General features: G+C 45.8%; 1 protein-coding gene across 1 annotated transcript; it reads left to right on the forward strand.

Moving 5' to 3' along the window:
- Positions 1-14,822: 14,822 nt before the first annotated feature.
- Positions 14,823-76,314, forward strand: LOC131259498 (homeobox protein prospero). The gene is made up of 9 exons (XM_058261002.1): positions 14,823-19,289; positions 20,167-20,226; positions 58,615-60,291; positions 60,403-62,661; positions 62,968-63,485; positions 63,516-64,081; positions 64,770-64,949; positions 73,880-74,024; positions 74,230-76,314. Exons 3-9 carry the CDS (start codon positions 58,989-58,991, stop codon positions 74,407-74,409), a joined length of 5,151 nt encoding a protein of 1,716 aa, XP_058116985.1. The 5' UTR covers positions 14,823-19,289; positions 20,167-20,226; positions 58,615-58,988; the 3' UTR covers positions 74,410-76,314.
- The last annotated feature ends 37,573 nt before the right edge of the window (positions 76,315-113,887 follow it).

The following is a 113,887-nucleotide window of genomic DNA, read 5'->3' on the forward strand; positions in this document are numbered from 1 at the left end:
TTCCACGCACACACGTTCCGTGGCCTACGGAGGACAAAAGCCACAGAACCGGGAAAGCCAGGACGATGACCGCACTAATTCGAACGGTTTTCCGTGTCACGCAAATTCAGTGATTGCTGATCTTACGCGTAGAAAATGCTGGGACGAATGCCGATGGATGGACTTGCGGCTTCATTATTAGATTATCGAAGCGGAAAAATGCCATCAATTGTGAAAGGATGAATGAACAGAGGATAAAAGTCCTGGAGATTCTTTGAACAATGGAATTAAGCTAGTTATGATACGGAGAGAATTTTAGAGGTTAGGGTTTTAAAATGTGAGGCTTAAGAAATGTTGTTTGTAAAGAGAAAGCAATACTATATTTGACTTCTATACAGTTTTTGGTGACTTGTTGACGTATTTTGTAAATAAGTATTGGGTTTTAATATTCACATTCGTACATTGGATTCGATGTGAACTTACTGTTATGAGTTGACTAAATAAGTATAATTTTTCATTTTCCCATACTCTGCTTGGGTTGCCGATTTTCAAAAAACGTTAGAGAAGTGCTGATTCGTTATCAATAAACCTGTCCTTGGCAAGCAGGGCCTACTGGAATGCCGATGGAAATGACACCTTGCCCTTTATCGGAAAAGGTAAGAAAAGCTCCTAATGAACAACTTTTCTCGTTGAGTGCTTGTCTACCATCCGATACACCCGACAAGGGATTTTTCGCCCAGAATGGACGATTTTCTTTGCACACACTCAACCCGGCAGTAGTCATCCTCCCGAGGGCCTCGATCTATCGATTGGTGTGTCAAACACGCACCCAAAGACCCCCCTCCCCAGCCCCACCTTCTCGAAAAACGGGCCAAACACAATATCGCAGCAATAAAGATAAGAGTCCTTACGGTGGAAGTAAAGCGGCAAAAGTAGCCTTTTGGGCTCGCTTCTCGCCGGGCGGGGTCGGGTCGAAGTCCAGCGCGCCCTTTTCCGGGCAAAGGTGACTTGGAGGCCAAGATTCGGATGCTGCCACCGGCTTACCGGGAGGTGTGTGCCCGACATAAAGAAGGGTTGACGTACGTTGTCAGGGAAAAGGGTAATTAAAACGGATCAAATCAGCATTAAGATAGTGCCGTGAGCGTGCGAGCGCCATGTGAGAGGCTGCCGGGTGCGTGCGGTGCCGTTACGTAACTGTGACACTCCGCTCCGGGAAGGAATGACCGGAATGGTTGACAGACGGAGTGCTAAACATACTATTTGGCGCACACTGGGAGTCCTGGAAAATGGAAAACGACGGCCACCCCGGTAGCTCCCGGGGCCCGCCCGACAGGATAAGTCAATAAATTTCAAATAATTTCCGTCCGAGATAGCCTCTGGTCAAAACCCCCCGGCCAAAGAATAATGGCCACCCTCCCCGCGTCCGGGACGACTACGGGATGGGATGCGAAGAATAAGACAATTGTCAGCGAACGGAATGGCAGGACTTTCCCTCCTCTCCTTTTGGCTCCGTGGCAACAGTTTTCCGCCCCATTGGCAGCGTCCAGTGACGACTGTGCGTTTCTCTCCCGTAATCTCTTCATTTCTTTTTATTGCTTTATGGGACGAAAAGGGTCGCAGGGTAGAGCGGCGAACTGCTAATGAGTGATTTTCAAATCTTCCTTTGTATCAACCCGGTGGTATTCGATCGCAGGACTTTCCCGATGTGCCATTCCCGACCCGGGCTCGTAGGGCACATACGGTGGACACATACGGGGACTTATTAGCATATCTCTTCTAATTATCTCCCTCCCTTTCCACGCCATCCCACTGCAGGGATCGTCTTTTAGAAGTAAATTAAAAAGATTACGCAGCGTCTGTGTGTTTGTGTGTGTGCTCAGTGCCGCGCCTTAACCTCATTTGACCGAAGGGAAAAGGGTGCGATCGGTGAGATGTGTGAGCATCCCGTGGTTTTTCACCGATTTTCCCAACACGTTTGCCGGCATCCTGGGTTTTCTCCAATCTCGAGGTCGTTTTTGTTTTAACTTTTATTTTCCGTGCGCATCCTTTCGAGCGAAGTGTTCCCACCTTTTCGCCAGCACAACCATATGCTTGCGCCGCCGATTCCGATCTTAAGCTTCGTGTTACGACCGACGCGCGTCAATGATTAAATTATGTAAATTAAATTCCGACCAAGTTTGCTGTCCAGGTAAAAGATACGGGGATTATCTTGAGTGAAGTAACAGGATGATCACGCGTTTCTGTTTGTTGTTTGCTGTCTCGAATCTTTTGACTCGAAAATAAGCATCGTATTTTTAAATAAGTATATCATACGATGTTTTTAGCTCATCTCTCTAACTAAGAGTTTTAGATATTTTACTACATCACAATTAGAGTAGTGTATTTATTTTAAGGGTATGTCACACATATCAGTTCTTAAATGATTGATTGAAAAATAGGTTCGTTTTAAACATTTCTATCAAACTTAAAAAGCGAAACCTTCTATTTGCGAAACAGTTAATTACGACAAGCTTAGTGCGTTTCAAGCATTACAACCAGCAATTATGGCATCGGACCTGTTGATCCGTTTGCATTACTAGCAATAACCACTTGTAGCGATTTGCTTTTTAAACATTTGAAGCCATTTTTTTGTGTTTGTTTGGTTTTGATCTCATTTTTATCATTTTTTAAACCGCGCCCCGGTTTGTTTTTCCGGCTTCATTTGGCGCGGCTTTTCGAAGCGACTATGGAATCATCCACCGACCCCGGCCGTGAACTTTACCCGACCCTACCCTGGGAGTCCGCTTTTCCGGGTGTGGGTGAGGAGCTGCGGGGTTTTCATTAACGCAAAGTCAGACAGAGTGGCATCACGAAACCCGACCGGTGACGTAATACGATGGTTCACGTAACACAAGTGGAATGCAAGGAGAGGGACGTGCGGAAAATCCAAGTGCAATAGGCTCCCATATGTGTGTGTGTGTGTGTGTGTATGTGTGTTGTGACGCCCCTGTCGGCAGGCAGTAGTAAAACGTAAACTCATTCAACACATTATGTTGGATTGTCCCAATTATTTTTCCGCCGCGTTTTTTGTTTTTCCCCCGCGGTAAACAGCCAAAAACCAAAACCAAAACCCCCCAAAACAAAAGCAATAAAAAATGGGACAAAAACACAATCCCACTACTTCCGAGTGGGGATGGAAAAGGGACGACGAAGCATCAATGACCTTCCAACGGCATGACGGCTTGTGGCCGTGAAAATTAAAAGTTGCCAAAAATATGCACATGGCCCCGTTTTCCGATCTGATCTCTGGGCTCCCTCCACCCGGCGAGACCGCTTTTCCGGCGCTTTTCCTCGCCTCTCCCTCGCACCTTATCATCATGGGTGTGTGGTTGTGGGTGTGTTTGTTTGTACGAACGGGTATTGAAAGCGTGTGCCGGATTTTCCTGCAGTGAAAACAGATGTTTTTCACCAGCTTGAGAAGACGGAAAAGAGGCGGGCACGGTGGTGCCAATGTGCGAAATGAGTCGTAGTTAATAATTGAATCACTGCCCAATTTTCCCAGCGGGTTCCGTAATGGTAACCGCCGAAAAAAACCCCACCCTCCCAACCCCTGAGTTGTGTGAGTTTTCGGGTAGCAAACCGAATCATCCATATGCGGTTCCAGATAGGTTAAACCCCGTTGCCTTTACCGAGCGCCTACGGCCGATGGTAATGATGCCGCGCTCCAGGAAGAACGACACCGTGTGCGCCATCCCTCGTGTGTGTGTGGGGCGAACTAAAAAGCCAAAAAAATAAATCGAATCCACCCGAAAAGCGCTGTGCCAAAAAATAAAATTTGCCAAAGAAAAACAAACGAGAGTTGACGAAAAGGGAAAAAAATAACATTAACCACAGTTTTTCCGCGCCCGCCCGAATGATTATAGGTTAATGATAAGCTCCCGTTTACTAACATACCCCGGGGGCTGGCCCCGGATCCCTTCTTCCCCTCCCCGCCCGTCGTGGTGGCCAAAAATTAAATGAATGAATCAATGCATTGCCCACCGGAAGCGTGCCGCGGAATGGGGAATCAAAACAAAACCGACCAAAACCTCAACGAAAGCAACACAACGAGCGGACAAGGGCACGTGTACGTGGGAAAAACCCCCGAAAATTCGGCTACAGTACATGGGCCTCCTCTAAGGGAGAGATGTTTCGGAGGGAGATGAGTGGAATGGCATCGAGTGCATTGCATTTATGTACGGTTCACCGAAGAAGGCACCACGTGGAGTGGCGCACTTTCGGAGGCACCAAACTCACACATACACACACACACACACACGCGCGCATGGTTGGCCGAAAAATAAATCCCGAAAAAATTATAAACAGTTCCAAATTTATCGACGCTGTGGCACGTTGCCGAACGCGAAGGGCGGCCACCAGAGCTGCAGCTGCTGCAGGCATCGGAAATTAATCGTCCTTATATAATCACCGCTTTGCTGCAATCGATAACCGTCGCAGATGCATCCGCGGTACTTAAAGTGATCGAAACGACGGGACTTCTCCGTTGGTTCCGCTTTACCTTTTTTTTTTTTTGAATAGCGACGGTTTATTTCATTGCTATTTCGATAGTGTGTTTCCATTCGGCGCCGGTAAACCTCGAACGATTCCCGGCAACATTGCACGCGCTTCGGAAATATTATCCGATGCTTATCCGTAATGACGAACCGCATCGAAAAATTACTAAGCTAAGAGTGAATACCGCTGAAGTTCACTGATCCAAAAAAAAAAAAACATATAATATTCTCCAAAACCTAACAAGTTTAGTGATCCAGGCAGAAATGTTCCAGGGACAATGAGCGGGAGTCATATGTTGTTCAAAAAATCCCACACCACAAGTCTCTGAAGCGTCCACGGAACGACAAACGAGCGCGATGCACCGAACGAAATTCCTTGCAGAAGCACGGATCCTATTGCCTTGTGTCCTGGTTACCATAGACACACACACACACACACATACGCGCACAAATGCGCCCCCATACGAGGTTTTCGTTTTTGGGGAAAACCATCGTCCAGGGAATGGGTGAACGAAAATTGCATTCCCCCTTATCGCTGCTACTTCTCGTCCGCATGGGCATCCAAACCTACTGACCGGTTGCTAATGGGAATGCAACCGCCGAGGGTCGTCTGCTTCCGGCCGGTGCAACGACGAAAGACGGTTCCTTTGCTCGACGTGAAAGCGAACTTTGAAGAGGCGATGAATGCATTCCACCCGCGCACTCACCATTCACGCGCTCAAGTGCTGCATTGCTCTATGCGATTTATCCAAGCGCAAGCACAAAATCAAACGGAACCATCTGCGGAAACATTCAATATTATTTTCCCCCGACAGCAGTACTTCATTTGCTTCCTTTCGAGACGTCCCGAGCAAACACGGGAGCAGAGAACGGCGGGGGTGGGTGTGGAAAAGATTCTGTCCTGAGACAAAACCCTAGTCTCAGTGGTAGTAATTGGCTGGTTCCTCGGGATCAAATTGCGAACCAAACTTGTTCCTCCCCCGGCTGCACATCTATCTGTAAGCGCTGCATCTCCTCGACTTTCATCCTTCATTATCTTTGCCTTCTTCGAGGGCACTTCAACGCACAAGTGGTGAGGTAAATAAAAAATAACCCAACCACCCCCGCTCTTCAACTGTGGGTTTATTGCAGGATATGATAGGATAGTTTTGTTTGATTTGTTTTAATTTTATTTCGTCCTGTTTGTTTTTCGTGTGAATTTCATCGGAGAAAACCCATCGAGCGTCCCGGCCTCGGGTCCGGTCGAAAGCACTTCGTTACATTACTGCGCGCTGCATCCCGTACATTGTATTTCGCGTGTGCTTGTGTGTTTGTGTGTGTGTTTTTTTATTCAACTTCTCTCGAACGCCCAGGACTAGCGCACTCGATCTGAAACTTCCTAACCCACCTGCAACCCTCAACCGCGTCGCCCGTTGCATCGCACCGGGAAAGTTAAGCAGAATAGGCGAGCGAAGGCAAGAGTTGTATGCTGTACGGTAAAAATTGAAAAAAAAAATCGTAAAAAAATAAAAATCATTCGAGGAAAAAACCGGTACTAGAGCCGGGAAAATCCGGGACTACTACGGGAAACAACAAAGTCCTGTCGATCCTGCCGCGAGGCCTTTGGCACAGACCCATGCCCACTCGACAGCGGGGCACTAGATGCTGATGCACAAACATGTTCGGCTGTGCACCGGAGAGGAGAGGGCGGGATGGCGGGCAGAGGAAGTGTGCCTTGGAAGGCGTAAGCCAGCAGCAAAACGCAGACACTGACGCGCGCGATGCACATCAATCCTTCCCAGCCCATCCATCCATCGCATCGCATCGCGAGCGGGTTTTGGTGCTGCGGCTGCAATGGAAGAAGTTTTCCGCTTATACATTCGCGTCCCACCCACCCCCGCCTCTGCCCCATCACCGCTTGCGGCCACCCGCACAAGTGCATATCCTCCTCCTTGGTTTCGGGCTCGTAAGCTTCTCGCCGTCGTTTTGCCAAAATGCAGCCAGCGCAAAAGTTGACTGCGATTGATAGATATCGTCATTTCCTCCCCACCCTGGGGTGGTTGGTGGTGCAACCGGACGGGAATGCGAATGCACTTCGGGTGGTGTGGGACTAAAAAAGTAAACGGGAAAAAAATATGCAATTTTCCCAATTTTTTTTTTTTGCTTCTTTTGCCCCTTTGCACTCGTGCATTTTCTCGTTCCGTCTTGTTCCCCCTTTTCGTTGGGAAACCTTTTTTCTCTTTCCGTTTTGTGTTTTTTTGTGTTTTTTTTCTCTTCTTGTTGCGATTTTTGATCCTCAAACAAACGGATAGAAAAGTTTGGCCGACTAAGAGGAAAAACTGCATTCGAAAACCAACCCTCCTCCGAAACCTTTTCCCCTGTTACTCTCTCTCTCTCTCTTTCTCACTCAGATCTCTAAGCCACGTTGCATGCACCAATCGACCATTGCAACCCGTGCCACCTTCCGTCCCTCTACCCTCTTCCGCTACACCCTTTCGGTTGCATAGGCAGAAATGCAGTTCGCTGCTATTTTTTTGTTTGTGCTGTTGTGCGTAGCAGTACATAGAAAATCGAACTATAACTAACTGGGCTGCGACGACGGATGCACTCGACACGACGACCCGCTGCGCGGCTCAGAAATGCGTGCGTACGCTTTTCCGACTCTCCTCGAGAGGAAAGTTTGGTGTTTGCTAAAAGTTTGTAGCTCTACACTGCTTCGTTGATAAGGGGATCGGGATGAATTGGTGCACATTTAATTTATTTCCGGGTGAAAATGTTGTAAGTGCCATTGCAACCGACTGTTACTCCGATCTGTTGTTGATCTACCATGCTTATAATTCCCAAAGATCATCTGTAGCTTTCGTTCGCTCCTTTTTTGAACCGGCCTGAAATAGGGAATGGTGTTATTCTCGCTTAGCTTCCTTCACGTCCATGTGGGAGTGTGGACGCAGTGGAAATATGAAATGCATTCCATCCGATGCATCAACGTATGTATTTATTTCGGACGCGCATACCCCCCCCCCCCCCCCCCCCCACCCTCTTCTATTATGACATCGACCCGAAAGCACGGTCTCTCGCTGGCGAGAAAGTGAAAAACACCGAGCGAAACAGCGTGGCGAGCCTAATTCGGCCCCGATTCTGTTCACCTCCGAGGCCTTCGCCATTGTGACGGTTTTTTTTTGTTTCTTTTCTTTTTTTTTTGTGACGATCACGTCAATATTGGGAATCGGAAAATCGGAAAATGGTTTTTGTTATTTGTGGAAAATTTATATGTTTCACCCACACACAAACACACACACACATTCGGGCCATGTACATATACAGTGACGCGAACACACACAGCCGCATCCGTTCCATCCGGTGGTGGGTGTATGTGTCCTAGCACATGGCGTTGACCACCGGGCCGAGGGGGGGTGGTACCACCACATAGAAAAAAAGAACACCCAAACCGGGGAAAATAGAATTGGAAATAAACGAAGAAAAAAACCCTCCATCCATCGCGAACAGAACAACAACGAAAAAAAAAAACACTAAGTAAAGTAGGAGAAAGGCCGCCCCACCAAAGTGTGGAAAATCGGCCGTCCGGTTGGGGTGTTACTGCTTTTTTGGGTATGTTTTTCTTTTCCTTTTTCCATCTCCCACGGTCACCCTCCCTCGATTGGGGAGCGAAGGGTGCGCTTTTCGGGGTTTGAGTTTTCCAAGGCAAAAATCCCGCGCGCACATACAAATGTGCTGATTGTATCGCAATACAATCGCAGAGCGCGGATGAATGCTGCGAAGGTCCAGGACGGGCGATTGATCAGTGTGTCTGTGCGCACTAGGGCACACATACAACGGGGACAACGGATCCTGGGTTTTTTCCTTGTGTTGTTTTTTTTCGTAACCTTTTTTTCTCCCGCAGCCGCCTATCCGTCGGTCAACTTTTCCGTGCGATCGTCACACATATATTTTCCGGCTGTTTTCTTCATTGTGATGCCGTGTTGTGTGTTTTTTTTTTGTTCATGCGAACTTTCGCCGCGGTTCTCTTCCCCGTTAACATCGCAATGGATGACCGACCAGCTGCTGCTTCTACCTCTGACCGCCCATCCCACCCATCGGCGGACTACATATCCGTGCACACACCGGAAAAGGATGAACGGAAAAAATAACCTTTCGAGAAAAAAACGACGGGCTTTCTCCCTGCCGAGGGGTGGGTGGTGAAAAACACACGAAAAAAATGGCGAAATGCAACCAGCCCGGTGCGATGCGGGATTTTGGATCCTCGCTATCGGATCGTGCCTTTTCCGCGGAGAGTGTGCGTTGGCCGCGCTCGTATACATGCGTACGGCGGGCCTGTGTGTGTATGGGTGCCGCTGGTGAGCCGAGAGGTTTATTTCCAGTTCGATACTGGCGTGTCACTCGCCCTCCGTCTCCTCTCCCTCGATATGTGTGTCCTCGCGGGATGCAATTCTCGTTTTGTATGTGTGCTTTTTTTTCCTCCCTTTTCTATTATGCCAAACTGGCGGGGAATGATGGGTGCGCGCATTTTTTCCACTTTTCCCGATGGTTTTCCCTGCCGTTTTTTTCTGTTTCTGTTGTTTTCCCTTCGCCGACCGTGTTCGGCAAGGCTCCGGCTCGTGCTTTCTCGCTCGCCCCCGCCATACGGGGAACGACGACTGGGTCGGTATGGGGGAGGGGACGCGCGGTGTTCGGTTCGGTTCTCTATATCATCTCTCTACCCCTCTCCTCCTCCTCCCACCAAACGGGGATTTTTTATTTGCCCCTTTTTTTCTCGCTCTCTCACGCCCCGGCCCAGTGTTTGGACCAGTTTTTCCGATTCGATTTTCCGTTTGCTGTCCCCGCGAGGGTTTGCAGGGCACCTATGTGTGTGTCGCCGTTCGTGCCCGTACGTGTGGCACATGTACGTGTGTATGTAATTACCCCAGCGGTCAGTGTTTCTTTTTCCAGCTCATAATGACGCTCAGTCACGCTGTTCTAGCGTCGTTGTTAATACGCGTGTTATCGCCGTCCGTCGCGCGATGCCAAAACTACCGGCGTCAAATTTCTTATTTTTTCCATTATAAGTAAATCAAGTCTCGTAAACTTTTCTCACCCAAAAACCCATCACATCCGGACAAGACCGTTTAGCAAATGTAAATTAGTTCGGCCGTTCGCAAAATATTACCATCACTCTGGATAGAAGAAGGTTCTTGTGGAAAAACCAACAAAAGCAAACGTATCACCCCAAGACAGCAAAAGTGTGTGCGATCGAGTACAAAAGTTGGCTAAGTGAAAAAGCTCGTTTCGGTGCCCAATCTTGTTTCGAAAAAGAAATGCTGTTCGGAAAAGGATCCAAAATGTCACCTTGAGGCGACAGTTGCTGGATGGCGAAATTATAAACCACACTTTTCCTTCTGGCCTTTGTGTATACCCACATGTGTGTGTGTGTGTATGTGCGTGTGGGTTCAGTGTTTCGGCCTTACAGTGCAGAAAGCGTTGATGAAAAATTACACTTTCAAAATGCAAACGTTTCGTACGCCAAAAGTCATCTGCGACCTATGAACGTTGCCAGGGTTGCACGTTGATCAGCGGTGGTGTTAGTCGTTGGATTTTCGGAAAGGAAAACTGCACCGGACACCCACCCTCCCAAGATCGAGCTCTCGCCGACCATCTTGCTGGAAAGCTCGCGAGGCGAAGATCGATCACTTCGCGGTGCCGGTGCCTGGATGACGTTGCCATTTCCTTCCTTTGGGATTAGCCAGCCTTCGGTTTCTTAGCTCCTTTGTTGTGTGTTGGTGCAAGTGAGTGTGTGTGTGTGTGTAACACTGTGTATCCGATCTTGTTCGTGTCCTTAAGGCTTCTGAGCCGGGTGCGCACAAGACACCAAGCTCTCGCTGTGATCATTGTTGGTGCAAGTTGGTTTTCTTGTTGGAGGACGTCGCAGGTTTTGCAGGAGACGACATCCCATCCACGAACGTGTGTTTGCAGCCAGCGATCTGCTTCCGTGAACTTCGCCAAATTTTGCTGTGCGTTTTACACAAATTGCCTTTTTCATTCCGGCACTAAACGACCTTTGTGAATGTGTCCTTCGCAAAATTATGTCTGGCTCTAAATTCCAATTGTGATCCCTGGCACGACATTTTCGCGTGTGTTGAAAAACCAAAGCGCAAAAAACTACAGTCCAACCACTCTCCGGTCGAAACGTTAAAAATTTGCAACGTCTTCAAACGTCCAGCGACCTTTGCACCTATATCGTACCGCAACACGAACACGTGCACACGGCGGGCAGCTCTCACACGTGCGGGGCCTTTAGGCCGGGCTCTTGGGCGGCCAACGCACTGGACAAGAAGACGGCGATAGTGCAACCCCCAGTTGAGAGTACTAGAACAACCCTTTTTTCACGATGGCATCGGACGGCGATCATTCGATGCGCTAGATTTCAACGGCAGCTGTTTAGAAATTATTTGCTACAAAACCACATCTAGTTCGAGTGTGTGGTTCCGGTCCGAACCAACGTTTTGCTTTGGGTTTTTCTTCTTCTGTTTCTTATCGTTTACTTACCGGGACACCGTTCAGTTTTACCATTTGTTGTACCTTCTCCGGCTGCAACCGCGTGACTCACACATGATCGAGACAAAGGAGTAAACAGATGACCTTTTGCTTAGGTAAGATGAAATATTCCCGTTTTCCTCGCTAATATCACAAAATTTTCCTTTTGTCATCATGGGAGGGTAGCGTATGTCTTAAAGATGCATGTTGCGTTCATCGATGGAGGCGCCTGGTGTTTTAAGCAAGTCTCCTATAATATGGTGACAGTAGAGCTTACGTGTTATGAAGGACTTATAATTAATTGTCAACATCTGTTTTTATAAATAATACCATTTCTATGAGATGATTGTAGTTAAACAAACCTACTTAAACAGCAATTACCGCAAAAATAACTTCAAAATATTCCAACGGAAATGTTCATTCGTCGTTACAAAATGTATTTCGTCACAAACCTAATTCGATGTTTGAGAAATTATGGAAGTATAAGATTTAGATTGATAAATTTTTTAATGTACTTAATTTTTATGAGTGTTGAGAGGTACTAGAGCGTAAACTCGATTTAATCATCTTAAGAAACACTAGATTTCTGGTCAAATTGTTTCATGAAGGCATTAATTGTTGCCAACTTTACTTGCTCTTCCTAAGATGCTTTTCTCATATTTGATTACGCAGAAGAGTAGTCAAACTACGTGAAAATATATCAGGTGGAACTATAGCTCATGCTTTACCACTGGAGTTTAATATTGACACTAAGAAGCATTAAAATAATAAAAGAATAGTAACTTTCGTTTCACGTTGAATCGGTGAACGATTGTGGATTTTAATGTTCATACATTTTACAAGCATATCGTTCTTTAATCAGAAAAGAGAATTTGAATCAAGCGTTCGGTAGATCTAGTTTTCCCAGAAAAACAACCTTTTTTCTTTGTTGCATTAAGAATATTACAAAATTATTTCTGGTCTGACTTAATCATATGGTCTGCCTTTCACAGGAAAAACCAAGCTTAAGTCAGTTACTGCGAAACTTGATAACTTGCACCTTTGTCTCATGAAAGTGGAATTTTTGCGCAAGCCACAAGCAGAACGAGTGAAACAAGCAAGCTTTTCTGTTCGCAAGTTTCTCAAGACAAAATCCTTTTAGGGAAGGGCGATGTAATAGAAAATAGAGGAGAGTAAGGAACTTGAATAGCAGTAGCTACATGTTCTGTCTTAGTACAAAAAGTAAGAAGAAGCAGTAAGAAGGAGAACTTCGACGGCTAAATCCGAAGATTGCGCAAAGAGTTGCAAAATCGGGTAAAGGGACGATCACAACCAGGCCGAGCACTGGAGGGGGGTCAAAGGGGTTCTCTCGGCTTCCGACTGGCGAGCCCTTTCTAACGCACACACGACGGCGCGATTGGGGAGGATAGGCTTATACATAGAGAAGAAGCTAATGCCGACACCGGGAAAGATGCCTTGGCGTGACAGAGAAACACTAGAAAGCACTTTCGCGGAGGGCGAGCGTGCCGAGGGTTGGCTGCGCAGAAAATAGAAAGTTTTAGTGATTCTAACTTGTACGCACTTCGCAACGGACTTTCCCGAGCCCCGAGACGAGCGAGCGAGCGAACAGCGGAACGTGGTGAAAGCAGCGCAACGGTTCGGGTTTGATGGTGCAAGGGAAAGAGAAAGTAAGCAAGACACCACACCAGGGCCGGTGTATATAGGAGCCCGCGGAGCTGCTGGTGTGCGTGCACGATGCGAAGTGGAAATCGAGGGGTGCGTGTGATCCAGTTTTCCCTCCAAAGTCGGTGAGCGAAGATTAGGGAAGGGAGGACCAAGCTTTCCCGCGTTCCCATCGCTGGAAGAAGGGGTGTTTTGTCGACCGGGCAGTGTGTGGTGGTGTGATGACCCGTTGGTGTGCGTATGTGTATTCGGGCCTCAACATTAGGTACACTGAATCCTGCCGGAACGCCGCACAACGCATGCGCCGGGTGTTAGGTCCTTGCGGCCCACCGGAAGATGCCGGCAATCCCGGGTGGTGGGGATGAGAGTGCGCGCGTGTGTGTGTGTATGCGTATTGAAACCTGCACCATCCGCTCTTCTAACATCGCGGCCAGCCGAAGATTTTCCCAAAAACTCACTCGTGAGTGCCTAGCGGGTGAGAAATGCCTGAAGGTTTATATACGGTGGTCGTTTTTCCTCGGCTGTCGGCAGGCGCTCACCGACACACACGCACACGCAGCCGGAAAAACGAAAAGGAAAACCCGATTGGCGGCCACCACCAGACAGAAGGTGAAGCCAAACCGCCCGGTGCTTCCCTTCCGTCGAGCGGTCCCAGCCCAAGTGCCGTTTTCGGGAAAGGGACGGAGAGCGCAGGGTGCTTCTAATGATGACTGAACCGCGCGTGGAAAATTCTCGGCCCCCCCACTAAGACCCCATGCGTGCGTGCTCCAAGCGCCCGCGAAAGGAACGCGCTCTGGCGCTCCCCGGGTTCTCAAGTCGCGGTCGTCAGTCGTGAGCCAAAAGTCGGACGAGATTGCTGCAAAATTAAAAACATCTTCGGTTGCGCGCGGTTTGCTCGGGATCTAGAAAAACAAAAACTAGAAAATAAGCGGCCAAAACAAAACAAAAAGAACCAAGCCGGGGATAAACAAAACACGCGAATAACGGAAAAACAAACCCAAACGTTGGATTATCGAAAGCGATCAAACAAACAAAACGAAAAATAGAAATAAATTAAAATGTGACATACGTGAACTTTTTCAGTGATCTATACTCAATAAAAAATGCTAAACCAAATTGTTCTCAAATGTTATGCTTGGAGTGCTGTTACTGCAGTATAAATTTACGGAAAAAATTATAAATCCTCGACCATAACCAAAACAAGGACTCTGAACGAACCCCCCGAACGATCTACAATGTGGGAGAGTCAAGTGTTATGGCGAGAAGTGGCGCGTTCGTTGTGCCTGTGAAAGTGGCCAATTGCCTAATAAAAGTAGTAAAAACAGCAAAGAATATCCATGAAGGAAAGTGGTAGTACGAAGAAGAAAGAGAAAAAGAGAGAGAGAGAGATAAAGTGAGAGGAAAGCATGTGAGAGGAGAAAAAAGAGTGGCTTCCTCCAAGGGTGAATGAAAAAGCAAACAAGCATAGGAAAAAAGCTTCCAAAGGAGAAGACAATCCGAAGAATTCGAACGAGAAGCTCATCTCAAGAGTGACACCACCCCCTCCGGCAAACGGGAAAACCCGAACAACCTTCACACTCACCGCATTCTGTTTTTCCGAGCGTCCTTCAGCCGACTCCGGTTTTATATGTATTATTATATATATTTCTTCCGACACTGCCAACACAACGCTGCCTAAGAACTCGTGGCCGTGGAAAACCACCCCTTCGAGAAATTTTCTCTATATAAAATTTAGTGTAATTTTCTTTCCTTGATAAATATTTACCCTGCCACTCACGGGTCTCCCGACACCCCACCACCGAGGCCGGCCGAGGGCAGCAGGCGCGCGTGTGCGAGGGTGTGTACGCCTGTGTCTGTGAAAGTTGTCGTGTTGGTGTGAGGCTGACGGCGGCTGCCCGTTGGCGGTGGCGGAGATCTCCTTCGGAGAAGTTCGGCAACAAGACGAAGACATCGGCCGGCGCCAGTCAGCGTTCGTACAGGCAGAGCAACGGAGTGTTTTCTCCCGGCGGTGGCCGTCACCCGCCGTCCAAGGATTTTCAGTGAAGATTTTGTTGCCCACCCTTTTTATCCCTTCGCGGAAGCCGGCTCCTGCCGGAGATAGAGCGATAGCGTTGTAGATGCGCGGAGATAGTGAGTGTGTGCCTGCTGTGCGGTAGGAGGGTTCTCGAAGCAGCGGACCGGGGCGCACGAAGGTGTGGCGGCCGGTGGAGACGATTCTCGAAGGCGAAGGTGAAGTCTTCGGAGTCATCCTCCGAGTGTGCTACGCCTTCGTTAGAGCATCGTCGCCGTCGTCGTCATCATCGTCGTCGTCGGTATCCGGCTTTTCCCGTGGTCTTCGAGAAAGAGACGCTCCGAACCCTGAGTGCCCTCGGACGGCAAGATGGTGGCCGAGCGAGCGAGATAGCGGCCGGCCAAAGTCCAAGGAGTTTTGGGCCGAGGCGGGTGTCGTATCCTTACGCCTCATATTATCAGTTAGCCTCAGAAACAAGTTGTACCACATCTAAATCGGCTCTCTTACGGTTCGGACCGGTGCAAGGAAGCGCCCCCGGGGAAAGATTCCGTGTAGAAAATAAAACCTCTTTTTCGAACCTGGCCAGCAAAAGTCTAAAACGAAGTCCAAGGATATATATTCGCGAGAAGAAAAAAAAACATAAACTTTTTGATCGTAGAAAAACAACAGCCAAATTTGAATTTCCAAACAACTCGGAAAATTTTAGTGTCCACTTTTTCCTACACCAGGAAGCATTAGAATCGACAGCCAGCAGCATTAGCAGAAGAGCGCAGCAGTGAAGCGGCAGTAGCAAAATAATAAAAAAATAATAGTGTCACAATAGCTGTGAAGGGAAGTTCTAAACCCAACCCAACAAAAAGAAAAGTGTTTACCGTGAAGCGACGAGAAGAGAGAGGAGAAGAAAAACGCGCGCGCAAAAACAACATAAAGAAAAAAAGCACATAACAACAGCATAGCAGATATCGAAACTCAGCTCAAATCTACACTCAGTACTCAGAGAAGAAAGCGAAATAGAAGACCACAACAAAAAAAAACTAAACAAATCTCAAAGCTTGCTCAACGAGATTAACAAACAAACACAACGTTTACAACAAGCACTCAAGGATGCGACGATCTGAAGTCCTTGCGGTACCACCAGCTTAGACGAACAACAACAGCAAAAGATGATGATCGGGGTTTAACCACTTTGAAAAGAAAAAAAACACCGACCCAAAAGTGAAAGTGTGAAATTGTGAAACATCTGTGAAGCAAAACAACAACAAAAAAAAGTACGAAACCTCTGTGTGTTGCAGCAGAGAAGAAAAAAAAACAAGCAGCGACCAATAACCATCCGGGACTGCTAATATCTCAAAGAAAAAATGTTCCGACTTAACAGCACCATCAGCGGAACGGATTCGCCAACCGGCACCACGAGCGTCCATCAGGACGGCACCATCTTCGGTTCTACGGACGTGGCCGGTAGCGTGTCCTCGAGCGTCGAGTCAGTGTTGCGACGATAGAGACACGACGTTGTTCTTGGTTTTGAAAACACTACCTTACATAACTTAACCCAAAATGCATTTCATTTCGAACTCTTTCGTTCGCTCGGTGCGTAGCGTTAAACGCGCCAACCACTAAACAATACTATAAAACGACTATATAAACGGCGTGTGTGTGTGAAATGTTCTCAAATCCGACGAAACGGAGCCAATCTTGTAATAAGAATATTGTATAAAAAGACACGTATAAATATAACAGAAACAGAAAAACCAAACCAACACAGCATATATTGCATAGACTGTAGTCATCCAGGTCCGTGTAAGACGAAGATCAGACGAAGCGGGTCAGCTAGTACTAACCCCCTAGCCTTATCGTCGCTCTTTAAATCTGGCTTTGAAAAAACAAAACAAAACAAGTGAATTACAAAAATCGTATTCGTGCGGAACTATTTCGACCCAAGTCCAAGGAGTACCCGCTCGGTGGCGCCAGCAGTTCGCAACATCCAGTATGCCCGGCGTGGAGTTGGCCGCCTCATCGAACCAACCGAAACCATGCCGGCGTTCGCCACGGTCTCCAGCGATTGGCAGAAGCAGTTCAGCAAGCGTTCAAATCTGTTGCAAGCGGTCCCAACGAGCCCACGTGTGCCCGTGAGTGAAAAATTATGTGAAACCAATCTGACGGCGAGCAAGCGCCGACGAAAGAAGCAGCATCCGGCGGACGATTGATGTGCGTACCGGAAGCAGCCGGAAGTGGCGATGCGTCCAAGTGTGGACAAGTGGTTGTTGTGCTGGACCTTGTTGGTGTGATTAGCAAGCAAACCGAATCATGTTATTCCCCCACGCGCCCCGTCACCCGGGTGGGCCACAAGCGCGGCAACGTCAGGACGCTAGCACCGACCCGAAGGATAACAACGGTCGTCGTCGGTTGTCAGGCAGCAGCTAGTGTTGCAGCGCCGCACCTCCCCGAGGCGGTCGTGTGCGTGAAGCGCCCAGCGTTGGGCGTTCCTTCCCCCCGAGAAAGTTTTCCGTTCGAATCGAGCAGTCGAAACAACTGCTCGAGCAATTTTTTACTACTGCAAAAAACCATTCCTCTCGCCGCGAGTGCGTGTGCGGGTCAGGCAAAACATCTGTGGCCGCAAGGAGGGCGGCATCCACCACCCATCGGCCGCCAGCACCGGCGAGACGAGACGACGATCCTTTCCCCCCTCGAGGATGGTAAAGAAGTGAAACTCGAAAGCGGAAACGCGAAATAGTTACCGCTCAAACAAGAAAACAAACGTGGGAAAATAAAAGCTTACAATTTTAAACTAAACAAACCAAACATAAACCTAACGGGCATAAACAGTCTGAGTGGAATAAGCCTACTTCTCAACAAAAGTGCTGAACAGAAAAACAAACAAACAAACTTAAACCGCGTGTGCGTGTTCGACAAGCAATATCGAACAATTTCTCTCGAACGACATTCGTATCACCAACTCGGGATGCGTAAGTGCGCGTAGTGTGGAGCATGAGTGTGAGAGGCTACTGTGTAGAGCTGTGTAGGACGGGGAAGATGGACACACGGTGCGCGAAAGATTTCCACCCCAGCTCGGTCAAAAGAACCATCGAACGGGAAACTCGGCCGTGCAGGAGGAGTATCTTGTGAGCGCGTGTGCGTGTGCAGAAAGAAAGGATGTAAGCGGTGTAATGAATAACATTTAGTAAAACCGGAAGTGCTTGCAAACGCACGAGATGAGAACTCAGTTGAAAACGAACAACTTGTAGCCGCCATGTTGATGTAGAGGATGAACAAACCATTCCAATACATCTTATACGTGTAATGTGCGAATGTTTAAACGTCGTGTGCGCGCGTGGACGGGAAAATCAAAGTTAAAATAGACGTCCCGGAAGTAGTGTAGGCCGGAAATACGAAACAAGAGAAAGCAAAAAACAGTGTGCGTTGTGTGTGCGTGTCGGAAAATCGATACGCAGTGCTGCTTACATCGAAGCAGCACAAGAAGCACCGAAGGAGTAACAAGTGGCCTCCGGGCGAAAGTGCTTGTGGAGTGTGGGTGCTTGTGTCTATATCGCCGTGATCGCGCGCAAGATCCAAGTGTGAGATCCATGCCAGTTCTAGCCGAAGCAAGGACAGCCAGTGACTGTGCAGTGCAAGTGAGAGTGTTCAAATCTATCTACCACCGGTACGTGCCAAAGTCAATCCAGTCCCAAGTTTTCAGGGCGAGCGTTTCCATCGGAAAAGTAGCCATATATAGTAATATCACACATCGGCCGGTTTCCAGCCTAGTCCCAGCATCGCACTCCCGTTGCCACGTCTTTGTGTGTACCTTGTTCTCCGGTGGGCGGACAGAGCACAGCTATAAAACACTCTTTCCGTTCCACCTGAGACGCACGTGCTACAAGTACTTCAAGGATTTGGGGGATAAAGCTTTAGGTTTTTTTAAATATTGGGCGCATGTCTTTGACATCGCACCTCGTTTATTGGTAAAGCTCATCTGTCACTCCGCTGCTCTCCGATCGAGGCCAGCAGAAGCGTGAAAAGCTGTTTCTGTACTCTGGTCCCGACCGGGGAGTGCAAGCGCCCAAGACGAAAGCCCGGAAAGCTTAGGCTCCGGAGTCTACAGATCCTTCTTTCGGAGGAGGACATTCTGCAACTATCATCACACACCGTTTGAAGCGCAGGCCAACCGCTTCGGTTGGTTCGATCGTCGGGGGCTGCCAGTGGGGGGATGCCGGATGGCGCACGTACGCTTGGTCCGAGACGTTTGGCATCGTCTGGATCTTCGTGGTCGTCGGCGTCGTCGGGATCGTAGCCGGGGTCGTCGCGCGATGTAACATCTTCACCAACTCGAACGGCGGGAACATCGTTGGCACCGGGGTGGCAGTGCAAGCGCGTGCAATTTCCAAAGCACCAAAGCAAAAGAAGAAGAGAAGAAGAAAAAAGAAGAGATGTCCTGTTGAAAAAGTCGAAGTCGAAGACGAAGAAAATGAAGAAGATAATGCAGTTTTCATGAGGAGAAGAAATCATCAAAGCCAAACTGTGATACTATGCAAATACCTGAAGAAATATGCGAAAAGAAAAGAAGAAAACTGTTTTTTATTAGTGTGGACGGTTACCATATGGTGATGTATCATTCAAGAAAAACAAAAAAACAATATAACCGAAATAATCAAAGCATATAGCGATTACTTTTATCTGTTTCCAATTGGCTCGATTTACTTAATACAAGTTTCATTTCAGTTTTGTACATTAATTAAGAGTTTTTTTTTCGTTTTCAGATATTGAATAGATATTATTTCATTTATTAAGTCGTGCTTTTTCCAATGTAGAATTGCTACAGTAACAAAGTGTATCATCATTGGCTGGATGTACCAAAACAAGTATAATTATGTGATAGTTTTAATGATTCATATGGAAAACTTCGTATGACCGTATGATTAAGAGCGGCTAATTTATGTATAACTTTGGTTAACCTTCTTCAGTACTAATATCTTTACACTTACAAGAAAAACAATGAAATAAATAAAATATTACTTATGTTAAAAATTTTTAAGATATCAATGGATCAACGAAACTAACAAATATTGAAAAACACATTTGAAAACTAAACCGGTACCGGATTTGATATACCGTTTTATACCGTTTCAATGACCTTGCCGCGGTTGATCTTGCGACAACTACAATGCCTTATTACCGGTTCGTTAGATTTCTGAACCGGTCGTAAACGAGCAATACCATTGCATACCTTTCAGCTATAACGGGTTTTGCGCCTGTGCTATATGCAATCCACACAACATCTCTTGAGCATTGTGATAAATCGAGGAATATGTTTACTAAATTACATTTTAAACATGGAAAAAGTTAACTTTAGGAAATTTTTTTTTCAGTGTTTTATGCTAAATCTTTTTCATTCATTATTTTCTCTTCTAAACCACTAAATTGCACTTCCTACCACTTGTCTTTGCAATCAATCACTAATGTGTTTTACAATCGTTGCAGATACTTCCACAAAATATTACCGACATTCGACACGAGACCGAAAACTACCACTGATGTCAGGTGAGTCACCCATAAGTACTCTTGTTTCTTTCCCATACCATGTTAGCAGTGTTACTGACGAACGCACGAGCGAACGCTACCAACTCTTCCATCAAGTGGTCGCAGGCACGCATGGTAATCAGACGTAAATTAATGGTGCAATTGGTTTTGTTGAGGAAATCGTACGAAACGCATTATGATATGAACGCGGTAGCAAGAGCTTGGTGGCACTCTGTTGTGACACTTTCGATTGATAAGACTCGCTTGAAGATGATGCATTCGGCGCAGCGTCAAGTAGATGCACTTCGCCTTGGGCCCAGCTGGTGGCAGTCAAACGACAATAGCTACAACATCAACTCCCTTCCTCCCGCGGAGCTGGGTTCATTGAGGTTATTTGGGTGTTTACGGCTGCAAACAAGGACGAAAGCTGTCCGCGATTTCTATCCTCATCGAGGTTGCACATCGAATGTCCGTGCATTCTTGCCACCCTCAGCTCGCTCCTCGCCGGCAGTGAGGTGGCTCTTCTGTCTGGGTCACCTGGTGGGCTGTCGAAACTGCACGTAGCGGAAACGTTTCGAGTTCACTTCATTTCCCACATGGGTGGACATGCACACGGTGGCCCATGCACAAAAAGTGCTCTTGTCGTCACTTTCTCGAAGAGACAACCCGCTGAACACTGACGGCCTGCAACCTTTCACCTTTCACTCTGTCCCGCCGGTGTGGGGGTGCATCCAACATAAAACTTTGGTGCTATTGGCACACTCGCAAATTTGGTGAGCAAAAAACAAAAACACGGCCCCAAACCCACACACTCTTATACGTGTGATGCATTCGATGACAAGAAATAAATTATAAACCACTATGTTATCGTATTTGAAGTTTTATTTAGCTGGTTTCTTCCTGCCGACTTCCTATGGCGCCTATTGCACCGATAATCATTTCAGCACGCGAATGCGGTACACTTTGGGCTCGCTCACCCCGTCGCCGTCGCAAGCCTTTGCTTTCGTCCCTTCTTCCTTCCCCGAGTGGTGAAAATAGAGACGAATGCCACCGATACCGATGCACGGCAGGACGGACTGCACCACGAAGGAATCGAAAAAGCATACCCCGCACGTTTACGCTCTTTTCTTCTTTTGCACGTGAGGATGACAGGTTATGTGTGATATGAAAATCGGCCGATAAGAAGAAACCAACCAAGCTGTGAGGCTCACGTTATCCGCGGCCCGGGGGAGTTTTCTTTCTGTTCTTCTGGTCCGGGGGTGCAATTGTTTCGCATTAAAACATACATACCGTGCACCAACCCGCCGCCGCTGTTATTTTATCGTTGTTTGCAATGATGATAGTTCGAACATTATGCACGCTTTGCCGTACGAAATTGCATCTAAATTGTTCTACGCCAGAAGTTTTTCGCCCCCACCAGGTTTGCACCGAACGCAGTGCAAAGAAAGCGCTTCCATTTTGTGCCGACACTTTCTCCGACCGAATCGTTCTTGGATGGTAAATTAAAATTTCCTTCCACCAAAAAAGGGAGCTGAAGAAATTTACCACCCCATGCGCACGGTTGCACTTGCATTTGCAAGGAAAGACGAAGAAGAAAATCGGCAATTACGACCAACTGAGTTTTCTCCTCCCCGTTTCCCGAGTTTCCTTTCGGAAGCGTCCCGAGGAGGTGGGTTTTGATTTTTGATGAACTTTTTAACCCTTGCGCAAGTAATGCAAGCAAAAAACTTGATTAAGGCCTACGTCGTGCCGGGTGTACTAATTGGATTCCTGTCTTCGAAGTAGACCGAGCGAGTCAAATCTCGGTGCCGATTAAAGGGAGTTATTGATTTTTGACCAAACTTCTCCCCCAGTGCCTTCTGGTGACGGTTGCAGACTATGCCCGTCTGATCCAAGTAATGTTTGTGTTCTGAAAATTAATTGATGTTTTCTTGTACTCGTTTAGTTTTCCAGTTTTGTTGGTTGGTTTTCTAGACGATGTACATCGGCGTTGCATCCTCGTACACGGGTGAATGCATTTCGCGAGTTATGAAAAGGATGATTTTGAAAAGGTTCGGTTATTATATTTGCCTTCCCATCAAACGAACTCTTAAACGAAAATTCTTTACTTGAAGCGAATAGGGGATGTACAGGCACGATTGGTCGAAAAAAAAATCGTGCCTTCATGCAGTGAAAATAAATGCGCTCCTAAAGAAGTCATCCTTTTCGATCCTGTTTGGAGCCAGATGGATGCATCGTTGCGCTGAAAGGATCGATACAAGTTTACGCGATAGATCTGCACTAAAAACGTTCCTATATTCCTAAAGGCTGTAAAGAAGATAAAAAAAGATAAATGATGGGCTCCACTTCTGCTACTACTTGACGGTGCAATCTCCACATCAATATGCCTTGCTCGTTGTTGGCGTGGTTGCTCGCTCCCACACTATCACAACTACCTCCACCTGCGCTCGCGACCGGAGATTCGTGGCGAGGCAAAAGATTCACATCGCGATTTTTCCCCCAGCGAATCGTAGTCCGCGACATCGAGTCGTAGAAAAAACAACCGGCTACCCTCCGCGAGAAGTGGACCGTGAAGCCGCCAGTAAACTGGCCAATAGCTGACCTGCTGTCCGTACCAGCGGAAGTTTTGGTGGGGGAGCGCAATACTGCTTCTCTACCATCGCGACGCGAAATCTAGGGGAAGCGCATAACTCAACACAACCGTGCGCTCGATCTTGCTTGCCTTTTGCACAACTTTGTATGCTACCGATGGTTACGTAGGCTGAAGTTTATGTGGCGCGGAAGAATGTAGGGTTGGGTGGGAAAATCAATAAATGAGCGCTGATCAGAAGAAGAACGAAAAAAATCCGTTGGTATTAACAATTCACCATGAAAATTCGCAACACTGTACAGGAATGAGTAAGGTTTTCCTACCTCCTGACAAGTCGCTTGAAACAAAATTGACTGTCTTGTCGAAGGTGTGACGCTTAGTAAAAGTAAGCGTAAAGGTAGATAGATGAACTTTGTAGTTCTTTTTAAGCAAATCCATTCAGGAAAGTCTACTGAATGTCATTCAAAACACCTAGCGCAAAGGTTTGAACAGCTAGTTAATTGGATTGTTAAATTTACATTCTATCGGTTTCAGTTTCTTTTAGGCAAATTTAATTTTGTTTTTATTTGAAAGCCGCCTCTTATCGGGACAAACTGGACTCATTTCTCCGCTCTAGGCTGACAAGTGAGAGAAAGGCAATTTCATATTTCGTCACGAAACGATTACTGTGGGGAAAATTTTCTTGCTCATATTTTTGATTGATTCGTATCTTGGCCCGGGCTCAGCGAGTGGTGTTTCGAGCACACAAAATGCGCCACACCTACGGTGCCCCCTTCAAGAACGCACGAAGAACCCTGGAGGTGGTTATGATTAAATTTTCTAGCCATAATTTCAACATGATAGCTTCCTTCCCCAACATGTCTTCCGAAGTGACACTGACAGAAACCGGGAAACCATACCGGAAGCGGCACTTTACGCTGCCGGTCACGCAAGGGCAAGAAAATCGAGAAAATGTGTGTTGTGTGTGGAGTTTGAGGTTCCTTTGGTTGTTTTTTACCCCTACGATCATGGGAGGGTGTTGTTCTGCCAACGTTCATGATGCTTGATTGCGCTTCCACGAATGCCAAAAACTTTTCACTACCGATGCCACACACTAAATGAGCGACTGCTCAAGAAACTTGAAACATGTACTGACATGTCACGCACTGAAGCGAACTTATGTGTGTGTGTGTGAGTAATCAATAAAATTGCAATGAATGAGTTTCTTTATTTTTGCGATTTTTGCGACATCAAAACGACCCCGACCGATGCATGGTTCGATGCACCACTCTTGATCACTTTTAAGTTCGTAGTCCGTTCAAGAAGGATAAAAGAAAAACAAACCCATCAAGAAACTAATTCAGAACTTTTCTAATCATACGTCCAACCACAGCTCCCAATGATTACCAAATGGATGCTGCTGGCGAAGCACTTGCAATCAACAGGAGTACCGTGCGGCGGGACATAGTCGTCCTCCCCTTTCAAAAACAAAAATGGACGGAATTGACTCCTTCCGATGCTTTTTAGCACACAAAAACACACACCCACCCTCACAATAGGTGCAGTTTGCCAAAGAAGCAATTCGAGGAAGCTGCTCTTTTTCCATTAGCATATTTTCTTCATTACTTCGAAATCTATATCTCGACCCCCAAGCCTCGGATGTCATGGAGAGGAAGCGAGAACGAAGGTGTAGCAACCAGAGCAGAGTTTGCAATCATCAGAATAAAACCGGGCAGAACCTTCACCTTCTGGTCAGTGGCGTCCTTCCCCTCCCCATGGAACCCGGATATATCAATACGTTCACAATCGGAAATCGGTAACTCCGAGCTTCCTCCGGAGTGGTTTCGCCAAAGGTTTTTCACCGGACATCCCGAGTCTTGCTTAGCCAGCCCGTCCATCCCGTGTACTACCGTGCAGCGAGACAAAAGCGAGGATATAACAACTTCGCCAGCCTCCCAGGGCTCATTGTGTTCGAGTCCATCTGCAATACATACTTCAGTGCCTCTCGGGGTAACGCACAAAAGTGCAGCAAGTTCATCGTCAGAATGCACAACCGTGCCGGTCGGTCACTTAGGGGGCCCGCAAGGGGTAGCGGAAACGGGAGCCAACCCGGGAAGGGGAAGGAACGGTTGGATGCTTATTAGCTGCAACTGTTTCGCTTCGAGCGGCTTTTGTTTTCGGAATGTGTAAAAGGATGCAATAGAAACGATGAATGTGGCTGCTTTGGAAAACTAGTCCCATTAAAACGCCTTTGGGCCAATGGCGGGGTGAGACGGTGGGTTGTGGCCTGTCGAAGAGGGTGGTTAATTTGGTACGAAGGAAATAAGTAGAAGTGGGAGCGGGTTTTGTTTGTTTTACATACAGAATATTGTGGTGTTAATTACTTGCAATTGCTGCTATTTTTATTACATCGTGATTGAGAAGAATCAGACGTCCACTTGTTTTTAACTCGCATGAAGTGAAATCATATTACAAATTTATTTTATTTTTAAGCATATTCTTGTGAATGATAACGTAATGTTTTTTGGTTGATTACGTTTTCAAGGACGAATTTTATGTTTCCGATGAAATTGATCCTTTAACTATTTTTGTTCTCTTTTTATATACGATGTATATTGAAAGGTATACGAATGATTCAGTATAATTTTTGAAAGAAGTCATACATAAGAGCAATATGAATCTCAAGCACAAAAACGTATTCTGAATAACATTTATCGGCTATGCTCTTGTATTGCGAGTAATTTTGTAATCTAGACAACTAAAACTGTGCGTGCTTTATTTTTATTTGTAAAATGATGACTTAAAACTTTCCTTTCGGAAGACAAATTAGAGTTTCAAAATTGTTCTTTCCAAATGCTAAGGTGCCAAAGGTCAAAAGTATATTTTCACAAAACCTTTCCACATTTGATTCCTTCGATCCATTATTTACAGGGATCAACGATAAGAGAATTCACTTCTTGAAAGTCGACTACCATCCATCCTACATATTAAATTCCGGTAATGTCCACTTAGCCACCCTCGGACGATGGGGGAAATGGAACAGAGAACTCTAAAGCCATCATTTACTTCCGATTGCAATTTCCGTACTTGGGCCCGCCGCGATGCGCCTCCGACCGCGTCTTTTGCCTTGCACCGTGCGGCCACACCTGGGCCCTTCTGTTCTGGAGTTTTTTGAAAAATAAAACTTCATTCCGGAGGAAAAAAGGGGGTGGAAGCGGAACCTAGTGTCGTTGGACTCTACCGTTGGATGGGGTCGCGTATGTTTCGCTTTGAATAAAAATAGGGCCAAAAAACCCCAGGGCCTTCGGTCTAAATACCTCACCCTCAAGAACGGTGTAGCACCCTGTGTTCACAATGCATGCGTGTGTGGAGTGAAGTTATTTTTCGTGCCGCTTTTTTTTTTATAAACACCACCGTTTTAAAACTCACCAGCAACGAAATGAAAAATGTAAAAAAAATACAGTGGAAGGGAAAAATCGGACCGGAACTACTGTCGAAAGATCATGACTTCTCCCGAAGTGGGCTACCGGCCGGAACCGAACGGACGCTAGGGAGCCGGAAGAGCGGCAACGAACCTCCACTTGTATAAGTGAAGCGGAAGAAATCGTGTCGCAAGTGGATGGAAAACGGAGAGCGGGATGAAGGGACTGTGGTACGGTGCGGTCTTCAGGGTGACCGATGACAATCAAATGATGTTATTTTTCCGACCACTATTCGACCCGCTCCTTCCTCCACGCGCTCTCCTTTGGTTGTCTCATGCAGAACGCGACAATGGTTATTAAGTTCTGGAAAATGAAGTCAACTTCGTGGGGCGAAGCGTCTACTCCGGACGCGATTTGATTGCGCATATTTCCACCACCCCACCCCACCCGGTGCTGATGGGAGCTTGGGAGGGGCGAGCGCCAAGTGCACAAGTGTACGGCTACGGTCAACACCACCAACTCCCTGTGGCCCGCTCCACAGCTTCAGCTTCAATGGAATGGATTGGCTCGAAAACTGATGACCTTTTGCGTTCGCATGGCTTGAGGAGAGGGTTTGGCTAAACCAGCGCCTAGAACCAACCGGTGTAGGGGCCAATCAGAGCTCAGAGCAGCACCCCAGATTCCGCCGAGCAGGTCGAATCTAGTGCCGCAGACATATGCCATGCCCGGGTTTTGGCGCGGTAAGTCAAGTGGAGCGCTAGAATAATACGCGCGTTGATTCGTGGCGTGTTTTCTGACCAGCGATGCGAGGAGGCACCGACAGAATCGGAAGTACTCAATGCCGTAGATGGGAAGGGAGGGGGAAAAGCTCCTCATCCCCCGCGGGGGATTTCTTTTTTTTTCCTCCCACTCTGAAACAACAATGATTACGTGCGAGCGCGTGAGGCCCGCCTTACACTCGGAAGCACGGTTCTTGCCGTCCGGTTGCGGCTCCAATCTCCGGAAAATGAAAAGGGGGACGTCGCGATATTTACACAAAACACCGGATATGAGAGGAAGTACCGGGGCCGTGATGCGATATGATGATTCTAGAGATCGGGAGGGGGGGGGGGAGCGAGAGACAGATCGGTCACTACTTCGCAACTGGTGCGCGTCCGTCGCGAAACGGACCGAAACCTCGCCATATCGAAAGGTTTGTTGCGACATGCACACAATGGTGACGCAAACTAATAAGAGAGCGTGCAGTGCTATCGTTTGAGATCTGGACACGGGTTTGCCACCCGGTTCGCGTTCGCTGCTTGCTGCAAGTGTTCCGGTGCTTTTTGTGTATATTGTGTGTATGTGTGTCTCTGTGCGTGCTGCCTATCCTCCTCGTTTGCCATTGATTTTGAGAGCCATTACCTTTAATATGGTCGTCCGCGTTTGCTTTGGGGCCGCGTCGTGTGGATGAACGATTCACATGGTAATTACTTCTAGAACGGTTCTAACGGCGAGCTGTTGGAGGAGGTCCACGTGCGAGGAGGGACCCCCCACCAACATGTACACGATGTCGCTTTTGGGGGCCTATCTCCCGATGCTGATGGTTTTAGATGTGCGACTCGAGATTTACTCCGCGCTTTGAATTGCTCGCCTCCACCGGAAGTGGGGAGTTCCGCTCGGGGTGGAATAAATTAGATAAATGTTTGTCTACGAGGTACGGCCCACCAATTTGGCCAGTTTTTCCCCCCGCGGTGGGTGAATTAAAGTGATGTGTCGTTAACTTTAAAACTTATGAGAAGGTGAGATAATGCACGATGATATTTTTCCGTTTCCAATGTTTTATATTACTTATATTATTTGTTAAGAATTTCATCATTGAGATTAAGGATTTCCTGCCTTTTTCGCAAATATTCAATCTAAACTTTTCCTTCATCCACATCCTGTTTTTGCTTTCCTTTTTTATTTGTAAGTTTTATTCTTTTGTATCGGAACGTGTTCATTTTCTCACGCCCCACAGAAATAATAGTAGGACATGAACCCGGGGTGCGGAACTGCGGCATTTTCAGGAAACTCGGCAAAGCGTAACGCCACACCACATCCCTATTTTTGTGCTTTTGTTTTTCCCCGTTCCCTCCATGGGGTGCGGGGTCCCATTTGAAGGAATTTCCCATGATTTCTTGTGACTTACCGATCCTGACCGCCCTCACATGGCGTATCGCTTCCCGCTCGTCTAGTTCAGTCATTTTGCTTGTGTTGCCCTCCGATGTCCTTTTGCTATACAGCGCGGCACATAAAGTTTTCGTCCCCCTCCGTGCTGCCTGCGCTTTACCTCGCAGGGAAAACAGGGAAGCAAATTCTTATCGTCATTAATCAATTCCGTTCAAAGGGAAGATAATTAAAATTTTGAATTTGTTTCCCAGTGGTCCTTCCTCACCTGGGAAAGCGGGAAGAGAGAGGGGGGAGCCCTATGGCAGAGGTAGGGATCCTTTTCGCCACTACATGCCGCTCCAAGACAGTGCAAAACAATGGGAAGAAAAACTCGACTCCTCCCATGTGTTTGACAGCGATATGTGTGTGTATGTGGACCGAAAGGGGTGAAAGTTTTGGGAAAAACTTTAATTGATTGAATTTTTCTCCCCCGTTCGTTATCGATCATCAACATTCCCATGCGGCCATATCCTGGTGGAAGGATATGTTCGGAGGAAAACCATCTTTTCAAAAGCCACTTTCATGCATCATCGGTTGAGAACGTAGCAAAAGCTGTGCGTCACCAAGAGAGGATGGAAAGTGATACACACACGAGTGTGTGTCGGTGTACTCGCACCAGAATGGATTTTTTTGTTTTATGCGCCCCTCTGCATGTCTTTCAGCAATTTTCCCACACCGCACACGGCGAGGTCTTATGAATAATTCAAGAAATTATTTAAATGTGCTATCACCCAACTATCGTTTGCCAAACACAGCTCAATTTCCTCCTCTGGATTTTCCGTGATTTTCCCTGCCCTGTTGTTTTTTTCGGCCGAGGGGTGCCCCACCAAGCGTGAAAGAACACTCCCACGTGGAGTATTTTTCCTTCCTGCTCCGCACTCCACCACAGGTGCATTGCTGCAGGAGGCAAATCACGCGAACGCCACCGGATGCCGGTCCGGAAATCAACTACTTCCGGAACTTTCCCACGAAAGTCCCACAGCTCATTACCATTGAGTGTCAATAGTCTTTTTCACACGCCCCACATCAACTGCCAGTTCAAGCGGAGGGGACGACTTGCTAACCTGTTGCACCGCAACCCGGAAGGTTTCCGGTTTTCTTAAGACGAACCGCCCGGCTGGAAAGGAATGGGGGTGAACAAGTGTTCAATCTTGCCATTCACACGCCCCCAACCCCCTTGGGTGGAAAATCCCCGAGGGAAAGCGAACGCTAAGGTAAAGCATAAACCCAACCAGCCGATGTCTGCAAAGTGCAAACAAAGCCGACCGACCCTCCGTTAGCTTGCTCCAGACGGCGAACGGATGTCTTCAGTGCTTCTGTTTTCTTAAGACGTGCCGTCGACAGAGGACGACGAACGATGCTTTCAACAGCTTGTCGTGTTTGGTCACGGCACGGTGGCGGAGAGCAGAGGGAAATGTTAAACGCTGGTAATCTTATTCCAGGTTGTAGCTAGTAGCAATGGGAAAACATCCCTTGCGGAGGATCGAAAGGAGACCGGGAAGTGAGGTGCTAAAAGGATAAAAGCAGGATGTAGCCTTTTCCTGCTTATACACTTAATTAAAACTTACTTTATTGTCTTAAATCGGATGTTCCAAGGAAGTTTTGCATATTTAAAAAGAATTCTTACAATTCTTAGAAAGGAACAGCATTGGTTTTAAGAATGTTACCCGTCAAAAGACAACACCCTTTATTCATTGCGTAAAGTAACTTCATCGTTCGAACATCATTAAAACGGCAAACTTGAACATCGTGAACCTCTTTTCAGGGCACCCGGGTGTGTCATCTTGAAATCTCATCGTTTAAGACGGATTTTATAGAATCGTCCGGTGAACGGTCTAACTCCTTCTCCCTCTTTGAAAATAACGCAGCACAATTAGGGTTCTATTTGTTTCTCAGCGCGAAAAGAAGCTGGCCTTTTCTCCATTCATCATTTCTTATAACTTTTAACCATCCCGTAAGGTTTACCATGAACTGGTGGTGTTGGGGAATTCAACAGACGATTTTACGGTCGGTCGAAATATGCTTTCCTTTCCTGTTCGAGAGTTGCTTCAAGCGCGTCTCGAGAGCGTGAAAGTGGATTAATTTCTTTCCCGCATCTCGCGACTTCTTTTCCTAACGCACTTTCAGTCCGTTCAGTTCAGGCTGAAAGGCACATCTCACGCCGAGTCGTTGAACGGAAAGGACAAAAGGAGGGCTAAATTTCTTGGGTGGCATCGAAGGATGCTTCGGATTCTGTTACGCTTCGTTTGGCGACTTAGCAAAGGAGAAGAAAACTTATCGGCATTGTTTGGACCGGTTTCATGGTAATTAAACCGTCTTCGTGGTCATTGCGGTTTTGAAGAGTTTGCTATTTCTCTTCAGCGCCGGTCGAGAAAACTTATGTCTCTTTCGAGACAACAACCATGGGCACGTCTTGAGCTGTCGGAGCGGAGCGTTGATCGATCGGTTGCCAAGATGGTGCGATTTTTCCCTGCGGAGTAGAACTTTCAAAGAGAAGAATAAAAACACGGGACGTCTTGCTAACCACCATAAACATCTTCCATCAGAGTGGTTAGAAGCATAATTATTTCCCGTGAAAAAGATTGCCGTTCCGAGGAGCTCTCAATCTCTTTTTTTCATGCCATCAGAAGTGCGGCATGATATAAATAACATTTAACTAAAACCGAAAAAGGCCAACTTCTTTGCCTCCCGACCGAGAACAAGGCGGAATAGCGAAATGTTCGCAAAAGTTGGCAAATTTTGTTCATCTAAGTAGATTTATTTTGTCTTCTTCGATGCTGCATTCCTTTGGCTCACCTGCGACCAACTTTTTGCAGGACAAAAGTTCTCTCCTAGGCTACCGTCCGTGCCTTTCGCGCCCTGCCCTAAATAAGCCTGTTTCCGCCGCAGACGCTTGGAAATATATTTCGAAAACTTCTTACCCCGTCGTGTTCCGTTCGCACGAATAACCACAAACTAAACCTCCTTCGTCGTCGTCGTACCTGATGGCCAGCAAGCCTCGGCTGTCCGGGTTTTCAAATTATAAGCAGTTGGGTTGGGTTTTCAGTTGAAGAAGTGCTCCGGCGTCTTTTCATCCCCCGGTGTGTGCGTGTGTACGCTTATTATTCATGCCGGTATTCTTAGCGGTGTACCGACTTACCTCTTTCTTCATTCACTGTCAATCTTGCTTGAAGGCGAAAGGTGCACCAGGAATGCACAATTGAACTCGCGTGTGATGTGGGTCGATGGTCTTCGATTGACATGTCAGATTTTTGGCACCCCTTTATTTGTATAAAAAAAAGAGCTGGAAAGAAATTGTGGGAATTATTCTGTGCAAATTCTTCACAGGATTCTTGAAGCGAAGCGAGGATTTGGGTCTTGCTAAGCAAATAAAGGATTTACCTGCGGCTCAAGAAACTTGCATTCAGCATGATACCATTAGACTTATGACCAAAAGAGGTGGAAGTGTTTGCTTCCGAAAATATAAATTTATTTTTTACTTTTGCAGATTCTTGTCGAGACCAACGTTTTGGAAACCTTTGTTTTTGTTTGAAAAATGAATGAACTCTACAAGCAAATTTTATTTCAATCGAAAGTATATTGTTAAACGTGCTAATTATTTTATTACTCTCCAAAAAGCAAGCAAAGTTGGTGTTATTTGGTAACGATACGCCGTTGGATTTCCTACCAAAATTTCTATACCTTTCGTCATTCCCATACAGCGGGACGCTAAAGTTCAACGCCTAGCTTTCTTCGAACGCATCGCGCAACGGCTGACGCGTGCCGGCCACGCGACCACGCTACCAGTTTCCCGATTTTCCAGGTGAGGTAACATCCTCATCATGAAGACGCCTTGCATGAAAAAGTAATCAACAAGCCGTGGCTACACGACGGCATAGGTTTTGCTCTCTTCCGGTGCTTCTTCACCTCCCGATGCCACCAAGCACAACTTCATGTTTCCCTTTCCCGTTGCGCCGCTTCTTCGATGGGCGTCGTTTTAAACCCATCGATAAGAACCCACATTTAGAGGCAACAGCAGCGAGATGGGCACAGCAACAAATTGTAGCAGCGGAGCCCAGGGGTCTTCATCGTGGCGTTCGTTTTTTTTGGGCACGCGTCCACCGTTCCGGTGTCGCGAGTTCCTGCACACAAAAACGTGTACGTGTGCGATACAGTCGGAAGAAATTGCTGTCCAACTGTTTCTTGTCACCCTAACGCCATGCGGTCTATTGGGATGGCCCTCTTCAGAAGGGGTTTTTCTCGCGTGGAAAGCCAACTCAGCTTGAGCTTGAACTAGTAACAATCAAACAGGCGACAGCTGCGTTGTTCGTTTGAATTTGAATGTCTATTCGGAGGAGAATGCTTTTTTTTTGTTATTCTTATTGTATTGTTGAACTTTTTGGCTAAACTATTTGCAATCCAGTTTATCTGTGTTGCACATTTTAAAAATGTACAATATACTTTATTTTACATTTTTGGAATTGAAGTTCCTTTTTGTAAAATTAGCTAAAAATCGATCCATCCATCCGAATCCATCCAAAAATTATCATATATGTTTTCCTTCGTTAGTCGAAATCTTTGCCTTGTCATGTTTCAAAACGCTTCAAGTGGTTGAATTAAATTTATAACTATTCAATTCAATGGAACCATAAACCCCTTTGGAAAATTGTCAACTGCGAGCTGGTGTTGTACAGTCTACAACCTTCTAACGCCACGCACGCCGGGTAAGAGCAGATGTCCACAACCCAGGCGAATCTCGAAGACCACGGCGTCCTCGATGTCAAACAGAAGTGCTCCTACTGCGGCATCGCGTCAACCGCGCGAGACCTTCTAATTTGCACGGAATCCACTCCGGAAGGGATTGTAATACCAACACCGGCATCAGCCTGCGCTCCCTTACCTTGATTGAGTCCTTCGGTGCAGCTTAGCCGTGCTGCCACCTTTACAAACATTCTTCATTCCCTCGTTCGCTGCGGCGTCCCTTTTTGCCGTGCCAGAGGAATGCAGCCTACTGCACACGCTGTTCGGCGCTGGTAAATCTTCCCCGATAATTCCGTCGAAGCTCGGGCCGGGTTGGGGGAAAAAACCTCCTAACCTTCCAACTCAAGCCAAATACAATAGATCCCGGGTTGTCCTGGCTGGCGTCCTACGACCCTTCGGAGGGACCCTCGACGCTTACGGTGTCTCGTACCGGTGTTTCTTCCCCTTTCCGAGCGGCGCACTCCTTTACGTCATAGATGCAGCAGCTGCAGGATCCGATAGACGATAGCGTCTCTGTGTTGGACGAGCGTGTACGTACCACGATGCACACACAATGCGAACCCCGGACAGGGCGAGTCCTTCGTCCCTTCAGTCGTTCACCTTGTTTTTCCCTTTTGCGAACAGGAATAGGAAAGGAATAAAGAAGAAGAAGGCACGCACACCATCTCTCGCCATGAAGCCCGCGGTTGTCCCTTTCTCAATTCCTCACTCACAGGGACCGAGGTCCCTGTATTCCAAGGGGTCCTTTTTCTTTTGTCATCCATCCAGTAAAGCTAAAAGATCGTTGTCGGGGGTTCTCGTGCTCGCGTTTGGGGTGCGTTTGGTGTTCGTTGTAGCGTTTATAACGGGGAAGTTCAAGGTCCTTACTGAGGCCCGTATTTCCAAGAGCCTATAACAGGATCGTCCCGCAAGTACAGTTTGACGCCGGAAAGTCCTGCGCGTCGTTTGAGGGAAACGTTGCTGGCTTGAGCGTGGACTTTAGTGGAACATTTTTGCAAAAGGGACGCTCCAGACGCTCGACACTCGGTTTGTGTTCGGTATCGAGGGTGCACAACAACGGGCGCCTGGTCGTAAGCTCATATGGCACACGGAACCGCACATTCGTCGCATCGCTGACTTTCGATCAGCTAACGCACCGATCATCAACGATGACAACGACAACGCGGGCACGACAGCTGCGAAAGTAATTTTCTTACGGACCCATCTGACCGATGATGCGACCAAATCCCCTGTCGATGCTAACTTACCTACTGGAAGACTCGATCTAACTGTGCCTTCTTTTGAACACTGAAGCTCCAGCTACCGAAAAATGCCACCACTCGCGTTGAAGTCTCTCGGCGATCTGAGAAATGCGGACCGTCTTCAACACGTCCCCATCTCACGCAATACTCAAGCGCGCGACTCTCGAGCAACAATAAGAAACTTCCAACTCCCGTTTGTAAGAAAGTGCGCGCTTGTTCGCTTTTCCCCTACTTCTCAACAGCTTGCGTCGTTCCGTCTTACTCATACACAAAGCGAAGGAAACCCAACGCGGACCAATTTTCTTTCCACCACACCACCACCAAAGGTTGCCTCTTCGGTCGGTCGATTTCTTCCCCTGATTTTCTTCGCTCGCGTCTACGCAACAACGACGTCTCTGTGTTCGTTGCATTCGCCTGTGGCCCTTTCCGGTATTTAAACTCTTACGTCACCGAACACGAAGGCGTTTCCCGTGTTTTCTTCTCCTCACCGACAAAGGCGGGTTTTCTTTCGATCGCCGCGAAGAAACGGGTGGGAGAAGACCCACGTCGTTAACGGTGACGTAAGCAATTCCAATAAGAAACTCGTGGTGGTGAGTTTCTTATGGTGAGTTCGTTTTCCTTTCAAACGATCCTTCGAAGGAGGTAGAACCAGCAGCTCGTCGGCAAGGCGAACGAGGTCATAACGGCGTGCCACCATATGGTGGTCGGTGGTGGTTGAAGATGATTATCGGGAGGTCGTTTAACTCTGGCCAACCAAAGGTACGTTGTGTTGGTGGTGGCGTTCGTTGGGTTTGTTTGTTGTTCCCTCCCTGTTCGACCTTTCCTTGCCGGTATGGCACGGGGCCTTCGTCGTCAGCTGAAGTTAAGAAACAGATGGCAGAATCGTTTTTTGTAGAACATCATTTTGTTAGCTGTAGGGGGTCAGGAAAGGTGGTATTTAACAGAATTGCACACGTTGTAAAGGAAGAAAACACCTCAAAATCATTCAAAAAGGAAGAGGAACATTACCGGCATAGAGAAATTATCCATTTATTTTGACATACGACAGGTTTAATTGAGATATTTAAAATACTCATTTTTATTTGGCAGACTATTTGAAACAAACATGTCAAACATTCAATGTAACATAAGTTAAATGAATGTTCTATGTTTTTAAACCAATTACCTTTTTTTTATTATTATTATTTTTGGTACATTTCTTAAGTATTTATTTCTCTATTTTGAAACAAATTACTTCTTTCTTTTTTATGTTAATATGTATCAATATTTCTTTAAATTCATCGTTTTTTTTTTGTTTTAAAAGTTTCTTTTCTTCTCATCAAACCCCTTTGTTTTCGAAGATGCGTTTCTCATGCTTTCTAACCGCATTATTTACTTCATGCCATGAAGTATCTAAAAAACATTCTTTCCGTTTTATTTTAAAAGGAACTCCACTTCCGTCACACATTTCCGGAAGTTAGTGAAACTTTGATATTTATTTGTCTACATGCATCGTTGGTTCGCTCACCCCAGCTTCTGCTTATGCTTCGTTCATTAGCACATCGGACAAGACGACCCAAAAGGACGCATGTACATCCTTGAAGTGGATCGTGTGTTTTAGTCCTTTCGGGCTTACTTTTCTCTCCTTGTGAGGATGCTTCCACGGGACATGTTTCTCTCCGGGCACATTGTCACCTTGTCCGGGCGTCTTTTGTTTACGATGTCGCTTCATTTCTTTTCCTGCCGAAAGGCGGGTCTCCTGTTTGTCTGACTGCTCTCTTGGAAGGATGTCGGTCGCTCGAGGAGCTGGTGCGACGGTAGGACGATGTTTCCGGCCAATGTCCTTTCTTTGGTTTGCTGGCAGTTGGTTTAGATTTTTTTCAATTGATCTTTATTTTGTTTTCACTCATTTGCTTCTTCTGCTGGTTTCTTTCTTCCGGTGAATCAAGGTGGTAATAATGTCTTAGAACGGTGTTGGAAGGTGCATGATTGTCTTAAAATTACCATTGCCAAGGGAAACAAACCTTCTGCCCAACGGTAGCGACTCAAAGGGAAGGTGACCACTGTGACGCATTCATTTCGGGACAGGACAACAACACAGTGGGATCCCTACGTACCTTTGCACCACGCGGTGAGGACACATTTCCCGAGGCGGAAGTCACCATTGATTCATTTCATGGCAAATTGAATTATAATTGAATGTCATTATTCCGGTGTCCGCGTTCGTGAAAAAGGTGTGAAATGGAAGTGCGCCGAACCGTGTCTCACCGGGCCAACCAGGGAATCCGTTGTCCACCAGGCTGGAAAAGCCACCGTTTCGGAACACAACCGTCGCCTTTGCTCGGCTTGTCTTCGAAGACGACGACGTTGGTTCCAATTCATTCGTTTGGCGCATCAACTGCACCGCGGGCTACCACATATGCCTTTTTTGGGGCGATGATTAGGGCGCTTTCTCGGTAATCGAGCCCGAAATGCAAAGGGAAGGAAATTGAGCCACGCCGCAGCCGGCCTCGGGTCGATTTATTGCTTCGGTTTATTGAAATCCCTCATCGTGTTTCGATGGCACGCAAAAGGCCGGCATTGATATATGCAGGCGGTGGCAAAGGTAAAGATCTTCTCCGACGCTGGCGCGGACGCGTTCACATTCATTAGCGCACGCCCGCATTCGCCAGGAATTCGATTCCTTCCAAGGAGATGCTATGGTTGATAGGTTGCGCTTTTTTTTTCCTGTGTTTGTTCCTTCGTCCTTCGGATCGTCGGGCCCAGTACAAGCTGCCGCTTGCATTGAGACCGGATTGACGTGTGCCATAAGGCCCGCGCGGGATGGCAGGTCGCTCGTGCTAACCTTCCCCGCGCCAACCCGCTTACCGATCTATCCCCGAAAACAAGGATGAGTTTTGAAATATTTGGGTCGAAATTTCTCTCCACCGTGTAGTGCCATATTGGATGTGTGCGATGGTGCTCTACATTGTGCACATTTCCGAAAGCGTTCGGTGGTTGTTTAACTTTTAATACTTCCGTGTACGAATCGGCCCGACCCCCAGGAGGAAAGGTACGCTTCGTTCCCTCGACTATTTGTATACATCCTCTTCTCCAACGCAACGACTCTATCGTGGCGACCCCACTCGCTCGAGAGAAGGAGTGAGCACGGTTGCCGGCGATGCGCGAAGGCAATGACTTTCAAACGGCGATCGACTGAGACACCTGGCCCTCACCTACCCGGTGCGCGTCCCTTTTGGCGCATGCCGCATGTTGCGGTTCCGGCCCGGAGAACCATCGTACCGCGCACCACAAAACCAAAAACCTCTACCGACGACGACGGTGTTGCAGTTTCGGACCGGTTCACCCTTCGTTCCCGGTGAGGACCTCTTCTGCTGATGTTGAGTGCGTCGGCGAGGATTTTGAAGCACGACCGAAGGAAGGTCGCCAGGAACCGGAAGGAGGCACAACTGTGGTGTTACAGATATTTTTGCTTAATGCGTTTTTTACGTGATCGGCATATTTTTTGTGTAGGAACGCCGTGTGTTTGTTGATGCGGAATAGAAAATTATCATCTGGCGAGAGGGATATTTGAGAATTGATTTCTTCCTGCATATGGTATCCCTAAGGAAGTAGCTTTTGGGTCTGTGCGTGAGGCTTTGAGTCCAGATGAAAGCTTTCGAATTGAAACCCTCAAAAGAGAATAGTAATTACATTTCTCTAATCAACTATATCCAACAAGTCAAATATCGTCCAAAATCTCCGTTACGGATGGACTTCTGGACTCCTGGAACTTTGACCACCGTTTAGTGTGGTTTAGGTGGGAAACATGATACTTTGGAAAGAAAACACACTGAAATTGATGCGCAGCTTGCGTGCCCCAGCTTCTGCTTCTTAAGATTGCGGCTCTGGACGCGTCTCTCGCCTCGCCAGATGGCCTCGGGAGGCATCAATGGACTGTAGGGGTCACCGTTTGCAAACGATGCGATGATTAATGGCAAAAGCCGTGGCACAGTTTTCAGCGCATGCGGTGCGAATGAGTAAACATTTAACCAACAAAGCAACCGGTGGACCGATCAGTAATCCTTTTGCTTACTTTCCCTCCTTCAATTCACTTTCTCTCGTCTGTCAATCGATTTGAGTAGCAAACCGCTTCAATCCGTGAAACCCTTGTACTCTCCTTTCGGTCCACCTTTCCATGATGGGATGCCAAAGAAGAGGCGGCACCGGACCTTTTCTGCCTGCACACTGCAACTCTTCAGCAGCATGTGTTGTTATGATAATCCTTCATCGAGCACTCTCTCTCTCGTTACTTCTGCCTGGTATATGCAAAAGTGAACCGAAATCTGGTGCAAAATCCACCCACAAAGCGAAGGGATGACCCTTTGTACCGCTGACGTGGCAAGAAGGATTGTTCACGACCCTTTGTACTCCTCTGGAGGTGTCCTCTGATGTTTGGTGAGCTGTTCTACATTGCTTCTCCAAACGCTTAGTTGGCAACAATCTTGTTTGACCCGCTGACGTTATGCACAAGGTGTGTTTCAAATTGGCAATAGATCATTGGGCTCTTTGTCCGAAAATTGAGGCAACCGACGTGTCTGCACGTCTTAAGTGATTGAGCTTCATTTGTACCTTGAAGAACGCCGAATGGTACTGAAAAAGGGGTATTGGGATATTGGACAATGGCTCTATTACCCAAATTTTCCACGTCACTCCAGTCCGCAGGCCGCAAACATATGGCACAGATGTGGAGGATGCGGCACAAATGTGAAAACTCATTCACAAACATTTTTCAAGAACTCCGTGGTTGTACGCAAAAACAAAAAATCTACCAAGATGGCCACGCTGGAGCGAAGGTGAACAAACGTATGGCGCGCTCTGACTAATAAGTACCCGGAGGTTTTTCTCCTCCTTCTTTGCTGGGTTACCTGCGCGAAACCTACTTTCCCGAAAAGAGACCAGCATCTATTTGTAGGCTAGCTTTTGACGACTTCACACAATAATCAGCAAACACACCGAAGCTGCAGATGCTACCGTTCCGCACGCCAGCATCTCGCTCACCGCGGGGGTTCCGATGTCTTGGGCTTTTCTCCGGCTCGGTTTGACTCATCAGCCCACGTGCCTATCAACGCAACGCGGTACGGTTTTTGAACCTCGTATTTGCATTTCCACCTGCATCGTCGTCTTGTCGCGTTGAACCACACAGTATGGTCGCCATAGATGGCGAAGTTGCTTTAGAAACCTGGTGAGTGTTATCTTTTTTTCTGTCTTTTTATGGTTCAATGGAAGCAACTTTCATCACGCAATGCAAATAGACGCTTTCTGCTGGTTGGCATTTTTCTACGACTTCTTCCAGACTGTGAGCCTCCAAGGGTTGGAGTTCGTGATAAGCTTGCTTGCAAATGCAATGATGCATGCTGTCATGTGTCTTGCGGAACTTTTCTTCCAGCCCCGGAGAAATCTCTAGCCTTGCAAGTACCTCTGGTTCTCATTTAAAAAGTCACCACACAGGATGTTCCCATTGGGGCCAAGGAAAAGAACTGAAAAGGATTCCGATGCCTTGTAACTTTCCCGGCGAGCCGCACTTCAAGCGGAAAACCTGCGGAAGAAAGATGATCCACTCGTGTCCCAAGGCAAGAGAAATCAAGAACCACAACATACACAAACGTTAGTATCTGAGGCATAATTATAATGAGACCAGTGCGGTGTACACAGGCGGTATTCTGATGCTGGAGAATTCCCTTTTCTGGTGGGTTTATTTTTATTTTTTTAAGCATCCATTTACTTTGCGTTTCGTTACATATTACTATCTCAACCGCCTTTGTCCAGTGTTCACATTCTTCCACCATTGATCATGCTTTCGCAACAGGAACGCATACGGATATCTTTTGAATGAGAGTCCAGCTGGAAGAAAATTGCAGAATGCAATAGAATCCGTGCGGGTTGTTATTGTTGTTAGTTTCTTTTTTTTCTTTTTGTCGTATCGTCCAAGACCAAGCCCTCCCTTATGCGGGTGTGTTGTTGTCATCCTTTCATCAGATCCTTTGCGTCATCCAAACGCACATAATGAGCTACGATGGTGGACGGTCTGACCAGGAATCAAACGGAGAACTTTACAACAACGGACTTGGAACGTGCGGCTAGAGCACTCCTCTGGCAGTTCACTCCGAGGAAGAGTGGGGTGGGTGGGTTCTAATCGGAAAACAAAGAGGAAAAACTTTTTTTTACTCCCCCTCCGCATGCTCCATCGATGTCGATAGGATGGATTTTTATTTCTCGTTCGCTCGAGGGGGAGTTGCTCGGAGAGAAAGGGTTGATTTTCCGGTAGGCAAAACCAAAGTCTCGCATACGCCTCCTCATTCCCGCCCTCCCCCCCCATTCCCGCCCCGTCAGGCCTCCTGGTGGAGAGTGGTCACCGTGACCGGTCGGTTTCGACATTGTGTGTGCTCTGGCCAGCTTCAATCGCAACGAACCGAAACGCACACATATTGACTTGGGTAAAGATATTGGAACGATTCAGGCTGTAAGTTGGGGGCATGGTACTGTTTCCAGGGTTGCCATTCGGTTCGCTACCTCGGACACGGCGGGGCAGGAAACTCCCGGAGGACGCGGTTTGGCTTTTGGTTAATTAAAAGAAATGCTTTCCGTCGGATGAATTCAAACCCGGTTCGAAGGTTGCATTACAAGGGATGGGAGGTACTAACTTTGATTCGTTAACTTTTTCAATTGCAAATTAGATTGGGAGTTCAGGAGAAAAAAGTCCGTTGAGTCCTTGTGCGAAAGGCATTCCGAAGAATGTCTAAAACAAGACGAACATGGTGCTATGACCCTAGAGTTCAGCAGGCTCTTTCTCGGGTAGAACGTTTACAATCTTTTTTAACCGACTGAAGTCGTTAGATATTCCACCGTGTGGGTTTGGTTTTGTGCATTGACTTTATTGGCTCGCCAGGGAGAAGGTTCTGTTCGATAATTTACTGGGAGCTGTTTGCACCTCATTTAGTCTCGCGCTTGGAAGAACCAGGATAACTTGTCGCAGTAACGACAATTACTTTTTTTCTTCTTCAATTTTTATTTCGTATCGTTGATTTTGGGTTCATATTATGCAGTTCATTGGTTAATCGTCAATGCACCGTAGCGAAAATGTTAGAAGAATGCACCGAGACACAGATGTTCGGGAAAGTGATCAAGGGAACGGTCACAGTTAACTTCCTTTGTAGTAACTGCAGTAACGTCAGCACCTTCAAAGCAACCTGCATCAAAAGCAAAAAAACGGAAGGAAGGCACATGCACGTAAAATTCCAAGCGCATAGACTAACGTTGGCAGTAATCGGGAAAATTACTTTATTCATCCATCTTCTACGGTGTCTTTCGTATAGCGCTGAAATCTCGTGGAAATATTACTTCTTTTTCTGCTTATCGAATGGAAGCTTCTGCCCCAGGATAGTGCATCGTTTTAATGCACCGAATAACTGAAGCGCCATCGATCGATTTCCTCGCGAAGGCTTTTTCCCTCGCCCGCTAAATTCATTTGCGGTCCGTTATGTTTAGGCTTCCCGTGGTCGTGTCCTACACCTCACCCCTACTCTCGTCGGAGTATCTATTGGCGAGGGGTGTAGGGTGAACGCTTCCCGTCAAAACGACAGGCCAGAAAGCGCCCCGTGGGAGGACGAAAATTCCGCAGCCCAAGAGAAGGATGGCTGCGGGATTTCTATTCGCGAAAGGCAACAACCACGGACCTATGTGCATATAAATTGAATCGGGCTCTTCTCTCACCACACGGAAAAACCGTCGCGCGGGATTGATCGAGAGGTGCAGCCTAACCTCGGACGGTCATTTGACAAACACTCCCGGTTTTGTCCCGGGAGAGAGTGGACAGTTCCGTTCGGTCGCCTATTTGCCGTGAAACGCTGACAAGATTGACAAGCTGTCGCCTAGCGGATGGAAGCTGGCACCGGTCGTCCGTCCGATGCAACGGATGCAATCCCGGGGCGAGTGCAATAAAAACCAGACCACCACAAAGAACGGCCAGTAAGGAAGAAGAACGCAAATGCACCGACGCTCGAAGGACTAACGAGTTTTTGACTCCTTCTTTTCGCGTCGTGCACGTCCACGTCCATCGCCGTCCATCCGTCGACGTCGTGACAAAGCGAATCCTAGCGCATAAAACCCGTGCAGCTGGTGCACATAGGCACGGTGGTAAAAACTGCATCTAGGCAACGTGGTGTGCATTCCCTGCGGAAAAGCTCCCAACGTGCACCAGCCCAATGTCCAGCCGATTTCGTCGACGGGAGCCCTTTTCGGACATGCACCGATGCACCACGATGCAACGGCGAGGTTGGTGGCCTAGCCCCCACCCGCGGGGGAAGGAGGAAGTGGGAAACTGCGAGCAAAATCTGCATTCAAACGAAACATGCCCACCACCACCGTGCGTTTATTGCGTTTGCGTTTGGGGGGTGTACTTTCGCGTCCGAAAATGACGCGCGGAGCTCGATGCGAGTACATAGGTGTGTATGTGTGTAGGGGTTTTTTTTGTTGCACTCAAAAGTCCATGCGTCCGCGAGGCTCCCTTTTCGAGTGGGGTGGTAGCTAAAATTGCATTTCAAAACTTTATTTACTTCAAACACTCGCTCGGGAAGCTGCATCTGCCGAAGGAGATGGAACGTGGATGGGCCTTGGCTCGGTGTGTTCTTTATATACAAGTGCATCGGTGATCCATGTTGGTCAGCCTGGCATAATATGCTTTTTCGTCCGTTTTTTCCTTTCCACGATTTTTTTTCCATTCCGATCCGGTGCATCTAGGCAACGGCGGACGACGGGTTCCGCACCGGTATCGATAAGGGAAACGGGCGAAAAATTGGAACCGGGACAACCGGTGCGCGTTCCGTACGCACCAGTTTTGCAATTTATCTTCCGGGCTTTTCTGATGTATTTTTTTTTTCTGTTTTTGCAAACCCGGTCCATAGTGCAACTTCAAAAAATTACAAAATTTTTGAAAGTACACTCCAACTACAAGAGTTCTTTTTGCGAGCCTGGAAAAGTGGTAAAATTTGTTTCAACTTGCGATATTCAACGAGCTGAACTAACCACCAATTAATGCAGCCTTTTTGTAGGTAATCTAGCATTAGTTTCTTGAAACATGTTAAACCTACGCGTACGTAGACACATACATCCATGCCGTGTTGAAAATACGTCGATACCTAGTCATCGAGAGAAGTGGACACGTCGCGTTATCCGAATTGGCAATACACCCTCGTCCTGATAGAAGTCCGTCTTTTTTGCATTGTGCAGGAACGTTTCGGTGGATGTTGTATGGGGGTTGGGAGGAATGGGGAGGGAATGGACGAAGCAAGCATAAAACACCGACCATCGGCCACGGGACGCCCAGCCACGGAAAATCGAGATCAACTGGGCATTATTGGCGATGCGTTTTGCTAGCGCAAAAGCGCATTCATCATCACCGCACCCCCCCACCCTTCTGCCCTGGCTTGTCGGAAACCGGATGTTCGCCCGGAGCCCTGAGAAGCGTTTTCCATATCCCATAGCCCTGGCGAAAAGGCGAAGAAGAAACGGGAGAACTATGGTTGCGAAACGAAAAAAAGAAAATGGCGAGCCTGGAATGATGTTGCACAACGGATCGGGTCGCGAATGTGCATGTGCATACGCCACACACATATCCGAAGTGCATTCGTACGCGAGGCGAATGTTGCTGCAGCTCTAGGATCCAAACGCTCTGGTACGCTTCCCTCCGCCCAACTCCATCGACGATACATAAGGTGCACATGCACTTTTGTCCACCTCGTCGGGATCGGGAGTTTTTGTTTGGAAAGGGATAAACTGGACGATGGGAGGAAGGGGAAGAAGGGGTGGAGGAGGGGGAGGGTTACTAGTCACACAAAACTGGACAAATGAAAGCACGGACAAACGGATCCTGATGCTAGTGGTGGTGGTAGTGGTGGAGACCATTAGAGGCCGCCGTGGGGATATCGGGAAGTTTTTCTCTTCGCTGCTTTGTTACGCCGCGCTTTCGCCTTCCCCCCTCTATCGCCCGCCGAGAACGACACGGAAAGATGGACACAAGCGCGCGTGTTATAGTGCGCGTTCGCAAAACTTAGCGTCAGGATCCGCCGTCATCCAACCCCCTCGGACCTCCCGGCCCAATTTGACGTCCGCTTCCTGCCACTGGCGGTATCGATCCGAATCGTGTAGGGTCCCCCCCTGAGGGCTGCGAGGGACTTGTCCGAGATGCCATTTGATATTCGCAGTGTATGTGTGCACCCTCCCATACACCCACACACTTCCCTCCCCATTCCAACCATTGGCCAGTGGCCATCAGCGCAAACCTTATGCTGCGGAAAGTGCGTGCGAATCGGTGCATGCGTATGTGTGCCCCTCCCCCCACCCTCCAACGAAAGCTGGTGATGCGCAGTGGCCGTGTATGCATTCTCGACTGCATCGGAGACGGCGGACACGGTGGTGGAGGTGCGGGGCTTTGGGAAATTCGGTGCGCGATTGGAACGGCCCGATTCCCGAAGTGTGTACGCTCGGATGGGCTGCAAGCAAATAGGATTAATGCCTCGTAGGCTTTATCAACTTTTCAGTACGAAATTGTACCCAATTCCCCCGGCCGCTTGCCCTGCCCTGTTATCTCGTATCCCCGCACCTTGGATCAGTCCTTGCGGTTGCCGAGGGCGATTCGATACCGCGGACAAACTTGGCCCTTCGTCGACGAAGAAGAGCGGGATTAGTGGGACGGGACTCTAGGGGGATCCGGGGACAGCTCCACTCGACATCGACAGTAAGGCAAACAAACTCTCCACATACACAGCCACATCCATGGGTTGAGCTAGGAGGTTGCATCACACTGTGAACAGCGTAGCCGATCGCCATCAGGCTCGGACTTAGGCCCGTGTGTGAGATAAATGCATCCAACAATCACTCGCGGCTGATTATCTTTTCCTCTCCTATACCTCCTCTCTCACACACCCCCACCCCGTTGGGTGAGACGTGCGTGATACAATGAACTGTATTAACAGCCTTTGGTGGAAGTTTGTGCAAGCGAAGGGGATGGCGAGGCGGCATGGTGCCACGTGATGGAAAAGTTTTAAACAATCGGTATTATCGGAACGGTTGCGTAGGTCCTATCCGTACACTTTTACGCTATTGAAAAGCTTTAAATTATTAAATGTGCGCGTATGCAAAGAACATCGATAGCCACTCTAATCCGTTGCAGAAATTCATCTCCCGATGCTTAACGCAACAGTGTGAGTACTTCTGGAAACTAGGGAAACTTTTTTCAATCCATTTCTAATCATACGAGTGAGTTTTGGAGCTATAAAATGAATTGAAAATGTTCTAATTAATTTCACTACTGGAATATAATAGAAAAGAGTACTGACTCTCAAATAAATTAACTGATTTATAGTGGAATATTTTCCGAGCTTCAACTCATGACACAACTTGAGCTTGCTTTCATTTTATTATACCGTTCCATTATAAAACAAGGCGATTTTATCGAAGGCCATAAACACTCGTGCCTGAAACAAGAGCAGCGCATGTTAACAGTGCGCTGGGTGAATCCTTGTGAGCCTTGTCGATCCCAAATGAGGTATAACATAGACTAACCATTCCTAGAACCGTCTAGAGAAGAAAGAGAAATATTTAAAAAAAACTGTGGATATGGGAGGCGGTTAAAGGAAAGCGAAACACAGATCAAACCATTTTTACCTTTCGAAAGGCATGTACCGGGTTGAGGATGTGTGTTTTACCCGTCTCCTGTTCGATGGTCTTCTCCCTTGTCCCGTCATTATCAAAGCCGGAACCGGGGGCATCATCCGAGCGCCGTAATCCGTAGTAAATTAAAATATTCTTGAACCTCAGCGCACAAACACTGCAACCTGGTGCATGCAAGCAAACATACCAGTCCAGTGATGGGATGGGTGGAAGGATGTAACAACCTGTTTGGAGGCAAAGTTTAATGCATCTTTCCCGGTTGGATGCATCGAGATCCACCTGTGCAGGGATGCTCTTTCAGCAAACACCGAAGCGTATGTTGAAGAACTACTTTTTCTCATATTGTTTGCGGATAGTCTCGGTAGGGAATATTTGGAGATTCGCGTTTGGTTATTTTTCTTTTCATCCTACTTTCTACATCGTAGTTTATCTAGACAGAAAGTTGCATAACAAGCGATCTTTTTTTCTCTTTAGTCACGGTTGATAAGCGTTTCGAACCAAATAACGCCCCTTCTCCGCCGGCAGCTAAGAATTCCGATACACCGATACTGCAGTGTCTCTGCGGGTTCTGTTTTTCTCCAGAAAAAGCGTGCAAGATAAGAGATTGCCGGGCTACTTTACGCCTAAGTTTCGATAGCTAAGCGGAAGATCATCATCCCAATGAGCCATGTGGACTTCATAAAGATAGCCCTCGCTCGAGACGCCCCCCCGATCGCGTCGCTCACTGTCACTAATGACAACCGTGAGGAATGGTTCATTTCAAGCCCGTAAAATGACTCATAAACGCACCGTGCTGGTGAAGAAAGCGAACGCTTGAATTTTTACTGACCGTTAAACAAACCGAACAAGATGTTTTACCGGCGCTCAGCGAGCCGGAACAGAAATCGGCCTGTCATATGCACCTGAAACGCAAACAATGGCCTGTCGATATGCACCGAACTCTGTGTTTGATCGAGTGGATCGAGTGTAATCAAACTTTTCCTTCCAAGATGATGGCTGAAGACACCGTTCATCACCCAACGGCGCAACATATTTTAAGGCGTCGTGTCCTAATACTGACCTTACACATCAGACCAGCGTACGTTTGATGAACCTTTACGAGGGCACTAATTGCTTCATCTTCTTGTGCGTCGGGGGGGAGTTAAACATATGCGCGCGCGCGCTTCGATCTCGCGACCGGCTTCAACGTCGAAATAAACGCTCGTCAATTTTTCAATAATCGCGTCTTCCGGACCGGGAACTCCACCGATGCCGGTAACACGCCATATGAGCAGCAGCAGCAGCAGTGTACCTTTTTCGACCCTTGACCCGACCGACCGCGTGCCTGCAGTCCTTGGAAGGAACTTTTCCCTTCCCGCGGAAAATGGGTTCGATCGTGACGCTCTGAAGAAGATGACGGTTCCCTGGAGCTTGAGTGTTGTCCCTGTTGTGTGGGTAGGGGTGGAGGATCGGGGTAACATGAAACGGAACAAGCAATTGATAAAATTGTTCCCGGCCTGCTCAATAATATGCGCGGGAAACTGGGGAAGCGAAGCAGAAAACAAATAAACCTTCAACATTCTTCCTCCACTAATCCGTCAATTGCTTCATCGTCGTCGCCGTCGCCGTCGTCGTCGCCAAAGGGTGTGTACTGCATGGATGTACACGCACGATGTGTCAACCATAAACCACAATTGACCACAGTACTTCCTCCTTCCCTTTCCTCCACTCCTTTGCCGGGTGGGTCTTTAGCCGATACAGATTTGGCGGCGGAGAGATGCATCGCGACGCCACTTCCGGCTCCCGGAAGAGCACTTGGGTGAGAAATTTGAGTCCTTCGGTGCTGACCACAGCTCGGTCAGCGGGTTCCCATAAGATCGGTATCAGCCGCTCGGAGGTCGCAGCATATATGCGCAGTGACTTCAATTAAACTCCGGCTGTAACTCCAGTGTGTGTCGTCGTCGACGTTGCGATACAGTTTCCAGTTAATCAAGCACGCTGTAAGGGCAGAGGGGGATACGAGAATGCATCAAGATGCAAATTAATTAATCGTCCTCGGCCCGAAGTGAGTCACACTCTCGCCCCGAAGCATGACTGCACACATTTTCCACACCGAGAGAAGGTCGATCGGGTGCGATGACTTTCTCGAAAAAGCTTGCGGTTCGCGGACGATTAAATTCTCGCGTCTTCGAGTCCTCCTTCAATTGGACACAGTTCGGTGAGTCATCAAACCAAGTGCTGACATGGGTTCTAGCTGCTTTTGGTCTGTCTTTAAACCTAACTGAGCGTGGGGCGGGGGTTTAAAGTAACACGTGAAGGAAAAATTTTAAACATCCACCCATCATCTGCCAACCGAAAGAAACCGAAAAAAAACTCGTTCGCGAGGAGTCGCGTGGAAAGGTGGGAAAAGCGGCGAGCCCATTTTTTCTCCTATCGTTTCCCTTAGAGCTGCAACCACCGGGATCTAACTTCCTTCCTTTGGGTCGCACCTTGGGAAACAAAAAGCGAAAAACGGCGCCCCGAAATGCCGGCATTTCCTTTCCGTTTGGATCCGCCCGTGATGGAGTCTTATTCTCGTTTGTTTTTTCCGTTTCTTTTTTCCTCACATTTCCAACTTTACCGTTGCATCGTTGGAAAGTGCATTCGTAAGTGCATACACAACGGATCGTCCCGGCTGGCAGCCAACCACCACCTCCACCAACCCCACCACCCCCACTGGGAAGGGGGCGTTTCGGAGGAAAAGGAACCGACAGAAATGCACACAACTCCACAGGACTTCCATTACGCCATCACCGAATTACGACGATGCATTTTTCAGCATCGTTTCGGTGGCTCCTTAAAAATTTTCATTATCTCCTCCGTGTGCGCCTACCCTTTCCCTTCCCGGTCTCGGGTTTTTTCGCTGCTTCCTCAGTCGTTGGGAATCAAATAAAAATCCTTATCAGACTGCGGCTTCGCGAGGCCCAATAGCATCCGTTTGGTGGGCGCTGACTTCACCGACCTGCATCGTTGCACCGATGCAGCGAAGACCGATGCCATTCGTCGTCGACTTCCCTTCCCTGCCTTTTACTTCCTCCCTCCAGACAGGGTATGATTGCTTAATATGTGATTTTTATATTTTTGCGAAAGGGAAACAAAAATGAAGGATTTTTTGTCGGTACTTTTTTTTTTATTTCGTACTGTTGCCACTTTCGCCCGTCCGTGTCTGGGCGTGGGTTACAGGCCGCTAAAACTCCGCGGCCATTTTCCGTGGGGCAGGAGCGGCAAAGACGGCTACTTTATTCGTTTGTTAGAGCCGTGACTAGAGCTCGTGAATGGGAAGAGGAAAAACTACGTCCCGACCGACGGGACGACGCCGAAGTGTGTTGGTGGTGGATCTAGACGAAATTTAAATTGTGCCGAAAAGGCAGCAAAAAATCAAAAAAAGAAGTTGCTCGTTGCAGTAAATGCAGCTTAAAGCATAATATTTGGAATATAAGCCCCCGCGGTCAACGCGTTGCAGAGATGCATGATGCATCCCAGTTTTGCGTTGAATGCATTTGCCTTCCATCGGAACGCAGACGGTGGTGAAGGGAAGGGGGTGAAAATACTCACCGTCGGTTACATTCGGGTTGGCTATATGAAGGCACGCTGATGGATGCAACGTCTATCGTGAGCGATGGTGGTACAATATTCTTTTCGTGGTTTGGAATGGTTTTGTTTGCTTCTCCAATATCTACTTTGCGCAAATAAATGTCTACCCTTTCGCGAGGAAGAAAATATCTTGCTACACATATACACACTCACACAAGGAATAAACGCGTGCTTCCTTTGCATTAAGAACTCACTTCAGCCACAAGAGAACGACACGCACTGCACACAAGAAGCAAACTCATTAAATCCGCTCGCACACTCCAAGGAGATGTGCACAAGATGCAGGTCTCTGCTCCCTCCTGCATTTTGCAAGACCAGCTTTGAAAAGGCTGGTTCTTTTTTCTTCCGCACATTCTCAACCCTTCTCAAAAACTCCGGTCCGGAACAGAACCGGCGTCCGGTGCGTGACAAATTCATTTCTGCAGCTCGATGCGAAACGGAAGAGCGACGGATAGATACACTTCCCGTCGTTCGGCGAGGGAAAGGATTGCATAATTTGCCACCTAAGACCACAAGCAAATACCCCCCTTGAGCGACGCGCCCGGCGTCGGTGGAAAACAACCCCCGCACCGATCCCGGGGAGCTCTCGAATAGCCCCCCCCGGCCTTGGCAACCTAAGACAAAACTCGAATGGGAAAGGATATTCGTGAGACAATGGGCTGAGATTCGGTTCACGAAAGGGGACGGTAGCGAGGAAACGCACGGAGTACGCTGTCCCATTCCTGGTGCCGTGGCGGAGTTTTATCTTTTCATGCGTTGCTGCGTCCTTAGAAGTCGACGTGCGGAGATGTTCGCAACCAAAGGAGCCGCCAAGCAAAAAAAAAAAAAAACATAAACTCAGTGTACATTGACGAGCGGGCGGCATTATGCTGCAAGGAAAATCCAGGGCTTTGTATTAATTTTCTACACTTCGCAAACTGCACATATTCTCTCCCCCGCCAGCGATTTCGGTCCCGTCCATTTTTGGGCCCCTTTTTTGCGTTACACCAAACACGACTGGTGGGGGAGAGGGGGTGGAGGTTGAGATGAACATTTTTAACTTCAAGCAAAAGACAAGCAGTTCCCCGTTTCCTTGAGCCGAAAAAGGAGGAATGAGTGGCTAAAAAAAAGGTACAGCCGGGAAATGAGGAAAAATAAAATCTACCACCAGCCCACCCCGATCCGAGGTAGCTGAAGAACGGGTTGAATTTTCATCAGTCGCTGCTGCAACTTGAAACAAAACTTCACTGCCCTTGCAAGCTACTAGGGGGAGGAAGAACGTTGATCTTCGACGCATCACGCGAGACGAGCTGGGAAAATCAATATTTTGCGAAAGGGAAGCAGAAAGAAAAGCGAATGGCAAACCGGTCGGTTTCCTTCTTCTCGTAGTGCTGCCGACCCCCTTTGGCATGCGAATAAAATATGCATTTTCATTATCATCGACCTCATTAGCACACGCAGGAAAGGTTGCCCAGTGGCAATGAACCAGTTGGGTGTATTTTCCACTTGCCACACACTCACACACACACACACTAGGGGCGATTACAACTGGCCCTTCTTTCCTGATTTCATTCTCCTTTTTCTCGCTCGGAAAAATCGGATCGGAATTTGTATGCTGGGTTAAAATTAAATACAAGCGTAAGACAATACCCCGTTTGGCTCAGGATGTCAACATCCTTTAAAACCGGCCACTCCTGGACCTGAGAACCACCTCTGCCCGCTGGCTATCGGATGGATCCGTACCGTCGGTACGATTCCGACTCGGTTAGCATTGTTACCGCGCTTGACGGGCGAAGCGCCGTGTCCGGTACGTCCGGTCCCGATGACAAACCGAGTCACTGCTGCACCGTTGCACCGGCACACCGGATGTGACAGGCCGAGGGCCCGTGACATGACCGCGACACTCTTTAATAATGCAAATGTCGTTCGAGGCGGCGTAAAGAAGTGTACATAAAAATTTATATAAAACAACTCCCCCTCCACCAACCGTTTGCGATTGGGAGGAAAGGGCGACGAAAACGAAACGAAACGAAGCAGCAGAAGGGCGGGAAAAAAATTATGCGACTCTAAAAAAAAATGTCCATTGCAGCGAACACGCTTGCGATGCTGTATTTTTTGGTTGCATTTCCATTTTCCGGTTCTTCAATTTCGTCGCAGTACGCGTGGATTGCACCCGGGTCCAGCATTTCCACCCACTCGGCGTGGGCCTAAAAAAAAGATGTTTTTTTACTTATTTCCCAAGCTACACAATTTTCCATCCATGTCCGTGACAAAGACTATGACTGACTAAAAATGAGAAAAATGCGTTCACAAACCGCCGATCCGTACGTACGGCAAATTATTACGAAGGGCTAGCTAGAGCCGAGATTGACTGTCCCGCCGAATCCGGCCCAGTTTGATCCACGGCCTCCTCTTTTTATGCATTTTGTAGACGGAATTCGTAATTTGCTGCTGCATATCTACCGGGTGGAAAAACGCAGGCCACAACAGCTGCATGATGGAACATTTTCCATCCCGTCAACCGCTGACAAATCGTTCAGCATGAAGAAAGTCACAATGTTGACGTTCCATCAATACCATTCCGACTGCCGATGCATTTGTCTCGCTAGTGCAAATAGCTTCCGGTAAAAATTGAAGAAAATTATTGTAGATTACATCCACTAAACGATGGAAAATAATATTACTTTAGTGGAAATAGCGTTGAACCATTTGTATGGAAGAGAAGAAAAATGGAATGAACAACTTTCCATGCTCATCACTTTTAATTTGTCCGCCTCACACAGACAGCGCTGTTTCTTTTCACCACACAGCCACAATGTGTCAGCGCCCTCGTTGCCTGAGATGCATATTTATTCATTATTTTATACTTAATACGGACGCGCCACATCTAACCACACGCAAACAACGTGGAAATGAACGTAAACATGGACACATTAACAAAGTTCTTCGTAATAATCGCCCTCCACCGCGTCGTGGCCACAAGGAACGGGGTCGCTGGAGAATTGCCCCGTCTTCTTGGCACTCGCACTGTCCCGGGCCTTTGCCCCCAAAACCCTTGGAGATCCAAGACAAGCTAAGCTGAACCGAACGATATGCGAACAGCGTGTAGGATAAGAATATTCGCCTTTCCCTTGCACAAAATCCACCCACCGGGGGGGGTGGTATGTTTTGTGGTTGAAAAGGGAGAAGCGAGGGCGGGGTGGGATCCATCCGAGGGTCCTAGTTATTTGCCTCGGTTGCATAAGAAACCTTATATGAATGGCTTAGGATGTTTCTTCCTCCTTCCAAGCGCCCAAGGGCAAGGGGTGGTGTGTGAGAGGGGGTGGGTGAAGGAAAAACGGGACGTATTAATGGCACACGGGGCCGTTGGGACGTGAATGTGTGCTGAAATGTTGATAACCAAGCGCTGCAAAGATCCAACTCAAATAGAACCAGAAGAACTTGTGCATATTTGCCTTCTCGGCGTGGCCTGGCTTGGCTCTGGGGTTTTTCCTTTTCTTCCGCTTCTTTCAAATCCTTCCATCGTTGTGGCGGGGGTGGGAAATGGAAGGAGAGGAGGCCCTGTCCCCACTCGCCACACCCCGTCCCCGTCCTTCAATTCCTTCGCATTCGCAGTTTCCAATTGCAGCCTGGCGTTGCAATAATTTCCTTCGGGCTTTTCTTGCTTTCTGCTAACGGTTGCATTTCTTACACACCACCCCCAAGCGGCCCACCCTTCTCTCCTCACAAAACGGACGGTGCAAGGACTCCATTGCCACTGTGCAAGCCATCGGCAAGATATGGTACGCCCAGACCTCCGAGCGCTGGGATCCACAGAGATATCCTTCTTCATCATGGGCTCGGTCGGGGTTAGCTTTTCCTTTCGAGAACGTTCAACAGTCCGATGTTGGTAGAAGAGATGGAGCTCGACAGAAAGCGAAGATGGAGCTCGACAACAACACACACACATACACCCCACGCTGTTATACACCCACGTTGATGATGGGGTCGCAGACGACGACGACGACGACGACGACGACTAGGACGATAAATACGATGACGATGATGTGATGAATAAACCGTGCAGAATGAACTTATGAGTTTTAATTACTCGCTTCTCGCAATGTGCAATCTTTGGACGATTTCCTTGCCGAGTTTCGTTTCGGTTCCCTTTCATTTCCTTTTTTCCTCCTACCCCCTCCCTACGTTTGTGAATGCGCTGCTCCGCGGTCTGTTGCACCTTCACGTGGCCCTCCCATCCATTCCGTCCCACCCCAAAGCGCGATCAAAGTTAGTCCCCTTCCTTCGCCACCCTCGGTGGTTGTGCAATCCTTTCGTGCAATCTCCATCATTCATTTACATTGCGGAAAAGGCTACATTACGACCACCATCATCGCTGCTGCTGTACATATCTGCATTGTATTCGTCCCGATGCTATATTGCACCGATCATCGACAGTATTAGGCGCCTGGAGAGATGGGGGATGGGGAGAGGTTTTAAGAGGCTGGTTGGAAAGGAGGAATGAACAGGATCCTTATCCTTATGAATCCCGGTCGAAAGACGCGTGTCGCAAGAACGGGGCAACTCAAGACAATCGCACGGAAGGGGTGAATGCTGCCCTTGATTTTTTTAAAGTATGTGCACGTCTGGTCTGGTATTGATGCCGGCGTGTCTGTACATGGAAGGGAGGGTGTTTTTAAATGGGTTTCCCTTATTTCTTACCGCTGTTTGTTTAAAATAAACTCCTGTACTTAGTTCACCTGCAGGAAAGATGCAAGGGTTGAAGAAAACAAGTGAGTTCTTCGTGCTATACTTTTTGATTTTGCCTGAATGTGCGATTTGGTGATTTGAAAATCGTTATTTTGTTATGTTAAAATTAATGTTTTAAATTCTAAACATAAGTTACCTGTAACATAATTTCCAATTTTATTAGGTAAGAATTTGTTTCAAAGAATATGGCAAATAACAAACCCAACCAACTGGATTGACAAGTCACATAACCTTTTAAAATGATTTTTCCGCTGGATTCCTTTACCACCATCGTGGCCAGATCCGGAAGCACATGCCCAGCAATCGTAAAACAAGGGACGCGAACGACAAAACATGCATTACGGCTAATCAGAAACATTACTGCACGGAACTGCTCGCGCGAGCAACCGAACGACGGGTTGAAACGCTTGAAACAAAGCAAAAGGGGAAGATTGAAAGATAAAAAAAATGAAAAAAGCCAGCAAGGAAACCGAAAAGGCCAAAATCTGTCATGTTTCCTTTCAATTGAAGCTAATTGAACTTGAAGATGCGTACAGCGACCGACCAGTTGAGACCAGCACAAAGTGCTGCCTATGCACTTTTCCTTTTCAACCGATCACTGCACTTGCTCGATGGATGTAGGAGGAAAGCAGAAGAAGAATGGAGAAAAAAAACCGTACAAAACGGACGTCAACTGCAACAAAATCATGAAAGCGGTTAAGACACAAACAAAGGGTACTGCCAAATAAATCTCGTCAAAAGGGAAATTTAATTAGATCTAATTGATAATTGTTTGCAGTTACGCTGCCTTTACGGGAAAAAGGCAAGGCTATGGGTAGGATTTCAGTAGTTTTTTTTTTTCTTTGACCAGTACTGCATTGCATTGTTATGCTGGAATTGCATAAGATGCAACGCGGTACATCCCTCGTACCCCTAATTTTATCTTTTGTCAACCAGCATATTTTCGATCCCGGTTCGATTTTCAAAATCAGTTAGAAGCGACGGAAAAGTATGGTCAAAAGGAGGGAAGGAAAGAAGAAAATCCTCACGAAACAAAGGATGGCAGTTTCTTTTCACGTGAGAACGAAAATGCAAATCGTAAGAAAGCGCATCTTTGAAGAACGGAGGAACAGAAAGAAAAATATAAACCACCAGTGATATGATATGATCCAATCAAATCATCATTCTCATTCGCACGATCAGGCTCCTTCCGAGCGGAAGGAGACACTTTTCGGGCATGATACTTCCTTTCGCACGGTATTGTGCATCGTTGCGGTTTGGTCGAAAGTTTATCTTCGAGCCGCTCTTCTGCCCGTCATGCGTCGCCTTGTGGGAGAATTAATAATAATCAACACTTCCGGACGTGCGGACGGCGAACCCGAAGTGTGGTGTGTACCAAAGGGGAAGAAACCCCGCCCGGTGGCCGGCGTTTAAAAACCATAACATCTTCGACCACAAAAACATCCCGATGCCCTCCCTCCCTCCTTCTTTTCTTTCTCTGGAAGATATCGTTTGCACTTTCGGAACCGCACTCGCTTGTGTCCTTTCTGGAGTGTCTCGGTCTAGCGGAAGGACTCCCGAAAAGGAAGACAAACAAGTGCGTGTGCCCCCCGAGGGGGCGTGTGTGTGTGTGTATGTGTTCGGTTTGATTTCGCAGAGGTCTCAGGTTCGTCTCGAAGGGGGCGCGCCCTGCGTCATGCGTGTTACGTTTCCCGTCCATTGTTGATGCACGTTCTCTTTACATTCCGGTGACTTCCAAAATCGTTTCAACATTTTCTGTTTAACGGAAAGAATAGACGAAAACGAGTGTAACCGTTTGGCGAAAAAGCGAACAAATAAACCACTGAAATATGAACACCAATCAAGGGCATGGGGGAGAAAATCTCAACCGAATCGAGATGGGGAGCTCAAAAAGGGGGATCTCCGTACAAAATAAAATTAAAAAACGGCCGTTGGCAAGTGATAAGTATCTTGAGAAATCGGCGACAACATATTATTCTCGCACGCGACACAAGCCGAAATGGAACGCACAACCTGCAATTATTCCATTTCCGTTCACTCGCCTTGTCCTCGACTCCTCGACTCCTTCAAGTCACCAACAACAGCAACACCCTCCTGAATAAAAAAAAAAAAGTGGCATATGCGTTTGCGAACCCTCCCTTCCCTCGAGCACAACAATTTCGGTACGGCGCACCGTTCCGTGGCGAGTTTGAAGATTCCTTCACGTTCCAAGACGTTGCGGCGTTGCGACCCTTCGCACCCGTTGGAAAAACCGGCAACGTCTTGAAGAAAGTCGCCCTTCTTGACGGTTCCCTTTTTTTATTCACCATAACCGATAGTGCACCTTTTGCCGTTGCGGGAAGAAAGCACGGTGCGCAACCAAGCAAAACTGTAACGGTCGTCTCAAGACGTTTGGAATGGGTTCTTTTTCTCCTCCCCATGGAGGTGCAACGACATTAACGAACTTTTCTAAGTTTACGTTTTTTTTTTATAAACAGACGTGAGGACGTGATAGGCATCTATATAGAAACGTTTGATTCACACGCTTTCTGTTAATGTATCCATAAAATAACTCCTCACAATGCTGACCCGATTCCCGCAACGGAATCAAATACTTTGTCCACGCCGTGGCGTCCCAGTGTGAAGCAGAAACAGACGCGCCTTGATGGGCAATGATGCACTTAAATAAGACCATCGAAGAAGTCATCAAAAGAAGTGTGAACTGGATTGTCTCCACCCCGTCCTCCAAACGCGGTGAAGGCGCATGGACAATCGCAATGATATCACTGTTCGTTCGTATCGTTTGGATCGTTTGATGCTGACCAGAGTCCGCACGTCTTCGACCGGGGAGGGTAGGCCGGCGGGGAGGGGGACGTGGTGTACGCAAATGCCATTACCCATCGCCTCGGAAGACGCCAACTTATCAAGAAGCAACCCCGCCCGAGGGGAAGGAGCCGTTTTATTATCCAATTTACGAATGTTTTGATGAGTTTCGTAATCGGAGGCTGACCGCGCGCATCAGCATCGCGATGATGACTCAGGTTTTGTTTGGGGTGGCGTCACCCAAGCTCGGTTCACAACGCGCGCAGTGTTTGGGATAAGCGATGGAACTTGTGGCCACAGACCGCTTTAAAAGACTGCGAATCGCGAACGGCCCGAACGACGAGCGAGCGAGTAATTAAGTGTTGCCGGCTCTTGTGTGCGGAGGATGGCCAGTACCATTCGAGGCAGTTAAATTGATATTTATAAGACACACATTGGAGCGTAATTAGAAGGCGCCTGGGTGTGTTTGGGTAGGAGACGCCAACCAACAACAGCTGACTCGCCTTCGGAGGAGCAATTCCATAGCGCTCCTTTCGGTTTCGATTCCCTCTCGCACTCAAACACACATACATACACACACACGTTACCTTATCCTGCAGGACGCGGTGTTGCATGCGATCGAGGCGCTGGTTCTCTGTACCTTTTTTCTGCTCCTCAAAGGTGCTGCCTCTGTACGGGACGGTGGAAACGGAAGGGATCGACTCGGGTGGTGCTGTTCCAGGTGTGCATCGACAATTTCTATTTCCCCCATGCCACGGCGGAAGGGCCCGGGATCGAAGGGTCCTGCCGTCGTTGATTGTCTGAAGCAGTGTGCATCCATCTGGTCGAATTCGTGAGCTCTACCGATGATGGAAGGGGATTGAATTGAAACTTTTGCCGGATCAGCATCGTGAATATTTGACATTTTCGTAAAATTTTGAACTTCTGTGAGTTTTTGCTGCTCTTAAAAATGATTCTTGAATTAAAATAAAATTATATCAGCTTCGATCAATTCATTGTAGGAAGATTAAAAAATTATTAATAATAATAAATAGTAATTCCAAAAAATACCATCATAAAACTGACGTCCTTCATTTAGCAAAACAAGCATCAAAGGACATTTTCCCAGGAATAGATTGTTCCTTGCCGTGTCTTCATATGGATAGGTAGCGTTCGTTCTCCGGTGCGTCGTTCTTCATTCTTCCTCGTCGCCGTTCATCCATCTTCCGTTCTTCTCCAGCACGCGCAAGCAGCTCGAATGTTCGTCCTCATTCATCCAAACAAAACAAGGACACGGCAAAAAAAACGGAAACAAAACTAAACTAACGACAATCTTACTTCTCTCGCTCATGCTTTTCTCTTTCTCTCTCTCTCCCTCTTGTTCTCGTTTTCTCCTCTTTTTGTGCATTGTTCCCGTGGTCCCGCTCGCACACCCGCGCAGGCCCATGCAATGGAAGGGGAAAGCTAAAGCCGGGTTAAGCGACCGTTCGGATACTGGAAGGGGCTTGTCGTTGTGCGGCAGTGGGAAAAAGACGACCGGAAGGAATCAGCGTGCGAAGGAAAAGGAAAAGGAACGGCAACAGCAGCGGAAGGCCCTAGCGGTTGATAGTGTGCGTGGCACCGGGGAGGGGAAAATTTCCCCCACCACCGGGAAGGCGGTCGAATTTTCAGTGGTGGTGGTAGGTGCCTCCGTCGTCTTCGCCGTCGCCGTCGCCGTCGTCGTCGTCGTCGTCGTTGTTGTCGTCGCCGTCGTCGTCGCCGTCGCCGTCGTCGTTCGCAGCGGCAGCAGGCTGTTCGTGCATCGTTCCCCTGCTTATGATGTCATCGGAGGAAGACTCTGATTCTTTCGGTTTGTACGTCGATAAGTTGCTAAAGAACGACCCGACCGTAGTGACGAACAGCAACAGCAACAGCAACAGCAGCAACGGCAGCAGCAGCAGCAGCAGCGCGAAGCGAAGCAGACAGCGCGTGGACGCAGGGGAACCAAGAAACAGCTACTCCTCGATACCCAACTTCAGTGCACGGCCGTCCTTCATGAGCGGCGGTCTATACGGGGCTATCTTTAGCCAGGCGCAGCAGCAACACTTCAGTGGACTATTCGGTCCCGGCGGTTACGGACCGGCGGCCGCTAGCAAGATGCTCAACGAACTGCTCGGCCGACAAGTGAAGCAGGCCCAGGACGCGACAGACCCGGACACGCTCAGCATGCTCTCGGCGATCGAGGCTGCCGCGGCCGGGATCAGCAGCAGCATTGCGGCTGGCAACGCCAGCGCCAATGCCAACACCAGTAGCAGCATCAACAACAACAGCAACGATGGTGCCGGAATGACACTGGACGGCAGTGTCGGCGGCTTAGTGAACGGTGCTAGTGGTGTGGTCAGTGCCGCCAAGCTCGGCTTCGAGAGTGCGACCAATCTGAACAACAACAATACGAACACGAACAATAACAACAATACGAATACCGGCAGCGGCCACAACAACAGCGGTGCTGCCGTGGCTAGCAATCACAGTGGAAGTGCGAATACTGCGAGTACGCTGAACGGCGGTGGTAGTGGAGTGCCGGAGGTGGTGCCCACGCCGACCATGGTGGCCAATCGGCGGAGCAGCAGCACGAGCAGTACTGGCAGCAGTACTAGCAGCAGTAGCAGCAACAGCAGCAACAGCAGCTCCAACAGTAGCGTGAACAGTTGCGGCACGGCTGCGACGCACGGCAGCAACAATCCCCCGAATGTGACGAGTGTGAGTGGCGGGGAGCGAGGAAGCCCCGCGGCAGCGTCCGGGGTGAAGCAACCGGACAACGGCCACGGGCTCGTCGACGACGGTGGCGTTATAGACCTTGACGGTGACTCTACAACGCCACCGGCCAGCGAGCTGGCCCACCACATGCTGCGCAATATCCTCCAGGGCAAGAAGGACCTGCTGGCGCTCGATCAGGAGCTGCGGGCCACCCTGCAGGCCAGCAGCCAGGGCGGGCGGATATCGCCCGACAATAACAATGTGATCGGTAGCAAGAATAACAACAACAACACGATCTTCGACGTGAGCAAGATCAGTGAAAATAGTAACCCCGCAGTGGTGGTGAACGGTGGTGAGCTGAGTGACTCGAGTGACGCGGGGGGTAGTAACCACCTGCAGCAGCAGCACCATCATCACCACAGTCACCACCATCATCACCACAGTAAGCATCATCACCACGGCAAGGGTGGTGGCGGTGTGTCGGTGGGTGGAGGCTCCACCCGACAGAAGGCGACGAATCCTTCGGCCTCGGCGACGACGGCGATGGCGGCGACTAATCAAAATGGAGGGAAGGGAGTGTCCCTGCTCGGTGATAGTAGTGCGAAATGTGATGACCTGCTGGCGGGCGGTGACGATCGAACCCTGTCGAACGGGGGCGGTGGTGTGATGAACCCGAAGCAGGAGAAACACGATGTGATCGATGAGCTGGTGGCGTCTCTGCCGGACGAGGTGGATGAGACGATGCCATCCCCGGCGTCCTCGCACGGTCGAGGGGGAGACGTGATCATCACCAAGCAGGAGATGGACATCGACGAGTGCTGCCTGGACGATAAGGATCGTGACGAGCGAACCCCGTCGCCCGGGAGCGCCGGTGGAAGTGGTGGACTGATCGGGGGTCAGGGTGGCCGCGCCGAGCCCGAAGCGCTCAACATGAAGCGGGCTCGCGTGGAGAACATCGTGTCGTCGATGCGTGCCAGTCCGGCGATCCTGTCCCAAGCGCCGCAGGTGAACGGTTGCAAGAAGCGCAAGCTGTACCATCCGCAGCAGCACGACAACAGTGCGGCGGAGCGGTACGCGGCGGCAGCGGCCGCTGGACTCAACCTCGGCCTGACGCTGCAGAACTTCATGCTGAGCAGCAGCGCGGCCGCAGCGGCAGCAGCAGCCGCCGCCAGCACGAACAGTGCGACCGATCCGGCCACCACCGACGACGATGACGATCTGGTGGAAACGATCACGACGACGCCCCACATTCACCAGAAGCGGGTGGAAAAGGACGTACTTAAGTCGCAGCTCCGCTCGATGCAGGAGCAGCTGGCCGAGATGCAGCAGAAGTATGTGCAATTGTGCTCGCGCATGGAGCAGCAGTCCGACACGACCCAGGAGGTTGCGGACGACAGCTCCACGAGCGACCTCATGGAGGACGATCTGGCCAGCGCGTCCGACCTATCGCCCGAGAAGTCCCTTCTGCCGGCGAGCCTCTCGACGGCCACCACACCGGTGAAGGATGTGGGCAAGGGTCAGTCGAACGCGGCAGCAGCGGCGGCGGCGGCCGCGGCAGCCGATGCGTCCAGCATGCTGCAGATGATGAGCAAGATGATGTCGGCCAAGCTGCACAGTCAGCTACCGCCCGCGCATGCGGCGCTGCAAGCGGGTGGATTCAACGGAACGCATCCATTCCTGCAGCATATGCAACAGGCGGCGGCTGCAGCAGCTACGATCCCTCACGAGACAATGAGCCAACAGCAGCAGCAGCAACACCAGCAGCAGCACCAGCAGCAGCAACAGCAGCAGCAACACCAGCAGCACAGTCAGCAGATAAGCAATGCGGCTGCCATGTATCAGAAGCTTTTCCTCGAGCAGGAAGCACGGTTGGTGAAGGCGGAGCAAGCGGAAAGAAATTTGCAGGCTACCAATCAGCAGTTGCTCCAGCAGCAGCAGCAGCAACAAGCTCAGCAGCAGCAACAGCAGCAACAACAGCAACAGCAGCTTCAGGTAATGTCTCAAGCGCAGCCACCCAGCATGCCAGATCGGAATGCCAGCAGTAATCCTCAGTCACAGGTAATAACTCAACCGCAAGTAACAATGCAACAGCAGCAGCAGCCACTGGTGCAAAGTCAAACTTCTCAGCCAATGCTACAATCGCCTGTTCAACATCCGCAGCCCCAGACGCAGCTCCCGGTGCAGCAGCACTCTCCGCCGGCACTCCCGCAACCGCCCCAGCAGCAACCGCAGGGAGGACTGCAATCGACGCCACAGCAACAACAGCATCCGCACTCGGTGTCGCAGCAGCATCAGTCGGCTTTGCAGCAGCAACAGCAGCATTCGCCCCCGCAGCAGCAGGCGCAACCCGCCGCGATACAGCTGCCACCATCGAGTCACGTGACGGCTCCGGTGCCGATGGCAGGCCATCTGCCCCCGATGCCGAAGGGTCCGACGATTCCCTCCGATTTGACGAGCCGGCTCAACATGATGCGCTCGAGCGCGAGCTCGATCGCGCCCATGTCCGGGACGGACCTCGAGGGGCTGGCCGACGTGCTGAAGACGGAGATTACGGCTTCGCTGTCGAACCTGGTCGACTCGATCGTGACACGGTTCGTGCACCAGCGTCGGTTTCTAGGCAAGCAGTCGGAGGCGGCCGCAGCCGCCGCCGAGCAGCTGAACAAGGACCTGCTGATGGCCTCGCAGCTGCTGGATCGCAAGTCGCCCCGGACGAAGATCAGTCAGGCGGAGCGCGGAGCTGCCAGTCAGTCAGGTAATGGGCCTATGCTAAGTACCACTAGTCTTAACAGTGCACCGGTGCCCGGGTCCGGCCCGCCGCAGCCACCCAACGTCGCACCCAACGGTCCCCGGTTGAACGGACCCGCCGGTTTCCCGGCGATGGGCGCCCTGGGACCAATGCACGTTCCGAATGGGGGACCCTCGCACGAAACGCTCGGTGTTGGTCAGCAGCAGCAGCAGCCGCCACCGCCGCCACCGCAACAGCAACAGCAACCCGGTGGCGCGGCCGGTATGAACTCGCTCAACATGCCTCCTCATGTACGTCCTTCTTCCTCTACAGCCATGTTCCAACCGCCGAAGGGGCCGCAGAACATCAACTCGGTCGCCGCGGCCGCGCTGTACAACTCGATGAACCAGGCCCTCGGCGGCCCGCCCAGTCAGGTGAATCCCTTCTGCCTGCCGCCGCCGGAACCGCGCGAGCACAATCCCGAGCAGAACGAGGCCCTCAGTCTCGTGGTGACGCCGAAGAAGAAGCGCCATAAGGTGACCGACACGCGCATCACGCCCCGAACAGTGAGTAGAATTCTAGCCCAGGACGGTATCCTGCCGTCCGCGCCTCAGGTGCAGGTTGATTCACAACAATCTCAACAACAACACCAACAGCAGCAGCAACAGCAGCAGCAACAGCAATCGCAGCAGTCGCAGCATGCTTTGGGCGGTACGAACGGTAGTTGTCTTGCCAACACCCTGAACAACAACAACAACAACAACAACAGTTGCAGCAAGAACAACAACCAGCAGTCAGCGCAGCAACAGTCGCAGGTGACTTCTCCTCAGCAACAGGCACCACCGCAGCAGGTTCAGTCACAACAACAGCAGCAGCAGCAGCAACAGCAAGCTCAGCAGCAGCAACAGCAAGCTCAGCAGCAGCAGCAGCAATCGCAAGCCCAGTTCAATAGCCAATCGGCCAGCACGATGAAGGGCGAGTCGGCCCCGGCGGAGTGCACCTCACCGCGATCGTCCTTCCACGGTGGCGCCCCGTCCATGCTGCCCGTCTCACTGCCGACGTCGGTGGCGATCCCCAACCCGTCGCTGCACGAGTCGCAGGTCTTTTCGCCCTACAGCCCCTTCTTCAATCCGCACGGTCCGCACGGTGGCCCGCACGGACCCCAGCCGTCGCAGTTCCACCACATGAAGGTGTCGTCGAGCCCGCCCGGCATCAAGGGCATGTTCGATCCGCGCGACTCGCCACCCCTGCCCCACCCGCCAACGATGCTGCATCCGGCCCTGCTGGCAGCCCACCACGGCAACTCGCCCGACTACGGACATATCAAGGCGTCGATGGATGTCACCGATCGCAACTCGGACTGCACGTCCGCGGACATCTCGTACAACGGCATGGAGCCTACTATATCCTTTTCAAATATGCAACTTATTGACAGTTCCATTGCAGCGTAAGCATCGATTCCTTTTTCTTGTTTTTCACAACGATCACGCACCACACAGCTACAGGGTTGGTCTTATGTTACGGTTCTCCGGACTCGCTTTCCAAAAGGATTATTTTAGTTTCATTTCTTTCTCTTTGTCGAAACTAATCCTTGCTTTTGAGTTTTGTTTTTAAAATAAGCTTCCACCTCCACAAGGGCTCCCACTTTCGTAGAAACAAATAAGATTTGCTTTCCTCAAACACTTCCCAAATGCCCTCACCCGTCTAGTATGTTGGCGAAAAACGTGCAAGGTACGGGGAGTACTGATGTTTCTTAATCAGATTTGCGACTACCATTGATATTGTTTTGTAAAGTATTCTTGGGAATCGGTTCCACACTTTTATAGTTTCAGTCGCGGAGACTAGCACACATTAGGGGGGTAAACCATATCAAGAAATAGGAATTTAATTCGCACAACACAGAATATAAAACCCCAATGGCTGAGATTACTTTGTAGCGAGCCACCTTTTGCAAGCCGAACCGAGGGAATCCTTAGCGGTGTCGAATTAGCCAATCGTTTCTTGCGGGTCCTCCGGTGGAGATTAGTCTCGACATAGATCAATCCACTAGCTGAGTGCATCGTAACATCGTAGCACATCGTGCGGGGTAGTAGAACGTGTAGCAAAACCATTAACACTTACGCACCTTCAATCAGTAACCGTTCCTTAACTCCGGTGAACTCGTCAACCCTGACGCCGATGCACCTGCGCAAGGCGAAGCTGATGTTCTTCTGGGTGCGATACCCCAGCTCGGCCGTGCTGAAGATGTACTTCCCGGACATCAAGTTTAACAAGAACAATACCGCCCAGCTAGTCAAGTGGTTCTCCAACTTCAGGTGAGTGTTTTTATGTTTTCTTCTTCATATCTACATACTATGACGCCGATCGTATCCCAACGCAAGGGAATCAAGACCGGAGGGATTCCTACCGCTTCAATAGACACCGGAAATGGGCCGACAGGAATGAAATTGAAATCAACGCCGGAAGTGGGCAGGATTTGTTTGCAACCCCGTTTTCCTAGGGAGGGTTGTCGGATTCGGATGGCATGCGCAGCTCGCATCAATCCAATTGGTCGATGGGGTAAAGGGGCTGACATTTGAAAGGTTTGACCCTAGCATACGCTGGAGCAAGAAAAGGCAATGGTCTCGGGTCGCCAATATGAGAGCTTTCGATTTATTATTAATACATTAATTATCAACTTCACTCCCGAGGTCAAACAGTGTCCACGGAATACGGTCAAACAATATAATCTAGCTCACGAAACGAGGATACAGTTTTTCCAGCACCTAGAAACAGAACTGGAACCGACTTCTTACTCCTTTTGGATACGCTTTGGAACTCCAAAATCCCACTCATAATGGAGCTTTTCCATCTGTGTTTAGCTTTCGGCGGTCCGCTGATAACATATTTAACGTCAATACGTCTTTCGGCTACCGCGGGACGTGGGACGACGTCAAATCAAACATAATATCCCACAGGTCAAACAAGGTTTCGATATTGGCGTTTGATTGGCAAGCAGGATTCCCCCTCCTCCTCCTCACCCTATGCAGGTTTTTGCTCGATTCAGTAATTTGAATCACAATTGCAAACTAAAGTCGGACTCGGGCCAAAAGGCAAAAGGACACGGAAAAAAAGGAGTCTCCCCGTAGTAATTGATCGAATGCAAATTTACTTTGTGTTGTACCGCAATTGTATCGTCTCTCGTGCATCGTGTCCCGTATGACACAACCTCCCGGGCGAAATGCGGGACGTCGGTGAAACATGAGCCTGATTTTTGGGTTATCTATCCTTTTTTTTGGTCTTTCCCGCCACCGGGGGGGATTACTTCCGCGCGAAGAGTTATGTTCCCAGGGCAGAGCGATCCCAACCCATAGGATGATCTGATGGGAGAGGGCAGTGGTCTCTCGTCTCGCGTCATAAATTATTCGGATATACTATCAATCGATTCAGCTCGCGCCGCGACTACCCTTTTTCTCTGAGGGATCGCGAAAATCGATCATTAAAATCTAACATATCCTCAACCGGCGCTGCACGCTCGCCGCGAGATGTCACACTCTTCGCAAACAGCTTGTTCCAGCGCACGAACTAAGCTAAATAAGTTTGGTGTGTGGCCAGTGTTCCCATCCATCACAGTGCGATGGAAAAGATATACATGGTTTGTTGTTTTCTTATTTCGGTTTGATAAATTTTTGTCCGCGTCCGAATTGTTCCACCTCACGCCTGGACCAACACCATCCCGTCGCCCTTCCGACGGATCCCAACAACCTCGTTGGGATTAGGTTGGGTCCAGCGAACAGTTTACTCTCCCGTGCCCAAAGGTTTGCCCTGGAACCGTTTTTGTTACCAAGGGACAACCGTTCGAGTGAAAGGCCATTTTTGGCCAACAATAAAGTAAAATCGCACGCCACGCTACGGCGTTCGGGTGTGGGTAAGGACAATAGGGACATGGAGGTTAAAAACTCCGAAACACTCCGAAGCGCACACAATTCTATTCCATCATGGTTTTCCCCCCGCTTATTTTCCTTTACTTGGAGGATAGTCTGGCAGGACGGCGGGAAGCGAGGCCCACGTCCCGGGCACTAAGCTTTTGTGCAAGGTGCGCGTGTGTGTGTGTTTGTGTGTGTGCAGAATGTATTCTGCCTATCGGTCCTCTGGCAGCCACCCGCTTCAGCAATAGTTTTCCCGAAAAACACTCTCCAAGCTGAAGTACGTGCCCGGGTGTACATGGAAATAAATTGCATCCACATTCGGTTAGAATTAATAGCATTTGTTATTATGTCTGCTTTGTCACACAACAGACCATCCTAGGCGCTTGTGGACAGCAGCTGGGCTTGGAGGTGGACGGACCGAGCCCATATGCGTATGATGCTGCAAGCCGTCGGACGGTTCGGTGCATTTGCATATATCGTCCATTTTCCCGGGGTGCATTCCGGGGACGGCCGGGATCTAAGCCTCCCCCCCGGAAGGTATGTGGGAGAAATAGAGTTGGTGGAGGTGGTTCGGAAAGGCCTACTGCTTTTTTGGGATGCTGACCCTCCAAATGGGTCCGGTGGTGGACGGGTAATGTGCCCTGACTATCGACTCAGCTGCATATAACGCAAATAATACACACACACACACACGTGCAAGCGCACGCACCGGACGTCCAGTTTTTGGTGAATGTACAGCCATGCTCCAATGTGCGGTTTTGAGCGCTGCGCTTTGGCGATCGATGCACTTTGCGTGCATTCTATGTTTGAGCGGACTCCTAAGCTGGGTAAAAGGGATGCAGCGAGGGCGAGGATGGATGCTTGCGGCGACCAAAAACTGTCTATTGCTTTTCCAACCGGTGGCGGCGGCGACGGCGCGAGTACATACACACAAGGAGTGGAGGGTGGTCAGGGCGTGCGAATAGTGAAGCATACAAAACTGGACTTGATTTTGTATCGAGTTGCATCACACCGCTTTCCCCGGGTGGTTGTGTATTCGGCCCGAAAATAAAGCCTAATGAAATCCCGGACTGCGCAGCAGAGGAGTGCATTCGTGTGCATTCGATGCAATTGCTCGTTGCATCCAGAGTAAAGGGGGTAGGGTTAAAAATTGGGCGCAAGTTTTGTGGGGACACATACATAAAATGCAATAGATCGGGCGCCCATCGGGAGCCTCACAAATGCATACGACACGCACGGGCACATACATGCACGAGAGACATATAGGCTTGGAGCCCGGATTTTCGGGAATCGTGGGAAGGAAATGCATCGATGCACCACACCCCCAACCACAGCTGTTTCGAGCTGTGGAAACTGCAGCAGGAGAAGAGGCTATTGCATTTTGATGTCTCGTTTGTTTTTGCATATGGAACCCCCGAACGCCGGTGGAGCTGTAGATATGATTGTTCTCCCGTTAGCCTCACATTTTTCTGGTACGATCCCCACCCCAGTTCCGGTGCGTGCGCGCAGCAATAGTTCGGCCGTATGTGCGTACCTTTTCCGAATAAATAGAAAAGCATAACTAACAGTAGTGCCGCCGGACAGGGTCAGATATCCCACAGCCCGCCGCGCGCCTTACGTTATGTTAGTGCCGTTTGTGCATGGGATTAGCGCGCGATGGCGATGGCCATATACCCCTCACCGTGCGATGCGTATCTACGTGGTGCAATTTGAATTTTAGGAACACCGCGATTGCCCCCATGTAGCATCCAATATATTGCTTGCGGCGGGCATACGGGATACATGGCGTACATGCAAAATTCGGTATCCTAGCGGGATTTATGTGCACATTTCGTATTTTATTTTGTCAATGTTTTGGAGTTTTTTTCTTTATTACCTTTTTTACCTTGGGTGGAAATTCCGAAACCTGCTTTTTATCGACGGGTTTTGTTTATCTAACGAAACGGTGCGCCGTTTAGCACGGGAGGGTAATGGTTTTAAATGATTAAATGTTTAGGATGTTTCGTTGTGCTTGTTTGTGTATTATTCTTTCGGGAAATACATATCAAAATATACATTGTTTGTGTATGAAATTTAATTTTACGTTGTCTGTATCCAGCGCTTTCGAAATTTCAATTTATATTGATTGCTTAAACTAGTGACATTTGTTAACTTTGACTATAAGAAAGGTTAAACAGTAATCTACCCAACAAGAAGTTCCTTAAAAAATTCGCCTTATATTCTTGGCTCAGTCTTGTCGAATGCTTACCTTTTTTTATTGTAACGTTAACAAGCCTACGCCCACTGAAAGGCCACTGAACGAATCTGAACGAACTCGTCTTACCGTGACGAAAGAGTTCCTCTGGCAAGCTCAACGTTCTTACACCGCCACCAAAAAGACGTTGTTGTGGGTCGTGCAGTTGCACAAAGAACCGCGGGCCACAGCAAACCACTTGGCGCTTGCTCTCGGATAAGTTGGGAAGGAGTAACCCTTTTTAAAAAAGAACTTTGTAGGAAAAGAAGCAAAAAAGAAAATGCTACGGAAAGGATTTGTGTTTGCATGGTCGGCTGCAAGAATCCCCAGCTTATAATGGACCGAAGTGGTAGAAACGTCGTAGAGAAGGCGGCGAAAGAGTTGGAGCCTTAATTAAAAATCGCTTAATTAATGTAATTTCACTAATTAGGACGGTAAGGAGACAAAACCGGTAGGTGAGTGCTAGGAATGCTAGGGCAGGGGAAGTTTTGAAGAAAAGATTGTACAGTCAGGTTTTTTTCGCGATGCATCAGCATGAATTGAAGGCAATTCCTAGGTGAACAGAATTGCATCACTAAGATAGCGTTTTGTTTCATTTTCATACAGTGAGAATTACTTTCATCGTGATATTTGTGAGAAACCCTTCGAATGTTTTATCCTTTGAAATCGTCAACACCATGAAGAATTGTTTTATCTCCTTCTGAATGTGATGGCATTCCTGGGATACTTTAGAAATTATGTCCTCATGGTTCCTCGCGCAGGTAAAAATTTAACTCTTCTAGATACAGGTAATCTTTTCCCAAGTTGGTTTACTGTAAATGATCTTCCAAATCACTAGCGAATTCGGCTTTGAAGAAGATAATCGCTAGAGATTCGGAGTGCTCACTTTCTCGTACCGCTGCTCAAGGAATGATCCTGTTACCTGCCGATCATCTCCCAGCAAAAGCATCCCGAATCCCTCACGTGGATGTGTGTGCGAGGAAATTTGGCGGGAACGTAAAGCCCATGGCAGCCGGCAAAGTCACGATGGATGGGAAGGCAAACGGCACAAGGAGCTAAATCAAAACCGTGCATCGTTTGGATGTACCTTTTGCTACCTTTGCAATCGAAGGGGGAACTTGTGTTTCTTTCTTCCCGAAACGTCTTGGCTTTCATCCGGCATATGCAGGGCCGTCTTACTGCAGGCATCCTTTCGACTACAGCTTGCGTCTTTAAGACGCAGTTCTTTCCATTGTTTAGTTCGCACAACTGGTCCCAGTCCCTTTTTTTCTCTCTCGTCCGGGCGCGTCCCTAAGACTGGGTAAATCGTGATCGTTTGTGCCATGCGACTTCGAACCGTACAGCACCGTCCTTTCGGAGTCAGCTGGTTTTTTTCTTCCCTATTTCTTTCTTCCTATCCTTGCACTTCTGCCTCCGATCGTCGCCGAAGATTTGGCTCCGGAAGTTTACGATCGAGCCGTTTTCTGGGCAAGGGGCTTTGTCACCTCCCTGGCTCTCCGGCAAACCGGCAATTATCATCAGCAAGTCACACCGAAAGTCGGCTGCCCAAGAACTCTTTACCCCCGCCGTAAGCGTTCGCGCCCTTTACCCGTTGGGGGAAGGATGGAAAAGACACAACACATAAAAGATACCGAAGAGATGAAGGAAGGAAAAAACGCTACCACACTGGGAATTATAAGGGTATTTAAATTTCCTGTATCGTCGCCAGGGTTGGTGGACGGTGTCGTGTGTGTGCATTACTCTTGGCCTGGTTCCGCCCGGTGCACTATCGATTCAGTTTTTCTCCACGCGACGCAAAAGAAAAGCAACACACGTGAGGGGGAAAATGTTCGTTATCCGTTGGTTGTGAACTGTTTTCCTTTTTTTTTATTCTTTTGTTTTGTCTTCAGGGACCCTTTCTTCCTTGGTTCCTTGATTTTTCCGAGTGCCGAGAGAAAACTTGCACACGAACGTCTTCCGAATTGTGGCCTTTCCGTACGAAAAACCTACAGGTCGGTTGATGGCTTTTAATTTCTCTTCACTGTTAACGGCCGATTTTCGGCTGGGAACTGGTGGTTGATTAATCGCCCTCCCCTCGTTTCCTTTTCTTTCGGTGTTTCGTTCTTTCTTTCCCTTGCAACAAGAAGAAATGCAATGTGGCATATGCCCGTTGAGGAAAATGTCCGTTGAACCGAGCGGGAGAGAGAGAGGGAGAGGAAAAATTAGCGGTTCGCTGATTTTGACCGTTGGCAGCGTGCTTATGGACTAGGCGCCGCTGGAACCGGTAGGGTCAAATGTGGTTCCATTTCGTTCCTTGCGCGAGGGGACAACATCGTCGGCGCGTGAGAAAGAAATCGCTCTAATGGGAACGTTGTTTTCTTACGACCCGGTAAGGCACACACACCGCGTACGGTTGCTGTTAGTCAAATGATTTGGTCCGTTAAGCATCCAGCAAGAGACAGTGTGTCTCCGGCCGGCCACCTCCGCGATCATTCGTGAGAAAGTTTTATCGTAAGAAACGGTTTTTTTAAACGTTCCACGCATAATGAAGGCACATAGAATTAATGATAGTTGAGTTAAAATCAAGCCTTGAAACAAAACGAGTGAGATTTAAATGCAACCGTTAGAAATCTGTACGTCGTCGAAGCCGTTTTCCGTTGAACGGTTGCAATTAATGCCTCTTACCATCAGGAGCGTTCTATTAATTATTCAGATTAATAAAGATATTAAGGACATGAGCAAACACAGTGGCCTACCATGCAGCGGTCCTTTATGGCACCGAGGTGAAGTTGACTGAAAGGAAAGCTTTCCGTTCGACGATGGGTTTCCACTCGGTTCCTCCCACACACAAGTGTGTGCTGACACACTAGCCATGTGTAGCCGTTGCAGTGTTCGTGTTTTTTTGTTCATTCCTGCTAAGGATCATTGCACATTAATGATTATCCTTCTCGGCAAGTGGCGCTCTTCAGCGCATGGTGTTGCATTCTTGCCAACACACACACGCTTGCTGGTCGACCTCATATTTTTCCTTTCTCTATCCCCGTACCTTTCGTTCCACTGGATATCCTTCCTCCCAAGGGATGCAGGATTCTTTTCCATGTGACTATGGATACGCCCCAATGGGGATGGTGATGAATTTTTGATGACATACGAACGATGCACGCCAAAGCCAATGCCATGTCGGCGAGGAAAGCTTAACGTTTTTTCTCATGCTATGATTTTTTGTTTTCACCCCCTACCTACACATATGTGGCCGAAGATTTTTTTTTTGTTTTGTCTAGTTTCGCATGCTGTCAAACGTTCTCACACGTAAAGAAAGGACACCCATGGCCGGGCGAACAAAACGTGGAAAGAATGTGGCGCTTTCAGTGAAGTAGGAGACACGTAAATGGGCAAGGAGCCACAACACGACCAACGACATTATCGCGCATAATGTGAAGTGAATAAACGACAAAAGAGCGAACCATGGCTAAGCCGCACGCGGTGAGCGATTATGATTATGCTTACGAGCCGGCGGGCGGGAGGACTGTGATAACACTGGCACAGGGTGGTAATTCCGGTGTCTTTTCTTTTCAGTGCGCTAACTCATCATCTCTTGTGCATTGTGGGTGGTGATCGTGGAAGGGCGTGCAGTACCGCATCCCGTGTGCCCCTCTCCACAAGGCTCTCTACTGCAGCCTTAACTAGCTTCTTGTGCATGCACTTTTGCGGGCCGTGCGTTCTGGCTTGCATTCGGTAAATGCAACCGAGCAACGCCGGAAAAGCTGAAGAACAACAGCAGGACAATGGTGTCATGTGGGCGTGAGGCGCAATTCTTTTCCACCGTGTTCCGGATAGTGAGCTGGCGCGCCATTCACCGACGTGCCGGAAAATTCACACTCGCAACAAAAGAATGCAAATATCCGTGCATGTCATACGAACCCGTTTTCGTATGGATCCGACTTTTTTTTCTGTTATATATTTTTTCATCCATCGTGTGGCAAGAAAGTGTTTAATTGTACGTACAATGAAGGGCTGATTACGGCCCGTTTTATTAACGCGCTTGTTCATTCGATCGCCTGTTGTGCCTTCTCTTTTTTTTTATTTGCTGATTATCCTTGCCCGGAAGTGCTTTAATTATCCTTCGCTAATAATGCGCAGGAAAGGACAAATGTCACTCCGTACAGGAAATTTGTAAATGATGGTGGCTTGCACACTTCTGCCTACGCTGACGCCCATCAACAATGATTAAGAGTGCAACATATTACAGCATATCGCAACGTCGCGCCTTCCCCGCGATGGGCGACAACGGTCTCTCGTCCTGACGTCGTCTAGTGTGGGTGCTTCTGAAGGACCGAATTGTGACGCGGCACGGTCTATGCTGCCGGCTCTCCATTTGCATATGTGTCGCTCGCTGCAGGGGCATATGGACGGGACACTCTTGCATGCAGGAATGTGTGAACACAACACGACATCATTGCGAAGGCGTCAAGACGCAAGAGAAAAGCATAATATTAGCATTGGCGTTGGAGATGCCTGACAGTATTTCTCTTGCTTTGACGCCTCGCCGCAGGTCTCTCCATGGCACCGCGAGGGTAGCCGTTGTCGGTCGGTGGGGCTTATGTTTGTCGCGAGGTGAAGCGTAGCGAACCCTGGGAGCGGAATCTTTGTGGGTTGGTGGGACCGTTTACCTACTGGCTTGTACGGGCGCGCTACTCAAGTGCTACTTCTCGTATGCATTTATGCCTGCGGTTGCTTGCTTCTCGCACGCTAGCCTGTTTTTGTGCCACTTTAGGTGTTGGTTAGTTCCCGCAGCCATAGTCTATGGTGACACTTCCGAGCGCTACTTCAGAAGGGCCGAAGTGTGTGTGTGTGTGTGTACAGTATGACTTCTAGTGCAGGATCATCAAAAGATCTTCATATTTTAATTGGCGTAATCATGGCCTCAAGTTTCTCGCTCTATGTTGGGGGTAGGTTTTGGTTGTTGTTGTGTGCTTGTGTTCCCCCTATGACCTGTGAGGGAGAAATCTGCCGGTGACAACAATTAAAAGTATTAAAGCTTTCAGCTTATATTGAATTGCCTTTTTTATTACTTAGCAGAAAGATTAGTATTCCCGAGACTCATGAATTTGCACACCGTTTACAGGGAATTTTACTACATTCAAATGGAGAAATACGCCCGTCAAGCTGTGAGCGAAGGCATGAAGAATGCCGATGACATCCATGTAAGCAATGACAGTGAGATTTACCGCGTACTCAACCTACACTACAATCGGAACAACCACATCGAGGTAAGTCCTAGGAAACCCCCATTTGTTATTATCTCTATGTATACCTTTGTGTATATTTGACCCGCAAAGACACCTACCCCGGGGTCCTGTGTGGTCAAATATACCCGGGACCTTCCGCCCCTCTCCAAATTGGCAAAGCAACATGACGCACAAATTATCAAAACCCTTTATCTATGCTTCCCCTTCCCGCCTTCGACGCTTTTAGGTGCCCCAAAATTTCCGATACGTCGTTGAGCAGACGCTGCGTGAATTCTTCCGCGCGATACAGAGCGGCAAAGACACCGAGCAGTCGTGGAAGAAATCCATTTACAAAATCATTTCCCGTATGGATGATCCTGTGCCGGAGTACTTCAAGTCTCCGAACTTCCTCGAGCAGCTGGAGTAAGAGAACGGGGACCGGAGTAACGGACCAACCCGTTACAACGTCTACCGGTGCAGCGAGGAGGAAGTCGAGGGAAAAGGGTGGGAGACAGGTGGAAAAAGCTAGCTAAAGCTACTAGAGCGTGTCAACCAACTGACAAATCGAATACCAAAAAACCCGGAAACGTGTCCAAAGCCCACAACGGGGTAACAAGAAGATGAAAAGAGAACTACGACACCGAATCAATAATAGAGAAGGAAAAACCCACAATGAAACAAAAAAGAGAAAGTAATATATAAAGCACTGATTGTGTTTTGAAACGAAAAGAGAGAGAGAGAGTAATTTTATTATTAAAAATTAAAGTAAATTATACAAAATTGTTATCTTAAAACAAATTTATGAAATATGAGTATGGAGAGCAGGCGAACCGGAAGGACAGAGAAAACGATAGCGATGAACTCGGCGACAAAGCTAACAATAAGAGTGAGCAAGAGGAAAAAACGATGAAAAAGGACAAAGAGACTATATTATTTAACAAAAAAAAACCCCTCTAAGCACAGAAGGAGCAAAAACTGGCGATAGCAAAGCAAAGGCAGAAGCGAAATCTATTAAACGAATCAACAAAAACAAAACAAACAAGTAATGCAAAAATGGTAAAACATTTGTGGTTCCTATAATGTAGTGCGCTTTACCCAAAGATACACACATACACACAAACACGTATAAGGCGGCTGGAGACAAACATACGTAGCCAACACAATTGAACACAACAAAGCGTGGCGAAGAAAACAAACAAAAGTTGTCCACCAGAAAACCAGCGCAATCCCGCACTGTACCGGCAAAAGGGTACACACGCGGGATAAAAGGCCTTCAGATTTACTGCAATTTAAACGCTGTAAAAGCGTCAGTGGCAACGAGAAAAACCATGCAAGAAATACTTGAAAGACGGAACACACCGAACGGTATCTCAAAAAAAGATAATCATGGACGGTCAAAAGTATTTTAGATGGGACAAAGAAGAATCGAAACAGAAAGCAAATCACACGTACACGGCAAACCTCAAAATTTACCAATTTTTAGTACATTTAAGGAAGCGTTAGAAGAAACATAAGAAGTAAACCAAAAATGTGCGCCATTCAGTGCATCATCCCTAAAAAGCGTACGGTCGCGCGACATATGGTGTGTATGTCGAAGAGCAGAAGGTATTCCGTCATGGAACAGTCACGTGCATTTATGGCGCACTAAAACCAGGAAAGATCAGCGGCATTGCAAAGGAAAAACACAAAAAGGCTACATTGCTAATGGCGCAGGAGGAGGAAACACCTGATGTAAACTGTATTGCGTAACGTCGAATCGAAAGGCGATTCTAATCGGCGACTAAATTACGTACGTTTTGTAGTGTTGAACTGTTTGATGCAGGATTTTGTTTTCTAAAATATCAAAGGTAATATACCTTTGTGCTTACAAATTTCTTTCTTCACGGCCGTTCACTTAGACTAGGCGTCAAGGTGAGAGTCGTCGTTGTTTTTCACTCATTTTTCACTGTTCAATACGATGTTTTCATATTTCTTCAGTTTTGTATAGTTAGGCTTTAGACTCATTAGTTTCGTAACTAGGTTTTAAGGATGGGAGCTGGTTAGAGAGTTAGAGTATACATGTACAAATGGCTAGAAACACGGATAAGCAGCATGTGCTTTTCGCACCTGCAAGTCGCGAACTCCAAGATTAGTCCTTGGGTAGATCAGCTCGAAGCAACAGAATCAGATCACTGGCGCGTTGAACCCACTCTCTGTTGGTTTTTGGCGGCTTCGTGGATATGTAAATATGTTTATTTATTATTATATTTTTTCCGACACGGACTACGGAAGACGGAGGTATGAGGAAAACAAAAACGAGGCGTTGAAAATAAATTATGTTTATTGAGCAAAATTCTAAATCTAAATTTTAAATGAAATTATCAAAATTGCAAAATTTGGACGACCGTTCGAACGGCGACGCGCTGCAGAGCTCTCGCCACGGGACCGTGGCCGACGCCGTTTCCTGGTCGTGTTTTAGGTAGTGAAAGTGTTTAACCATTTATTTTTTCCGTTGCCTATGATTTCAAGCGGTTCGGTTAGCTGGAAGAGTTGAAGGAGGTCTCGTAAGAAAATTTTTGAATATTTTTAGGCTAGACACACACACACCGTGCCAGCAACGTTCCGGTTGCGATGAGAAAAGATTCTTTTCTTTTCCACCCCATGTCCCGGAATGTGTGCTGCATGGTGTAATCGAAATTAGAGGCAAAATTTGTTATTTCTGGAAAGATGTGGGGACAAAACTGGTCGAGAAAGCGTACTGATGTTTCGTTTATTGTTTTTGGCGTTATTTCGGCAATTTAGGCAAAAGAAGATAGAAAGAAAAGATGATTAGACATGTTTTAAGAGAACGGAGTGTAGTAGACGCCCTTGATCGATGTTGCTTCGAGTGTTGATACGGATCGACTGATCGTACCGATGATCTATTACCGCAGGATGTACGCGTATGGAGGATGGTATACGTTCACTGTTTTTGAAGACAATTGGTGGGCAAAAACTTGTTTCGATCGACTGTAACGGGTGGTTTATTATAATTTTATTTCCCCTTTGGGCGCATTACAAACTTTGCGATCGTTGATTGAAAAACATTAATGTCCTTACTTTGCATTGCGTACCATTTTAGGTTTCTTTTATAAGTGTGTTGTGGCATCTACTTTTACCGAAGGAAATGTTCGTTAGTTGCATCGGCGTTCTGGATCGATTGACTGTGGCCCTTTGAAATTGTGCACTTGCATCGCAAAACTATTAGATCAATTCCATGTAAGAAAAATATGCAATAGTAATATTACTCGATATGGCAATACTAAGAAGGGCCCCCGGACAGTCAATCCTAGCAGGGCGCGCTGCTGCAAAAGACGGGGCTTTTCTGGCAATAGTAGTACTCACGGACTTACCAAAACGTACAACAGTCGCGTACCAAAGCTTATTTTTAATCAAAGCTAAACCTATGTTGGGGATGTATAGGCCCCAAAAGTTTGCTTTCTAGCGATTAGGCGAAACGATGCGGTAACTACTCCATTTGCCACCATGGTGGGGGAAAAAATCCCTGCGGAAAGAGCGACCAACCTGGGGCTAAATGATCCTAATTTGTCAAATTCTACCTTTTAAAAAACCTATTGCTAAAAATAATCACAATTTCATATTTTATCGGTGAGTTTCCTAGTCGTTTGCGTAAATTGATATATGATAGGTCGACTCCCTTTGCGGAGGCAAAATTGAAATTGAATGGATTCATCAAGAAAAACAAACCAAATCCGTAGTTCTGGACGGTGTTGAAAAAAGTTGAATGTACTAAAAAGTTGAGCAACCAAATCGATGATCGATGATATGTCAAATCTTGGGCGGTAGTAATGGTTTAGCTTAAGATATATATATTTTTTCGTCCTTACCAAATATCACTGTTTGAAAAATGAATTATGGACTACAAATTGGCTTATTATAAATACACTTCATCCACGCTAGAAAGTTATAGTGGCGCGCCCACCCGGGCCCCCGCGACTGAGACCGGACTAGGGTGAATGAAGCAATTGTACAAAAAATAAAGTAAAATATTATTAATTCAAAATCTACCAATTGATTGTGAGCAAAATTCTCCCCCTACCATTATCCTGGTCCTCTTCTTGCATTTTTCTTTGATTCGTTTTGTTCGTTCCGAAATTGGATTGAAATGTATCAAGTTATATTTATTGTTTTTACATTTATTTTCTAGTATCATAGAAACATGCCGGAAAATTCGGCCCGGTTTCGTATTTTCGTTCTGTGCAAATGTATTGAAAATAGGGAAAACAAAAAAGAACCTATTTATATCATGCCTTCCAAAATTACTCGAAAACGACGAAAGTAACTGAAATTGTGATATTAAAAATTTAAAATCACTCACTCATTCGGTATGATCGGCTACTCTAGCGGTCCTACGGTGGCCACCGGAGACCGATCGCAGCGATACACGGCCACGGAACATCGATCGGCCGATCATATCGATGTGTGTGTCTGTGATTCCGCGCGGCTCACAAAAAAAAGCTGCTCCTAGTTAAGGGAATAGTTGTTGAAATCAAAACTAATGCAAATTACCTTTTTCGGCCCATGGCACAAACACGTTTCGGCATCTTTTTAGGCATATGATATGAATAATGGACGATGGACAGCGGAAATCTTAAAAAAAAAAAATATCGGAAAAGAAAACATCCCGAACCCTTTATGAACCCCTTTTTTCCAAACGAGAGTGTTGTTACAGAATACCTCTGTTATCTTATTCTTGTGCAATGCGGCACACAGTCGCACAAAACTTGCGTTTCTCAACCTTTGGTTAAAATGTTCGAGATCCTCTTTTGATTTAAACTAAAGCGTAACAAACGAACCCTCGGGATGGCGACCCTATGGTGCAAGGAAGTGTCCAATGCACTAGAGAAGCCATGCACCACCCGATTTGCGATTTGCGCCCGTACGGAGGGTCTTTATGTGGAGATCATCGCGCCACCCTTTGCTGGATTTGTATGGGTTGTCCTTGGAGTCCGCCCGGAACCCGGTGGCACAGCGCTTCGCTCACGTCGGCGTGACCAGCTAAGCAGGAGCAACAGCATTAAATAGTACAGTATAAATGGATAAACGTACACTTAGTTCATAAGCAGGCAGGAAGTTTGCGGCAGCAGGTATCATGCTACACATACAAACACACAAACAGATCGCAACATTCACACACCATTAACATAAAGTCGAAGTCTCGGCGATGATCGAGCGTCATTGTCTACAGCAAATAATTAAATGGTAGAGTTATATTACAGTGCGTGTGTTTTAACTTCCTTAAAACTCAGCATTTACTGCAATCAAGCAAGCATCAAGTAAATTTAATCAATTCCTTATTAATCAGTGTGAGTTACGAGCGCCGGACCAACGGTTCGGGGCCAGCAAACAGACAACATAGTAATGCAAGCAAACAAACAATAGCCAGATAAACAGAACAGATTTTTCAATTTCTACTTCCGCCATCAACCAAACTCCAACATAACCCGAATCGCGTCGGTGTGAGCGAAGGGGAGACCGCGCTCGGCATCCCAATTGGACGCTGTGCCCCGGGCAAGGTTCTGAATACTCCCAAGTCGGAGTCGTTTGGGGCGTGCGCACCCGCACTCACCCCTCCCCGGGCGGTACACCGAACGGAGATGGATCCCCATCGCCAGATCAGTATGGAAACCAAAGCGCGTCACATCCCGGCAACACGTCCCTAGCGAACCGATGCAGATCCGTCCGTCCGGTCGACTCCCAAGCCCAACCGGGAAAGCCTCCCCTTTGGCCGGCATTCGTGCCCGAAAACTTTCGCTCCTCCCCCAACTGACGGCCCCATTTCGATCGTACGATTCGCTTCAAAGACTTCATCCCGCTCGTGCAGCCCATCTCTACCATGCGATGCGCACGTACAGACTGTTCCTGGTGAGCCTAGCCGCAAGTGGGACCTGCGTACCAGGACTCGGCGGCACCGGGTCACCAGGAAACGCGAGCCTGTTGGATTCTGTGGTTTTGCGCGATTTTCATCACGGGCTCCGGGCAGACTTGCAGCCCGTCTACAATGCCATCCAGTAGCGGCCGCTTGTGCCAACTCCATCTTCTACGAGCGCGGGCCGGTCTGCGCGTGTGACTTTCCCATTGGTTTTGATCGGCGAAGAAAATGCCCCTTTTCGAATGGAAATGGAAGGAAAAACCCCACCCTGCCCGCTAGGGCTTTCAAACCAAAAACCTGAAAGGCTTCCCGAACGTCGTTGCGCTTGGCGAACATTTTGCTCGACAGCGAGACCAAACGAGTGCGCCCGTTTTCCCGCTGTCCGGTGTAAAAATTGGCCCGGATTAGTCATCGGTCTGTCATCGCTCGCGAGGATTCACACGAGGTTGGCGGGGCGTGAACCCGCTTTAGCCAGAGGTCGTTTGCTGCACGGCCCCGGGGAGGAAGGAGAGGACACGGGCGTACCGTTAACCCTCGAACTACAGTGATCTGTAAGACAACAATCTAAACAAGCGTGGTAGAGCTCTTCCGGTGCAGAGCTTCGGGTGTGAGCCCATAACGATCCGCGAAGGGCGCTGATGATCTGACATTGACTTTCGAAAGGCGCTGAATAGACGCAGCCTCGGGAGCGTGACATGCCCGGGGGGCTCATCACTGTAATTTGTACATAGTTTGCACATTATGACCCTCTTTCGTGCATTTACCAGCGTTCTATTTATGCAAATTGTAACGATTTTTTGAAAAACACTTTGAAGAAACGAAAAACGAAGTCCAAAAGGACGCGAAATGGCCTGCTGCCATCCGCCATATGACATGTCATACACTTTTGACGCATTTAAATTTAAACAAAGATTAATCGTAAGCGGTTCGGTAAGTCATACTACATCGGTATCCACATTGGTTTTGCGCTAAAACTAGCTTTCGTCGACACATTCGTCCTTGTAGATGATTATTTTAGCTCGATAAGTTTACATTGCTTTACCATTTAACGTAAGAAACGTGTCGCTCTTGCCGTATATAATCGTCGTTTATATTTTGTGAATATAAACATATCATTCACTGGTCTCGCCTGGCAGGTGGAGCATATCTAAAGCATGTTCTTTATGTGGTCCAGAGTACCGAGACGACGAATGGAACGAACCGTTTTGTATCGCTGTTCAGTTAGTATATCTTCCAATGTACCAAAACTGTTTTGATACGACTTTAGAATGTCTTATGATTTTCCAACCACCCGTAGGGAAAAGAGGTGAGAATTTTTCATTGAAAATTACATTACGGTAGCGTTTAAATTTGTTCAAAAAATTGATATAACATCCCTCCAAACGTGCGTTTTTAGGGTCGACGAAGAGCATAGGAGTGATTTATGATTTGAGACGGAAACTCATGGGAAATAATGGCGGAGATTTGTGTTTCCATACCCACGCAAAACGGTTACAATAGCGCGGCAAATCGAATCCAATTAGTTTTGCATGTTGATTAACACTTATCGGCAAACATAACTTTTATCAAATATCCATCCCCATTTCATTTCGCGTAAGTAATATATTTATCTACATCTTTAGTGTGAGCGAAAGCGTACACCCACCATCCGTCGGAATCCATTTTCTACGAGTTTTGCGTAGAGTTTGAGTTAAAACATACGTTGAATACTTTTGGAAATTAAAAATGCAATACAGTTTACACGAGAATGCAAGCATAACTCGAAGGATAGGAAGGTCAAACAAGAGCAATGGCTAACTCTGAACGTGAAAACAATTCTGCAATCATCAAGCACTATGTTAGCACACCATCACCACCACAAATACCTGTTGGGCGAACTTATTTCGGCATGTATTCTTTTCACGTTTGGCATCGTTTTGACAATTTCGAGCAGCAGGAACGGGATAGGAATTGCAGAAGGGCAGATCGCTTTATAAACTTTTTGGATATCATGTTTCGGCATAAATTCAGATGTGGAGAAACAAATCAACGAAACAACAAACGATAGTGCTAGGGTTGACACAGGAACATCGCAAATAGCAGAGACCAGATGCAACAACAGAATAGAAATAATAATCTACCACCAATAGCAGCCACCATCGGCACCAAGGGAAAGGTGTCTCGCCGAAAGGGACGGTGTGCGAGAACACCCTTTCCGAAGCAATCAAGGATTTTCCAAGGAAATAGACCTACCAAACCAGTACCATAAACACCGGATTCAACCGAAACCGATACGCAATTACACCTGAAATAGACTAACAAACCAAACCAGAGACTAGCAGCGGGTTTTATGCAACCTACTCAGGGAATAATGTTACAACCATTCGATAGTTTTCATATACTGTGATGTAAAGAGACAGAGACAGCGAGAGAGGAAACTGTTTCATTTGACTGATTTCAAACCGAACCGCGTTTCAACCGAACGGTGTCAAACCCAACCGCAAACCGGGATAAACAAGGCTGTCCTGCCGGAAGGCGGCAGGAGCAGCACGCAAACCAGTCAGCAAGTCTGCAAGCCAGACGAAACAGTCATATACAGGATATATAATCATTAACCGTAATTTAAATTTAATGCAAATAAGAATCATGAATGTTGTATAAAGCCGCTTGAATATGAGATTGAAACCGGAACCTGATATACTCCCCCTTATTGCCAATTCTCTGTAAAAAAGAAGAAGTTACAAACACACAGATCAAACTATCAATAATCAAAAAAAAGTAACTGAAATGCAGTAGCTTGTACTGTGAAACGGATGAAGCAAATAGACTATACAAACCTGTTACAATGGTAGCAAACAACGACCGATCGAACAATTCATGAAACTCTCGACGCTTAGCGCCAACTCAGAAGACAAACCGACGAAGGGAGATTCTTCTGATAATCGCATTTACTGCCCCCGTCGACCAGCGTTGGTGACGAGGGTATTTTAATTTGAAAACAAAATGAACGAAATGATAGTGGAAACCGGTTATTAAATGATTCAGTATTCCAACCATCCTCAGCTGCTCGGACTCTCGAAGGATCGCTATTATTTGTCGGAGAATCGCCAGTTTTTGTATCAAAAGAGATGCAAAATGGAGTCGCAACATCAACACCTAGCACTGGCACGGTTTTAGATCGAGAGCCGAGGCGGTTACAATCATCACGCCGGGAGGATGAGAATACCGAAGCAGTAGCTCTTTTTTTTTTGTGAAGTGAAAACATGAAATGAAAATCCAAGCAAGCATAAAAGTGATGCAATTAAGCGTTTATCATCTGAAAAGAAAAGAAAAAAGATCATCTTCGATGGAACGCAGTAAAACATTGGTTATCTAAACGATAAATATCGATTGGCTAGTACGTAAAACGAAACAAAACAGAATCACCAAAACTGAAAAACAAATCTCACGAACAAACCACTTTTCAAAGGAGAAACAAAGAGCAACAATGGTTGAGCTAACGGTCTGGAGTTGTGAACGATTGGAACGATCAACTCCAGCGAGTACTCCCGATTGTAGCACAAACGATATACTTTTCGGGATCGCATTAAGCACCCTTTTTCGATGGAACCGATTGAGGGTCCTATCTAATCATTGAATCAAGATCCTCTGTGCTGCAATAATTTTGTACAGACCGGACGGATCAGTCATTTTACTAAGGACAAGTTCCGAGTTTTTTTTCGGAAATTGTTACGATTTCCCAGTGAAAATATGTGAAATCCATCTCTTGGAAAACATCCCTCAGAACGCAGTTAATATTTTTAACATTTGCAAATAGCAGAAATTTGCTCCGATTTGGTCGAAACTATTATGACTTTGAATTTCTCTACCTTATTTTCCAATGACAGTATAAGCGTAGGACGACGATGAACAACCGAGAACTATACAAAATCTGTATAAATTTGGCACGATTTGGGCGTAAACTCGGCCCAATATTGCACCGGAGAGCTTCGAAGCAAAACAAAAAACGGAAAAAAAACGAGACAGAAGAGGAAAAATCGAAATTACTGCAAAATATTTTCCATCGAACATATTTATCGTTTGAACGATCCGTATTCTATTTAATTCATTTTGTGTAGTATCGTTAATAAGGTCATAGTCAACCAAATTATTGCTATGAAAATAAATGCAAAATTGTAAGCACAATTAGTGTCATCGAGAAAACTTATGCCAAACGCGTGCAGCAGTTCCAAAATTTCAATTCTACTCACATTACCGGAACGAACTGGACACACGCTGCAAGTTCGATTATGTCTAAATCAGTAATGAACAAAACAAAAAGAAAAAAGAATCATTTAAATTGTAATAAACTCGAAAACCATTTTCACGCGCATCGCCGATGGTTGACACGACGAACGGTGAACCGTCACAACGTGCATGTTTGCCACACGGCGACGCGGTTCAGAGTCTCGAGGAACTCCAAGAGCTCGATTCGGGTGGGACTCGTTTCGTGAGGAACACTCTAAACGCCTCAAGTATCCCAAAAATGCTGCTGGTCGACTCTAATCCACCGATTTTCCGCTCTGGAAAGTACAGCTGGAAGAGTTTTGTTCGACGTCTGAAAAGCAAAAAAAAAGTATATAAAAAAATATTTAAAAAAAATTGGACACGTCCGATTAAGCCAGCGAAGCCATGGGAGCACGATTTGGAAGCCGGTCCGTGGTGCGGATGCAAAATCCCGTGCAAGTTCGCTGCCTTTCATCGGCTGCTGTAGTCAGCGAGCCTTTCGGTCAACCATCGGCGGCATGCGCGTTAGCTACTTTACATACACCGAACAAACTAACACAAAACTCGCATGCTAATATTTAAATGAATTTTAAATACTAAAAACAAATGAAAATCACATTTAAGCAAACGAACAAAACTACAGCAAAATCTGATCACAAAAACAATATACTGAAATTTTCAAACCAAACCGCATCCGGACGATCGCGCGAGCCAAGATCGTAAACGCCAACGGCCGGATGCATCGCATAGCCGCCCACCCACCGCCCGAACATCGCCACCTCTTAACAACGATCGGCGATCGCTGCTGGCACGATCACAGCAACCGGTGGGATACGGGCGCGCTATGTTTCATTTAGCGAAAATCGTACTTTGGCTAATCGTATCACTTTTGAAACAGTCTGGCTAGAATGATCACACGAAACAAATTGAGAAATATAACATCAAAAGTAATCAAAAGTAATGGAAAATTAAAATTATCAACTGGAAGATGTAACAAAAACCAAAAGAAAAGAACAAAACAAACAAACAAAAATCCAAAAAGCAAGCAAAAATGGCGAACCATTAGAACACGGCAAATCTAAGATGATCCCGAAGAATCTAAAATTGTTTTGCATTCAGTTTCTACGCAGGATAAACCGGATAATGCTTTAGTTGATAAATCTATTTGAATAGCAGTTACGTTTATATTCACTAGATTTCATCATAATATCAGTTTTCATCAAGCACAATTGGCTACGAACAATTTGATTGGTGTATTTGAAGCTAAGCATAAAAAGGCAATAGAAGTTGTATACAGATTGCTGAGCAGATTTTTGACGCTTGAACACTGTTTCTGAGAGCTCTGCTTTCACTCTGTCTATTTGTTTTTACCTCCTCTCTTCAACTATCTCTATACGTTTCGTTCAATTTGGTATTCAAACTATTTTTATTTAAACACTTTACTTTTTCACTTCATTTGATTTTCTTCAGCTGATTGCACATAAAATATTTATGATTGTTTTAAAAATAATTGTCTCTTCGAGATATCTTTCTTAACATTTATTGAATTTTCTCTTGTATGGGCTAGTAGCAAAAATCTGCTCAGAATGAAGCATATAAAATATACTGGAATGTTTTTTCATCTTTGAACCAACAAAAGCCATGTTTTCATTTCCAATTGAGTATCCATCCTATGTTGAAGCATAATGTAACTGAATGAAGAAACCAAATTCACTACAATTCATTACCAATATTCCATTCTAAGAATCGAAATTGAAACCGCAAGAGAATGAAACCCATTGGAAGTTCTCTGTATAGTATAACACATTTATTACACAACTAAATTGCTCTCTAAACCTAAACTTAAAAAGGAATTACGACGGTCGCGATGAACAGTGCGCCTGGTCGTAAGAATTGATCAAAATTCAAAATTTGTTGATGTATGATAATGCATAGCCGAACATCTGAGAAGCTAACCAACAATGAAGTTAAACAACAACAAACAACAAAACAAACAAAATAAATATCTAATCACGTAAGGAGTGAAGTATAACAACATCACCGGTCAGGAAAGACGCTAGCAACATCTGGAAAGGAAAAGCAAACAACAATATATAACAATGCAACCAACAATAGTAAATCACAGAAACGAATTTTCACTTCTATTTTTTGCAATAGTAAAAAATATATTCTCATTCACCTCGCAGCATCCTTCAGCTGCAGCCACTGGATGGTAATATATTGCACAGTTTTTAGTTTACAATAGAAACCGGCAAAGTACGGTATGGTCCCGGGGACGCAGGGCTCAGCAAGGCGTGGGATGCCGGTGGCAACCACCGTTGCATGACCCCTCCCCGTGGAATCCCGTACGTTTTTTAAATAATAATACAAACAAATAATCACATCAGCAAAGACAACACACCACCAGCAGCTGAAAAGCGAAATGACAATTTTATTTCTCATGATTTTTCACTCAGAACGCAACAGAATGAAAAAAAAAATGAAACATCCAACAAACACATAAGATCTACCGTTTGTTCTCGCTTGCATTCGTCGATCAGTTTTCGTTAAAAGAACATCCACGAACTGTATCAGGCTACCGCCATCTTTGCCAGCGCGAGTGCAAGCGAGCTAGAGAAAACACAAAATGAACGCAAACAAACCACAAAATAACCCAATAGCAAAAGAGAGAACCGAAAAAGTCTCTATTTATCTTTTAATTTGCAATAGTCACTACCACAACCGTACATACAAAAAAGCGATAGCAGAACGACTTGGGGTGGTATTGTCAATCTCCTGTTACTAACACACAATGCAGATCCATCACAACTCACAACTCCCCCGTTCCCCCCGACAAACTTCCTGCCATAGAACCACAATAGCAACACAATAGAACTAATGGAAAACATAAATCAACTCCCCTTCAAAACAGTCGAAGTGCCTGAGGTCATCCCTCCGACCGACCGATCGGAAGTGACTTTTTAATCGTAAGTGAAGGAATCCTAGCAGTGTAAATATAGTGACACGATCGGACGGACTATCGACCTTCGGCTGTTCCGAGATTAAGTGACAAAAAAAACAACCGTACAATAGTTAAATAATGCAACAGAACATTTAATGGTAAGCTAAAGGTGATAATCAAAAGCACCGTGTTAAAGCAGATTGACGATATCACTCCAGTGTGGAGAACAAAATCCAACAAAGTAAGGAGAAATCCAATTCTACTGAGCGAAAAAAAACATAGCAGCAACTACTCAAATAGGCTAAAATAAATGAAATAAACCGGAATGATTTAAAGTACAACACAAACCACTTTTTTAAACGATAATATATTTAATCAAAGTAACGAGAACTAATCGCAACAGATCAAAGCAACCAACCAACCAACCAACCAACTCACAAACATACAAACAAGTAAACAAAAAAACAGTAAAAGCCAGAAAACCAACAATAGTAATAAATGCAACAAAGATGATATATTTATATTTTTATACAAATCTTATTACAAGAACAAGTCGAACGCTGCGAGGCACGACCCTTGGGTCGTACAAACCCTCGAACGCCAAACGGGAAAATCGAGCGGAAATATTTAAGCAAAAGGTTCTTCTAACGGCGTGACACTCCTCACGCAAGCCGGAAAACCACTTGCCGCAGGCCCGATGGCAGCGTACAACCTTAAGAACAATAATGATAATAGCAGCAGGCGGGGGGTGGCGGGCTGTCGGTCCACTTCTGGTGCGGCACGGGGTTCCAACATCCGTATCCCCGGCCCAAGCCCACCCCAAGCCCTGCCGATCGGAAGCAGAACAGTGAACACACACAAACCATATAGTCGTTTTATATATTGAAATCAGTAAATTTTACCATTAAACATCCTTATTTTTAAACATTTTTCTTTTCCAAAACCAACAACAACAACAACCAAAACCAACCAACAGCAACAATAAAACAGCAACAACAAAAGCAAGCAACACAATATAATGAAAAAAATAGAAATATGCGCGAACACTGACGACGAATCAACAAATTGAAGCTTAACAAAACCCACAAAAAAATAAGCAAAACATTGAAACAAGCCAAAAAAAGATACAACACGTAAATCCAATTCTCAAAGTAAAGGAAACACTCAGCAGACTGTTAAAAATGTGATCAGATATATATATAAAATACATATATATATATAAACATACATATATGTATATGTATTACTAACGTAAATAAATCAATAGACAAAGCAGGAAAGTTAGGAGTATATTTAATCGCAATCAACACAACATTGAATGCTAACTGACAGCAATTAGACGTTACGAAGGTGAAGCAGCTCTAGAGAGTTCCGGACCGAGTTCCCCCCCAAAAAGGAGCGGTCACAAAGGAACGGAAGACGTAAACCCGGAAGAAGATCAGTACAGGAGCCGGAAAACTACAAATGAATAATTTACTTTTTCTTGTTCTTCTTTTTTTTACAAATTTTTGCGAATATTCGCTGTTTAATATTGAAATTTTATATACAAAATGTTTTTATATATACAGTGTCAGCCGAGGAACGGATGGCGATAGCGCGCCGGACAGAGGCTGTAAGAACACTACCAAGCGAATTACAAGAGCGGGAAAAATTTACGACCGTCGAAGCACGTGCGCAAGTGTGGCAATATTTATACACCGAACATCAGCATCCGTTAAATGTGCGAAGCAAAGGCGACAGATGAGTGCTACTGACGCCGCAAAAGGGCTGAGACAAATAGATATATATACAAATATATATACATATATATTTATACAGAGTATAATTTTACACGCCATAGAACAATAGAGTAAATGTCATTGCCAAAAGCCAACGACTGTGATGGCGCCATCTGCCACCGTCGGCCGGCGGATGGCCATCGGCGGTGCAGAGGGCGCGATACAGCTTTGGACCAAAAAAGATGCAACAACCGGGTTTTTTTGAATTTTACCAGTTCATTTGAAATAGAGTCCGTGCGACGTCCGGAAGCGGTCGTCCGGATCATGCCATGCCGATCATTCCCGTATGGTGGAGACGTTAGCTCCATAGCCTTCCCGGGATCAGCTCAGCGGCAACGGAACCATCTCAAAATATGTGTTCAGCACAGGTTTTGTGGCAATTTCAAAGCCAGGGTTTGCAAGCTTAACTGCCTTGTTTCGTGCGGAGCGTGAACCCGAAAGCGGAATGTCGGCAGAAAGTGGATGATCGCTGTGGACGGCCTTAGACTGGCGATCGCACAGGAAACACAGGGATATCTTCTTATGATTTTCGAAAAGATCGTCAACCGTGTGAACAAAGCCGTCGAATCGGCACCAGAAACAAATGTTTGTGATATTTAACATGAAACAACACAAATCTAGGATTACGAAACGAGCGACCGAACAGATTTAATCGTTATCGATGATAAGGACGTACCGATCCAAGAAGCATAAACATTTCGTTTCCCAATGCCCCGTTTATTGCGCGTCGGAAGCCCCTCCCTTGGTGGGGGACGCGAACGGTTGGCTTAAATACAGATAAAATACACCACCAGCAGGACAAACAGGATCTGAAAAGGACCTTTTTCTCAATACAACAAACCCTTTGTTTGAAGTTTTTAACTGCAACTTATGCCTTATTTTAGACAACAGCAAAATAAAAAAGAAAAGTTAGGTAGTCAACATAACGCAAGCAACACAGGAACGCACATGCAAGAGGTCATTTACGGAACATAACATCTTCCGGCTTGCAAATGTTACAAAAACCCGGTGGCCGTCAGGCTGATAGGGCATGAACAGAACGGACCCAACATCTCTCTCCGTTAGCGCATGCACCAGCCTAAGCGGGTTCACACCATCGTAGCCCCACTTTTCGGTCATCGGTGCGCAAAAATCAATGACAACATCTTTGATTTGCTTGTCTCTGCAGCGACATGCAGCGGGAGGCGTTAAATCCTATTCGCTTGAGTCGATCTTAGCGGTCACTTCGATGAACCACTTTCGAATGTGGTACCGATACGTATTTCGAACTTTCTATGCACCTGGTGCGCAGCGAAAATTTAAAATGAGATCGATTTTAATTATGGTACCCTGGACGGGAAAATCTTAAACTAAACATTTCCGGACACACCCTTCATAGGAATCCTAAGAAAAAATAGTTGTAGCATAAAATTTAATATTCGGCGATATTCAAAACTTACCGCGAGGCCCAGCTCTGTAATGGACCGGGTCGGAGGGTGTCGAGAGAGGTTCGTTGCTATAAAAGGGACTGCTCTAAGTTGTATGGCAAGTTTGTCTTCGTAAAAACAATTCCAAAACGATATTGAAACAAAATATTAAATGAAAATTAGATATTCGGGTAATTTAAATGTAAAACTACTATCGGAAGTTTCATGATCTCAAAACAAATCTCTTTCCGACCATTTTTCAGAGAAATCGTCGATATTTGAGCAACAAAAAATAACAGAAATGATTGAAAATTAAACTTCTTTTTATAGCTATGATCCTCGAACGACAAAACTTATATTGCAAAACTTCAACGAAACCCTTTTTGGCAAAGGCGTTTTAAGCGTTTTTCGTTTGCCGCTTTCGTTTTCCACTTTGATTTAACTCGCACCTTTACAAAAGCAAACATACAGCAACAAAAACCGAAATCGACAGGATGAATGCAGAACCTGCAGCGAAGTGCAATGGTTGCACCGTGCGCTGCAGGCAACAGCAAACAAAGAATCAATAATAATTTCAACAATAGTGCCAGAGAACTTTACCGATGTAACAATTTTCAACAAATAATACAATCTTATTTTTGATTGCAATAAGTATTTTTAAAACAGCAATGAAGACATGGAGTGTTCGTGATGAAGAGAGAGGGAGATAGAAAGAGAAAGCGTTTACAATAGAATTTAAAACCGAGATCCGCAGGAGTGAACGCAAAACAATGATATTGTTAATGTGTAACAGTGAAAACCAATCAAACTTAGTAGTACAGAAACGCAAATCGTAGGTAACTCTAGTCATCACCTACGCAGGTGACAAACCATACACAATTTTTAGCATCAATCCCAGGTGCCAACACAGAGTGAAATGGCGATGCTCAATGCTGGCGGCGCGACCGCGTGACGTAGGAGAAATTGTATTCCTTACCTTTGTATAGCGATAGAGTCTAAGGTATCAACACTTCTATGATTAAAGAACTTAATGCTTCGCCGAACGCCGGGCTGCCGTCGTTGGCGGTTGCCCTGGTAGGCGAAGGCTGTGTATAAAACTGTATATACCCATGGAAACGCAGCAATCTTCGATGCACAGCGTATCGACCAAAACCCAACCGAGTGGCGCGTGAGACAGAGAACGTCAAAATGAGAGTTTCATGAAATCGATCGCATGTTTACTACGATTGTAGCCCCGAAAACAGTAAAACACCCCGATCAGCGCATCGTCACTTGCTGATCGTGAAAATAGGCCAAACGTACTTGTAATAGAAACCAACCCCCGACAGCTCCGGTTCCATCTCGTAGCACAAGATTTAATGGTAATGCATAATTTTGTACAACAGCAGCAAACCGGTTTGTTTGAAACTTTTTATTCACTGGAAATAAGCAGAACTACTTCCGAAGCTGACCGAGCTGTACAGAGCAGATAGACCGTGGGCGCGGGGTGATCTGGGGAATCCTCCACTGCCCAGTGGCAAAATGGTGCATTCCAACCGCAGGCACTGGCTAAAACACAACAGAAGAGAAACTGAACCAACCAACCGAACACAAATCCGACGATGATCACGATCGCGATCTGGTCGTTCACGCGGAAATCAACCACACCGGACTATGACGCATATCCAACCGCCAGGACTTCCCGAATCCGTTCCCGCCTTCCGCCAGACGGGCAGACGAAGAGGATGTTCCGACCAGCGAGAAAGAAAGAGGGAGAGAGAGAGAGAGAGAGAGACGAAGAGCGTGACAGTAAGAGTAGGTAGCTGTGGCCAGCCACCCCCGCGGCCCAGCCGACCGTGTATAGAACTATAGAACTCCAGATAACAACTCCCTTGATTCGTGTAATCACCTCTATTCCTTTTCCGTTGTAGTGTCCGCCCGGGAGCAGCGGGCTCGAGCCCGGTGGCGTTGTGCCAGTTTCTGTCGATCCGGCGAACCGGCTGTCGATCGTAACTACAAATTCGCACCGTCCGGTGGGCAATTCGCAGCCGCTGACTCCGCCGGAGGCGACCGCAACCGTACATATGATGTAAGCAAACCACTAGAACACAGTATATGAGCTATCGAATGGACGTAGTCATTTCCCCGAACGCCGAACTTCAAATCTGCAAGCACTGTTGTCAAAGCAACACCAGCAGGAGCAGTAACCGAATGGGCTCGGGGCGGTTCGCGCAACGCCCGTGGAGCCATCGACGAAGGATGAACCTGAGTAGGGCACCTCGAATTACATCATCAACAAAATAAAAGGTATCAGGCTCAACTGACGTCCGAGGCTCGCGTGCGTTCGCGAGTCGCTTTCGAGGCCAGAATACCATAAGCGGTATAGCAAACAATTTCAAATCAACCAATGGAACTTACTCCCTCCGGAGGAGGACCGTTATGTAGGAAAACTTACACAGAATACCGGTCAAAATACCGCAAAGCTCAGCATCTGAATGATGGAGTGGAGAAGAAAATTCGTTTTCAATGCCGAACATGTAACACTGTGAGCGGACAGCAATAAGATCGTGGAATGTGTTTCATCTTAAACAGGGAAAGCAACCGGTTGGAAAACAAACATCGAACTCCGGGGTAAGAACATCAAGCGAGCAGGAGATAACAGGTGATCCAAACCAGGCCTTATTACGAGAGGCCACAGTATAGAACCATTTAAAATGGCTACATGGCTGCGTAATAAGGCTGAGGCTTTTTTGATCCTGTGAAATGTAGCTCCCGATGGGCATTTTCTCTCGTGACATGGTGAACAAAATATCCATGAGCCATATCCATCACAGTAACGATTAGGACAAAAGAGAAACTACCAACACTAAGTAGGGAAAGAGTAGCGAAATAACGCGAAAAGACGGCAGGCACAAACGATGATTTGATCAGTTTCGAATATTTCCATTTCATGAATGTTTTCGATGGAAACACAACTAAAGCGAATAGAGATTAAAAGCAAAGCGATTTGCTTAGTGCACATTTGCTATAAGCAAATACGAAACACGTGGGGAAACAATACTAGCCAAGAAACAATCTATGCCGTAAGAAAGGGATACCGAAACGAGCAACTAACAGCCACATTAATAAAAAAAAACACAAATCGGGGTATATAAAAAAACTCAAACCGTACGCAAAAAATTCCACTACGAACGGAACAAAACGAGAAGAACGGTGTTTTGAAAGTTTATGTTTATGCTTTCAACCACGTTGCACCATTTGCTATACGTTTAGGACAGTTTGAATAGTTTTCGTCTGACATTTCGTGGAATCTAAAATCTACCTCATATTAACATATATTTTTAAGCGAAGGCGGTAATGCAGGCGAAGAATGGTAGCAAGTGGTGGGGTAAACTACTCGAAACAGCAAACAAAAATAATGATACACGAAACGTATCGCTGAAAATTAACCAGGAAAAGGAAGAAAACCAAAACGTATTGAGAAATTATATTGAAACTATTTTAAAAAATTTAATTAGGATCAAAAAGAAGCGCAAGCGAATCGCTGACGGTTCGGATTCGTCATGACCAATGGTCAAAACTGTTTGAAATAATAAATTGCGAACGTATCTTGAAACTGAAACTCATGAAAAACTAAAAGAAAACAACGTTGAATAATAGTTTGGACACCATTTCGAGAACTGGGTAGTTTACAAAAGAGTCATTTCTCTGCGTACTGCGGAGCTGGATTGTAACAGTTTCATTTTCAATGTAAACATTTTCAACTGCAACACGCTGAATCTAAAACGAATGCTTTGAATATGCCCCGAACAATATGTTATGGAAACTTTTGCGAAAAATTCTATTTGCTAATAATCGTTTTAAAACCAAACTTTTTTCTTTTGTTTCAATTGGCATACCAATAAAAATATCATAATACAATTATTGTGGTGTAATTCTTCTTCAAAACGAAAAATGTCCCAAAAATCAAACAAATGATTTTTCAATTGAACTTGAATTTTAAATCACATCGCAGCCATTATCGAAACAACCAAATGCGAGCATGTTTCAGGCGCGTACTCGTGCGGGTGAAAACGTTTTATTTTACATAAACCCAACCATAAAAGGCTGAACAAGCTAATCAACAGCAGTGCTCACAAGAACATCAAATGAAACAATAATCAACAACAATCAAATAAAGAGAAAGCAAAGCAGTGCATAGTATTCCGTTAATAGTCTATTCGATATTTCTAAACACATACACTTCTTTTGATAAAGAATCGGTCAGCGATAATTTTCTTAAACCAATCTGAATACAACACCGAACATCAGAAGCGAATGAGTCTAATCGATTAGATAACCGCACGATCATAGAACAATCACACCAACCAAGTGGATATAAAATGCGAAATTTGAGCAACTCCAGTGAAAATAGGGATTTTCAAATGGGTTGTTTGATTTTATATTGATTTCGGTAGCCGGGAGGGCACCAAGAGCTTCAAACGGAGCTCGCGCGTTCGAACGGTTGCCTCATTAAAATAGGTTTTGATACTATTCACTCACCGAAGGGAAATAACAGCAGAATGCGACCATAATCGCTACAGTTTCGGTCATAGTTTGGAATCCATTGTCAAATGAATATATATACATACATTTAAATGTATAAACTTTAAACGGCCATTTTAACAAACACTTGTCCGGTCACCCGGCCCCCGGAAGAGTGACAATGGCAAGTGTTTTCAATATTCAGTTTTCGGAGAAACATTTCTTTGCGGTTAGTCAGATTTTGTTTGTTACACACAACTACACACATTCGACAGCAAAGATAAGAGTCAGATAACAAAGGAGACAAAAACAGCAAACATCAGTGAACAACATCCTAATATCAACTGGTATAACAATAGCATCAGATCGTACACCGAACAACTGAACGATAAGAAGCTATATAACACGTCTAGACTGAGGTGAGGTGCTTACAAGAAATAGAAAGCCTACCAACACAAGGCATCAGCAGCGAACCCAACGAGGGAAGCAAACAAAACAGGAAATAAGCTAAAAACAAAAAAGCGGTTCAAAATTATATTCAAAATTAAAAATAAAGTCAAAATTTAACGGATGAAGAAAACTGGAAAGTATTGATTATTGTTGATTTGCTCAATCAAAATTACTAAAACAAAAACCAACGAAACGATAACCAGCATAAAGCGACAGCCATACGGTGCAGACAAAAGTGTAGTATTGTCAATGAGTTCAGATGCTCAAAGTATCATAGACACGTTTAAAAAGTACAGCTGGCTATGAACGAATTGTTCTCGAGTAAAATTACAAAAATAGTCACGTCACAATCAAATGATGCGGTTTTTCCAAAAATAAAAGTGGAATAGCTTGAACACTTGTATGAAACAGGACTTCTAAGAATATTCAAGGGGAGAGTAAGTGAAACAAAACAGGTTAAGATGTACACCCCCAAACCTAAAATGAAGCGTAAGAACAACAGCACTATCTGCACCGTACCATGGACCAAATAAAGCAGCAGCACAACAAGGGTTGGCATTTCGTTTCAAATTTCCCGGTCTCTTGTTTAGGAGTAATCTAGGTCAAACTCAACTACAAATTAAATGAAGCAAACAATGATAAACAATAGCAACACAAACGCAGTTGTGACGAAATAATGGTAACCAACCAAGCAGCAACAGACAGACGATACAAAGAAACTACGTTCTCGGCAATGTTTTGGGATTTCCGGTCTAAAGATATAAAGAAATATCACGAAAAAAGTACAAGCTTATTTGAAGCACCTTCGCGCCTTATCTTTAAAAAATTAAAAACAAAATGTGAAACAAATCTTAAGAAAATGTAATTAAGAAAAAATTTTAAACAAGCATCAGGAAACAAGCGGTGGTGGTCAAAACCAAAAACGTAACGAAGATAAAAAAAGAAGCATACGAAGAATTACATTTAATAGATCTTTCGAAACAGTGAGGGAGAATAACGCTAAACACAAAAAAGAAAATAAACGTATTAAGACAAAACAGTGTGTGTAATTTTACCAAAATCTGCCTTAAATTATATTTTCTTATATACAAAAATAAACAAAGAAAAATTTAAATGTGAGATAAGCGACTAGAAGCAGCAGAAGTCAATAAAAACTAAGAAATCAAGCGGTCGACCACTAGGTTCTATGTAAGAAGCGAAAAAAAGGAAACAAATTCAGGTGTTGCAAACATTTCATATTTTGATTACTCGGGAGCACAAGATGCGATGTGCTACCATTCAGTTCGCAAAATTAAATACAATCTCGAAAAACAAAGGTCCTCAGACAGTGCACTCGGAACGTGAGCTCAGTGTATTGCATGTAATCATAAACATGCAGCTTTCAGCAAGTCAAACAACATTTTGCTGCTATGGCTCTGGGGAGAGTACGTATAATTTTCGATAAATCGTAAATGTGTTAAAAAAATATCCAAATTTTCCACCATTTGGACCTGGATCAATGTTAAATCCCTCAGATCTTTGTTCTTGGTGACGTGGAAAAGTATTGACATGAACAGGTTGAAGCATTTTGCTACTTGATTTTGAGCCTTGCCTCAGTATAGGCAGTAAAATGCTACAATCAAAACATCTACACCAAGAACATGAAGAAAACATAAACAAGATCAGTGAGATGGAAAAGATTCTTAACCAATCGTAGCTAGTGAGTTAAAAAGAAGCAAGGACACTCTTAGTTTTGGTAATTATTGTCCTTTTCTCTGCACGTTGATAGCTATTTCAACGAGAGAATTGTACATTAGAACAGCGAGGGATGCTACAGATCAACTTAAATAAAACGCAAAATTATTGAGAAATCTAAAGCAATCAAAAGATGAGACTCATAAAATATTATCTGCATAGCGATTTTCGAGCAAATTGACGAAAACAAAAAGAAAACACACATTTACACAAGAACTTCTGCAAACTTTAAGACGCCCGTCCGGTAAAGTGGCGAATCAGTGTTTTGAAATGACGAAAAAGTACACAACCACGCGCACCATCGGACTTTAAAGGGTGTATCGATCAAGGAAAGTACATGCAAAAGTTAAGCTTGACGCACACTGGCATCGATACGAAGGGTTGAATTCTCGCATCACCTTTGAAAGTAGTTGAAAACGGATGCAGACCGATAACCCAGTTTAAAAAGAAATCTTACAACCAAGGTACACATGCAACTAAACGCGCGCATTCCGAAAGGCGAGGAAAACACCACTAGCACGGACGAGCAAATTGGTGCACTTCGTACACGCAATGTCGCCGAGAACCGGAAGCGGTTGTGGGAGGGTATATTATATTAATTTTTCTCTTTTCAATGTGGGATGTAGCATATGTAAAGTTGACGGAAAAAGAGGGAAGGAAAACACTCACTTGCCAAACACATGCACACTCAACGCACCGAGTGTGCCAGCAAGATCGGAAAAGGATCACGCAAAGGATGCGCAATGGCGATCATTCAAAACTCGAGAAATAAGAAAACGACGGACAGGTGAAGTAATGAAAGGAATGAGAAAGCGAAGTGGAAAATGATCAGAGAAGAACGTATGGTAGAGCAGCGCTATTTAAAGAGAAATAGGATGAATACTACTACTACATAATCTCTGCAGAGAAAGAAAAAAACACACTTATAAAACCATTGTAATTTAATTCCTTGATAAGGCAAAGTGAATCCCGAAAATAAGATAAATCAAATACTAGTATTATTGAAAAAAAAACACAAAGCAAACATTTCCCAAACAAGAAGTAAAAAATTTAAAACAAAGTAAAGTCATGGTAGCGGTTATTTCTAAAATGCTAAATACAACTTTAGGCCAACGTTAGTGAGCAACAAGCAGCACCAAAAAGGGCAAATCGAGAGCAGGTAAATTGAGCAAAACAATTTGGAGCATGAAGAAAACTTCCAGACCCGAAACAAATCAGATAACCCTGGATTTACTAGGATAAAAACACAAAACTGGCAATTTGTTTCTCAACCCCAAAGCATTACGTTAATCTTCCGGAAACAGCACCTACGGCCTTCGTCGCCCCTCCCCTCGGTCCGACCGAACGCGGCTGGATCGACCCCCCGGCGGGGCGGCGCTGGTTGGAGGTCATACAGGACATTGGTAAACCGTTTCAGTTTGTAATCTTTCGTTCGGAGAAACTGGTTTTCGGTTAGTTATTGCATGTACACACAGGATCTACCAACACACAGGCAGTCCGGGCCAGCCGGCGGGAGGGAGAGTGCCACCCCAACGCACGAGGGGGGCGCCCCTAAGGCTTCCTCACCGACCCGGCGGTCCTTCAACAACGAGAAATAATATTTGAGATTTATGATTTACAGGATACTTCAATACATTCACGAGTACATCAAAGCACACACACGAAGCAACACTAGCTGGCATCTTCCGGACGGATCGGATGGAAGACGCCAGTTTTGTATTTGGTTAGTAACAATCCTCAGTTTGCGAGAAGTTCGTATAGTAGAAAGTTATCATTTTCAACCAACCACCAGCACATGGATACAAACATATTTGAAAGCAACACAAACGAGTCCACACACAAACACACTAACACACGCACAAATGATTGTGAAATTAGAATAATAAAAATAATAAAAACACTGTCCCTGACTTCGATGGATCTGCACTCCAGTTTTGGAACAACCTCCGAAGTAACCAGAGAACCAAATTGAACATTTTTGAAAATTCTCACCAATCAACACAAATTGAATCCTTTTAGAAACTTTTGCGATGCACTTTCGAGCAGTATCAATATTCGGACAGCGAGCCAAAATTCATCGTTTATCATCTTTGGCATCGGCATTCGGAAGATTCTAGTTTGGCCATCCACACACATGGTCCAGGTTCTCCAGTGTAATAGTACTTGTCTATTGGTAAACAGATGTAAATCTTCGCAGAAACATTTTGCACCACACTGCTTCATAGTGGATTTCTCTCAGAAATGAACCGTTCGGATCTGTTTTGGGCAATCGAAAATTGTGTCTCTTACGAGCAAAATTAACTTCAAGGACGCTTGGCATCATTGCCAGTGTTTTGTTGAAAAATGTGTTTTTGGATATTTTTCAGCCTTTCGGCTAAAGAATTAATAGTAAATTCAACTAAACACTACTATGTATATGGCAGCGCAGTGTGGCTTCTGTTTACAAGCAGTTCATAATCATTCTGAACGCACGCATTTTCAAAATGAAAGCTCATAAAAAATCACACATCTACACACTAACATACACATACACACACATAAACACACACACACAGACTTGATATATCAACAACAGAGAAGAAGGAAACATCAACGGGATTAAGTTGTGATCGTCGGGCGAGTAGCCGAGCATTCTCAAAACTGAAATAGCCACGTTTTTTAATCTCTGACATAATCCAAAACCGTTCTTACAATAGCAAATGAAGGCAATCAAAATGAAATAAAAACGGAACTTTTAGACTTTTCAGTTTGTTTTTTGCAGTCTGCTGACGCCATCGCATGCCATCCATTCAGTGACGCAATCGAAGGCACACGATCGTTCGGCACTGAGCGTAGAACAATTTCATGGCAAAGCAAACGTCAAACAGAAAATTACATCCTTCTGGCGTAAACATCTTTTGGCGAAACGAACGACGGTACGTTATGGCTGCAAACATCTACCAAAAAACGAAACGCGCTAACACACCATCATCCGGTCGACCAATTTGGCAATTGAAACATACGATACACGAACGAACGAGCGAGCGAAATTCCAATAGACACACAGTCACTCCAAAACCGGCAATTTGAAACAAAAATATACAATGCACACTCCAAAACATGCAAATTGCAAGCGCGTCCACGTCCCCCCAATTTGGCGGGATCGTGTCACAAAGGCAACTCAATCACATTTAAAACCGGCATTCAAAAACAACACAAAAAAGGTAACACTTGGGCCACCACGTCCGATCTAAAGTGCCTTCAAAAAGAATAATAAAGTAATAATGTTGATTTTTACAAAAATGGAAAAGATAAATAATAAATAAGTTTTATATACGAAAAAAGAGAGTAAAAAATGAGTAAAAAAATAAATACGACGGAGACAAAGAATATGACGAATATGCGGAAAGGAAGAAGAATAATAACGGGCCCTTTAATAGACTTCTCGCCCCACCAAAGTGCTCGGCTACTCGGGCGCGATCTTGTGTAGTTATTTTCTGTTCCGTTTAAACTATCACCAGAAGCAAACGATATAACAACCTCCTTCCCCCCCAACTCCCCAAAAAGCTCTCCCCGCAAAACACACACACAGAGTATACTGTCACAGTACAACAGTGACAGTAACAACAGCAAGCCAGACAACAGATGCAATAGAACTACTGAACATTTTTCGTTTTGAACCACCCAACAAAGCACAACCACAAACAAACAGAGGATAACGGTTATTGGAATGCTCAAAAACATGTTTAGAAATAACTGGAAGGAATATAGGTATATAATGTCACTTTTCGCGTACGAGTAAGTAGGAAAAAGAAATTACACAAAAAAGCATAGCGAGCGAGTATAGGATGCAGGAGGGATATGAACGAGCAAGGACTAAATTTAAGGTTAATAATATATAATTCAGAATGGGAAGTTATAAGCAAACAAACTTACAAAAAATGCAAACACGCAAAACCAATCCTAAAACTACACTGTTACGAGCTGAATACAGCCGAATAGAAAATGGGAAGAGAAAATTAACAAAAAAAAAAACAAATTAAATAAAAGAAAGGTAAGAATACTACCATGAAAGGATAGCTTAACCAAAACGATAAGACAGCAAAAGCCGAAACGACTAGGCAGACGCAAAACGGAAACGTTTGTCTCCTACGTATCCATATTGCCGAATGCAAATATGAATTCAGTAGTGTGCCACCTACAAGGCAACACTTGGGAAACTGGAAGTGAATGAGATCGGGCGAACGAAAATATTATAATTCAGAAATCATCCTATATGAGAAAATTTAAAAGAACAAAAAAAAACACACTAGTACGTAGTAATAAATGAATAAGAAAGCAACACTGAGCATAACATACATCTAACGCATCAACATGAGATGGCATACTCTATGACAAAATAACATGAAGGAATGGAAAACGAATCCTATTTACATGAAACAAGTAACACGCATTGTATTAAGGCGTTGAGAAGAAAACTACCAAATTATCTTCTTAGTTCGACTGCGTTCCTTTTCGGGAGTGATTCATTCTTTTGTCACTTTCGTTCGATGACGTAAATGCAGATTCGGACCGGCCACTACTGACAGACACGCGCACGCATACACACATTCAAAATGGTGGCCGGCCCAATCTTGCCTCACTCTGTACTGTTCTGTTCGAGGACGAGAAAATTTCGATTTGCTCCTAGAGTAAATACTGACTACGGAAAACGAGCATTTTCCGAACACGTACACAAACACATACTAACACAACTACAAGCTCACACATATACTTTAACATTAAGCATCCATTAACTTGAAGAAGCAAATGCATTACTAATAAACAAGTAATACAACAGAACTCAAACCAATTAAGCAAAGGTATCCAACCTAGAAGAATAAAAATTTCCAAAAACTTATCACTAAACGAAAAGGGTGTCAAGGACAACATAAAAATAAATCCAATAACATTGTTCTACTGAGGGAGGCACACAAGAGAGCAGCGTCAGGGTGGAAAAAGAAGCTGATAAAAAAAAATTAACTCCTACACACTCCATACTGCTTATCGATGCATGTGAAACAAAGCAAGAGATAACATATGTTTCCAATTAAAAAGAAGATATTACAACCGACGAAGCAAGAGATGTGCGGTATCGCTTAGAGCGCAGTTAATAAGATAATAAGCGAAAGGATGTCCACAGGACTACATATTCCTAGAGGTGAAAGACCGCAATTTCCGCTTCCAAAAACTTCCCTCGACCATCTGGTAAACATCGGCAATTTCGGGCCAGGAAGGGCGCTAGCGAAACAACTGGGCGGAAAAGCAACGATCGTTTCCAATAAGTTGGTCTATCTGAGTTGATTGCGTCTATATTTTGGCTTCTTGGAATCACTGCTTTAGCACATACATTCGCAAATCAGTTACTAAACCAAGGGCAACCATTTGAATTAACATGCTTCGATTATCACTCGATCAACCGGGCGGAGGAAAGACGAGCGTAAAGAATCCGTCGCATTCTATACACCGGTTGGTTGTATGATGCTTTTTTAGAATTGACAAAATGTTTTTCTTAAACGAAAGTAAAATTTAAGAATCGTCCATTTCCACACGATTGCTACTCGAAAGCGGAATGAAATAACGCTTTGGAATGTATGCCAATTTAATGTGGTGTTGGTCAATCGAAACAAACACAATTCCAGCACTTCAATCTTGATACGCTCCACCAAACTGGCGATCAAACCCTGCCCAATATAGTGAGGCAGATGATTTTTCGTTTCCTATTTTCTTAAATTTTTCTTTACACGCAATACACTAAGCAACATGTATTAAAGCAGAAACAGAACAAGCACTCAAAGCAAATCAAGCAGATAGCAGCCAACTACTAAACTAACGAAGCATGGAAGGAAAAAAACAATTTAACTATAAACAGATAAAACCTAATACAGCACCGTGAAGACGACGATGGACGGATGAAGATGATGAAACAAGAGGAAACAAAATGCATAAACCTCCCCCTATCAACCGATCCAGTGAGCTTCGAGGCGAGCGCCGATGGGCCGTGCACCGGATCACAACTATTTTCTAGTAGATTTAAGTGATTTACATTGGATGGGCGGTCAACAGAGAGCCGAAGGGCGACGAGATGTGTTTCCTTTCACCGGCCCGGAGCGACTTGGCTTCTCAGGTACCCTTTTGAGGTGCCTGTTTGCACAAAGCACCCTGCGAGGTGGCGTAAAGAAAGCGGACCAATTCGATCGAAATTTGTGTCTGGCATTAATGTCTGGATCGGGAAGAGCCGAAGGTCCATCTGTGACCGAGGTATTCTGAGCGTATGGAAAATAAACTAAAATGTTGTTCAAAGATCATTGCGATCACACACTCACGCTTGTGAAATGGGGTGGGTTTCGGGTTCGCCCGGATTTCATCTCAAAGCATCCAAGGCCGCTTGCCACCCGGGGATGGCTATGAAGGGTAGATTTTTCTTGGAGCGATTTCGGACCGGTTCTTGGACTGATAAACAATGATTCCTAACACTTGCGAGCGTACACTGAAACACAAACAACCATACAGCATACATACAAGCAAACAACCGATCCACCAGGGCGGTACCTGGAGCGCTCGCCGTACTCGGTCTGCGGTCGGTATGGGGGGGTATAACTTATTTTTTGTAATCTAATTTTAATCACACAAACACACAACAAGCATATTGTATTTATTCTCTATTTAAATGCAGCAACAAGCAAACAAGCAAAGAAACATATTGAATGAAAAAAAAAAACAAATAAATAAACACAAACTCACAGTAAATAGTATCGAAATAATCAGAAGTATTCAAAAATTATTTCTCAAACAAGCAAAAAAAAAATGACAACCAACAGCAGCAAAGAACTAAGATACGCAGTAATTTCTACACCAAATGTCAAACAGAAATCAAATGCAAAATGAATTACTAACTAACTTTACACACACAGCGAAAGAGTACACAAGCGTACACAGAGGAAAGACCATCTCAGCAGTAACTTGAATGAAACTTACCATCCATGAAACCGAATCTGGAATATCCACAGTTTTTCTTTCTATTTGGGACGGTGCGTATGGGCGTGGTGCGGTGGAAGATCAAAAGCAAAAACGTACTGCGCCGTACGCTAGGAACTATCCGACCAAAAGCCATCACTTTGAAGCAAACAAAACAAGCAGAAGAAGAATACGACAGTAATTTAAAGCAAACAATAACATCGCCACAGTTAGTAGCAAAAGAAAATGTAAGAGCACAACGCATTGAAATATATCCAATAGAGACTAACGTCAGCGACGATGAAAGAAAACAAAACAGGAAAAACCAAACATAAACCAAAATGAAAACAAACTTTCAACTACTTCTTATTTACTTCATCAGTTTTCTGATTTTCACCTGAAAAAAAAACAAATCCATTCGGAAGACGTAAGAACCAAAGGAAGGCAAACAAAATAACATAAAACAACAACAACCACAATGGTAATAATGCAAAACCGACAGTACCAAGTTTGACAACGTAAACTTTTTGGCACAATTTTCGCACAATTGGAAATCATCGAATTCGGCTCAACCATAAGGCGAGAAGAAACCGGGGCCCAAGCCATCCTTGGATTGACAACCTTGCGCCTCCGCGCAATCCCCGGAAATTTTCTCCAGGCGATCGCACATTTGGTGCAGGTATGCTGTTGCACTCCAACGAAACGAAACGGACGTCCAGGTGTGAAGCGGAGAGTGAGGGGCAAAAGATAAGAATCGAACCAACAGCACACCTCTTCCGCAAATCCATGCAAAACCAAAACGAGTAACAGATATTTTCGGTACTTCTTGGGAGTTATTTTTTTTTCCTTCTTCGATCTTTGCGTTCCCTTTTTGCCATGCGTAGCAAACACATTTGGTTCGGTGTTTTTTGTCAGGATGTTTTGTGAGATAGAACCCGGAGCAAGAGAGCAAGGAAGGACGGAACAGGGAAGGATCTGGATCTGAGGCGAAAGCGCGAGGGAGCGTCACGAGTGTGTGTGCATTGGCGATAGGACAGCAGCAGGAAGCTTCCCTAGGACTGCCACAATCAACCAAAGCAGATCACCGATCAGATCCAGCGACAGAGCGCTAGGTTGCTAGGTTACGTGAATCCCACAAACACACACAGCAACAGTTATACTTTGTAATCACAAACCACAATAGACCAGCGGGCGCATCCTCGATCCTCGCCGGACGCGGTGCGCGCATTTCTCAATAATTTGATTTTATTTAATTTCACTCTCCAACTCCAACAATCGAGTTCAAGCAGAAAACCAATGCACAACCAACAAACGGTGAAACACAGCCACTGTTACACACCTACACATCCGACACCGGCACACGATTACACTACCCACAACAACGACAGCAGCATGCATACAACAGTAGCTAAACGGCGGCGATCTGCCGCAGTCCGGATCAAGTAACCCCAAAATGGCGCTACGCCATTGCCCAACTACAAAACTACAGAATGACCATATGTAAAACAATAGTATACCCTAGTTCCCGGCGGTTTCTGAGCTTGCTCGGGGAGGCAGGGGACGCAGCAGGCTAGCAATCCGATACACACCCACACAAACACACACACACACTGTAAGATATCAAACTCGAACGGCCACCGCCCCTGCCGCCTTGCCCCGGCAGCATGGGCCGAACCGGGGTCGCCAGGGAACGCACTGAACGAACGTGGAGTTAGATGTACATACATTAAGCACACCGTTTAATTTTCTCGGATCTTTACGTTCCATTTATGCGGGTTTTTGATTTTCCACTTTTAACTGGTAATCGACATTGCCAAAACCGCAATAGCTGAGGGCTCGCGCAAGGGAGCCCGCACACACAATCCCCCGGGACGCCGGCCAACCGTTTCGTCTGCAGTGCCTCTGTTCCTGGTGGCGGTTGGTAAGTGGATGGATCAAAGGGAGCCGGGATGGTGCGGTGAATGTAAAATGTTTAAAACCATTCTCATTTGACTCCTCCATCCAGCGTCCAGGACCAGCCTGTGGCTTGTGCATTACGGGACGTTACGGGGACGGCCGGCAAACGGAGGCAAATGATATATTTTATGTTGAAATAGGATAAAGTACCTAAAAATATTTCACCACAAAACCAAGAAGCCGATAGCAACGGGCTTAAGCATCACTGAGATAGAGACAGAGAAAGAGAGAGAAAGAGCAAGATTAATGAAAGAACAAAAAAACCTAAGGAATGCAAGTAGAGCACAATCGTTGTACACTGGGAATGAGAATATAAACAAAACCTAACAAAAAACCCAAGAACATGCAAATTTATCACCGAACAAAAGCAGAAACTGAAACTTCCAATAAAATGCAACATGATAAGCGTATTCGTAAAACGAACGCACACAAACAGAAACTTGTAGTAGTTGAGAAAGGATACCGAAGCCCATGAAAAAACAGCATCGGAGAAGAAATGCGAAAAAAGAAACCAAAAAAAAACAGAACATTAAACACAAGAAACGAAACATTTGTGCCAAAAATTTTCGATTGCAAAACACAATGAACTATGCAGTAAAATAAACATAAACTAACAGAAAACTGGTGGATGAACAGAAACCGAAGAGCCAGTAAATCCACCCTTACCCATACACACACACACAAGCAAAGTAATAACGATCGATGGGAAAAATCACAAACAAAAACTTGGTAATAATGACACGCTTCAATGCGAAATTTGATGTTTCAATTTTCCGTTTTCACGCAGTTTTTCAAGTGCAGCAAAATCACAACACTGGAATGTTAACGTTTGCCCTTAGTTCAGGCTTTGGTTCCGAAAACCATGGGTTTGCATTTGGCGAGGGGGTTGGAGGCGCTACGCGAAACGGGGCGTCTCCATCCGGGGCTTGAGGAAATCGAACCCGGTGCCCTCTTGCGTTTCAGTTAAATTTCACCATAGAACAGCAGGCAGTATACAGTACCAATAAATGTAACACAATGTGCGTACACTGCGAACATATTCCACTAGTTAAGAATGGTCGATGGAAAAAGTAAAATGGAAACATTCAGGCTACAAGCTGCGAGTATCAATGGCAGTGTTTGGTAAATTTTCAATACTATTCTTTGGCGACCAGTTTGGGCATTTATTTTGGGCAGCAAGCAACAACCAAAGCGAGATGCAAAGGAAGTGTACCGATCAGAACACCGTTTTCGGTTTGCTTTGCATCATTTGCACACACTACGAAGCTCTTGCGACGCCCAACGGAAGCGTCCTGTTAAGTTACTGTAATCGCAAACTGCGGCATTGAAAAAGAAATGAACTCCAGGTTTTCATTATGTTTAGAAGGGCCATTTTTACATCATCGACAGTTTGAAATGGGTACGTGAATGTACGCAAGCACACACCGGATGTCAAAGCAGTTAAACATTTTCCAAATACCCACATAGTAGCGTAATAATAGAAACGGAAAGTATCAACCGAGAGGACGAAGGAAGATTATAACCACATACCGAAAGAAGGGAAAAAAAATCCAACGAACGAAGCAGAGCCACACACGGTTGAAAAGCAAAGTTACATCACTGTCAACATCTGAACAACATCAATGCAACACAGCAATAGCAGGGTTGAAAATAAACCACCACCTACCACAACGTAGACAGGCATAACTGGAAAAACAGAATATAGCAAGCATCTACAGCAGAGCAGCAATAGTAAACGGTTAATTTTGTGCACCTCCATATAAACGCTGGCGGGTGGTGCGCTGTCCATCACCACCCGGTCGATGGATGACTTTGGATTCGTCAGCCCAAGCTGCCAGCCCGTTCACCAATGGATGAGACTTGGGTGCGTCGTCGAAGCATAGTTGATGAATGTTGAAGGAAAGGCCGTCCAAGTCTAAGGGTATTACAACACTGGAAGCTTAGACCCGCACCTAGTGGACAATTGAAACTTAACAACTTGCTCCATGACTAGTGAAGCGACGTTTCGTTCTTGGAGAACATCGACACGACCAACTGGCGATCCAAAGTTTCCACCACCTCCCGCCAGAGTTTGACCTACCCAACAAAACTAACAATAGACAGGTTAACAATAGTACACCGGCTACCAGCACATGGAGCTGTAACGACGACTAGCGAACACCTTTTGGATCGAAGCCACCTTTCGGACCGACTTTATGTTTCCATTTCGGTATCACACGGCTGTTGTGTAACAGCTCAATATGTCTGGCTAATCCTGGAATATACAAACATAAGCTTACACACACACACTCACATACTCACACATACAGTCAACGCAATGAGTGGCATTGCGGGCAGATTATAGAGCGGCAATGCAATAGGCGAAGCAAGATTTAGCATTTAGGATGCAACTGGCATTGGAAATTCCAGCAACGGTAAAGGCAAAAACAAAAGCGGAAAAGAAAACTCTTTCGGTCACAAACACTTTTAGAACCATACATTTTGTAACTGGCCACGCGGGCATCAGTTTGTGTTTTTCCGTTTCATCATGATTAGTACATACTTTCGTTTCCTTCATTCAAGAACGTTTCAGGTTTATTAATATCGAAACATAAAAAAACGAACATCAATGGTTCGCAAAATTGCGAACATTTTTAGGAGATTTGTGGAAAGGAGAAAACACCACATCAGTATCAAAATCCAACGGTAAGCAATACGAGCAGTATCGAGTGAAATGATAATAAACAAAACAGAAGCAAAAGAGTAAAACAAAGACGACTTTAACAACTAGTCGAGACGCCTCAGACGAAAAAAAACCCTCAAAATAACAACCAAAAATATCGTACATCGCGAACAACACCCAACTGGCGGATGTAGGCAAGATAAAAAGCAAAACATTACAACAATACGAGCAGCAGGACAGGTGGAGAAGAATAAGCTGGATCAACATCAAGTTCCAGAGAAGGTAGCGGTTATGTTTTTGGAAATTTTTGGGCCACAAAAGCAGCGCAGCAAAGATCGTAACCGATCACTCAACCAAACGAAACAAACAGTAACCCCGGCAAAACCAAAAGTCAAAGAAATAGTCAGATCAACCTAAATACTTAAAGAAAAAAACCGAAACGAAAACAAACGACAAAAATCAATACGAAAACACGTACGAGATGAAAATAAACATTTGGGACACGTTTAGCAAAAGAAATTGAATTTTTACGTTCCCTCGAGGACTTTTGGTTTGACAAATCCCTAAAATATCAGCTTTGGAACGAACTAATGTTACGGAATCTAATCTAAACGGTAGTTATTCTTAAGGAAGATCTAGACAGTACATGGGAACAGTGAACACAAAATTGAGACTGTGTTGAGTAAACGTTGATATGCGAAGCCATAGCCATCTAGAAATGATTGCGCTCACAAAACAAAAATTTAACGAAACCGGTGCAGAAAAGATTCACTGATCGAAGCGAATTATCTCGCTAGCAACGAGAAGCGAACGGACCGTGGTGTGGACGCTTTACTGTGTTCTGCGGACATCCCAAATCTGGGTCACGGCCGGTCAGCCGAGCAGGATTCCTAGAACTGAAGTGGAGCACAGCGAAATTTTATGCAAAAATTCGGTGTGTCAAAAAAATTATGTAATCAAAAGTATAACAAATTTTATCGTAACCGACCAGAACGCTAGATAATGCAAATTTAGACAGCAGATATACTCGTGGAGGTACGGTAGAGCATATGAAAATATGCATAATTTCGGCCCAACCCCCTTTGTGGATTTTTGAGGAAACAAAAATTGTATTTAGAACCTGTACATAGTGCCGCATTGTCCGAGCTGACCGAATCGGATCCGAAAAGCGTCCACCACACAAACACACGGCGACAATGGAATAGCATTGAAAAGATTGAACGCAAAAGGTAACGGTTTGTTACATTGTATTAAAAAGGAAATAAAAACCGTAAACGTTACAGAACGCGAAAAGATAACTTCAGTCCTTTGGCAGGAAAAGAAGGAGCTGTAAAAAATAAAACAATATAAAACGAAACTTGAACAGCAAAAACACACACACACTCGTTAAAAAGACCATCAATCTGAAGCTGGGTGAGGCAAACAGAATGTATTTACCAGTAAAATAAGGAACTTTTTGATAATAAACGCCACACTCAACGAACTGGGTTTAACGTTACATTCAAGAAGCAAACGAAAGTTGAAGTGAGGGACGAAATTGAGAAAAAGAGCGTCAAAGATAACGTAAGAAATTATGTCGAAGAAAAAAATAATAGAGGCAAAGCGTACTTACTTACTTGTGACGTACAAAAGGCAAAAAACAATTTATAGTATTTCGTGTTTAATTTACAATTACCAAACAGTATAAGTCGCAAAATCGAAGGCAAAATAAAACACCGACGTTCAGCGACAGATGTTCGAGAAGAAGACGGAGTTATGTTTTGTTGTTTTCAATTTTTAAATTAATCGTAAATTAAGTCAATCTTACTATATAATGAAAGTCAAAAACTGTGCAAACATGCAACTAAAAAGGTTAAAAAATGACGAGGTATTTGAGCAAATGCGAACGTATAAAAGCACTAAAATTTGAGAAGAAGAAAAAAATACACTCACACACACAAACGAAAGGCTTGGGAGACAAGGAAAATCCCTCTTTCGGACAATGCCTGAAAACGAAGAGAAAAAATATTCCAAAGGCTCGAGACTGTAGAGGATTGATGTTTAGAAAAAAACATTTGGTGAAAACCCAAAACCCACTGTTTCGGATTGAAGCGCGAATGTTACCTTTTGCGCACAAAAGCAGCAAAAACTAAACGTTATGTAAAATTGAAAGAGAAGGGAAAACATTACCAAAACACAAAACTAAACTCAAAAAGAAACAAACGCAAGAGCCCGCTTCTATAGATGAACGGAATGGCGATATGTGTATAAAACAAAACGGAACAAGTTTTTATGTTTGAGAATATTTTTGTCTCAAAATTTCTAACTAAATTATAATTAAAATTTAAGACGACTAAACAAATACAAACTATGAGTGACAGAGTTGGACGATTCAAAAGGTAATGAAAATTAAGCAAGAAGGAGCTGCTAAAGCTAGTCGGAAAGTAAAAAAATAAACAGAGGGAGTGATTAGGTGATTGATCATGCCATAAGTATGGAAAAGACAATGGCGATACGAAACAATATTACCTTAAATCATTTAAACATGGATATGGCGGAAGCAGTGGTCTAAAGTGTAAAAATGGAACGAAACCCCGATACTAAATCTGTAAAAAATACTTAAGCGACTAAATAAAGGTCCATTTTTAGAGAAAACAAGACCTGCGTAAAGAAAAAAGAAACCAAAATTAAGGAATTACGGAAAACAAACTAGGAACAATGACAAGCGACACGAAACCGGATGGAATCCGACGCAAACTATCATCAATCGAAGCAACACTGATACCATCAGAAGAAAATGCAATGTACTTATGCAAAAACTAAAAGTGGTTGACGCACATTAAAAACCGTTTCAATCCCTACCGGGCAAGAAGGGGACTGTGAAGAAAATGATGAAACAGCCCTCTCAATATTGCACTGTGTAAAGCAGTAGCCATACGGAGACCGTAATGCAAAAAGCTAAAAGGAAAGGGAAGAAAAAGAGTAAAAGAAAACTGCAACAATGATATCTAAGCTATGACAAGTAGTTGACGTAGGGCACGGTAGTTTGGTGGCAGTATGCCGTCTGCGTATCCCTACAGCAAACACAAGCTACAAATTGCTGAACGAGTTGGTAAGAGAACTATCTGGCAGCAAACAATGAAATCAAGATCCAGTGATGTAAGAAAAGTTGAAATCGAAAAACAACATCTAACAAAGTGGTACTATTCATGTAATTATATACTTACGAGAGCCGCAAAAAAGGAATAAAAGGTGAAAACTTAAGAAAATTATAAGACAAAATCACACTAATTGAAAAAAAATCTACATTTTGCATAAACAAGAACACAAAAAAGATATTTATGCTTATTATTTTATCTCTGTAACAAAGCGTGTCATTGTCCATACATGTTATTAGAAGTTTCAACTGTTTGGTGTAATAAAAATTAAAACTAATGAATAAAGAAAAGTAAAAATTATTAATAAACATCTGTTTTCCCTGGTTGCGTAAGATGACATTTTTTAATGAGTAAGTAGTGCAGCGGAAACAGGAGCAATTAGGAAGATCAATTTCAAAATACAAATATCACAACATTATTGGATTTTAGAAAACGAAGCCTTTTGTTTGTTCCAGCTTCAACCAATTTAAAACTTCATTTTTCGATTAACAAGAGATGAAACGAGAATTATTCTTCTTAGATAACATGAGTAATCCAAACTGGATAGGGTAGTGTTTTACTCACCAATTTATTCTAAAAGGGGGTAAGGATGGTCGAAATATGATCGCCAAAAACGAAAGTTTTCATATATTTTAACCTATCCAAGGATTCCTGAGTCATGAGAAGATGGCGTCGAAAAAGAAGCGAAAAAACGAATCAGAAGCCGTTTCTCGCGAAGGACATCATCTGGCCGTACTGTACGGCAATCAAAAATGCTTCTTGTGTCGTCTTTGCTATATTGATAAAGCGTAAGAAACGGTTTAAGTCACTTGTTTGAGAGATCCACCACCGTATCCAGACCGTAAGAAATTATTATTTTTAGACCATGTGAAACCAACTGTTGCGAGAGTACAAAGAGCACTATCTATCTTACCAAACAACTTTCCCCAGCCCTTGTGTCGGTATAGGAGCTAAACAAATAAAGAATTTTTCGTTTGAAACCTTTGCCTATGGGCAACAAATGAGCTTGCCTTCTTACGTAGATACAATTTTCTTCAACGCCTTACGTTCAACGTATCAACGTATTCTATAAATTATTAAAATTATCTGAGTAGCTCTGGAGCTGGATTCACTCGATGCCAACGTCGGATTGATTCACCTTCAACCAGAGTTGTTCACCACTAGTTGCATACTATTTTCCTCAAGTCGCACGCAACTTGCGTACTAGAAAGTATCATTGCACTCAATCGAAATATTTCCGAAATAATTAAAATTAAATTCAAATTATATAAAATTTTAACCAACACATGATTTGTCAACGTTTCCCTAACATTAGCGTTGAACAACGCCTTCAGCGTCATGGTTCTATTGGTTATTTATTTCTTGTCTTGAACATAATCATAACACAGGACGAGGAAACAAGTCATTTAGTAATCCTAAAATCCGGTCATTGGAAAATCCAATCAGCGACTCTTGGCACACATTGCTTTGAAAATTGTTGCAGACATAAAATAAATCTGATGGATCAGTTTTTTTTAGTGGGATTACTGACCATTCTGCAAAGAATATAACTTTTCAATCACATATTCGGAACAAAATTACAGGATCCTGAAATACCGAACATCCACCTGACCAGTCAAATCTGTTTAAATTCAACGAAAATAGCAGATAAAAAAATATCCAATAAATTAATACCACTTATGATGCTGGGCGTCAACGAAGTGCATTATTTCAATGCTGTTTCTATAATTGAATACAATTTTGAACCTTTGAATATGCATAAAATGATTACATTTACATTACAAATGTAAGACAAAAATTAAATTGACAAGGGCTCAAAGACTTCTTTATTTTTTAACCATAACAATGTTCACCGAAGCATTGCCATTATTTTCACATGATAGTAATTAGGTGTGTTTGAAAAACTAGAATCACAGCGCACGCTAATTTTCCTGCTTGGCAAAATGTCACACGATTTGTCAGGAGGTTTCACCCCTTCCCGAGAGCGTTTTCCTTGACCCCTTAAGGTTGACCCTTGCCGCGCCTTAGACAATGACACAATCAAATAAAGAAACGTCACTTCCGCCGAAGGAAAAAAGGCGAACGGAACGGGAAACATCATCCCCTCAGCGAAAGGCCACCAGGCCGGTCGGTTTCGATTGCAGCACCTTTTCTTCGGCGAGCCTCCCGGAAAGGCAATCCCCCTCGGAGGTTCCACAACAAACCTA

The sequence above is a fragment of the Anopheles coustani genome, chromosome 3 (genome assembly GCF_943734705.1).
Source record: "Anopheles coustani chromosome 3, idAnoCousDA_361_x.2, whole genome shotgun sequence".
NCBI lineage: Eukaryota > Metazoa > Arthropoda > Insecta > Diptera > Culicidae > Anopheles > Anopheles coustani.

Coding starts and splice junctions, on each gene's coding strand:
- LOC131259498 (XM_058261002.1), top strand. CDS start 58,989: ATGATGTCATCGGAGGAAGACTCTGATTCTTTCGGTTTGTACGTCGAT. Junction 60,292..60,402: donor TGACTCGAGTGACGCGGGGG/GTAGTAACCACC, acceptor CGGTGGGTGGAG/GCTCCACCCGACAGAAGGCG. Junction 64,082..64,769: donor ATTGACAGTTCCATTGCAGC/GTAAGCATCGAT, acceptor ACCTTCAATCAG/TAACCGTTCCTTAACTCCGG.